Source organism: Haliotis rufescens, unplaced genomic scaffold (assembly GCF_023055435.1).
Source record: "Haliotis rufescens isolate VD_foot unplaced genomic scaffold, xgHalRufe1.0.p SCAF_1, whole genome shotgun sequence".
Classification (NCBI taxonomy): Eukaryota; Metazoa; Mollusca; class Gastropoda; order Lepetellida; family Haliotidae; genus Haliotis; species Haliotis rufescens.
In genome coordinates, this window is record NW_025963779.1 from 13,070,457 (window position 1) to 13,191,001 (window position 120,545).

Consider the following 120,545-nt stretch of genomic DNA (forward strand, 5'->3'; position numbering starts at 1 on the left):
ATTTCCGAGGGAAATGCGTGTTATTCAAGTTATGACCATATTAAGTGGTTTCGATGCATGCATTGTGATTGTAAATATACAAAACAATGTTTCCGCTTCAAAGATATCATTTGTAGATGACAACGTGGGAACTATCTTAATCAATATAATGTCAGGCTAATAAAAACTATGAAATATTTTATTACACAATAAATTCCAGTCTTTAAAAAATAATTTTTTTGCCTAATGTTATGGAATATAACTGGCTGGATTTGACTAATTTTATATTCTAAATGGTGTTTTAATATCATTTAATCATGTGCAGATATGCATGTTTAGGATTAAAATAGTGTGTGACAACTATTATCTGAATATACAGACTGCGCATCCTTATTAAAAATAAATTAATAATAGGATTGTATTATGGTTACTGTTTATTTCAATAAATAATCAGGACCCCACATTTTTCAAAGGATTCTTACATTTCTGGTGCATCCACATGTGTAAAAAAATATAATTATTCTTTTCGTTTAAGTTAATCATGTGTCGTTGGGTATTTTCAATAAATCCACATTTCACAAACGGCAATATCGAGAAACGGTGTTTTACTTGAAGATTGTCACTGTTGAGACAGCCTAGCACGTGTCTTAGTGACATAAAAGATGAAACCCAGTCCGTGCTTAAAAAGTACGTTGGCCGTCAGACTTGGATCATTCATCGTTAAACTTTCTCACCAAGCATGAAAGGTTAAAGAACACGCAGTGTAGGTAAATGGCTGCCACTTGTGCCCGGTAAACACACGCATGACACATCAACAGTGCAGATACGAAGAAAGAGCGGCTTTTGTTACATCCTGGTTCCGATAGTATTTCGTGACGCGAGTGTTAGTTTAACCATGGACGCTAAATATATCGTAGAAAGTGTCATGGTTGAAGCGATGACTCAGTCTGTTATCACGACAATGTTACAAAGCAGATAGTAAGTTTGATATAACGCGTGGGTATCACTCAAGTGGCGTGTGTGCATACTGGCATGTGCCTTCTGTCATGTAAAGGGCTCGGCTTTGATTCTACCTGGTATGCATGTCCTATCTATGCTGGAGGTCCGGGTTAGAAAATATACCAATGAACTTGTCATGCGAGTCAACTGAACGGATCGGGTTTGTGCGGTGACATGGCTGCTGGTATGTCATTATACCTATATACTTGTCAGGCGAGTCAACTGACTGGATCGGGTTTGTGCGGAGACATGGATGCTGGTGATGGGACGTTGATTAAATCACTGGTTTGTCTGGTCCGGATCCGGACAGCTGGTATTGTTTTTCAGTTTGTTTGTTGTTTAATGCCATAATCAATGTCCCAGCTAGGCGGTGGCCTATATGAAATAATCGACAAGACAATCCGGTGATCGATATTGTGAGCAACGATCCAAGCCGTCGGGTTACGATGACACGCAAAGTCAGCCAGGTCACTGAGTCTCACCACTCGATACATTTAGTCACCCCTTACGAGCATTGGTTTTAGGGGACCTATATATTCTTGCCTGGAATCTTCTTGGGTTTTTGCCGATACTATAACACGACTTGCAATTGTTTCAGTCGAAATGGGACGCCTACACTACGATGGTGTAGTGCTAAAAATACTACCACGCTGCCCATAACATTTTCTCTATATACATACGGCCATTATAAATTGATTATTAGATTTTCATCCTCGCCTCGCATCATTTTATTGTCTCTAAGAACCAATTTGCTGCGGCTGTTGCCTTGTTTCAGTCAAATACGCCATACACCAAACACATTCATAAACAGTGAAAGTGCACAGCTGTCATTTTCTACAAAAATAAAAAATTAATAATCAATTTCTTGTACATGTTAAAACGTGTATACTGTTTTTAATCAATAAACAATATTTCACGATCCAATACTTCACAAATTATCGTTAACATGCCATATTTAAAATGGTTTGCCGTTTCGTACTTTTTCTATTACATATACGTGTCTGTCTGTACAGTCCACACACACTATGTCTATGAAATCCCGCATCCGACGAAGCGCTGTTGCAGAACCAGGTCAAATATGGTTTGCACGGAGGTGTAGGGTTCCCTCACATCGAGGGGGTGTTAGATTCACCCCTGGACCAATGAATGAGACAAAGTAGCTGCTGGTTTTAGCGTAGAGCTCTGACCGTTCCGCCTGAGTTGGTCACGTGGCCATCACGTGATAGAGTTGGTTTTCACATTAATGCTGTGTCGTATTGTGTTGTGGCATCTTGCAAACATTTTTTATGCTGTATTGCATACCTTCAAGTAAGGCTGTATAACAAAGCTTGACTCCTAAACCCTCAACATGCTATTTGTTATTAAGTTACAGATCTGTTAAGATTTTGATAAATGTATATGTTGTGTCGTGGGTATTACACAACATGCGATGCAGTATTTATGTTGATCGTCCTCATCAGCGTCATAACGACCTAGGTTATCGCTATTGTGTAAAAGATCATTATGAATGACATCATCAATAGCTGTATCAGACTTAATCACCTCCCGAGGCTTGGCGCACTATTGCGTTGTCATGAGCGTTATCGTGATGGTGTGTTGTTATCGTCGTGTACTTCGATGAACTTCATCGAACACCACAACTAGGGATTTACCAGCTGTGTGCAGTTGTCAAATGATTATAAAGGCGTTGCTTTGCTTCAAGGCGTAATTAAACATATCTTTTATCACTGGGAACATCGGGGAACAGGGTTGGGAACATGTATCACTGGGGGAACAGGGTTGGGGCACATGTATCACTGGGGGTCTGGGGGAACAGGGGTGGGGCACATGTATCACTGGGGGTCTGGGGGAACAGGGTTGGGGCACCTGTATCACTGGGGGAACAGGGTTGAGAAACGTGTATCACTGGGGGAACAGGATTGGGGCACCTGTATCACTGGGGGAACAGGGTTGAGAAACATGTATCACTGGGGGAACAGGGTTAGGGCACCTGTATCACTGGGGGAACAGGGTTGGGGCACATGTATCACTGGGGTTACAGGGTTGGGGCACATGTATCACTGGGGGAACAGGGTTGGGGCACATGTATCACTGGGGGAACAGGGTTGGGGCACATGTATCACTGGGGGAACAGGGTTGGGGCACATGTATCACTGGGGGAACAGGGTTGAGGCACATGTATCTCTGGGGGAACAGGGTTGGGGCACATGTATCACTGGGGGAACAGGGTTGGGGCACATGTATCACTGGGGGAACAGGGTTGGGGCACATGTATCACTGGGGGAACAGGGTTGGGGCACATGTATCACTGGGGGAACAGGGTTGGGACACATGTATCACTGGGGGAACAGGGTTAGGGCACATGTATCACTGAGAACATCGGAGAACAGGGTTGGGGCACATGTATCACTGGGGGAACAGGGTTGAGGCACATGTATCACTGGGGGAACAGGGTTGAGGCACATGTATCACTGGGGGAACAGGGTTAGGGCACATGTATCACTGGGGGAACAGGGTTAGGGCACATGTATCACTGGGGGAACAGGGTTGGGGCACATGTATCACTGGGGGAATAGGGTTGGGGCACATGTATCACTGGGGGAACAGGGTTGGGGCACATGTATCACTGGGGGAACAGGGTAGGGGCACATGTATCACTGGGGGAACAGGGTTGGGGCACATGTATCACTGGGGGAACAGGGTTGAGGCACATGTATCAATGGGGGAACAGGGTTGGGGCACATGTATCACTGGGGGAACAGGGTTGGGGCACATGTATCACTGGGGGAACAGGGTTGGGGCACATGTATCACTGGGGGAACAGGGTTGGGGCACATGTATCACTGGGGGAACAGGGTTGGGACACATGTATCACTGGGGGAACAGGGTTAGGGCACATGTATCACTGAGAACATCGGAGAACAGGGTTGGGGCACATGTATCACTGGGGGAACAGGGTTGAGGCACATGTATCACTGGGGGAACAGGGTTGAGGCACATGTATCACTGGGGGAACAGGGTTAGGGCACATGTATCACTGGGGGAACAGGGTTAGGGCACATGTATCACTGGGAGAACAGGGTTGGGGCACATGTATCACTGGGGGAACAGGGTTGGGGCACATGTATCACTGGGGAGAACAGGGTTGGGGCACATGTAGCACTGGTGGAACAGGGTTGGGGCACATGTATCACTGGGGACCTGGGGGAACATGGTTGGGGCACATGTATCACTGGGGGAACAGGGTTGGGGCACATGTATCACTGGGGGAACAGGGTTCGGGCACATGTATCACTGGGGGAACAGGGTTGGGGCACATGTATCACTGGGGGAACAGGGTTGAGGCACATTTATCACTTGGGGAACAGGGTTAGGGCACATGTATCACTGAGAACATCGGGGAACAGGGTTAGGGCACATGTATCACTGGGGGAACAGGGTTGGGACACATGTATCACTGGGGGAACAGGGTTGGGACACATGTATCACTGGGGGAACAGGGTTGGGGCACATGTATCACTGGGGGAACAGGGTTGGGACACATGTATCACTGGGGGAACAGGGTTAGGGCACATGTATCACTGAGAACATCGGGGAACAGGGTTAGGGCACATGTATCACTGGGGGAACAGGGTTGGGGCACATGTATCACTGGGGGAACAGGGTTGAGGCACATGTATCTCTGGGGGAACAGGGTTGGGGCACATGTATCACTGGGGGAACAGGGTTGGGGCACATGTATCACTGGGGGAACAGGGTTGGGGCACATGTATCACTGGGGGAACAGGGTTGGGGCACATGTATCACTGGGGGAACAGGGTTGGGACACATGTATCACTGGGGGAACAGGGTTAGGGCACATGTATCACTGAGAACATCGGAGAACAGGGTTGGGGCACATGTATCACTGGGGGAACAGGGTTGAGGCACATGTATCACTGGGGGAACAGGGTTGAGGCACATGTATCACTGGGGGAACAGGGTTGAGGCACATGTATCACTGGGGGAACAGGGTTAGGGCACATGTATCACTGGGGGAACAGGGTTAGGGCACATGTATCACTGGGGGAACAGGGTTGGGGCACATGTATCACTGGGGGAATAGGGTTGGGGCACATGTATCACTGGGGGAACAGGGTTGGGGCACATGTATCACTGGGGGAACAGGGTAGGGGCACATGTATCACTGGGGGAACAGGGTTGGGGCACATGTATCACTGGGGGAACAGGGTTGAGGCACATGTATCAATGGGGGAACAGGGTTGGGGCACATGTATCACTGGGGGAACAGGGTTGGGGCACATGTATCACTGGGGGAACAGGGTTGGGGCACATGTATCACTGGGGGAACAGGGTTGGGGCACATGTATCACTGGGGGAACAGGGTTGGGACACATGTATCACTGGGGGAACAGGGTTGGGGCACATGTATCACTGAGAACATCGGAGAACAGGGTTGGGGCACATGTATCACTGGGGGAACAGGGTTGAGGCACATGTATCACTGGGGGAACAGGGTTGAGGCACATGTATCACTGGGGGAACAGGGTTAGGGCACATGTATCACTGGGGGAACAGGGTTAGGGCACATGTATCACTGGGAGAACAGGGTTGGGGCACATGTATCACTGGGGGAACAGGGTTGGGGCACATGTATCACTGGGGAGAACAGGGTTGGGGCACATGTAGCACTGGTGGAACAGGGTTGGGGCACATGTATCACTGGGGACCTGGGGGAACATGGTTGGGGCACATGTATCACTGGGGGAACAGGGTTGGGGCACATGTATCACTGGGGGAACAGGGTTCGGGCACATGTATCACTGGGGGAACAGGGTTGGGGCACATGTATCACTGGGGGAACAGGGTTGAGGCACATTTATCACTTGGGGAACAGGGTTAGGGCACATGTATCACTGAGAACATCGGGGAACAGGGTTAGGGCACATGTATCACTGGGGGAACAGGGTTGGGACACATGTATCACTGGGGGAACAGGGTTGGGACACATGTATCACTGGGGGAACAGGGTTGGGGCACATGTATCACTGGGGGAACAGGGTTGGGACACATGTATCACTGGGGGAACAGGGTTAGGGCACATGTATCACTGAGAACATCGGGGAACAGGGTTAGGGCACATGTATCACTGGGGGAACAGGGTTGGGGCACATGTATCACTGGGGGAACAGGGTTAGGGCACATGTATCACTGGGGGAATAGGGTTAGGGCACATGTATCACTGGGGGAATAGGGTTAGGGCACATGTATCACTGGGGGAACAGGGTTGGGACACATGTATCACTGGGGGAACAGGGTTGGGGCACATGTATCACTGGGGGAACAGGGTTGGGACACATGTATCACTGGGGGAACAGGGTTAGGGCACATGTATCACTGAGAACATCGGGGAACAGGGTTAGGGCACATGTATCACTGGGGGAACAGGGTTGGGGCACTTGTATCACTGGGGGAACAGGGTTAGGGCACATGTATCACTGGGGGAATAGGGTTAGGGCACATGTATCACTGGGGGAACAGGGTTGGGGCACATGTATCACTGGGGGAACAGAGTTCGGGCACATGTATCTCTGGGGGAACAGGGTTGGGGCACATGTATCACTGGGGGAACAGGGTTGGGGCACATGTATCACTGGGGGAACAGGGTTGGGACACATGTATCACTGGGGGAACAGGGTTAGGGCACATGTATCACTGAGAACATCGGGGAACAGGGTTAGGGCACATGTATCACTGGGGGAACAGGGTTGGGACACATGTATCACTGGGGGAACAGGGTTGGGGCACATGTATCACTGGGGGAACAGGGTTGGGACACATGTATCACTGGGGGAACAGGGTTAGGGCACATGTATCACTGAGAACATCGGGGAACAGGGTTAGGGCACATGTATCACTGGGGGAACAGGGTTGGGACACATGTATCACTGGGGGAACAGGGTTGGGGCACATGTATCACTGGGGGAACAGGGTTGGGACACATGTATCACTGGGGGAACAGGGTTAGGGCACATGTATCACTGAGAACATCGGGGAACAGGGTTAGGGCACATGTATCACTGGGGGAACAGGGTTTGGGCACTTGTATCACTGGGGGAACAGGGTTAGGGCACATGTATCACTGGGGGAATAGGGTTAGGGCACATGTATCACTGGGGGAACAGGGTTGGGGCACATGTATCACTGGGGGAACAGAGTTCGGGCACATGTATCTCTGGGGGAACAGGGTTGGGGCACATGTATCACTGGGGGAACAGGGTTGGGGCACATGTATCACTGGGGGAACAGGGTTGGGGCACATGTATCACTGGGGGAACAGGGTTGGGACACATGTATCACTGGGGGAACAGGGTTGAGGCACATGTATCACTGGGGGAACAGGTATGGGGCACTTGTATCACTGGGGGAACAGGGTTGGGGCACCTGTATCACTGGGGGAACAGGGTTGGGGCACATGTATCACTGAGAACCTTGGGGTACAGGTATCGCTGAGAATCTGACGATAACAAGGTGAAGCACATACAACTCGGGGCGACAAGATGGGCACACATATTTATGGGAATCCTGTCGTGAAAGTTAAAGCAAACTTTTTCATGACAAATAGCATGGTAAGAACAAACGTGCGGACACCTACACTGCTTCGACCCTCGGTGACTCTTCCGACTCCTTCCAGACTAAGGAATAAACTATTCGGTTCAAATGCATACATCGCAGTTAATTTTATATATTTGGACTTAAACATATGTTCAGGTGATATACTCTTTTATTCCCAAATACCAATTCCAATTATTATAATCATTAACCTAAAAAACGGATGTACATTAAGCAGCGCCAAAGTATTGCAATCCATGAATTTCTTGACATCGGTGCCAAAGATGAGTATCTCTGCTCCATGATTATGGGAGCTAAATCGGGAAAATCAACCACAGGGTCACATTTTACTTATTTCAGTTTTTGAAACCATATTGATCATTTCTCCTCAACTCTACCGCTGGTCTTGTCTGTTTTACAGTTCCTAGACCATATTTTCCCTTCCGTTCTCCCCTTACTATAATGTATAGCCCTAAATAAAGCAAGTATATTTACACAGATTCAGGTTTTTTAGATTTGCCTCTTTTTTTCTTAATCTCCAATGAGACTAATTTAAATTAAAATGGAGTTGTTTGTTTCTGTCTAAAGTTTACATTTTCAGAGACTAAGCGTCAGTCTACCGTTGACCTATAAAGAACTCATTCAGCGAATATAACTCTTAACATCAGAATACCATATGAAAGCGAAATAAAACATAAATATTTTATTTTCATTACCGGATTCAATTTTCCATAGTTGACTTGAGCGATCTAATCTGTAGGGCAAAGTTGGACCCCATTCAAGTATGTCGAGGCGTTGGCTTTACAATCGCAGCTAGTAATGTCTCTTTGGTTATGATGCTACGAGATTGTATATGTTCGTAATATATCATATTTATCATGTATAAATAAAGCCTCAGCATGAAAGAGGCCGCAGGTGTTAACGGCCTTTACCCAGACAACATTCCTTGTCAACTATGTGAGAAGAGTCGCGCATTGTCAACCGCAAAGTTACAGTTTAATAATACAACAAACACATTGGTTGATATCCCATGGCGTTTTTTATTTGAAGAATGTAGACATTGTCAACACAGTTTATCAAGTTAATATTTATACATTATCACGTAAACTTAATAATACAAATAGACAAATACATGACAAACTCAACTGTGTGATATTTTGTTTTGGATAAATATGTGGTATGTGTCGGTGAATGTTTTCATCTAGTCACGTGTACAAGATCCACTCCGACCGAGGCAAACCCACAGAGGCAAATATACGTGGTATGTGTCATCTGCGATCTGCGCGTTATTCACACATTGCCGGTAGCATCAACGTGTTTAGTCGATCTCAACTACGATATCATTAAATGGACCCAAGGCAGTTGTCAGCAATATTACACAGATATAGCCCAGAGAGAGAGAGAGAGAGAGAGAGAGAGAGAGAGAGAGAGAGAGAGAGAGAGAGTGACTTGAGTTTAACGCCGCTTTTAACAGTATTCCAGTTATACTACGGCGTGTCAGCTTAATGTGGGAGGAAAGCCCGAAATGATGCAGATCTCAGACGTTTAACACTTCGGTGAAACCCGAGAGCACGTGTATGGTGCTGACAAACCTAGAAACATAATCGGGGCGAACCGGGATTCGAACCCACAACCATAGGTTTCTGGCTACCCCCGTGCCCCCAGAGAGAGAGAGAGAGACAGACAGACAGACAGATAGACTAGCAGTTGATACCAGACCGTGGAACACAGTCCCTCTTTAAACGTTCCTTGTTTATTTTAATCCAGAAATGTAATTAAGGTGTAGGATACTAAATCAGCGCCTGATGTGCCCTATTGAAGCAATGTGGCTGAAATGTCCGAGCACCTGACAACGCCAAGCCTTCCTGTAGATATGTATATTTATCACGTACTCTCGAGTAAACTCGACCGCAAACAGAAAATGTGCAATTAGACCTGATCTCCCTGTATGTGCTTACGTCATCTGAGAATGTGTCACCTGCACGACTGGTTGACATGGCACGTGACGTCATTCTGATGCGTGGGCGTGCGAACCTGAACATTTGACACAGACCTGATTCTTTAAATACACGCGAATGTACAAATGACACTTGAAAGCCCGGATTGGGGTAGCAGATGTCGGAATGACACACAGAGAGGCAGATAGAGAGACGGGACGGATTGAGAGAAACAGAAAGACAGAGACAGAAGGATAGGGAGAGAGAGACAGAGAGAGAGACAGACTGATATATATAGAGAGAGCGAGGGAGGGAAAGAGGGAGATACACAGAGAGAGAGAGAGAGACAGACAGACTGATATATATATATATATATATATAGAGAGAGAGAGAGAGAGAGATACACGGAGAGAGAGAGAGAGAGACAGACTGATATACATATAGAGAGAGATGACACTCAGAGAGACAAAGAGAGACATGATGGATTGAGAGAAACCGAAAGACAAGGGAGGGAGAGAGACAGCGACATACTGACATTTATAAAGAACACAGATAGATATTATAGACACACACACACACACACACACACACACGCACACTGAGACAGATAGAAAGACAGAAAGACACACAAAGAGACAGACAGGCTTATATAAATATATAAGAGAGAGAGAGAGATAACACACAGAGAGACAACTGATGGATTGAGAAAAACAGAGAAAGACAGGACAGGGAGAGAGAAGAAGCATATCGATATATATATATATATATATATATATATATATATATATATATATATATATATATATATAAACACAGAGAGCGTTACACAGAGAGACAGATAGAGAGACAGTACGTATTGAGAGAAACAGAAATACATAGAGAGACAGAAGGACAGGGAGAGAGACACAGACTGAGAGAGAGAAGAGAAAGAGGGTGAGTGACTTGAGTTTAACGCCGCTTTTAACAGTATTCCAGTTATATCACGGCGTGTCAGCTTAATGTGGGAGGAAAGCCCGAAATGATGCAGGTCTCAGACGTTTACCATTTCGGTGAAACCCACGAGCACGGGTATGGTGCTGACAAACCTAGAAACATAATCGGGGTTAACCGGGATTCGAAACCCACAATCATAGGTTTCTGGCCACCCCCGTGCCCCCAGAGAGAGAGAGAGAGAATGTCGGAATGTCTTTTGTTAACAGATAACAGAACGTATCGTATATCCATGAAGTGGACACGAGTGAGCGGTTCATTCACCTGGCCGCCATGGAGATGGTCAGCTATTGAACCACAAGCTTAGATATATAATGGTCTCTTTATCCTACTGTTTTCCGCCAGTGGTCCTGTCTTGTCTTGCTGTGGGGTTATTGTCGTACCGACGAAAAACAGTGACAGGGCCGATGTAGGTGTCCAGACTTGCTGCGTTTGAATTTGGCTTGATATCTCGTTGAACTCTCGTACAATCACGGGCACTGACATATTTACTCAGCCAGTCAGCTGGGGGTCTGGTAAGACTGAGTGTATGTTAAAGTCATTCATAAACTGCCGGGCAAAAGAAAGTATACACCCATTTTGATGGGGGCTAAAATAAAACGCAAAGAAATGGTTATTCGGTGATGTATTTGAAACGGATATAGTTGTGTGTTTGACCTTAGGTTTGCAGTGTTTGTACAACTGTTTTCAGCCTATGACGTTTAACTAACGTTTATAATTTTTTGGTCAAATCCAATTTTCAAGCGTATATTTTATTTTGCCAGACAGATTACTTACAGGAAAAGGAGTTTGCCAGTTTGCGGTCATGGCGTAGCCGTAGAACCAGCATACCGCGACGGTCTGTAAACACTATAAACTTCTTGTTTTTTTGTTTGTTGTTTAACGCCGCACACAGTAATATTCCAGCTATATGACGGCGGTCTGTAATTCTGTAAATAATCTGAACCACACAATCCAGTGATTGACACCATGAGCATCGATCACCGCAATTAGGATATAATGACATGCATCAACCAAGTCAGCGAGCCTGACTACCCGATCCCGTTAGTCGCCTCTTACGACAAGCACAGTCACCTTTTACGGCATGCATGGGTTGCTGAAGACCTATTCTACCCCGGATCTTCACGGGTCTGTAACACTAGTAATCAAGGTCTAGATAAGGCAAACAAGTCAATAGCATGAGCAACACCCAACAAGGCTACACGCTGTAACTATCTTATCCATTCTGGCTTATAGTCTTAAATTACAAAAACAATATCTGGTTATGTTGCAGTAGCTGAAAAATATCTAATCTTGATACCAAATCCCAGCTCCCTTCCCCAAATATCAAAAGGCCAGTCCCTTACTAGTCAGCTCAAATACGTATATATACTCATCGCCTAAAGAAACGCGAACCATAGAAACATATAGAGAAGTTTACACATTAAACCTACGTCATCTGTCAGCTTTTACAGACACTGGCGGGGCACTGGTGACCTATTGTGTCCAGAAGCTAAGTTCATCTCTACGGGAACAGTAGTATGTCTTCATACGTAACACGACATCTCAATCAGAACACATCGGCCGTTACAACTTGGCGGTTAACCTTTGGGTGTACTCCTTTGGGTGGGGACTGTATGATACCGCCCATTTCTAGTGTTCCCAGGGTTCCCTAGTGTTCTCTGGGGTTCTAGAGACCTGAAACACAGATATGTGTACTGTTCTGACAAAGAAGGACATGCGTCAATCACTCCAAAGAACCTCCCATAGAACACATCGGGGATTTCTATACCAAAGAACGATCGGTTTGTATCCTGTCCAGGGAGGACCGGGGCGTCTATTCACTACCTGTGTTCAGAGGAATATCTACAACAGATCATAAGTGACCAATGTCAAGCCTTCTGCAACTATGTCGTCATATTACCCTACTCCGGTCAGCCATCCGATGACCTGTGGGTCTGGCAACCTCAACTGATTGTTATTTGTCATATTCTTGAATGCACGTATTTAGCTCAGCGCCCAATGACGGGTATAATCACCCTTTAGGAACGAATATTTCATCCAAAGTTAAGCCTCGTATCTCAGTGAGCTAGCACCATACAACCGACGTAAGTCGGGACTGGTACACACACGTAGGCGCGCGCTCACACACAAACGCACACATACACACACACACAGTGCTCACACACACATACACACACGGTGCTCACACGCACCCGAAATTGTGCTTGCTGTGTTGTTGTCCACGAGATAGTCGACATATTGCTTGCTGTTGTTACGTGATCGTTGGCATATTGCTTGCCGTGTTGTCTACGAGATGGTCGGCATATTGCTTGTTGTCGATCTACGTGATCGTTGACATATTGCTTTCTGTGATGTCTGCGAGATGACCGACATATTGCTTTCTGTGCTGTCTACGAGATGACCGACATATTGCTTGCTGTGTTGCCCACGTGATGACCGACATATTGCTTGCTGTGCTGTCTACGAGATGACCGACATATAGCTTGCTGTGTTGTCTACGAGATGGTCGACATATTGCTTGCTGTGTTGTCCACGAGATGGCCGACATATTGCTTGCTGTGTTGTCCACGAGATGGTCGACATATTGCTTGCTGTGTTGTCCACGAGATGGTCGACATATTGCTTGCTGTGTTGTCCACGAGATGACCGACATATTGCTTGCTGTGTTGTCCACGAGATGGTCGACATATTGCTTGCTGTGTTGCCCACGAGATGGCCGACATATTGTTTGCTGTGTTGTCCGCGAGATGGGCGACATATTGCTTGCTGTGTTGTCCGCGAGATGGCCTACATATTGCTTGCTGTGTTGTCCGCGAGATGGTCGACATGTTGCTTGCTGTGTTGTCCACGAGATGGTCGACATATTGCTTGCTGTGCTGTCTACGAGATGACCGACATATTGCTTGCTGTGTTGCATACGAGATGACCGACATATTGCTTGCTGTGTTGTCCGCGAGATGGCCTACATATTGCTTGCTGTGTTGTCCGCGAGATGGTCGACATGTTGCTTGCTGTGTTGTCCACGAGATGGTCGACATATTGCTTGCTGTGCTGTCTACGAGATGACCGACATATTGCTTACTGTGTTGTCCACGAGATGGCCGACATAATGCTTGCTGTGTTGTCCACAAGATGGTCGACATATTGCTTGCTGTGTTGTCCACAAGATGGTCGACATATTGCTTGCTGTGTTGCCCACGAGATGGCCGACATATTGCTTGCTGTGTTGTCCACGAGATGGCTGATATTTACAAATGATTTACAAATTCATTTCCTTTGAGAACTTTCAGCGTGATATTTGACGGAACAATTAAAGATATATATATCGCGATCACCCAGTAGATTTAACCTTTGTTAAAGAAGCCACTTTGTCGAATAAATACAAATGTCTCTTTTTGTTTCAAAAGTTCACACAGTTTTAACGCCCACGGCACAGACAGTTGAGAGTCAGCAAGTTCAGCAATATCAAGACTACTGACCACGTGCGCAAAGCAATCTAAGCTACGGTTAATTTAGCCTATGCAATGGCAAAATAGGATTAACTTTAGAGCTTCGCTATCTTCGTGCAAGCGGCCCATGGTTACGCAGTTTCTGAATCATGAAGTTTGTTTGTTTGTTTGTTTCTTGTTTAACGCCGCACTCAGCAATATTCCAGCTGTATGACGACGGTCTGTAAATAATCGAGTCTGGACCAGAAAATCCAGTAATTGACATCATGAGCATCGATCCACGCAATTGGGATCGATGACATGCATCAACCAACTCAGCGAGCCTGACCACCCGATCCCGTTAGTCGCCTCTTACGACAAGCATAGTCGCCTGTTACGGCAAGCATGGGTTTCCTGAAGACCTTTTCTACCCCAGATCTTCACGGATCGAATCATGAAGTGACGAACTTACCACAACTGGTTAGACTTTAAAGTGAGTGATTATGTAAACTACTCAAAAGAAGTTAAAGAAATCCCGAGTCTTTCATATTGCTACAGTTAATATGTCATGGCATACTAACTATAGTAAAATGAAAGATCGCGTGTTCTCTATTATTCCAGGAACATCACGGAGTGGAATACCAGATATAGGCTTTCGAACCCGGGACTTCGAACTTCATGACGAGCGAACACTTTAACCACAAGGCCACCCATTCGCCCAAGTTTACTGTCACAGCAAAAACACGACTTGTGTTTGACTGATAGAGTATTCGGAAGTCATATTCCATGGCGTGAGCTACGCATGCTCGCCACGCGTTTCTCATGTTGAGATGAAAGTTCGGTTCTCTTCCGTTATTTTGAAGTCGTATTCCGCAGCCGCACACCGATACATACAAAACTAATTGCCCACTACTTAAACGTCAATGCTTTCTCCTAAAAAGACAGGAAGTCATTCATAACATAGTATGAAGATCATCTCTCCTAGCTTGAGTAATTGCTCACAATCGTCCCCACTCGCCCCCGTCCGCTTGTGCCAGACCTACACGAGAGGTTACGAATGTAAGAGCTTAAAATAAACACACAGAGAAAACTATTTGCAATAGAAGCGTACTGAGTGGCCCACTGGTTAACGCTCTCGACACAACCGAGTTTCATTCCGAAAAACATTCGAGTTTTGACAACGGATGTGCCGTATGAACCTTACGGTGTAAAGTCCGCATTAATCGCCTACATTTCAGCCTGATCGGATACGTATTAAGACACACCTCTCAGATCCTAGGACTACCATATATATGTGTGCAACGCTGTGTGACTAGGAGTATCGATCCAGCTCGAGTCAATACCCTTCCTGAAGTATACTGAAGATACCATCTGCAAAGACAAGACAGCCTTAAGCTCGTACAAGATCATGGCGTGATTGCGGAAAGATCCGGGGAAGGACAATGAGAACATATAAGTAAACAGCCATTCTGAAAAAGACAGGGGGTTCTTTTCTTTGGTAATTACACTGATGTAATGGAGTATCTATTTCAGGAGGCCATGGGCTGAAGTAAATAAGATTGTTCGAAAAAATCGGATCTCAAAACAATCAGATGAAAAGACTGGCGTTCTCTGAATAGATATTTGGTCCCTGCGTGAAACTGGGAGAGTGTTGTTGAATACTGCAGTTATTAATATTTAATATACATCACGAAAGTTTGGACCAAACAGACTAGTGATTGATGGAATTGGCATCGACCAATACTGTCGAGAACGAGACACGCTGTAAGTCAGGTCAAACAGGGGGAACACCCGATCACTGTTTTAGTCGGTCGTTTTAGTGGGTGTTTGGGGCTTCTTCTGCCCCGGAATCACAACAGGTGGATTAGCATGAAATACATGGAACTTCTTCAGCTCCGAATCCCTCATCGTGAGACACGCATGGGGTACTGGGAACCTGTTCTGGTCCGGAATCCCATCAAGGGGTCAAAGAATGGGTGCTGGGGGTTTGTCCTGCCCCGGAATCCCCACATGGAGGCAAGCAGGAAAGTCTACAAGTGTCGTAACTAAGTCCATGTTAAACATGCGCTGTGGTCACTTTGTAGTAGAAGCCCATGGTACGATCCGGGAGTTAACCAGACTTAGCAACCTTTGTGGCTTCAAGCCTCCAATGTCCATTGCGATATAATCCCGCATTGCCTTTGTACCTGGGTGCCGTTGTACAAAACAGGCTTAGCGTTACGCCTTTCGTGGTTCTTTGTTGAGGTATAGGAGTTACGATCACCTTAACGTTAAGATCGCTTTGTACAACTTGTACAACGGCACCCTGGAGTCTCCAATGGTAACAACCATTCGTTTTGTCATCCACCCAAAACGCCAATGTAAAGGCCTGGTACATACACCAGTCATGCATGACGTCTTCACAGGGGTATCTGTTCACCAGTACAGCAACGTACTTGGCGTCCTAGCGACCTAGCATATACCTTGCAGTTGCTCATCCTCGCGTGCTCGTCAAGGTCGCCAAGGACATTGTGACCAGGATGTTGGTTTGTATGTATCGCGAGGGAACAGATCGGTCATTGTATTATTGTAGTTGTGGTTCTCAATGAAATGTGAGGCCCCCATGTACACATGAGGCCCGTGTGAGGTACATACACCTCTATTTAAAGGGATTGTGAAGGGGCGAAAGCTTGAGTAAAGTGTACATATAAACACTGGGATTGTTGCAGGAGAATCACGTATTGAATTTGTTTGTTTGTTGTTTAACGCCGCAAGAATTATTCCAGATAAATGAGGTCGGTCTGTAAAAAGAGATTTATATATAGCATACTGCACAGATACACGTCTAAGTAAGTGACGTGGTGCGGTGTATCTACTTCTGTATCTGTTCACATTCCATGTGTAATTAAACACTTCTTTCGTGTAGGTAAATACTTATTTCTGTGAATATGAGCGCACTTCACCTTATGTATGTTACACCTATTTGGTTCTATCTCTAACGTTTGTTTGTTTGTTGTTTAACGCCGCACACAGCAATGTTCCAGCTATATGACGGCGGTCTGTAAATAATCGAGTCTGGACAAGACAATCCAGTGATTGACATCATGAGCATCGATCTACGCAATTGGAACACGATGACATGCATCAACCAAGTCAGCGAGTCTGACCAACCGGTGACATATTGGACCTATTGTAAACAGTGAAACCCGCTTGTTTATCACTGTGAACAGTAAACACTACAGTGTAACAAAAGTTGAGGTGTTCGGACGCCATTGTTACATAAGTGGTGAGGTGAGGTGAAATGGGGTTTAACGTCGCGTCCAAGATTATTGCACTTATATAGCGACGTGCATGCACGTGTATGTGTGTGTGTGTGGCTGCTTGTACTAGTCCGGACTGATGCCGATTTATAGTGCTAGCACACTGAGATACCATGCCGCAGTTTAACATGAATAACCCACTCAGACACAGTATACTGACTTCAAGCCGACCAGTCCTTGTTTTAGCCCCTTAATGCCGAGCGCCAGACAGTGTAACAACAAGTACCATCTTTTGGTGTGACGCGGCTGGGGATCGAACCCCGGACCTTCCGCTCTCCGGGCGGACGCTCTGCCATTAGACCACGGAGGCGGTCCGTTGCATAAGTAGTATTGTACTCATAAGATGTACCAGCCATGGTTATCACACACGTGGAAGGTTGAGGATGTACAAGAGAAGATCGTTTAAACCGAAGAGAGTATTGTATTTTTATGCTAAAACACCTCATATCCACATAAAGTGGTTTTCAACAGAAGTCTCGAGCTGCTCGGAGATTAACGGGATCGGGTGGTCAGGCTCACTGACTTGGTTGATGCATGTCATCGTATCCCAATTGAGTGGATCGATGCTCATGATGTCAATCACTGGATTGTCTGGTCCAGACTCGATTATTTATAGACCGCCGTCATGTAGCTGGAATATTGCTGAGTGCGGCGTTAAACAATAAACAAACTAATAAAAATCAAAGCTTCAAAAGTCGTGGTGACCCAATGAAACGCCCTTTGTCTCGTGACATTTGTTAATATATGTTTATGTACGACGCAATGGTGCAATATCAATGATATAAATAGAATTTTGTTTAAAACCAGTTCTTTTAATATTTTGTAAATATATGTATTATCGACATGGTATTAAATTTCTCGTGTCTCAGTTTAATTAGGAATGTAATCGACCAAGGCAAGTCTGAAAACCAAGGTGATGACGGTGTTATGTGAAAACGATGGCAAAGAGGCCGTGCGACGCCATCAGGGTCACTAGCCATGGAAAATGACAGCTCTGTTAGTGATAGTGCACGGGCATTCAGCGTACGCCATTAAACCCAGACCAAGCAGCTCCGCAGTAGGGAGTCTGGTTTTTTTAAGAATGCTACAAAGAGGCCTTTGAAAGAAGGATGTTTCACCAGTGCGGTTATTTGTAAGATGACTGTGTGCACTCCCAAGTGATACTCTGGTTTATTGTGTCTGTTTGGGTTCCATTAAGGTAAAACTCAAAGAAGCATTCTAGAGTGATTCAGTCCAGGCTGACCCCCTTTTCATATATCGGTAAAACTGAAGAGAATTGAGGTTTTTCAATTTTTTCAAACTTTATTTCGGGGAAAGAACCTTAGTCTGAAGATGAGGCAAAGTCATGTTTTTTAACAATGACATAATTGTATTCGTGTTGAAATGGGGTTTATCGTCGCGTCCAAGATTATTGCACTTATATTGTGACGTTCATATTCGACATCAAAGTTGATTTGATTATGAGTAAGTTTCATGAAAACATCGGATATATTTTGACACTATTAACATGTCAACGTAACGGTCGTTAAAACCATGTCTCAACAATTTCCTTCTGTCGATATGTTTTTAAAACAGAAACGGACATTACATTTTTTGCACTGTTTGTCTCCAACAGCAGCATGTCTATATTAGCACACTACATAATAGGACGACAGCGCCTTGACAACACCGCCGCTGGTGTTGGGAGGGCATCACATGGACTGACATGGTCATGTCCCCCGGCGCTTCCTTTGCCCGGGGGTCAGAGATGACACAGGAGCCGTCAATCAATAATTAGACAGGCTTACTGTGTGCTGCTATTGCTTGTTCTGTTCCGGGATCACGGTAGAAATGACGTGTAGCAAGGGGTTTTAATAGGGATATTCATAATGTCCACATGCAAACATAATGGGAGAGCGAGTGAGGTTTTACGCCGCTTTTAGCGATATTCCAGTAACGATGGGGACTGGAGATATGCTTCTTACATTATACCCAAGTCGGGAATTAAACCCAGGCTTCGTTATGAGGAGCAACCGCATTCGCCACTAGACTACCCGACCAGCGCAGTCGGACTGAACGTTGCTGGATGCTGTAATAAGACAATATTAGATCTTGTCATGGGATGGACACATTTCAAGCTACGTTTAAGTATGTTTCCATAATTAAGTTATCATTTGAGTGTAAAAATATCCAAGTATCCGTTTCAAAGGTTGAATAATATATATTTATTTCGTGTTAAGATCTATGAGAGACTTGGCCAGTGAATGAGCGAGGGGAGGAATGAGTGTAGGTTACAACTATCTTTGTCAGTAACGCAGTCAAACACAAGTCTTCTTCGTGACCGCTTCCCCGTCGTATCTATGCATAGTGGATTATATTCTGGGTTGTAGTATATATCATTAATATACATACGGCAACGCACGTATTAGAAAACAAATTTGCGACAATTTTGAGATTGAAAATAATACACCGCAAATAATGGTATCCCTTCGTTGCTTTGAACAGCGTCTCAGTTGAATCTCGGCCTGTCAGCTTGATGTGGAGGTGGTACGGGTCTTAGACGTCTACCACTTTGATGAAATACACAAACAAATAAAAAATATAATCAGGACGAATTTTGGATATATATTTGTGCATTGTGGCTCCCAAGACGATTGGGCAATATCTCTTCCTAACGTCATCGTGGCTGTATTACAATCATTACATTGAACATTACTGGCCACAGTATTCATCCATATCACGGTGGCCTGACAATAATCTGGCCATTCGTCACCACTCGCCCCTTTCCGGCTTGTCCCGGAATAACACGAGTTGGTCACGAATGTAATCTGGCCTGGACCAGGCAACCCATGAACGCCTGAGCAACGGTCATCACCGTCGGAATACGACACGCATTCACCCAAGTCACAGAGCTTGACCACCCGATCCCTATTTTCGTTGGATCGTGATAAGTAGGAGTAGCTAGGTACCTTTGCTTACAAGACACCCATGAAGAATATACCTCCGACACCTCCACGAACTGGGGATAGTTTCTGGAATCAGCTTGGTCACTGATGTCATTGCTTTTATGGTGGGTTCTATATACCTATCTGAGAGAAGTAGCGATGGCTCGATGTAATTTTAATTACCTCTGCCGTCAAAGACCGAATCAATCTGGAACCAGGTTTTTAACCTTTAGACTGTTCTTCAGAAGCCTTACAATTTGGATCATTCACCTTTTTATATCCCCGAACATTGCTTTGAGTAGCAGAAATCCCTCAATGGAGTCCATCTACATGTTTAGATCAAAAGGAGTCAAGATGTACTTTGATAAGTCACAGGATTCCATCCTTTTTATTAAACCCTACTTTTGTGAAGCTCGTTTGCCATGTGTTGCACGAGTAAGAAAGTGAACGTGAATTTGCATTATCGGCCCAAAACAGCATTCCTCTGAAAATGAAAACAATCACGACATGAACATTGAACCCGTGGATCAGTATAATCCATGCATGCGATGACAACAGCAGGGCTGCATGCGCCGAGTCACAGAAATTCGTAGCTGTACACTAATAAACTGTTAGACTTCATGACCCATGTGCCCTGTGCCGCCATGTACAAACATACCCCTGTCTTAAGGAGATGGATTCTTCCGTCGTACTCGAAATGATCGGGAGGAGAAATAAACTCTTATTTGACAAAAGTCTGCATTTGTTGCTCAATACCCAAGGTTACATTCCTCTGCCCAGATTTTCACCATTTTTGTTGTGAAGCATGGTGCATGATATCTCGTGATACAAGCACAGGCCTACCACAGAAAAAGATAAGGTGTGTTCAAAAACAAAGCAATGTGTATGCTTTTTGTCTACTTCGTTGTCTATTCGCTGGGTTAAGTACGAGACGACAATGTATTCAGACAATGATGATATGCAATCCAGCTGCTGCTAACTCGTCGTGTTCTGCATACATTTTGTCGACTCGTACTAAACGCACCGAAAAGTGTAAGCATTTTTCTCCCAGTCGATATTTGAGTGTGGAAAATAGTCAAATAAATATTTTTGAGTCTCAATTCGAATGGGTCTCCAGTCGTGACGTGTCTGAGGACATTGCACTACGCCCCAGTCTCGCCCTTTCTATGTTTCCTGTTTACCACAGAATGTCAGTACCAGTGTGAAATCATAATTATCAGCAAGGAAAGAATGGTTATCGCCTATTGTCTTTCCATTCTATGTGTCATAAATATCCCCGATTTGTGATAAACCATGGCTCGATTAACAACAACACCTTTGCAACAACTGCGAGTTTCACAACGTCTGTATTGATCTTCTAGTCACAAGGTAGGACCTTGTTGATTGTGTGCAGTCATCGCCCTGCATCGTGCTCATGCTGTCAACCACTGATTCGTCAACCCCACACCCGATACACAGACCTCTGTGATATGGATGGTATATTGCTAACCTACTTCTTTTGCACTCGTACACAGCAGACATAATTCAAAACTATCGTTTAACCAAATCAGTAATTGTGCCATGGCGACACTTGATTGTCTTGGACCTGTTCAACAAAGCGATCGTATTGATATGACTGTCGTAAGTCTGTGTTTAAGTAAGGGTGATGGTGAGGTGAAATTGGGTTTAACGTCGCGTCCAAGATTATTGCACTTATATAGCGACGTGCATGTACGTGTGTGTGTGGCTGTTTGTACTAGTCCGGACTGATGCCAATTTATAGTGCTAGCTCACTGAGATACCATGCCGCAGTTTAACATGAATACCCCACTCAGACACAGTATACTGACTCCGAGCCGACCAGTTCTTGTTTAAGCCCCTTAATGCCGAGCGCCAGACAGGGAAACAACAAGTACCATCTTTTAACGTCTTTTGACGCGGCCGGGGATCGAACTCCGGACCTTCCGCTCTCCGGGCGGACGCTCTACCACTAGACCACGGAGGCGGTCTGTTAAAGTAAGGGAGTTACCATCACCTTAGGGCTACTATCGCTTCGAGGAACGGGGCCCTGGTCAAGATTCGAATGTTTAAAGGCCATGCCGAATGCCAGGAGTAGTGATGTGCGACACCAGGCAACAAGCACACACTGACGCAGGGATCCTGTATATTTTATGCGCTTTTAACTCGATATCCCCTTTTCAATTAGATGTTTATCAGTCAGTACAAGTTCCAACACTTCTGGAGGACTGTAATAGCAATTTCTGAATTCTTGATTGCGACCTCAATAGAATGTTCATTGTGTTACTTTTTGTTAACAATATCAAGATTATACATTCAATGCATGAATCTTATTTTCACGGCTATACAGTTAGTAATTCAAAATAAGTATAAGGCAATAATGCTGTTTACGACGATGCTGATTCAGCTGTATGAACAGGTTACCATGACAATGTCACTGTCTACCGCTGTATAATTCGTCCTCTGGTTTTTCCGATATTCCTGAATATTCATGAACTGAAACAAGCATCATGGTCTGGACCCATTAGGGCATTCACGATAAGGTAAACGACATGTTGAACGTTCACTATAAGGTACAGGTCATATTTTAACTACGCTTGAAAGTACACGTCATATTTAACATACGCTTGAAGGTACATGCAATTTCAACATGTCTTCAAGAAACACGTTCATTGAACATACGTTTATAGGTTCACACCATGTTGAATCTATTCTTTAAGGTACACGCCATTTTGAAAATATTCATGAAGGTACACGACCTGTTGAAAATATAGTTCAGGAGACACGTCTTGTTGAACATACGCTTGAATGTACACGCCATGTTGAACATATGGTTTAATAAACACGCCATGTTGAATAAATGTTTGAAAGTACACGCCATGTTGAACACATGGTTTAAGGAACACGACATGTTGAACATATTCTTGAAGGTACACGCCATGTTGAACATATGGTTTAAGAAACACGCCATGTTGAACATATTCTTGAAGGTACACGCCATGTTGAACATATTCTTGAAGGTACACGCCATACTGAATATATGGTTTAAGGAACACGACATGTTGGACACGTGGTGTAAGGAACACGCCATGTTGGACACATAGTTTAAGGAACACGACATGTTGGACACAAAGTTTAAGAAACACGTCAAGTTGGGCACATGGTTTAAGGTACACGCCATGTTGGACACATAGTTTAAGAAACACGGGAAGTTGGACACGTAGTTTATGGGAACACGCCATTTTGGACACAAAGTTTAAGAAACACGCCATGTTGGGCACATGGTTTAAGGAACACGCCATGTTGGGCACATGAGTGAAGAAACACGCCATGTTGTACACATAGTTTAAGAAACACGCCATGTTGGACACATGGTTTAAGGTACACGCCATTTTGGACACATAGTTTAAGAAACACGCCGTGTTGGACACATGGTTTAAGGAACACGCCATGTTGGACACATGGTTTAAGGAACACGCCATGTTGGACACATGGTTTAAGATACACGCCATGTTGAACACATGGTTTAAGGAACACGCCATGTTGGGCACATGGTTTAAGAAACACGCCATGTTGGACTCATGGTTTAAGGAACACGCCATGTTGGACACATGGTTTAAGGAACACGCCATGTTGGACACATGGTTTAAGGAACACGCCATGTTGGACACATGGTTTAAGGAACACGCCATGTTGGACACATAGTTTAAGAAACACGGGATGTTGGACACATGATTTATGAGAACACGCCATTTTGGACACATAGTTTAAGGAACACGCCATGTTGGACACATTGTTTAAGAAACACGGGATGTTGGACACATGATTTATGAGAACACGCCATTTTGGACACATAGTTTAAGGAACACGCCATGTTGGACACATTGTTTAAGAAACACGGGATGTTGGACACATAATTTATGAGAACACGCCATGTTGGACACATGGTTTAAGGAACACGCCATGTTGGACACATAGTTTAAGAAACACGGGATGTTGGACACATAGTTTATGGGAACACGCCATTTTGGACACATGGTTTAAGGTACACGCCATGTTGAACATATGGTTTAAGCTATCAATCGGAGTTGAACCAACAAGAAACACTTTCATTAAAACCCATCCAACTGTATAGATAAACACATTATGGTGGCAGCTCATTATGTCCTAAAACTATTAAGCTTCAAGTACCTGATCAACAAACTGTATTTTCTGCTTGAACTATGAACTATGGAAAGTCTCTCATTGACCTGTACCGTCAGTAAGCCGCGTTGATTCCCGTCTGCCTGAGGCGGTTTGTCACCTTAAACAACACGGGTGATTATCCCCACCCCAGGCTCGGGGGGAGAGGTGGAGGGGGGAGGGGGTGGTGGAGGGGCTACATCGGCATCTCCAACATGCTGACGGGGGGCGGTTTGATGCCATAAATACGTCAAAAATTAACGTTGCCCAAAGTATCTTGACGGTATCGAAATGTCAGCGATATATTTTACTGCCTCCATGACAAACCGAAATATCTTCTGCCTGGACTGAAAATGGTGACATTCGGAATTTGACCCACCGATAATGGATATGGGAATTGGTGTTTGGCTTTCCCGATCCAATTCTTATCGATTTCTAAGATAATGATAACATGCATGTCGGTTATTGAAACGTTTAGACACCCTGAGTAGGCTGCGCTAAATAATTGTCTTGTAGCTGTATATAGAGTGGGCTTCACTGTAGGCATCCTCGATTACTGTTTTAGTTAAGATGTCTCAATCATAATGTCAGCGGGTCTGCCGGACGTGGGATTCATTTCATGCCTTTAATAGACTCTGGGTACAGACGGTCGCAGAGGAACACCCCCACACGACAGTATGTGAATATGTGTTGTTGATGATGTTGGGAAGACTCTGACTAGGAACCCACACATTTCTCTTAAAATAACAGAAATAGAATGAGAAGATTTTTGGCTAGGTAGCTGAAAGAAAGACAGTGGGCAGAGAAATGATTACACATTTTATTACACAATTATATAACCAAATGCATCTCTCGATGGGTGTTTAATCTCATTGGGGCGAGGCATCAAAGTCAAATTGTAACCACCACGCTCAGACTCACAATACGATGAAAACAAACGAAACACATTGACCGCTCCAATGTTTTGCTATTGCATGTCATTCATCAATACCAACAAACATATTCCCATGCCACCATGTTGTTTATGGCACTTCAAACTTCACCAATTGCACGAGCTTAATCACGTGACCCGAAAAAATCTGCTGATTGGTTGTGATGAATTTTACATGTCTATCTCTCCACTTGAGCTCATGCAACAGACTGATTGATTCTCGGAATACCCGTTTCGAGTGTTGGGACAACAGACCGCGCAGTGAGACCAGTAATCGACTTTCTCCGTCTCACTGGCAGACCTGCTGTCTGGGCTTCGGTAACAAAATACACGAGGGCTGCCATCATACCAGCCTCACAGCTTACCGTGCTGCGCTGTGTGGTAGCACCGCTATTAATCGTGTTTCATTGAATAATAGCAAGCATCTTTTGAAAATAAACAGAATTTTGCTGTACGTATAAAAGAATAAAATATTTAGGATTCAATCTGTAGTGTTGTACAATGATATTTATTGAAATATGATAGGCGCTTATTGTGAGGTATTTCATCGTTGATTTGTTACTTTGAGACCAGTTTGATACAATTTCAACACGTTATTTGATGCTAGTTAAGTGTATTAAATACTAAGTGTAAGTATGTAGGTCACACATGCTTGATGGTGGATAAACATGAAACAAAGAAAAAATGGTTCAGGTATCTTAGTTGTGGTTTGAGCCTTAAGTTTACAATAGTGTTTCGGTGACTGTTTTCAGCCAAGTAACGCTTTGATAACATTTGTATTAAGGAAGAGAATTTATGGATGTCAACGTCTTTAATATGAGGAATACAACGTTTCGGGGTATATGCTTACTCCTTCGTCATTTACCAGTATTAAGGAAGAGAATTTATCGATGTCAACGTCTTTAAAATGAGGAATACAACGTTTCGGGGTATATGCTTACTCCTTCATCATTTACCTGATGGAGGAGTAAGCATTTTCTCCGAAACGTTGTATTCCTCATAATAAAGACGTTGACATCCATAAATTATCTTCCTTATGTGTATCACTTCTAAATGCCTTTTAAATACATTTGTATTGATTTGGTCAAATCCAAATTTCAAATCCAACCTTTTTTCCCCCGGCAGTTTATGTGCAATTATTATGAAATCTGTAAAATATTTCGGTATGCCACTGTTTGCCAGTAAACTATAAATGGTTCTCGCCCAGAACGTAATGAAGTCATGTCAGATAATGAAACCGATTGCGTCAGCGGTTGTTTAAACAGTGTCAGCAATATTCCAGCTAAATCACGACAGCTTGTAAATAATCGAACCTTAGCTAGACACACTATTGGTTGATAGCATTAACAAAACTCCATGCCTTCAAAGCATAAATGACACATCAGCCAGCTCACACATTCTGACCACCCGTTGCTCATTTGAGTTGGTTCTTGGACAAGTATTTGGTGCTAGACATCTGTGCTCACCTGGATTGCCCATAGGGTTTGAATATTTTGCCTGATTCTTGGGATCGTGTTCCTTGCAATTGTGGCATGTAAAGGCCCTTTTGGTACTTTGTACTGAATTAACAAAAGCGTATAGATCATGGTACGTACGACAATGGTATATTTTTTTATTCCCCATATGGTTTTTGTTAGTTTATGGTTGTAAATGGTCCAGGCAAAGTAATGGCTGATAGAAAGATCAATATCCTATGCTGTCTGGGTGCGATGACACATTATCAACCAGGTATCAGAGCCTTACCATTCGATCCTTGTTTTTAGATGGCTCTTAATAAAAGCGTGAAGTACTGGAGACCCTATTCTGACCCAAAGAATGCCAAAATGAGTGAGATGTGCACTGTTGAGATTTTGTATTGGTCTTTTACTCATTTACGCATTGGTAACGTAGATGTATTGAAATTCATATCAATTTGATGAATTATGTAATACATGTAAATGTTATATTTAGGGCATGCAAATGAGACTTTCGTAAAATAGCAGTTTAAGCACAACAAAAACTCTATTTTGAACCTTTGATCCGCGTTCGCCTGTTGATTCTCTGGGTGGGTCTTTTGTTTGATCCGCATCTGCGATGTCGTGACCTGACGGCTGACTGCTGGCCATGGTAGAACGTCCCCATCCCCTTCCTTCTGAATATGGTAAACGTCGGCGATCGTCGTGTAACTCTGAAGTGCTGCTGGGGATAGTATAATAGTGTGGTAATAGTATGTGAATGGGAATACGGTGTACTGTGACATACGACTCAAGTTCATCTTTTGGTGAGGTTACAGAGAATACATGACTTAAAGGGTCCAGGATGGACTGATTGATGGACGATTGACTGTGAATGTATGGTGAAAGGGTTCCTATTGGGAGCCACTGGTGGACTGACTTTTGACGAGTTGCGAACTGACCGATGAAACATAATTTGATGGATACTGGATACTTGCCTTGAAGCATAATGACACATCAGCCAGATCACATATTCTGACCAACCGGTGCTCATTTTAGTCGGCCCTTCTGACAAGTATTTGGTGCTGGGCATCTATGCTCACCTGGATTGACCATTGGGTTTGAATATGTTGCCTGATAGTTGAGATCGTGCAGGAAGTGTTTAGTCGCTATTATATATGCCTGTGAGTTCCTTGCAATTGAGGACCGCCTCCGTGGTCTAGTGGTAGAGCGTCCGCCCGGAGAGCGGAAGGTCCGGGGTTCGATCCCCGACCGCGTCATACCAAAAGATGGTACTTGTTGTTACCCTGTCTGGCGCTCGGCATTAAGGGGCTAAAACAAGGACTGGTCGGCTCGGTGCCAGTATACTGTGTCTGAGTGGGATATTCATGTCAAACTGCGGCATGGTATCTCAGTGAGCTAGCACTATAAATCGGCATCAGTCCAGACTAGTACAAGCAGCCACACACACACACACGTACATGCACGTCGCTATATAAGTGCAATAATCTTGGACGCGACGTTAAACCCCATTTCACCTCACCTCACCTTGCAATTGAGGCATGTAACGGTCCCTACCTTGTACTTATTTAACAAAAGCGAATAGATCATGGTTCGACTATGGTATAGTTTTTCATTTCCCAAATGGGTTTTCTTTGTTCATAATCGAGAACTAAATTATGGACAGATGACAAACGTTCAAGAATGACTGACAGATATGTAATAAATCTAGCACATCGACTGCGCTACTATTCCTACGACCAACCTACCCCTGGTGCCGAGTCTGTAATGGTCTTAACCCTCAGCAGAACTGCTTCTACTTTGTTCAAAGGCCAGATTCTCCCCAGTTATGACCCTTCGCCTGTCAGCATCACACCCATTCCACCAAACTGGTACATATCGACGACCTACCTCATGTTTAGTTGACACGCCCGATGAACTAAAACACTATTCAAAGTGGCGTCAAACCCAACCCACTCACTCACCCGAAGGAAGTGATACCATAACAACCACATAATCAGCCTTGCCTTGTTCCATTTGTTTGCGGCGAGCCAATCCAGTAGTGGTGCTAATACGGACACAATAACGCCACTTTCACCGCTTGTGTCCTGTCTCCTACAAAAGGATATGCCATAAATATCCCGTCAGTCCAATTGACTCTGGCCTACCAGACATCACTATAGACGTCCGGCTCCTCAAAACTGGATTGTTCATCATATCGTCTTTGAAGTATATGATATGATTTGCTCCCTAACGCCCTTTGTCCGCTATCCCCTGTCAGCTTAATGTAAGCTGTCCCTTCTCTGGAACCAGTGGCAATGACGCCGGTTTGAATTATAAGACGGACTCTCGTCATGGCAAGGGATGCGCCGTGAGACGATCAGGTCAGAATCAATTGTGATTCAGGTCATCATCAGCTATCATTGCTATCGACATAATCTACAGCGAATGCCTTGCTATCTGTCGTTCTGGGCCGATCGATGCTTCGGTTGTGAGATACATCAAGGTTTAAATTCACTTAATACGTGCAATAAATTATTATTTGACGTGAAATACTTCCCGACGCATAATTGAATTCAGGTACTCCCTCTTTCGTTCTTCTCTTCTCTTTATAGGGGTTAACAGTTTATCTCATCATTGAGCTGGGTCAAACCGTACGGTGCGGTGAGGTGGAATTGTGTGTGTGTGTGAGTGTGTGTGTGTGTGTGCGTGCGTGCGTGCCTGCGTGCCTGCTTGCGTGCCTGCGTGCCTGCGTGCGTGCGTGCGTGCATGTGTGGCTGCTTGTACTAGTCCGGAATGCTTTATAGTGCTAGCTCACTAAGATACCATCCCACAGTTTAACATGAAACCCCGCTTAGACACAGTATAATGCCTCCGAGCCGACCAGTCCTTGTTTCAGCCCCTTAATGCCGAGCGCCAGACGGGGTAACAACAAGTACCATCTTTTAACGTCTAATAGTATGAAGTGGCCAGGGATCGAACCCCGGACCTTCCGCTCTCCAGGGGGACGCTCTACTACTGGACCACGGAGGCGGTCTTAAATTGTATGGAGTGAAATTCATACCAATGCATCATACGACATAGGGAGAGTGGCGGGTAGCCTTGTGGTTACAGTGTTTGCTCCTAAGGCTGAAGGCATGGGTTGAATTCTACATGGGTACAATACGTGCAGCCCATTTCTGATGTCCCTAGCCGTGATTAATAAAAGGGGCGTACACCATATTCACTCACCACATTGTATGGTGTACGCAGAGGTCAAATTCGACGTGAAGGTCAAGGTGACGCGCAGTATATCTGTTGGTCGTATTAAACAGTGCCCCATTTATTAAATAGAGCCCCACACACCACACCACACCACATCACACCACACCACATCACACCACCACACCACCACCACCCCGCGCATAAGTCTATCCATGTAATTGCTGGGTAGGGTTGGGGGTTTTTTTTGTGAAGAAGAGTTCATTGTGCTCGCAAAGTTCGCAATGCCGGTAAAGATATGTTGTTTTTACCCAGCAACGATCTGTAATATTCAAGCAGTATTTGAACAATTGCTGACTCTGTATCTGCATGTACTTGCCATGCTATTCGTCCCCGTAATAATCGAGCTGAACTAACAATTGGAAACAGTCCAACACAGGACGGTTCGTACACACGAGGCCGCGAGCTTCGAAGCAATATATTCATGTTTTCGACATATTAGGATCGATTTCCTTGTATCTCAGTGACGCTCCTCAAACCATCACAATACATAGCGCGGCCTATGTGAGTATGCCCTGAAAGCAAACATTTGTAGCGTGTTTTTGTTAAACCTGCCTCCAGCCAACATATACCAAAAAATATATATTTTGCAGGAATGGGATGTTTGATATTTACTTAGCTATCATGTCGCCCTATCCTCCATGGGGATTCTGGGATAGAACTGGTGAGTAGCGACTTCGTAGACGGGTGGTTGGGCTCGATGAATTGCGTGTCAGAGAACCTTGGATCGTTACTCATATTGGGTATGTCTGGTCCACATTGATTATTTGGAGGCCACGTCATATGGCTGGACTATCGGAGAGTGTGGCTAACAAACAAATAATATTACCCTGTATGCCCCTTTGTCCACTCATGCATTGGTATACAGTAAACTACGGTTATAACGAACTCAAAGGGACTACTATTTTTAGTTCGTTATAACCGTAGTTCGTTTTAAGCAAATATATAGCATAACTACAGCAAATAGTCGGGACTAAAAAGTTAGTTCGTTATATCCGTCAGTTCGTTATAAGCGTGTTCGTTATAACCGTAGTTTACTGTACTTATATCGGTCGATTTTAATGCTTAATGCTTATTGTGTGTTCCAAGAGAACTGATTGATCTGGAAAACTTTGTGTCAAATATGGACCGACTTCGTGGTGTAGTTGATAGAGTGTCTGCCCAGAATGCGGGTGATCGATGGTCCCATTCCCCGGCCGCGTCATACCGAGTGACATTTAAAGATGGTACTTGTTACTACCCTGCCTGGCGCTCGGCATTGTAGGGGTAAAACAAGAACTGGTCGGCTCTCAGTATACTGGGTCTAAGTTGGGTACCCATGTTAAACTGTGTCATGGTATCAGCTCGGAGTAGCACAAGCAGCCAAACACACACGCACGCAGGCACGCACACACACATGCGCGTTGCGAATATAAGTGCAATAAACTAGAAGGCGACGTTAAACCACATTCCATCTCATTTTGTCTCAAATGTATTTATATACCATATGCAACAACAAGAAACGAAACAGTTGTGAAATTGTATTATAATACGCTCTTGTGCCGCCTCTATGGAGAAACATACGTATTCAGATTCTTCACGCAGCACTTAATTCTTATCATAAGAGTGAGTGAGTTGGGTTTATAACAGTATTCCAGTTATATCACGGCGTGTCAGCTTAATGTGGGAGGAAAGCCCGAAGTGATGCAGATCTCAGACGTTTACCACTTTGGTGAAACCCACGAGCACGGGTATGGTGCTGACAAACCTAGAAACATAATCGGGGCGAACCTGGGTTCGCACCCACAATCACAGGTTTCTGGAATGCCCAAGGGACGCAACTCTGCACAGCGAATCGCGGCGCCTTAGACGACTGGGCCACACGTGCCCCCCTTAACATAAGAGGGATTGAATAGTTACAATGTTTATGTGACCTGATTGTATTGCATCTTTTGTTGTTACTGATTTTTGTTTAATGCCGCACTCGACAATATTTCAACTATATGACGGAGGTCTGTAAATAATCGAGTCTGGATCAGACATTCCACCATTGATTGACATCATGAGCATCGATCTTCGTAATCGGGATACAATGGCATGCATCAACCACGTCAGCGAGCCTCTTGACAAGCATGGGTTGCTGAAGACCTATTCTCACCCGGATCTTCACGGGTATGTATTCATCGTACCCGGATGGGGTGGACCATTAACATAAGTACCGAGAACCTAACTCTTGTCACAAGAAGGATCGAGTGGATATAAGTTGTGACCCGATCGGTTTTCATCGTATCCGCTTGAGTGGATGGTTAGTGCATTACCATTACTGGTTTAGCTGGCCTAGAGGGGTTACTAGTCCCCGTAATATGATAACGATAACGGCATAAAACAACATCAAATATCTTTATCAACACATGTTCCTATCGTCTCAGCGTTATCAAATAATACTGGCAGGACTTTAATTGTTATTAAATGTATAATATATTTATTTTCTTCTTTTTATTTATGTTTACTACGCCTCACAACGATTCAATGATTAATCACACCCATCAAATCCAACCAGTACTATCTGCTAACTTTGAGACGATATGAACATGTGTGGATGAATAGAGTGAATATTGTTTTATGCGGCTGTGAACCATCCACGCCATCCGGATTGAGTGAGTGAGATTGGTTTTACGTCGCTTTTAGCAATATTCCAGCAATATCACGGCGGGGGACACCAGAAATGGGCTTCACGCATTGTACCAATGTCGGGATTCGAACCCGGGTCTACGGCGTGACGAGCGAACGCTTTAACCACTAGGTTACCCGACTGCCCCCAACACCATCCGGGTACGATCACACACAACATACAGTCTGCTTATTAACATGAGTAAACGTTACGGCTTTTTACAATAATAGTGTTTTGTCGTCGCACCAAGAAACCGAAGCTTTCGTTAATTGACAACCCATTGTTGTATGTGACGTTTCCTTCTCAACATAAGCCTCATTAGTCGTACGGGGAGCTAACTCCGGTAGTAATTAGTCATCCATCACGTGACATGATTGCCTTTTGTCTGTGAGCCTGATCGATCATATCCCTCTGTCAGGTGTATATTCAGAGCGATAGGTGCCCATTGTAATCGCTACATGGAGCAGTGAAATTGACAAATGTGAAGGAAGCACTGGACAACTCATTCGAAGCCTTGGGCGAGGAGGTTGTGTTCGGGCGCTCTGTTTTTTTACATTTGGTTAAAACCATTAACGAATTGAGTGTCCATAACGTTCACAGCATTCTCCAAAAGAAATTTGGTAACCGTTTCCTTAATCTGTAATTTGTTCCATGATAATATCTAGCATTTGTGTGCATCATATGTTTTTTGACATTGTAGTTTATTGTGTGTAATGCTTATTAAAATATTCAGTGTTGATCTGTCCACTGGCGATAGAGACCCGTGAATATTCGGGGTAGAATAGGTCTTCAGCAATCCATGCTTACCGTAAAAGGCGACTATGCCTGTCGAAAGAGGCGACTAACGGGATCGGATGGTCAGGCTTGCTGACTTGGTTGATGCATTTCATCGTATCTTAATTGCCGTCATATAGGTCGAATATTGCTGAGTGCGGCGTTAAACAACAAACAAACGTTAGCGAAAGAACCAAATACGTGTTACATCAATATGCTGAAATGCGCTCATATTCACAGAAATAAGTATTTATCTACACGAAAGAGGTGTTTATTTACACATGCAATGTGAACAGATACAGAAGTGCATACACCGCACCACGTCTCATACTTAGACGTGTATCTGTGCAGTATGCATGTATATAAATGATAAGGAAGGAATTAGAGTTCAGTAATACCAAAGCTGATTTTATCTCAAGATGAAATCCTCTGAAAGTAACTAACGCTTATCTCAACAACTACCCATCCATGAAGTAAATATATTTTGGATTGCCCAATGATTTATTACTTAGAACAAATAAATTTCCGGTATGCGTATATCATTTATTTGTGTGTCAAAACCTTATCAGCCTCACACCAAACCTTACCACGCCAGGCCATACCATGGCCTCATTCATGGACGTTCATGCCATTCCTATGTAATGTCATGTATTCAACCTAATCCTCATAACGCCACGCCCAGCCACGCCACGCCAAACAACCACACACCACTTTCTCCTAAATACTTACAAACACAGATATTTGAAACCATACCCCGAACGCAACCGAAATCGAGCAGACGATGTGAAAGTATTTGTCGTCTGCTCGTAAAGGTCAGAAGCGTGTCTCCCTACTTGAGTGGAATGAGATGGTAGCCGCAGTTACTGGAGCAGGGATGGGACCGGCGTTTATGATGTCCATGATGCCGTCCGATACAGTAGAGTTGATTCAACACGGACACAACACTAGAAAGCCACCAGTAGCTTCTTTCACCGCTTAAAACAAACGCAGAATGAATGACTATACAATGATTCCTTGTTACTTTCCGAGTTGCTGATGTGTAATACATGAATACATATATACGTGATTTATGTTTAATACACAAGACGGAAGTTCTCTACAGGATACATACTTAGGTCAAACTGACATTTCTCCACCAAGGGCGAAAAGAAAAAACACTTCAGAAACTTCAAAGAATGCCACCGGAATGAAAACAACGACAGTTCCAACGCCTTTTTTGAATGTGCAAGTGGTGACATTTTCCTGGTAGCAAACTATGTAGAACTCATAGGAAACGTTTAACATTTTCCCACAGAAAAGAATGCATTCAAAGGCATATTGACTCACCGTTCGTCAATGAGCCAAGTAGCATAGTAATCATCGCTTAAAACACTAGTAGATGCGTAGCATTCACTGGCAGTGCTTCAGATATATGGGGGTCCGAGGCCTTTGCCTTAATGGAAAAGGTCACTATCCATTTCTGGGCAATATGGCCCCGAGCCTATACAGCGAAACCCTGTTAATCCGGACTGTACTGACTCTAATCAAATCGTCAAGAATAAACATTTTCCAGAATAACAAGTCATGGAAACGTATTGAAAATACGCATCATTACATATGTATCCTTGCATTAATATAAACGTACCCCGGTAATCGTCCGTATGACAGGGTTTCCGGATTAACGAGGTCCGAACTGTACATGTCGCCGTATAACTGCTCTTAAACAACAACCAAAAACTCCCATCGGAAACAGCGCAGTTTGTGTACAAGGAAATAATGACGGTATATCTTGAGTACTTTCAACCCCAACAATCAGTTGTATTTCGTATTTACTTCCTGTTTCGCGGAACTTTGAGGCAGTAATTACGTCTGACGATATCTTAAGATTCGCTTGATTACCCAACGTATGAAGATATTATTATGTCAGTCAACAAACCGGTTAAAATTAATACATTTATTTTAAATCTATTTAAACGGCCATGATTTTTCCGAAGCTTGGAATTTAAGCGGAGTATAAATCTATCGTATCTTCCTATTTGCTCGAAGAAATAATATTTAGATATCACACATTACGTTCGCTCACATCTCGACTGACTTTTCTTTGGCTCTGATAGGGATTAGAACACAGGCAATTCTGGTTAAACAATTATTTCCATTAAAACGACACAGATGGGCTGTTGCGGCATAAGGTGCGAGCTATGTCAGCCCAACTGTTTTATAAAATGAAGGGATACATTCCCCTTGAGAATACTACATAGGTCACCGTGACCCCAGTTCTGCTTGAAGGATAATCCTAGAGATTTCCTCGTTCAAGGACATTCCCATGACATGCTACACCTGTGGCATATCATGATATGTCTTCAAATGTAAGTTAACACTTACAAGAAGTACTCGTTTACAACGTGGGTAATACGAGAATATAAGAAGTCTTTTCGAGTATATGGTTGTCAAGGACGAGCAGTGCTAAGCTAATGGGGTAGCCTTTAGAACGAACAGAAAAGCATTTTAAGACTTTCAAATTTAATAAAACCATAAACATTCGTATATAACCAAAGAAGCGCTTTTCATTATCGTGAATTTTCTAAAACCGTGTTGAATTATTGTTATAGAACATGTACCCGGAATCCACCCAGATATCTCAGCATGATATACTGCTTAAACAAAGTAAAGGAACACGTTGCCGTGTAGTTATAGAAGTTTGTAGTGGTAGAACAGTAATTTGATGTCACGACATTTCAAACCGGTCTTTTTCAAATATATTTTGTGGCACAAATAGGTTGTCACTTCAAGACTCATGATTCGTGTTATCCACTCCTATCAGTATAACATATACACCCCTTTTAAACCCCGGGTCGTACATTGAGGTGAACACCACGTGTGACGGGCGGCTACAAATGCAGCACTCTGGGATACACCCAGCTACTTGCTCTCAATACCTGGGCTGTTTTCAATCCGCCCATGTGAATCAACTCCTCGTGATTCTCCGCATAAATGTGGATTTATTAAAATGAATGGCCACTTGTAATAAACTTACTTATGTCGGCACAACAAAGGACCCAACAAAGCGCTTATTTAAACTGCGAAAAGCTGCATGGAGACATGCCAGGAATGTGGATTAACCAGGAAGATGTGTTCGCTGGAGTTGCTTAATTGTGTCTTTAGCCTATGTTCATGGTTAGAGATATTCAAGTTATTGTGTTCGCTAGTTGTTGTTTGTCAACATGCATTATTCTCTATACCTGCGTGTTTGTATGTAGGATTAACAAGGGTCATGCTATTAGCTGATGCGTGTTCCAAGCGGCGTTGATAGACCATGACAGCGCGGGTATGTCAGTATAACCTGTCAGCGGGGGCGCCCGATATGAATATGTATCAGTATTTCAAATTATGACCAATGTTCCAGGCTGTTGGTTCACGAGGTACACAATCATCACAGTCACCACGTATGAACATCCAATCCATTTAGTCGCCTCTTTCGACGAGCATCGGTTACTGGAGACCTATTCTAACCCGGAATCCCCACGAGGTTTTCAAATTAAATTAAATATTATCTAACCACTTGTACTTGAATCATGGCTGACACTTAAGTCAAAATTGATGAGAAAAGTATCATACGTATGGGTAGGAGAAGTACTATTTGCAGTAGTAGTAGTAGTGGTAGTAGTAGTAGTAGTAGTAGTAGTAGTAGTAGTAGTAGTAGTAGTAGTAGTAGTAGTAGTAGTAGTAGTAGTAGTAGTTGTTGTTGTTGTTTAACACCGCACTCAGCAATATATATGTAGTAGTAGTAGTAGTAGTAGTAGTAGTAGTAGTAGTAGTAGTAGTAGTAGAAGTAGTATCTTCAGCAGCGACTGATTGTGATAGTAGCAGTACCGGTGTATTCAACAATATAGGACAATAACGAATTACACATATATTAAAACCATGCACAGTGAAACAGCAAAATAAATATTACAGATTCAATATACAACACACTTGAAAAGAAAAGCAAATCTAGACAACTATATGTACAATACTAAACATGATACAAACATGCCAAGGCCACACATACACACTTTGTATACTGGCAACTTATTTACAAGATTTGAAAATAAGGTGCCCGCTTGCGCGGTTAAACAGGTTTTCCATATTTGAAGAACCTTTGCCATGACAAAGTACACACAGTGAAGCAAATATGTTTGACAGTGAATCTTTCCGCACAGGGGGTATATTTAGAACGTTCGCCCCTTTCAGTTCTTTAGCAGACGTTCATGTTTAGCCGACTGTGGCCAATATTATTAGACATTGTCGTAAATGACATCATTATGATCTGGCCGAGGGGTATGGCCGATTGTTGGTTTAAATTCGAAATATGTATTGAGCCTACATGGACCTACTTTTGTGCATACGACCCAGAAAATATTTGTTAAATTTTGCTTTAAAGTCACTGTATAATCGATTTACTGTTAGACTCGTCTGTAATCAGCGACTTCGTATCTGTGTTTCTTACTATATTGACCGTGTTTGTGTATTTTGATGTACTTTGATCCGACGGGTTGTGGTGGGGGGTGGGGGGGCAGTTGATGGAACACAAGTAGACATTACTGTTGGTCGAAAAGTGGCAAACTATGTGAAACTAACATAAACAAGATGGGTTTATCACTGTAATTATTTCCGTTACAGACTTTCCGGACAATATGGCCACCGTGCCACGTGACAATGACGTCATCAATGACTAATGCAATCGGTCATCGTACCTGCACGACACCGCGGGGCTCATCGATACAGACGTCGCCCTACTCGGTTCTGTAATAGCTGGCAGGTTGGAGACTGACATGCTTTTCTCACACCAACCTCACGAAAAAAAGAAAACCTTCGAATCATGGACGAAAAACGTTATTATTCTCTTACACACACACGCAAGCATTCATGCAAACACACACTCCTGGCTGCAACTCTCTCTCTCTCTCTCTCTCTCTCTCTCTCTCTCTCTCTCTCTCTCTCTCAGGTAACAGTGCCGATCGGATTAATAAATAATAAATAAGGTATTTTGCATGTTGCAGATCCATTTCATGCATGCAGGGTATGTAAACAGAGCACTCTCAATATCCCCGTGTATCCCTTCTATTTCAAGGGATCATTACCTTAATGTTTGTGGACATCTGTATATAATTTAGGGCAATATTTGGAGTTAATTAGACTGTGATCAACGTAAGAATTCTTGCACAGCACTTGCTGACACGCGTGACCTTGACCTTGAGAAAATCTCATCATTTGAACGTGTTATGTTGGGCCACGATAAATCAGATTAATTATTTGCATGTTTCGTCAAATGGGCGCATGGGATTGATTACGTATCTACGTGTCAGCATGATTTAGTTTGGAAGCGGAATGAATTTGTTAGTTATGAGTAACGCCTCATCTGACGGAATATCATTTTTCATGCAAACACTTTTTTGGAAAACACGTTTTTTAGTATTATCAATAATCATTTATTTTTTTAATTAGAGATCCCGAAGGGATGCAGGTCTTATACATTTGCCAATGATTACGAGTATGGCTGACAAAACAAGGATCATACTCAAGTGAATATGAGACTCGAACCAACGATCAGCAGATTCTGGCACATCAAAGGGAAGCGACTCTACCCAACACCTTTAACTAGTGGACTATCATTTAAGCCTATTCCGAAGAACACAGCGAAACCTTACGATCGTATAATGATAATGAATGTCACAAGAATCACGTTCTATGTGACTGTAATTTCGTTGTGATTGCCCTTTAATCTTTACAGCTACTTGGTGGAACACACAAGTTACCATCTGTCATAGCATCATTATTGTATTAATATCGTTTGGGTTTCCTTCCTACTTTCGAAACACGTTACATATATGTCCGTTTAATTATTTCTTTAAAACACGTTAGTGTCGTTGAAGGCCCCAGTGTCATACGAACCAGGGGAGGGTACAACTGGGCATCCGGGCACCACCAGGCCTTCACCCATTGGCGGTATAACCCTCATTGGTTGTGTAAAAACATACTGAAATATAATATTCAATCCAAACGGTTTTAATTGAAATGCTACAAAAATGCCATTGGATTATTTACATGCAATCAATACGTTTACTCAAGATAAACACTAAACAAAGGAGATACGTTAATAGGGCCTAACGCCTCCCAGCTAGGTCAGTCGTGTCCCTTAGTCGTTTAGAAACGGTTGTTAGTTCGAATCTCATATTCGCCCCGACTTTGAGCCCTGATCTGTGCCATACGGGTGCTCGTGAGTTTCATCAAGGTGGTAAATATCTTAGACCTGTAAAGGGGCGGTCGGGTAGCCTAGTGGTTAAAGCGTTCGCTCGTCACGCCGAAGACCCGGGTTCGATTCCCGACATGGGTACATTGTGTGAAGCCCTTTTCTGGTGTGATATTGCTGGAATATTGCTAAAAGCGGCGTAAAACCATACTCACTCACTAGACCTGTATAACTAAGGGTTTTCTCACACCTCAAGCTCACACGCCGTCGACCAACTGACATAACAATTGTGCATGGTCCAATCATTTCCAAGATGTGATGCAGAGTTACGTCCCTTTTCGGCCACGACCTTCGGCAGTGGTCCCACCACGTTCTCGAACTATAAAGATGCTGACACGCCAAAATATATCAAGTTTATGGTCTCCGCTTATATCTGATATTTTGCCGCGTTTAACAAAACTGTTTCCTTCAAATCTAACGTCTAGTTTAGTTTAAGAGTTTCATAACCTTACGAAACTGCCATCATTCCAAGCTAAAGATTTGCGGTTTGTAGTAAAAATTCTACATTTCCTCACTCGCCGAGCACATCCTTTTTAACAGGAAATAATAGACCTCATTTATATCAAGCTCTTGTGTTGGGAAGTATTCAGTCACAGACGACCAACCGTCGTGTGAACGTGTTAAATACTACTACAAGTTTATTGATCTTTGCCAATAGAAGATTAATTATCACCCATATGGTCACGCTAGCACGCTGCTACAAATGCCCGTCACAGATGCTAGGAATTGAATTGCTTCAAGTGATCAATGATATGCAAACTACCAGTTCAGGGGACTATGTCATTGCATTTATAAATGCATTAGGGCACAACAAATTACCTACTTGACTTCATTTTAAATGTATATTGTATGAGTGGTGACTTATCTTATAAAGGGGTATGAGTGTGTGTCGGGGATTGGGGTTGGAGGGGGGGGGGGGGGGGATTTAATGGTGTTTATTGACAAGTAAATGCTTCCCAATGGCCATGACGGAGAGTATAATATCTGAAATATGTATGATCAAAGTGAGCGAGTCCAATGTATTCCAGCTATATCCGGCAACCTCATATAAATCAAACTTGTGGTCAATAGCATGAGCAACGGCCTGGGCCTTCAGGGTATGACGACACACAATACCATTACACAGACTGTGATTTCCCGGGATTCATTGAATCGGCTCTTACGTCACGGGGGGTATGCTGGGATACGGAGGAGAACGCATTGTCTTATCATCGGTGTTTCATCACTGGATACTTCTGGCTTTCCTCCCATGTCAAGCTGACATGGCGTGATATATACTGTTCAAAATGGCGTTAAACCCAACTCACTTACTCATTAATCAGTGCATGAGTTTCAATTATTATCGTTTCGACAAAATAAGAATTAATTTCGTCCTTCGCGTCCACACTTTGGGAAAACATCTGAAGAACAGATGTTCAATTTATGCTGGCCTTATGAATGACACTCTGCGTGTTTGGCTTTCATAAGTAGGTCACGTTGACATAATTTAACTTCATGTGTCATCATTTGCCGCAAGGAAGGAGTGCCAGGCATATTTTATGACATACAATTTAATTTATATCAAAACCGCATGGTGATTGTGGTTCCGCTTGTGTTGGAATATCGTATTGATAGCTTTGTGAAACTCAATGTGATGTGACTGGAATAAACGTGGCAGATAGTGTACGTGTTTGTTATAAACTCACGACAGATCCTAGCTAGCCGCTGGGTCCACTCTGCTTATAATCACCATGGTAACCCGTTGTCGAGTGTTCTGATGTTGAAAATAGATTATGGTTTTCTTTTATAACATTCTATATCAACATAGTCATGCAGAGTGGGAGAGGCGAGAGTGGTCTGCTGATTTAACATTTCTATCTAACATTTGGTAGGCAATACTCAGCGATTTTCAGCTAGAATTCTAACAATAGAGCAATTGTGGCAGCCTAAGTGCAGTGGTGTTTTTGCTGCACATCTTCTGGAAGACTAGTCTCTGGCAAATTGACAGTCTCAGCAAATTTGATTCAGGTCCCTGAGCCACGATGTCTAAACTAACTTTTAATCCCAGAAATAAAGTGATCGTTTTTGAAAATATATATCTATTAAAAAAAAGAATTTCAATGCAATTCTCTAAGGTCTGGGAGACATACTACATAATTGATAGTGTCTGGTTATTCCAAATGAATTATGTATATCGAGTTAGCTGTGACTGTTTACGTACACTACAGAGACACGCCGTGTCAGTCTCATCCAGGTATTAAATACAGCATCTAGAACTGGGCTGAGAAAGGGCACCACACATCTGAGCATAGCCCCGAATTTACTTCCTGGTATTAGAAATCGGTTAGAGCGACATACCGCTCATAACGAAGTTATTCTATTCCCCAAGCAGAGATCGTCAACTTTTATTGTTTCAGATAGAATTGTTAATAGGTCCAACGGGATCCGATATATTAACGTTTCAATTTCCTATGAAACCTCGTTAGACGGTGGTGTTGTATAATCGTCCAAAGTAACGACAGCCTGAATGTGATCCTCTGAGGTAACCGGACTGAGGAGGGAAGCAAATTATTAATTTGAACAATATTTAGTGACTGGCAATTTATTAAACGGGGGTGGGGTGGGGGTCATGAAAAAAAGTTACTTCTATTTTGTTTTTGTAATTTTATTTATTTAATTTTACATATTTTCTGTTTATCTTGTAAATTTGACCTGAAAAATGTTACACAAGAATTGGGGTGGAGGGGTGGGGTGGAGTGGAGGGGTGGGGTGGGGTGCAGGGCTAGTGTAGCTTCGGGACACGTCACATTCTCTCTCTCTCTTGGAATCACCGACGAAAAAAACGTTATTATTCTCTAACACACACACGCAAGCAGTCAACTCTCTCTCTCTCTCTCTCTCTCTCTCTCTCTCTCTCTCTCTCTCTCTCTCTCTCTCTCTCTCTTATACACACACCACACCTAATCTTGCTTGACTGCACCCACTCCGACGAACAGCACACAGTTCAAACAAGCAGCAATGCTAATGATAGGATCATAAATAAACAAACAACCAACAAAGTCGATCGACCGAGACAAAAATCAATGACAGACAGCTAGTTCCAGCGCATGCGCACTGCTAGACGTGACAATGGGTGCAGGATAGCGTGACGTCACGGCTGTGGAATGTCGGTGATACATGCTTCCACTCCCACGGAGCGCTCAAGCCGGTTTGACTACTCCAGACGGGATTCCTATTACGTACACTGACAATTCTTGCCACCGTGAGCCTCAGTGCATGGGGGCCCGAGGGCTCGGCAGATCGCTGATACGGCTAATCCTATCGCGGTGGCATACTTGCCTTACCTTTTTGTGAGCCGGGCGAGGAAGACTGTTCTCGTCTCGATGCATGTTGTGTGGGTCTGTATGGTGATCCCCGCAGAGGGGATCTCACGCCTATATACATAAACATATTCATATGTATGTTATTCCCATGAGAAAGTATCATATTAGACTGCGTCCTATTAAGGGAGCTGATGTGATGCCCGTCCGTGCTTTCTGTCAGTGTGATTGTGTATGTGTCTGTCTTGTTAACAGTTGGACAACTCAACCACTGCAGTTTCAGAGATACCATATCGTTGTTATAGTCAGTGAGATTCGTACGGTTATGCAATGGCGGTCCATGTAAGTGAGAGCCGGTGGCGTGTGTTATATATTTTCAATCAATGTTTCAAAATAGTTGTGAAAGCATGCGTCACTATTTTTCAATAATTGATCAAATAATTGTGACATCAATATACATGGCGGCGTGAATGTTGTATAATAGTTTCGGGATGTTGTTTCAAATAATCATGAAAGTGTGTGTGGGTGGGGGGGGTGGTGGAGGGGGGGACGCCACGCTTATGCAATAATGTCTTGAGGAGGGCGTCACTGTTCTGCAATAACTAACGTCATTTTTCTCCAATAATGTCACGAAACCAAGGGGGGCGTCGTTACAGTTAAGATGTTACTGTCATTCCTTAATGTCATGAAAGCGAGGGGAGATGACACAGTTATTCCATAACGCCATGAAAGCAGGGGGAGATGTCACAGTTGTTCCATAACGTCATGAAAGCGTGGGGGGTTTCACAGTTATTCCATAACGTCATGAAAGCGTGGGGAGATGTCACAGTTATACCATAATGTCATGAAAGTGTGGGGAGATGACACAGTTATTCGATAACGTCATGAAAGCGAGGGGAGATGTCACAATATTCCATAACGTCATGAAAGCGAGGGGAGATGTCACATTTATTCAACGTCATGAAAGCGAGTGGAAATGTCACATTTATTCCATAACGTCATGAAAGTGAGGAGAGGTGTCTCAGTTATTCCATAACATCATGAAAACGAGGGGAGATATCACAGTTATACCATAACATCATGAAAGAGTGGGGAGATATCACAGTTATTCCATAACATCATGAAAGCGAGGGGAGATGTCACAGTTATTCCATAACATCATGAAAGCGAGGGGAGATGAAACGATATTCCATAACGTCATGAAAGCGAGGGGAGATGTCACATTTATTCGACGTCATGAAAGCGAGTGGAAATGTCACATTTATTCCATAACGTCATGAAAGTGAGGAGAGGTGTCTCAGTTATTCCATAACATCATGAAAACGAGGGGAGATATCACAGTTCTTCCATAACGCCATAAAAGCGAGGGGAGATGACACAGTTCTTCCTTAACGTCATGAAAGCGTGGGGAGATTACACAGTTATTCCATAACATCACGAAAGCGAGGAGAGATGTCACATTTATTCAACGTCATGAAAGCGAGGGGGGATGACACAGTTATTCCATAACGTCATGAAAGCGAGGAGAGATATCACAGTTATTCCATAACATCATGAAAACGAGGGGAGATATCACAATTATTCCATAACGTCATGGAAGCGAGGAGAGAAGTCACAGTTATTCCATAACGTCATGCAAGCGAGGGGGGGGGGGGGGGGGGGGGGGAGGGTGATGCCACACTTTTGCAATCATGTCATGAGCGTAAGGGTGTAACGTCACAGGTATACACTAATGTCATGAGAATGAAGGGAGATGCCACCCTTATCCAATAATGTCTAAGAATTCGAGGGGGAAACATCTCACTTATTCCATTATGTCATGAATTCGAGGAGGGGGTGGGGTGTCACAGTTATTCAATAAGGTCATGGGAACGTGGGGGAAGATGTCACATTTATTTCATAACGTCACGAGAGCTAGGACAATATGTCAAAGCTATTTCATAGTGCTTGAAAGCGAGGGGGTGTCACAGTTATTCCATAACGTCATGAAAGTGAGAGGGAGATGTCACAGTTATTCCATAACGTCAAGAAAGTGAGAGGGAGATGTCACAGTTATTCCATAACGTCAAGAAAGTGAGAGGGAGATGTCACAGTTATTCCATAACGTCATGAAAGCGAGGGGGGTGTCACAGTTATTCCATAACGTCAAGAAAGCGAGGGGGGTATCACAGTTATTCCATAACGTCATAAAAGTGAGAGGGAGATGTCACAGTTATTCCATAACGTCATGAAAGCGAGGGGGTGTCACAGTTATTCCATAACGTCATGAAAGTGAGACGAAGATGTCACAGTTATTCCATAACGTCAAGAAAGCGAGGGGGAGATGTCATAGTTATTCCATAACGTCATGAAAGCGAGTGGGAGATGTCATAGTTATTCCTTAATGTCATGAAAGTGAGAGGGAGATGTCACAGTTATTCCATAACGTCAAGAAAGCGAGGGGGGGGGATGTCATAGTTATTCCATAACGTCATGAAAGCGAGAGGGAGACGTCATATTTACGCAATGATACTTCCGATATTCATGACACCCGGTAGAGACTTAACATGTGTGCACTACTGTTGTGAATTAATAAGAAGAAAAAAGCTTTTCTATTATGTATTTCTTATCATATATTCCAAATGTTCGAATCCCGGTTCGTCCCGAATATGCTTCTAGGTTTGTCGTGGGTTTCACCAAAGTGGTAAACGTTAAACATCTGCATCACTTCGGGCTTTCCTCCCACATCAAACTGACACGCCGCGATCTAACTGGGTTACATTATTAAGTGACTTAATTTAAACCCAACTCACTCACTAACTCGACCCGTGAAGATCAGGGGTAGAATAGGTCTGCAGCAACCCATGCTTGCCGTAAAAGGCGACTAGGCTTGTCGTAAAAGGCGACTAACGGGATCGGGTGGTCAGGCTCGCTGACTTCGTTGATGCATGTCATCGGTCCCAATTGCGTGGATCGATGCTCATGATACCAACCACTGAATTGTCTGGTCCAGAATCGATTATTTACAGACCGCTGTCATATAGCTCGAATATTGCTGAGTGCGGCTTAAAACAACAAACAAAAACTCACTTACTCACTCACTCACCTCCAAATGTTCAATGTGATTATTGAACACGTCTGCCAATATCAGTTAAGGCACCTACTATTATAAGCCTAATATAGTGTTTGTAAGTATAAAAATATTTTGATATGCGATCTTACAGTATCATTAACGTCTGACGAACAACACATTAACCAAATCAATCGTATTAAGAAATGCTAAAAATACGACAAAAACCAAGGAAACAAACAGCTGTACAGAAACGAACATGAAATCGTAGAAGGAAACATAAACATGGAATTGGCCAGGGAATGCATATATTGCATATCAATCAGTCCCGACGCTCACATCAAATACCGTAAGGCGAATATCATCTCTGGCACCTAGAGTTCATCTATTAAACAAACACGTAGGAATTACTACTAAATGTTAAACATCGTAACTATTTTCCGTGTGTTGTGTGTCATTCAGTTACGATAGACAATTTGCCCGTGTCCGCTAGCTTGCTGATCAGTGCGATATTTCAGTTGTAGCTGCAGGGGATAAAGTGGTATGTACAATATGAGCCATGATATATAACCGTCAATCAAACACAGTGAATACTACCAACTCGCCTAGCGGACTGATGGCTTATACATACTGTTGTGAATACTAACAACTCGCTGAGCAGACTGTTGTTCATACATACTGTTGTGCATATTAACAACTCGCTCAGTGGACTGATGGCTTATACATGCTAATGTGAACACTAACATCTCGCTTAGCGGACTGATGGCTTATGCGTGCAATTGTGAATAATACCAACTCGTTTTGCGGACTAATGGCTTGTACATGTTATTGTAAAAACAGAGATTTTAATATCGCCTAGTAACGCAGTAACCATCTTTTCAATGTTATTGTAAAAACAGCGATTTTAATATCGCCTAGTAACGTAGTAACCATCTTTTCAATGGTTCCGTTAAATCATCTCAATTTGTACCAGTTGAAAAACTATAAATATATTGATAATATAAAATACCATAGCATTTTATTCTGTCCATAAAACACATTGGCAGAAAACAATGATAAATGATAGACGCTACCATCGGAACATACATACTGACACACACTTGTCTGGTGACAGATTGAACTTCGTGCAATAATATTATTCAAAAAGTAGAGAAACCATTTAATGATCGCAACGTAATATTTATTAATGACTTCATTTAAACAACTAAGCAAAGGTTAAAAACCACATTGGTATCCCAGGAATATATCAAACGACACAATCTGTTATGTAAATAAAATTTAAGTATGTACAATCACAGGGATTATGTTATAGATGCATAGATGAATATGTAGGTAGATACATGAATATGTAGGTAGAGAGATGGATATGTAGGTGGATAGATGAACATGTAGGTAGATACATGAATATGTAGGTAGATACATGAATATGTAGGGGGATAGATGAACATGAAGGTAGATACATGAACATGTAGGTAGATAGATGAACATGTAGGTAGATACATGATTATGTAGGTAGATAGATGAACATGTAGGTAGATACATGAACATGTAGGTAGATAGATGTATATGTGGGTAGATAGATGAATATGAAGGTAGACAGGTGGATATGTAGGTAGACAGATGGATATGTAGGTAGATACATGAACATGTAGGTAGAGACATGAACATGTAGGTAGATACATGAACATGTAGGTAGATACATGAACATGTAGGTAGACACATGGATATGTAGGTAGATAGATGAACATGTAGGTAGATACATGAATATGTAGGTAGATACATGAACATGTAGGTGGAGACATGAACATGTAGGTAGATAGATGGACATGTAGGTAGACACATGAATATGTAGGTGTATAGATGAATATGTAGGTAGATACATGAACATGTAGGTAGATAGATGAACATGTAGGTAGGTACATGAATATGTAGGTAGATACATGAATATGTAGGTAGATAGATGAACATGTAGGTAGATAGATGAACATGTAGGTAGATAGATGAACATGTAGGTAGACACATGGATATATAGGTAGATACATGAATATGTAGGTAGATAGATGAACATGTAGGTAGATACATGAACATGTAGGTAGATAGATTAACATGTAGGTAGACACATGAATATGTAGGTAGATAGATGAATATGTAGGTAGATACATGAATATGTAGGTAGATAGATTAACATGTAGGTAGATAGATGGATATGTAGGTAGATAGATGGATATGTAGGTAGATAGATGAATATGTAGGTAGATAGATGAACATGTAGGTAGATACATGAATATGTAGGTAGATAGATTAACATGTAGGTAGATAGATGGATATGTAGGTAGATACATGAATATGTAGGTAGATAGATGAACATGTAGGTAGATACATGAACATGTAGGTAGATACATGAATATGTAGGTAGATAGATGATTATGTAGGTGGATAGATGAACATGTAGGTAGATACATGAACATGTAGGTAGATACATGAATATGTAGGTAGATAGATGAACATGTAGGTAGATACATGAATATGTAGGTAGATACATGAATATGTAGGTAGATAGATATATATGTAGGTAGATACATGAACATGTAGGTAGATACATGAACATGTAGGTAGATACATGAATATGTAGGTAGATACATGAACATGTAGGTAGATACACGAACATGTAGGTAGATACATGAATATGTAGGTAGATAGATGAATATGTAGGTAGATACATGAATATGTAGGTAGATAGATGAACATGTAGGTAGACACATGGATATGTAGGTAGATAGATGAATATGTAGGTAGATACATGAATATGTAGGTAGATAGATGAACATGTAGGTAGATACATGAATATATAGGTGGATACATGAACATGTAGGTAGATACATGAATATGTAGGTAGATAGATGAATATGTAGGTAGATACATGAATATGTAGGTAGATAGATGAACATGTAGGTAGATACATGAATATATAGGTGGATAGATGAACATGTAGGTAGATACATGAATATGTGGGTAGATACATGAACATCTGGGTAGATACATGAATATGCGGGTAGATACATGGGTATATTTGGAGTTAGATAGAACTATCGGAAGGAAGTTGGAATTTAGGTAGATGGAAAATAGGTAGGTAGTTGGCTGTGTTGTTTGGCAGTTGGATATGAAGGTAGGTAGATAGATATTATAAAATATGTATAGGTTGATATGTATGTGCATGGATTGATGGATAGGTAGGTAGATAGATATATGATTAGGTACATAGATATTTGGATTCGTAAGAATGTACATGGACAAGTAGATATATATATATAGGTACATATTTGCAATACACCGCATGTAGGTGCTGGTTAGACTGTCAACACACCTGTGCACTCGTTTCATCCACAGCACGTTATGTCTCACTGCAATCTCATGTAAGGGAGACGTATATCGTTGATATCCCTAATAGCTCCTGCTACATATGTGAGAGTGTTGTTTCATATGAGACAACTGCTGTGCGTCCATGTATCATTCGTTAAGAAGAGTATATAAATAAAATGAATAATATCAGAATTTATTGAATTTTAAAAGATGGAATGGCATAATAGTGACATAATCTTTTGTGGACATAGACAGATGGAAGGACGTTGGATGAAACGCGATTGATTGATAAAGAACCAGTCGATGAATGGGTGGAAGTGCCGATGGATGGACGGATGGAAGTGTCGATGGATGAAAGGATGGAAGTGCCGATGGATGATAAATGGAAGTGCCGATGGATGATTAAATGGAATGATCGATGGATGAACGGACGGATGAACGGATCTAAAGAGGGATTGAAAGCTGTTATAAATGGATGAATATATGCAACCGAACACACGAATTAAATTACAAATGGCTGGATGGCTGATGTGTAGATGGAGGAAGGTGGTCAGATTGTCTTACATACATGGAGGCATGAACAGAAAGTCGGAGGTCGATACACAGCGGCAAGAGGATATCAGTTTGGCTTTTTACCAAGTATACGGTATCCTTCCCTTTTGGTTCGCCTTCATTTCTGAGTTCCTGTATCATTCAATGAAGACCGTGTTTTCAGAATAAAAGAGTCGTGCCATGGATGTTCAGGTTCTTATAGAAACGGTTTGCTTGATGGGAGATCGAATTTTAAGGTCTTTGACTATGATTACAGATGTCTTGCTTTCAATACTTTAATTCTGCATTTTGATTCCTTGAACAGAATGTGCATAACAACGGTAATTATGTTTCCTAGTAACTAGGTTGGTATTGACGTCAAGACTAGTGTAAATTACGTCAGGGACATATCGTTGCTTAGCAACCACTTTACTCCTTAGCAACACACCAAATTATTCAAATCCACTGACTACCGAGTATGGGTGTAATGAGTTTAAAATATCTACCCCCAGTGCGCCATAAAGAAACACCCTAGGGCATTCATCAGCATAAATCTTTAACGTCAAAGAATTCTATTAGAAACAGCATGCGCCTTCTGTGAAGTATTATACATGTTATTGTCCGCATTCCAACATAACAAAACATGTATTATGTCATATATGCAATTCTAATCAAATATGTCGGACTTAACATCAAACTAGCCCAGGAGAATAACAACACTTCCATGTATTGCCCAGTTTTGTATGTTTTTCTGCAGAAAACGATGGCTTGTTGACTTGTATACACTGCAGCTCATTTGCAATCGATAACAATTTAATTGTGCAATGCATATAGAACTAATGGCATGTTAAAATGATGCCGTTTTGAAAAGCTGGTTCAATATTTACGCACATTACACGGTCATAAGAAACACAGTACATGCCCACTTCATAGGGGACATGTGTGTTATTATAGATGTTAATGTAAATGTGGTTTTGTGTTTATTCATATATTCACCTGATGATGTGTGTCCTGTTGCGTCATCTGAAATACTACAATGGTAGTACAGTAAACTACGGTTATAACGAACACGCTTATAACGAACTGACGGATATAACGAACTTACTTTTTGGTCCCGACTATTTGCTGTAGATATGCTGTCTATATGCTTATAACGAACTACGGTTATAACGAACTAAAATTAGTAGTCCCCTTGAGTTCGTTATAACCGTACTTTACTGTAATAGTGAAATCGACCATTCGCACCATGTTCACATATATGATAAATTACGTTACATTTTAGTTCCGTTTTACACAGAAACAAAACAATATGTAAAAAGGAAAGGCGACTTTGTTTGATGATTTTCCATTTTTGGTAACTTTCCACTTGGTAAGACTGGACACCTTGAAGACGTCATCATTACAAGGACATAATTCAACATTCTTCACGTATATTTCGATATAGCCAGTTGTTTATTTTGAGGTTTGTCAGCAGTAAAAATACCATCGAGCCATGCAACCATTAAAATTGTAAAAGCTTTTCTCACAGCGTCCCATCAATATCCTAATGTGATATCTCAAACTTTCCACTTCTCTGGTACACTGTACGTGTTGATACTGACGGTTGTTGTAACGCAATATCACCTGAGCTAGTTGGATAATGCATGCAATTATTCTTGTGAGTAGCGACTTTCATATCCCACAGAGATCGGTGGAGATTACGTTTGGTGTTTACGTTGATGGCTAACATGATCGAGGTGGAAGGATTCGACAAGGTTATATATACAGTAGCGTAATTTGACCTAGCATATACTATTTATAAGATTTATCTTTATTGTCCAGGTGTGTGCGTGCGTGTTGGTTTCACCAGGGAATTCTATGTTTGAATGCTGACTGAGGGCACAAATGACACACGTTACCAAGGCGTTGAAGGAGACGCAATTCTGTAAAGAGTTGCGTCCCTTTGCCGTACCAGAATCCTCCGATCGTCGGTTCGAATCCCAAATTTACCCTGATTATGTACCTTTTTACCCGTGCACGTTAGGTTCACGAAAGTAGTAAAAGTCACATCAACCGTTCCTCCGAGCTGACCCGCCGTTAAAAACTGAAATACCGATCTAAACGGCGTAAAAAACAACTCACTGATCCATATTATCGAAATACTCAGAAATAATTTAAATGACATATACACGCAAATCATCAAAATCATACACACCTTTCTCCAAAAGAGAAATACAAAACGAATTTTGATTAAGAAACCTCAGAGGTAAAACGATAACGACTGGAGTCGGTCTCGGATCTGGTTTCTTTCGTTAGAGCGGAGTGGGATAATAACGAGGACGGAGGCATTCAGATATGTCAGCATACTGGCAAATCCATCAAGCATGCTGTGGAGACATACAGCCGGGATACATAGCACTAATAACTCAGCCTCTTTGCTCATTACCGACTCCAAGAAGCACCTGCGGACGGACAGGTCAGCCATGTGGCCCTCATGGTAGCTTTCAACCGACGGAAATCAATATACGACTTGAACACAGTACATACGGACTGGCTACCACGACGAGGTCTTATTCCGCGTCAACATCGGCGGTGTTGATGATGAGTTGGATGCCGTTTCAGAAGCTGCAGAACGTTTCAGTCCCGGTGGTGTGTTGATATTGGGGGGACGTCCAGAGCAGGTTAACAACGCGGCTACGGTTTCTGCAATGCCTTCCTCGTTTCACATGAGCTATTCGACGGGTACAAGGGGGACTGCGGGACGACCCGTTAGATAAGTTTGCCATGTGTGCAGTGGGATTTAACGCGTATTCTACATCTCAGATGAGCTACAAATCATAAACTACTTTCAAATAATGTATGTCTGTCTCTTCCTTAACCACTTACCTCCGAATAAACCTACCGATAACATTGGTACCGATAAAAGAAAGCTATGCAAAGTGAGTGAGTGAGTATGGTTTTACGCCGCTTTTAGCAATATTCCAGCAATATCACGGCGGGGACACCAGAATTGGGCTTCACACCTGGTACCCATGTCGGGAATCGAACCCGGGTCTTCGGCGTGTCGCTTTAACGCTTTAACCACTAGGCTACCCGACCGTCACTAAACTATGAGGTCAGTAATCAGGAAGTACTTTTACCACGTATTTTTATTCTTGATACATGATTATTATTATACGGAAACACACATGACTAAAACATTATCGAAAATGAACATTAAAAAGGGATTCTATTGAAAATACAAAATAAGTGGCTCCGGTTTTCGAAATCATGTCTTCCGAAACGTCTACAACATTGTAGGGACGTGATATCTATTGGTACTGCTTTGGTATGTGCAGGTTTTATGTTATTATGGTTTTCGGCATCTCAACTGCAAACTGACAATTCAGAGCTGAGAGTGTAATGGCACAATGAACGCTGTATGCGGCACCCGCAGTGTTACCGTAGTATGAAGGTGGCCTGTGGATCCATGATCCCGGATCAGACAGGTTGATAGTAACGACCCAAATCGTCATGTATGAAGACACACAATTAACCCGCATACATTACAACAACTGTTACTACAGTGTAATCGGTCGTGTGGGGTAGGGTCGTATCCCCATGTAGGAATCCCCATGTAGGAATCCCCATATAGCGTTCCCCGAAGAAGAACCATTCACAAAAAGCGGAGTTAATTAATAGGTGAGGTCAGGTGAAATGGGGTTTAACGTCGCGTCCAAGATCATTGCACTTCAATTGTTGGCTGCTTGTACTAGTCCGGACTGATGCCGATTGTTCAGTGTGTGCCCACAGAGACATCATGCCGCAGTTTAACATGGAATCCCCACATAGGCATGGTACACTGACCCCTCCAACCAGTCCTTGTTTTATCCCATTAATGCCGAGCGCCGGCCAGGGTATGACGCGGCGGGGATCGAACCCCGAACCTTCCGTTCTCCGGGCGGACGCTCTACCCCTAGACCACGGAGGCGGTCTTAATTGATAGGATGCAACCCAACACGTATTGCTCAAAATCTTCCCACGAGGTCCCGGTTAGAAGTGTTGGTCCCTTAGTCTGCAATCTGAGTAAACAAACAAACGTAAATTCATCTGGTAAAAAGTGAGTCAGTCAATTTGTTTTTAAGATTCTTGTAATGGCCGCTTGTACACTTGTAGACGCAACGACATCGGGAGGGTAACTGTGGTGTCATGCGCTGGGAAGGACGCTTGACACAAAGTCGCCCCCACAATATTAGTTTGTTGTTTAACGCCGCACTCAACAATATTCCAGCTGTATGACGGCGCTCCCACAACAAGATTACCCTGTAGGCGGAGTACCCGATCTGACAGGGTCTGGTCTAACGAGGTTTAACTATACATAAAGACCTGCTTCTCAATATGAATGTCAATCACGGCGGTGTGATTAATGTTGAAGACCTGTCAAATATACCACAGGACAGCCCCGATAAGTTCCGGTAATAGGTCTTCAGCAACCCATGCTTGCCGAAAGAGACGACTATGCTTGTCGTAAGAGGCGGCTAACAGGATCGGGTGGTCAGGCTAGCTGACTTGGTTGATTCATTTCATCATATCCCAATTGCGTAAATCGATGCTCATGATGGCAATCACTGGATCGTCTGGTCCAGACTCGATTATTTACAGACCGCCGTCATAGAGCTGAAATATTGCTGAGTGGGGCGTTAAACAACAAACAAACAAACAAACCATAGGTTCTTTGATGCCACCGAACCAAGAGAAGGTTTAACGCTTTACACACGGCGTCGTTACATACACACGCTTGGTATGCCTTGACCACATTCATCTGGTGAAGCCCAAACAGTGAACTTTGATTACTGTTGTTTCAGCGGGAGAAATCCGACACTGAATAAACACTCTTCAGTTGGCAGTGTATATACTGACATTGCTTATAATTACCTGCTTTCGCACCTGTTAACATATATATCATGGACAACCACTAAAAGAAAGGTTGTGAATTCAAGTTAGCAGAATATACATGTACTTTCATCAATGAGATCCTGTTTGGTCCAAGCGACATATGCAGGTCACCACTTCATAGCAAACTCATTAAATTCAGACCTTAGTTCTCGTTATCGCTAAACAAAGATCTGAGGACATCCCATTACGGATCACGTCAGAACGACCTTTCATCCAACCAATCAGGGCGTCGCTTACAAGATCATGAAAGTGACAGACGGAATGTGTTTTCTAATCATGCAACCTCGAAATATTTAACAAAGGGTATTCCGAACGACAGTTACGGGTTTTATGATTATATCCCTATAATCTAGGCCAGCTATAAGCCATAACAGAATGCTATTGTTATCAGTTTTAAAATGTTTAATAGAGAATACGTCAAATATGTTTCGGAGCGTAGTCGCCAGTTTGAAACTTGTGCCGTGAAGCTCGAAAAAGCTGCCTTTTGATTGGCTAATGTCGATTTCTTGTCAGTTATTTCATTGGTCGGTCAAAGTTCGCGTAAGGTCGTTCTGACATGACCCGTAATGGGATGTCCTCATATCTTTGTTTAGCGGTAGCGAAAACTAAGATCTGATTTTAATGAGATTGCACTTCATAGTTGAGTAGCTGTTGTTCTTAGTGTCATCGGTGGTGGTTGTTGTTTTGTGCTGTTGTCAAAGTTGAAGGATGATTCGGTTTAGTCAGCTTTCATTTTCTCGACGACCAAGGGGTTTATGCAAAGAACTATTATATCCCCTAATAATAATAATAATAATAATAATAATAATAATAATAATAATAATAATAAGTAGTAGTAGTAGTAGTAGTAGTAGTAGTAGAAGTAGTAGTAGTATAATTATAATTATAATTATAATTATAATAATAATGCGAGAGGAAAACGCAATGCAGGTCCACTTTGATAAAACAAGGATCAAAATATGGTCGAATCTGGGATTCAAACCTACGACCCGAAGATCCTGGAGCGGCCAAGGGATGCAACCCCGTTCATAAAATTGCTGGTCCACACATGACCCTAATGAATAAAGCACATCGAACGTTTTTCACGATACCGAGAGTCGAAAGTGATAAAGCCAGTTGTCATCCCCGCCAGGATGTACAAGGAAACAAACAGTCTAACTGTATTCACGTCACGTACGGAATGTGGAGATTAATCAATTAATAACACCACAGATATGCCCTCATTAGGAGATACTGGAAAATTCTCTCACTGGTCACAGTGAATCATAGGACCACGTCCATCACTGACCGCTGTTTATCACTAATTGACCAGTACAGCCGGCGTATGGAACAGCAGTCGGGACATTCGAAGAATTCCTTATTCCCAGCAGAGTCTGTCATTATGCAGACATCGCTGAATGTTGTTTCATAAAATCAATACGATTTTTTTTTCGGACATATGCTGTTGATCGTACGCCCTTAGTCAACCACGATTTATGTTTGTGTTAACCAACTGAGTGTTGTTATTTTATCGGATGCGTTAATCATTCATTGGGATCAGACATAAGTTCCAGATTGGATGGTGTTCCTGTAGTCCAAACTGTTACAGATTTTAATGTGTGTTATCATCTCTCAGAATGCCCTAACGCAATTAACTTAAGATTTTATTAGACATAATGGTATAAGGAATTCGCAAATTGAGATACATTAAACGGCACGCGCGGCATTCCGAACATTCTGAGAAGATATCAAGTATATCGATCGCCTTAAATTACCGATCTGGCTAATTCACGATCTCGATTAGATTTCCAGCTCTCATTTATATCAATTTACAGAGGAGAACGGCCGTTGAATTTTACATCCGGGGACACTGTTTGTTCTTGGCTTAATTTTATATAACTCCGGTCTTGGATATATTTAATGAATTCGAGGATGACGGTTGCAATCAATTTAATTGGAACTATCTTTGTATAAAGATGCTGAATCAGAGTAATGGTGTTCGTAAACAGTGAAGCCCCTTTTATCCAGACGTAATCATTCCCAGGGAAAATGCCCAGATTAACTACGGATGAGGCGGGATAAAGGCCCCTCATGGCCTACTGGAAATGTCAAATTTTATAGTTCTTGAAAAGTTTGACATTTTGGTACTGAATTCATCCAACATCAATGGTCATTTTTACACTTGCAAGTTTTAGACTCGTACTGTGATTAGGTTCATTAGTGAAAGAAGGCAATTTAGCGAACTTCAGAAACAAATTTAATTGAGCAATCCGTGACCGACGATGACCACTTTGCCATATGTTTGTACTGCAATATCTTCTTCTCCGAAGCAACTCAGTATCCGGAAAACCACTAAAATCAACATTTTCGACACATTGTAGTATTGCAAAAAGCCCCAAACCTGCAAGTGTTAAGATTAATAACGTCTAATTCCCACTTCTATGTTCTCAACATGTGGATCTCGTGGGCCATATAGGACCGCTTTATAATAAACTTTCCTTTCTGGATGTCCAGATTAACGAGATTGTATTGTATAGACTCCGACATGTGTACAGACTTTATTGTGATGTACGTACTGGCTCCATCATTGATAAGTACTGGCTCCATCATTCATACGTACTGGCTCTATCATTCATACGTACTGGCTCCATCATTCATACGTACTGGCTCCATCATTCATACGTACTGGCTCCATCACTCATCCGTACTGCTCCATCTTCCATACGTACTGGCTCCATCTTCCATTCGTACTGGCTCCATCATTCATCCGTACTGGCTCCATCATTCATACGTACTGCTCTTTCTTCCATACGTACTGGCTCCATCTTCCATTCGTACTGGCTCCATCATTCATCCGTACTGGCTCCATCATTCATCCGTACTGCTCTTTCTTCCATACGTACTGGCTCCATCTTCCATTCGTACTGCTCTTTCTTCCATACGTACTGGCTCCATCATTCATACGTACTGGCTCCATCATTCATACGTACTGGCTCCATCACTCATCCGTACTGCTCCATCTTCCATACGTACTGGCTCCATCTTCCATTCGTACTGGCTCCATCATTGATAAGTACCGGCTCCATCATTCATACGTACTGCTCTTTCTTCCATACGTACTGGCTCCATCTTCCATTCGTACTGGCTCCATCATTCATCCGTACTGGCTCCATCATTCATCCGTACTGCTCTTTCTTCCATACGTACTGGCTCCATCTTCCATTCGTACTGCTCTTTCTTCCATACGTACTGGCTCCATCATTCATACGTACTGGCTCCATCATTCATACGTACTGGCTCCATCACTCATCCGTACTGCTCCATCTTCCATACGTACTGGCTCCATCTTCCATTCGTACTGGCTCCATCATTGATAAGTACTGGCTCCATCATTCATCCGTACTGCTCTTTCTTCCATACGTACTGGCTCCATCTTCCATTCGTACTGGCTCCATCATTCATCCGTACTGGCTCCATCATTCATACGTACTTCTCCATCTGCCATCCCTTCTGGCTCCATCATTCATCCGTACTGGCTCCATCATTCATACGTACTGGCTCCATCATTCATCCGTAATGGCTCCATCATTCATCCGTAATGGCTCCATGAATTCATGTGTACTTGTTCCATCATTCATGCGTACTGGCTCCATCTTCCATACGTACTGGCTCCATCTTCCATACGTACTGGCTCCATCATTCATCCGTACTGGCTCCATCATTCATCCGTACTGGCTCCATCATTCATACGTACTGGCTCCATCATTCATACGTACTGGCTCCATCATTCATACGTACTGGCTCCATCATTCATTCGTAATGGCTCCATCATTCATCCGTAATGGCTCCATCATTCATTCGTAATGGCTCCATCATTCATCCGTACTGGCTCCATCTTCCATACGTACTGGCTCCATCTTCCATACGTACTGGATCCATCATTCATCCGTACTGGCTCCATCATTCATACGTACTGGCTCCATCATTCATCCGTACTGGATCCATCATTCATCCGTAATGGCTCCATGAATTCATGTGTACTTGTTCCATCATTCATGCGTCCTGGCTCCATCTTCCACACGCACTGGCTCCACCTTCCATACGTACTGGCCCCATCATTCATGCGTACTGGCTCCATTATCCGTCCGTACTGGCCCCATCATTCATACTACTAACTCCATTATCCATACGTATATGGGTACAATGTATGAAGCCCATTTCTGGTGTCCCCCGCCGTGATATTGCTGCAATATTGCTAAAAGCGGCGTAAAACCATACTCACTCACTCACTCACTCACTCACTCACTCATTCACTCACTCATTCATTCATACTTACTGGCTTAATAAGTCATACTTTAAAGATCTATCTTGCGTACCGAGATTCATTCCGAAGAAAGTTCGCTGGAGGTGGACATAATATTAACCACATCGACTTAAACAAGATTCGACAAGACCGTAACCAATTACTGGCATGTCGTTAATGCACATACCACGCATGGGAGGTTACAATCAATATTCAATACTCCCGTTCAATCATTCTATATGGTTGAGTGACGAACAAGACTAGATAACGGTAATTTTTTAATGCTATAAGTTTACATCTGTTAAAAAAGCAGAGCCCATGGTTATAAGCATGTCGTGTTCAGGGCCAATGGAAGGGAGATCAAGTACAAACATGATACGCGTTATACAAAAATATTTTGAAAAATATCAAGAAATTGTGATAATTCAATATGAAGTTATAAATATATATTTAACGTTGTTTTGTGTATTAATGGCGGGTGCGGAGGTCTGTAAGAAAACACTTAAGCTGGCAGCATCATTTTCCTGGATATGCGGCTTTTCTTCTCGCTTTCAGTATCTTCAGAAGAATGGGCAGTTTTCTTAATCATTCAGAAGTCCAGGTCTGAAAAGATTGAGTGATGGAATAGTGGTTTGCACTACAATAAGCAATATTACCGACTGTCTGTAAATAACCGACTACAGGCAGAGCAGCGGCTAGTAGCACGAACTGCGACCAAAGTCGTTGAGGCAGGATGACTACAAAACAGCCACATCACAAATTGTATCGTCATTCCTCGCCTCTTACGACACGACTCGTGAAGATCAGGCTAAGAATAGGTCTTCAACAACCTATGCTTGCCGTAAAAGACGACTATGCTTGTCGAAAGAGGCGACAAACAGGATCGGGTGGTCAGACTCGCTGATTTGGTTGATGCATGTAACAGTATCCCATTTGCGTGGATCGATGCAGTTGATGTCAATCAGTGGATTGTCTGGTCCTTACTCTATTATTTACAGACCGACCGATGTGATTCACATCATGTGCATCGATCCACGCAATTTGGATCGATGACATGTATCAGCGACCTTGACTACCCGATCCCGTTAGTCGCCTATTACGGCAGGAATGGGTTGCTGAAGACCTATTCTACCCCGGATCTCTACGGGTCCCAGACAGTAGTGTAAGTAGGAGGTGCAGTGAGTATACTTCTTATGAACCACGCCCTGCACTAATGCTGACCTACCTCCACATTGTCCTTGATAACCTGTATAAGGCGCGAACTCTCCCTCCACGTCTCCTTGTCTGCCGTGTCTCTGTTGGCCTCAGCCGAATCCACACCCTGGTCAGCAAATCGTACGATCGTAATATGTCACAATTTATTAGCATTATGTTTTGCTGGTATTGCATAATTAAACAAATGAAAGTCTCACACGGGAATTTCAGGGGATTTAACTTGATCAGACATACACTGACATATCTAGATATATAATGCAGAGCTCAATGTCACCCCTCGATCTAGTTTGTGGTAACCGGGCACCTCGTAACATGGATAAGCTGTAATCCCTTGTATTGAAGTTATTCCACCAATGTTATTACTATGAAACTGGGAGGTTTGTTTGTTTGTTTTGGAATTTAACGCCGCACTCAGCAATATTCCAGCTATATGACGGCGGTATGTAAAAAATCGTGTCTGGACCAGACAATCCAGTGATTGACATCATGAGCTTCGTTCCACCAATTCGGATATGATGACATGCATCAACCAAGTCAGCGTGCCTGACCACACGATCCAGTTAGTCGCCTCTTACGACAAGCATAGTCGCCTTTTACGGCAAGCATGGGTTGTTGAAGACCTGTTCTACCCCGGATCTTCACGGGTCGAAACTGGGAGGTGGGGTAACGTAGTGGTTGCTGGAATATCGCTTAAAACGACGTAAAATCCAATTCACTCATACACTCACTAGCGAACCTGAATTGTAATGGACCGACCATGTGGTACTGTTGGGTGCTGGGGTAGTATGTTTTCAGTCAGCGCAAGAGTGAAAGGGGAGACAAACAAAACAAAATATTTTGAACTCTCAACACAGTGTTTTCTAGAACATCTAGTCTGTCTTACAGACCCTGATACAAATATATATCAAATACAGCCCATGCAAGTCTATAATGTTTGGCAAGTCTAGATCACTGCAGTATCTGAAAATGAAGAGAGTCACTGGGCTCCTTTTTATTATATTTTTATTAAGATAACTGAACAACTGGTTTTTTTGTACGATATGTTCATTTCAGAGACTAGATTTTAGTCTATAGAACATCCCCCGTGTCCAGTGAACGATTTTTGTTGTTGTAGTAACTGCTTATGACATAACTCTAAAAAATGTCCAGCATTGTCGGGAACAGAACTTTTTATTCTGTTTCGAACGTTACAGACCTTCTCCCTACAATTTACTAACTTAAATATACGCTCGTTCCAATGTAGCTGTACCTCCCTAGTGTCGGGGATAGTTAAAAAGACAAAGATTTACCCTCTTCCCATTGTACTATGTCTTTTCCCTACGCTCAAGGATAGTTAAAAAAACAAAGATTTACCCTCTTCCCATTGTAGTATGTCTTTTCCCTACGCTCAAGGATAGTTAAAAAAACAAAGATTTACCCTCTTCCCATTGTAGTATGTCTTTTCCCTACGCTCAAGGATAGTTAAAAAAACAAAGATTTACCCTCTTCCCATTGTAGTATGTCTTTTCCCTACGCTCAAGGATAGTTAAAAAACTAAGATTTACCTTCTGTCCGATGTGACAAGCCTTCTTCCTACGCTCAAGGATAGTTAAAAAACTAAGATTTACCTTCTGTCCGATGTGACAGGCCTTCTCCCTACTGTCAAGGATAGAGTAGTAGAAGAGAGATATGTTGAGGATGAGGCCAAGTCTGTGGGGATGTGTAGGCAGCAGTTCATTCATGGCGAGCTCCATAGCCTCCTGGTAAGCAGTGGTGGCGGCTGTCACCGACACTGGGGGGAAAGGGTTCACGATTCTTATATAGTCGCTATTTAAGTAAATATATGATTCGTCCTCCTCAACATTCCAATACATTGTGCTACAATACCAATGGACAAGGTTATATGAGGGCATCCCTAGGTTCACAAGAACTACCCAATTTAAGAAGTGAAGAAAACCGTTTATTAATACTATAAATGTGGTCAGATTTGTTCATAAAACCAACACAAGTGTTTTGCCATTTAATTATGGAATGTATTGCTGAAACAAAATGTGTAAGAAAGGCTATTATGAGTGGTGTTAATACGAGCAAGTGTTTGACCCTAATTGATATTCTTAAAAGATGCAGGTAAAGACACGGAATTACTCATAGAAAAAGCGTTCCTTTCACTTTAGACATATTTTATGCTTGATCAAATCCCAGACTTGCAAATGACGAAGAAATATTTTTGCAGTAAAAACACATTACGTAACTCCCAAAACATTAGTAAAAATTGTTTCTGCAGTTTTAATATTTACCATTTACCAATGAACCCGCGTAATACCTTGTCCTCTCCTTTTAGCATCATATGTTGAACAAAATGTTAATATGTGAATTTATCATGTACAATTTAAATGTTGGAGTGAAATATATGAACGTCATAACGAGCTGAACCTGTCCTCTTTTCTCCACTCTGTATTTCGGCCATATACCGGGGGTAGTCTCCCTTTAATTTGAGAAGTAGGACTCTGGTGTCAGGAGAGGACGCAGCGTCCAGAAGGTGCTTGTCCAGCAGAGTCTAAAAAGAGATGCAGTGAAGAAATAGTTTGGTGTTCATTGATTCAATTTCAAAAACTATTATTGATTTGTTTGTATTTTCTATATCAAAACAGAACGCAATGAAATTAATGACTGAAACAAAGTTTCAATAGATGTATTTAGATAATCAATAAAACCTAATAATTAAATCAGTGTACATCTATGGCAGAGCAAAATACAATGATCACTCCCTTTACAACTAAAATAATTATTTCCTTTAATATATAATGAGAGTATCACCAGGAGGTCTTCACAGATGTTTGTAATCTCCCTGTCCAATACGTCCATGTATTCCTTGGCAAGCTCTCTCTTCACCTCAGATCCTTCGTCTTTCCTTGCTTTCTCCTTCTTGACTTCATCCTCTTGGTCCGTTGTATCTTTCCCCGTGCACTGCTCCACTATGTTCTTCATCACCCGCCACGCTGCCCTTCTTTCCCCCACGGCGTTCTTAAAGGCCACCGACAACAGGTCAAGCTTACCTTGAGGGATACCAAGAAAGTCCAGCTCACTGGCTAATTTTAGTTTTAAATGCATTTCAAATTATAAATATGGAGGTAAATGAATATTCCCCCCCCCCCCCCCCCCAGGAATATTTGTTTGTTCAAATAAGAATTTGTTTTGGTTAATGTCCTCCTTGCTTGGATATTGCTAAAAGGGGCGGTCAGTTTAACTCGCTTACCATAGACCAATTACCATGCTGTATCAAAATGAAGAACCAGACACTTCCTGACCTTCAATAGGTGTAGGATGTCATGTGGTGCATCACATGTCTGTTGCAAATCAATCGCTTACATCTTACCAGTTTCAGCACGCGATGGTTCCTCCGTACACATGCACTTAGAAGGAGGACTTGAGATTTAAATGAAAATGAAAATGTCAATGAAAGCTGAAGGTCGCTTTGGTCTAGCTTGTGGTAGAGGCAACACTCCTCCGAACGGATAGATGACAATTACACGGTCGAACAACTCCCAGCATGTTGTTATACCATGTGGTCGGCAATTTTTGCATCAAAGACCCATTTCGATTGTTTCACTTAATTACGTTGTACCATCTATTTGCGTGGGAAATGGTACCACGTGGTCTCACGTCACCTCTAAATATATACATTACATTGAACTGCCGACCTGCAGTGCGGCTAAGTGCCCGTTACAGACAGCGCAGAATGAGATGGATGTTTCCTTACATACAGTGCATCTAAACTGCCAGGCAAAAAGAAGCATACACCTATGTTTGATGGTGGCTAAAGATGACAAAAAGAAGAAATGGTTATTCGATGGTGATGTATTAGCTACGGTGTCATAGATGTGTTTCGGACCTCAGTATTTAGGGACTGTTGTGATAACGTTTTGATAACGAGTGTAATTGTTTGGTCAAATTCAATTTTTAAATGTATACTTCTTTTTGAGGGCAGTTTGATTTGTGTTGACCTTGAGACAAGCGTGCCACTTTCAGTGCAAAGAGTTAGTGAGTTATTTGGGTTTCAACAGCTAGGCACGTGAATGTGAGAGGAAAGACAAACGTGTCGAGGGTTGTGAACGTTTACCTTGAATGTGAAACCAAGGATCACGTGACCTTTACTGACAGACCAAAGATCATATTGGGGATAACCGCTTTGCACCACTGTGCTTTGTCTCTCAGTAATGCGATTCTAAACGTTTACCACTTTGGCGAAACCCACAAGCACGGGTACAGTGCTAACAAACCTAGAATCGTAAACGGGGCGAACCGGGATTCGAACCCACATCTGGCGTACCCAACTCTGCTTAGCTTACCATATAACAAACCAGCTTCTACTCTGCTGTGATCATGATAAATAATGATATATACGATAATGATAATAATATGTTTATGAAAATGCTCATGAAGATTTAATACCAAATAACGGACGGGTGGACCCATGGCATAAGATCACTGAGCTGACACAAACACTCGCAGAGGCGCCACTAAAACGTGCTGGGAGGTCCACCCTTGTCCTGTTTGAAAATCTGCTATAAAGACCGAGGCACACAACTGAAATGATGCCAACGCGAAAACGCCACCAACTGCCTCGTCTGACCACAGGAAAGCATTTACCTCAGACACTTGCGCTGACAGTGTAAGAGCCTAATTAAAAATTAAAGGTAAGTATTATCGTCTTAGTAATACGACAACTGGAGACTCACCGTGTTTGTCAAGGTAATCTGGGTAGTCTTGCACTAGGCGTCTCGCATACCCCATCATCTCATCAAACCTCTCCCCTTGTTCCGCTAACTGAACCCGCATCAGCATCTTCTCTGGACTTTCCGCCATGATGCGTTTGATGTTGTTCAAATAAATTTCTTATAAATAAAATTCGTGAGTTTAAGCCTAATATTTAGAAACGTCAGAAATTTTCTTAGAACCCGTCCTTAAGAGATATACTTCGTGTCTAGATAGACAGGTGGTCAGTGAAGAAACATGAAATGTGAATTGCCTTGTTGAGCCTCAGTGTTGCTAACTGCTCATGACTGAAACCCAATCGTCCATGCATGCAGTTCGTCTTTGTGTTGTTTGAGTCCTTATTTCCAATCGATAGTTCACTTATTTATTTTATCGTGTATCGATAGCTAATTAATTAATAAACAGTTCGGATGGGTACATTGTTCTCACGTTTCCACTTCAACTCTTTCGAAACATCCACAAACTGCCTATCGATCTGTTGCTCTCTGTGTGTTTGGAAGAAGGGCAGAACCTTACATTACACTTGTCTCCAGATGACACGGTGCTCCCGGAACTGCTTGAACAGTATGTTCCAGATTCCCCTTTTTTCTGTTCTACAATAGTAAGGGCGTGTGGCTGCGTGGTTTAATAAGCGCTCCGCGATTCGCGGTGTCTTTGGATTTTCGTCCGACAAGCCTCACAGAACAGACACGGTCTAACAGGCAAACCACTACATCGTTTGACTTAGCATAACTGTTTCTTACTCAAAATGAGATGAGTTTAACGACGCTTTGAAACACATTCCCATTAAATCCCATCGTTTCGGTTTAATGTGTGAGTAAAGCCCTGAGTGACGCAATTCTTAGACCTGTACCCTTTGGTGAAATCCACGAGCACGGGTATCGTACTGACATAGGATCATTATTGAAGTGGATCTGAGATTCGAAATGAGGATCACCATATCCTAGCACAACTGAGAGACCTAACTCTGAATTTCACGTCAATCGCACGATAGTTAATTGATTAGCAGGGATTTTCAAGAACACCAAATTCAAGAAACTCTACTTTTCACAACGAAGCACACACGATAGATACTATGGCGTTATACATGTCTCAACGTAGATCAAACCCCTTCAAAGAGTACCCATGCTGTCTTAACGACCTAGTAAGGATAAAATATATGTTTTGTCGAGACTATCTCCTTGAGGAATTGGTGAACAGAAGTTGGTAATCCAGACTGGTAAATGTTTCCAGGGTTAAATGGCCCATTTGAACAAAGCATCTTAGGACACGCGGTGCATGGATGTTAGCCAATCGTTAAAACACATCTGTGACGTCATTCTATTGTTTGAACGCTCCATTATTTTTCAGGAATGGAGAGTTGCTTGTCAACTTTACATTATCTGGAAGCAGCATTTGAATTTTTCAAATATTTTCAACTACAGAATATTTTGTCAAAGTTTTAAAAGTAGGGATGAGTTTTAAGTAGGGGAATATCCTCGTAACTCTCCATTCCTTAAAAATAATGGGTCTCGGCCCCTGTGGGGCCTCTGCTCCATCATTTTTAGGGAATGGAGAGTTACTCGGACATTCCCCTCTACGGAATTACTCGGAAAGACAACGAACACAGACCGGAACTGGACGCAATCCCAGCAGAAAAAAACTCTGAAATAGTAATAAGATCACTTTGCGCAATTACATCAAGTTCAGGACAGTTTCCGTTGGATATATTCTGTTGACTTAGTATTTACTCACCCGCTCACTCTACTATTTCACCAACATCATGTCAGTTTCAACAAATCGATGTGGCTGCTTCAAATTGATAGTTCGTGTGGCTAAACAAGACAAACTGACATGTAGTCCTCACCCGACACGTAACACGTGTCTACCTCACCCGACACGTGAGTCTACCTCACCCGACACGTGACACCTGTCTTTCTCATTCGACACGTGACACGTGTGTCTACCTTACCCGACACGTGACTCGTGTGTCTATCTCACCCGACACGTGAGTCTACCACACCCAATATTTGACAGATGTGTCTTCCTCACCCAATATTTGACACATGTGTCTACCTCACCCGACACGTGATCCGTGTGTCTACCTCACCCAATATTTGACACATGTGTCTTCCTCACCCAATACTTGAGACATGTGTCTACCTCACCCGACACGTGATCCGTGTGTCTACCTCACCCAATATTTGACACATGTGTCTACCTCAGCCGACTGGTATCCACTGCTACCTCTCCAATGTTATATAATTTAAAATTATACATTTGCCTTTTTAACCTGTGAGTGAATATATTTATGTTACCAGTCAGTATATTCGTGAAGCTTTATATATCTGCGTGTGAGCTAAGCGACTCCGCAACAGACCAGTAACGAAAACGCAGAGGAGAGTCTAGGTCACGTGGCTGTACTGACTTAACTGAAGTAGATGGGCAAATACAGAGACTTCTAGTGGAGAGGTTATTTTGAAAACGCAGGGTGTTTTCTCTCCGCGTATGTACATGACCCAGTAGTTATAAACTTTCGCAAGCAAGTGATGCAAGAGAGAAAAAATGAGAAAAAAGTGAATGGGAGACAACAAATGAATGTAGCATCACGTATGTTTTAATAAGAGATGCTGACGTATTACAGTTTCAAGTTTAATTTTTTTATTAGTTTTAATGCAATAATTACGTTTTGTTACATTACCACTGGTCTCGTTACTGAGTCAACCGCTCAATACCTTAATCCACTTATTTGCGACGAACCAATGAATATGTATACGTTGGTTGCGATCTATCGTCCGGTCTGGGGGGATCACAAGGTGCGCTTGGGTAGCCTAGCCGTTAAATCGTTCACTCTTCGCGCCAAAGTCCCGGGTTCGATTCCCCAAATCAGCACATTATGTGAAGCCCAATTGTGGTGTCCCCCGCCGTCATACTAGTATTCTTGGAATATTTGTAAGAGCGGCGTAAAACCATACTCACCCACTCACTCTAACGTTCTGCGATTCAAGTCTCTTGGTGCGCAGGTTAAAATAATGCGTTTACTCGTGTCATTCAGGAACAACCAGAGCAGTGGCACCTAGAACACTGACGACATTCAGAATATCAACACTTTATTCTCCCATAAACAGCAACGATAATGGGACTGATCTCACTACAACCTCACACATATACAGTAAACTACGTTTATAACGAACACGTTTATTACGAACTGACCGATAAAACGAACTTAATTTTAGTCCCGGCCATTTGTTGTACATATGCTGCATATATGCTTGTAACGAACTATGGTTATTACGAATTAAAATTAGTAGTCCGTTTGTGTTCGTTATAAGCGTAGTTTACTGTAGTTCATTTGAAGGAAATATCTATGAATTAATATAGTAAAATATAATGAGCGAGACGTAGATTGACGTGTTGCAATGAATGTATAAAAAGAAGCCCTTTTATCCAGACTGAGTGAAATTGTCCGTATAAACAAATTTCCAGATTAACGTTCAATCTTACATTGCAATGTTTTTGTATATAATTACACAGACTAGACGTGCAGTCAGATAACACTGTATCACTATCTCTGTTCAAAGATCCAATACCAACAGCATATATACGAAGGATATACATGGATTGTGGAATGGAGAGTTGTGATATTTTACATTCTCCTTAAGTAAGGTCAGCATAAGCTTTATTGATTTATACTACTGTTAACAAATAATACTTTAGGTGATCAATTGAAACTTTCAGCTAGCTCATTCAACATAATGCTTCTATTGATTTTAGCAAATGTTGTCAACAAAGGCATTGTAATGATCAATTCGATTACATAAAGGGTATGCTCAGAACGCTTTCAAAAATCAATATGTTCAGTATATAATGTAAGCTTAGTAAAGTGATGGTAAATTTTCTATATTTGATGTACTGGATTCAACGTCAATCTGTACTGTCATCCGGGTCCTCCGAAGTCCATAACTGGAACATAGTATATACAACCTTCACTCACACATTCAAATAGGGTTTGACCACGTAATTGTTTAAACTTCCATAATGACGATCAATCACGTTTATTTCGTAATTCAGGCCACATGCCCCATAGTACAGTTGTAAGTGTTAAATCTCTGTTGATCTCATTTCACATAATTAAGCTGATATAAAGTTATCAAGCGTATTACATTAATATCACAGAAGTTCAATGAATTTGTAAACGTAATAATTACCTTTATAACATTTCTGTAATGAGGTAAAAAAACAATATATTTCTTACGTACAAAAAAGATATGGTATTCATCCTCTGCTAAATGAAAGTCACATTCTTCCGATATAGATTCTGTATATTTAACAGTGACCTTTTAGGAATAATGTTGGCTCGAAAGTTGTGAAGAGATGCTCGAAATTTACACATTGTTCTAACTAACCGTTGTCTCTGAGTACTGTTATATATAATTCCGGTTGCAGAAGAGATTTTATATTAGCATAATGCACTAAAAAAGTAGACGACTATAAACTATGGTCCCAAGACTCAAAATATATATCTCTTAAGCGTCTTCTGAATGCAGATAAAAACATGTTCTTATCATTCCATATCAAAATCCCATACTGTAACATAAGATCTGCTTATGATCTCATCCGAATATGACTAAACCTTAGGCTTTGTGTGCTGCCACTCCTGTGTCAAAAGACACAATGAGATCGTAAGTGATAGCAAATGGACTATATACTTGTGTATCATTACTGATTTTCATTGATCCATAAATATAATTGTCATCACTATTTCGGCAGATAATCGAGATTATTCTCTGGCGTTGATGTGTTGTACTATATATATATATATATTATTTTGTGACATGTTATGTAAGTTCATACAGCGATTCAATCATTTTAAATATGTTTTTTAATGAATTGACTCCTATCTCGACCTTTTTTCCAATTGCAGGGGGAGACTAAGTCAGGGGAACAGGTCATCTCAGGTCAAGTGTCCAGGTCATGATGTGGTTATTCGGGGTATCTCAGGAGTTAAGTCACTATTCATATAAAAATGTTGTCATTTAGTTTATTGTGCAGTATTTTGGGTCATCGGGTCAGTATATTGTTAAATTTATAAGTGGTCATCTGGTCAATATGTTGTTATATCTTGAGGTATTTCGGGTCATCGGGTCATATGTTGTTATATCGATATATGTTTCGGGTCATCAGGTCAAAATGTTATACTTTTATGTATACCGGATCATCAGATCAAATGATGCTATATCTTGAGGTATTTCGGGTCATAGTTAATGTTGTTATAAAATTATGTGTTTCGGTACTTGAGGTCAATATGTTGTGATATCTTGTGGTACTTTTCAGGTCATCGTGTGGTACAGGGCCATGTCGTGTGATAACAGGTCATTTCGGGTGTTCATGTCGATATGGTGTGATACCGTTTGGTACAGTGTGGCGTGATTGAAGGTCGCCTACCGTCAAATTGTCCCTTATGAGTTGAAGTATCTGTGTACTGCTCTTGTAGTTGGTTTCATCCATGTTGTCCAGATCAGCAATGGCCGCGTCGAACGCCTGAAACATTAAAGATCATGTGGTCAAGAAACGCTACATGTGGGCCAGTATATCAGATGAGGACTCAGTGAAGATCAGGGTTAAATCTGAACTTCAGCAAGAGGCGACTAACGGGATCGGGTGGTCAGACTCGCTGACTTGGTTGATGCATGTCAACATACTCCAATTGCCTAGAACGATGTTTATGATGACAATCACTTGCTTGTCTGGTTCAGTTGAATGTAATGAAATGGCTCTTGTAACGATGTTTCAGGTTTCAGGTGGGTGAAAGGCCAAATTTGGGAAACATTTACTATTTTCTGAGCCGCGGGCTCGAGTAATAAGCAAACAAACCAGGGATCATAACTGAAGAATCTACGACCGAGCCGGATTACCAGGTCACGCAACTCAGCCTCTGAATGAGAAGCCCCCCTCCCCCCTTATTTTAACCATCTTTGATTTGGTCAAAGACTGGAATAGACAACAGCTGGGATCATGTGAACATATGCTTTCATTGGTAACGTTTCTGTATTCATGATGCTCGAACTATCGTTCACGTAACTTTAATTTGCTTACACAACAATTAAGTTGAACTGTCGTTCACAACTGCGCAACATATTCCATACCGCGGAGGTACTGACCGATTTGGCTAATTTGCAGGCGTGGTGGCGGTTCTCTGCGATCTCATAGTAGAACACGGACATGTTGAGAGCCAGGCCAAGCTTCTCTGGGTGGGTCGGAGGCATTTCCTTCTCCACTTCAGACATAGCTCCCTTATAAAACTCCTCAGCATTTTTCACTGACGCTGAAATTGTAACATATTATACATTAGCATTTGTGTTGCAAAAAATCAATGTCATCAAACAGCAATAAATTGACATGACCATCCTACCTGCTTTTTTGTCGGCTGTTTGAATTTCCGCCATATAGCGACAGTAATCTCCCTTGGTTTTCAGAAGGCTCACCTTCACTTCCATCGTAGTTGCAACTTGGAGTAGATGTTTGTCGATAATTTCCTAGCCAGGAGAATGTAGAGAATTTAAATAAAACAGTTCAAGTGAAAAGGATCCATAAAAAGGTCAATGTTCACACGTTAACACAGGTTTATGACAGTGAGAAATACTGGGCAGCTTTAAAAATACTTGCAACTCGCCGTGATACAGAATGTTCATGACTGCAGCGTAGGACATAACGCCCTCAATAACGCAGTGAATAAGTAACATGACATGATACCACTATCTCTGTGCAGAACTTTGTGAGCTCATCTTCAATGTTTGCCAAGTAGCGCCTGGTGATGTCTTTCTTCCTCTCGTTGGTGACCTCGGGCAGACTGTTGATGATCCTCCAAGAGCACCGCCGGTGTCCAACACAGTTCTTGTAGGCGATCGACAGGAACTTCAGCTGACCTTGAACATAAACAGTCTTTGTAGACGATTGACAGGAACTTCAATTGACCTGGGACATAAACAGTTTTAGTAGACGATCGACAGGAACTTCAGCTGACCTGGAATATAAACAGTTTTAGTAGACGATCGACAGGAACTTCAGCTGACCTGGGACATAAACAGTCTTTGTAGACGATCGACAGGAACTTCAATTGACCTGGGACATAAACAGTTTTAGTGGGCGATCGACAGGAACTTCAATTGACCTGGGACATAAACAGTATTTGTAGACGATCGACAGGAACTTCAGCTGACCTGGAACAAAAACAGTTTTTGTAGACGATCGACAGGAACTTCGGATGACCTGCAACAAAAACAGTTTTAGTAGACGATCGACAGGAACTTCAGCTGACCTGGGACATAAACAGTTTTAGTAGACGATCGACAGGAACTTCGGCTGACCTGGAATATAAACAGTTTTTGTAGACGATCGACAGGAACTTCAGCTGATCTGAAATATAAACAGTTTTTGTAGACGATCGACAGGAACTTCGGCTGACCTGGAATATAAACAGTTCTTGTTGGCGATCGACAGGAACTACCATTGACCTGGAATATAAACAGTTCTTGTTGGCGATCGACAGGAACTTCAGCTGACCTGGAATATAAACAGTTCTTGTTGGCGATCGACAGGAACTTCAACTGACCTGGGACATAAACAGTTTTAGTACACGATCGACAGGAACTTCGGCTGACCTGGAATATAAACAGTTCTTGAAGGTGATCGACAGGAACTTCAGCTGACATGGAACATAAACGGGTCTTGTTGGCGATCGACAGGAGTATTAAAAGGTATTCCAGTCATATCACGGAGTGTCAGCTTAATGTGGGAGGAAAGCCCGAAGTGATGCAGGCCTTAGACGTTTACCACTTCGGTGAAACCCATGAGCACGGGTATGGTGCTGACAAACCTAGAAACCTAATCGGGGCGAACCGGGATTCGAACCCATAACCATAGGTTTGCACAGCGAATTGCGGCGCCTTAGACGACTGGGCCACCCGTGCCCCCTCGCGATCGACAGGAACTTCAGCTGACCTGAAGTATGGGCCATCGACAATAACTTCAATTGACCTGGAACATATACAGTTTCTGTAGGCGATTGACAGGAACTTCAGCTGACCTGGAACATAAACAGTTTCTGTAGGCGACCGACAGGAACTTCAGCTGACCTGGTACATAAACAGTTCTTGTTGGCGATCGACAGGAACTTCAGCTGACCTGGAATATAAACATTTCTTGTTGGCGATCGACAGGAACTTCAACTGACCTGGAACATAAACAGTTTCTGTAGGCGATCGACAGGAACTTCAGCTGACCTTGAATATGAACAGTTCTTGAAGGCGATCGACAGGAACTTCAGCTGACATGGAACATAAGCGGTTCGGGGAGGCAATGAGTTACGGAGCATTACACTTTATGTCGTTTAGAACTATTAACGTTCCTGAAGTCTGCTGACGTGTATATTTGCAGGCCACGGACATTTAAGTTCCGGTAGGTAACTGACTCATTGTGGTATAAAAGTTGTAACTTCAGCTGGACCCGAGTTGATCTTAAAAGTATTGGAACACATCGTTTAGCATTCGTTGTATTGATGTTTCCGTAAAGAATTGTAATGCAGCATAGCTAGTTCCTTCACAACGAAATTCCAGTCTGGACAAATGATTTTTAATTATGCAAGTTGTGACATGATCTACCTCAAACAACCATGAAGAGAATATACACAAACCGTTCTAATTTGTATCAATTCTATCGACGTGCTTCATTGGTTAACCACCGATATGCCTCCCTACAATCAGATCAGTGTAACAACATGCGACCCGCGACCTGTTGTATGTTGTATTATCACATTCTGTTTAATGCTTATCTTGGGCTCTGTCCTGACGCAAGTTCAGTGGCAGGTCATACGGTGTGTTCTCAATGCCAGACCCGAGGACAGCGGAAAATGCCAACTTACCTTCTTTTATGAAATATTCCGGGTACTCTCGGGCCAAACGTTTGACTACTTCGAGCATGTCCGTGTATCGTTCGGTATTCTCCGCGATCTTCAGTTTCAGAAGCAACCTCTCTTGTTCGTTTAAAGCCATGTTTGGGTAGTAATAATGTCTGTCACCTTGCGTGGTAGTATTGTAGGTACGTCACTTAACTCTCACTGCATGTATCCCACACAGCTAAAGCTCTACAAAAGATAGCATTACTTTCTCCTCAGTAAGGGCCATTCTGTCTGCTACTATGGCCCTGATAGTGTTATTATTCCGTTACAGCGTGGTAGTACAATAGCATTATTGATGAAGTGTATATTCATTGATCAGGCGAAGTCATTCACCCGTGCAAGCATCTGGTCCGTGTCGCCAGTAATTATCAATATTAAACACAGTAAATCGTACGCTTTATAAGTTTTGGTCATGATAACCTAATACAGAATTTTAATCTTACAAAGGTTTTTTTACGTACATATATAAGCAGGTGGGATGTTGCATCATCCAGTTGTGGATCACGTGATGAGATATTGATTCTTGGCGGTAAGGTTTGTGAGACTTCATAAATGTGTCAGAATATTCTGTGATCTGCACAAATTTAGTTTGCACATAAATATAAATAAAAAAACGCCAACCCCGGAAAATATCCAATTTCGATTATTCGCCGAAACAGAGTACATTGGGGTAAAAGGCAAAATAGCGGTGAAAGTGATATGAATGGATCACTGAAAATCAACGATGACACCATGGATTCGTGTAAAATAAGACGAATAATGAAAAAATTAATTCAATAAGCGAATATATGTTTCATGCAATATCCTAGAAAACCATGTTTAAATGAGGTTCGTTTGAAGGAAACTGCTCAGATAAGAAAAAGATTTAATTGAAGTGGTTTCGTGGTGACAAAACAGTCATCTGAAGCATGTTGACCATGGCCAAATGGTCAGTTGAAGCATACTGGCCTTTTCCAAAGGTCAGGTTGAATCATACTCAGGATTGGCAAAGGGTCAGCTTGGAGGATATTGATTGTTACAAGAATGTCAACTTTAAGAATATTTATTGTCGGAAAACGGCCCATATTGACAGAAAAAGTGTAATGGATCAAAGAATGTTACGTAGATTCTGTTATAATAATCTTTTTTTAATCTGCCTCTTAAGCATCCTCTGTCCTCGGGATCTACCGACTCACCAGTGCCCGCAGTAAGTGTACACAGAGTTACCACTGCTCAAGCATTGCATGGAGGGTAGGACTCAAATCCACAACTTCAATGTTTTGAGTGTCCTGGACTAAAGAGAAAAACAAGACGTTGACATTATATTCTGTTTATTACACAATACAAAGAAAGATAAAATACCTTTGATAGAACCAACCCTTTACGCGGCTTACTGCAATGGTTAACGCATATTTCAGATATTCATAAACGAAATGTCTTTCGGAAAAGTTAACAATAACACAGCGTCAGACCTCTGCCCACTACCGTCTGACTCCCACATATGCCTGCGATGCCACACAATCTGGAGCGATGCCAGCACGGAATAATTGAGGTGCTGGTGACATGTAGTTTGAATCTTGTCTAATCAAAAGTGGATTTATTCCACACGGCAAACTTTCGTCAGTCCACGTCAGACAGTTTGGTAAGATGTGTATTCCTTTTACTTCCTGTCCGTCATCAGCGTCCATTGCTGAAAGTAGGAAGGACTAGAATTAGCGTATCACAATTGGGTTGCAGGTGAGTGAGTGAGTGAGTTGGGTTTAACGCCGCCTTTAACAGTATTCCAGTTATATCACGGCGTGTCAGCTGTCAGCTTAATGTGGGAGGAAAGCCCGAAGTGATGCAGGTCTCAGACGTTTACCACTTCGGTGAAACCCACGAGCACGGGTATGGTGCTGACAAACCTAGAAACATAATCGGGGCGAACCGGGATTCGAACCCACAATCATAGGTTTCTGGCGTGCCCAAGGGACGCAACTCTGCACAGCGAATCGCGGCGCCTTAGACGACTGGGCCACCCGTGCCCCCTGGGTTGCAGGTGAGAGCGCGTGGGTTGGGTTGAGTTTAGTGATCAGTATGATGGAACGTTTTAAAGTCAATTGCATGACAACACCCTCAGGGCTCCAAGAGTTCCAGGTTCCTGTAAAAGCCTAGGAGCAAAAAAAAACTGTACCTACCTCTCAGTTGATTTTATCATATGTTTGATTTTCAGTCGAAAGTATCATTAAGCAAGGGATATATCCAAAACATGAATTAGAATCCTTCTATACGGTTTTATGTTCAAAAGTTTAATTTGATTTAAAACTTTTGAAATTTAAAATAATATTTCGCATAATGCACATGTGCTTGTGGGTATTTTGTCCATCTTAATTTTGAAAAGAAATAATTCCACGTTTTTTTCGGCACAAATTTACATTTTAAATAAGGTAGGGCTTATGTAGGTGCAAATCTATTTCTTATCCTAGTCTTCACTGAACCAATTTATTTTTTAACACAATTACCCCGGCAGCGCTAACATTTCACACATTGTTTCAGGAATGAGTGATGGTTGAATAGACTTACTCAAATTTATCAACAGTTCTATTAATTTTCAATGACATAAAAAACAAACTCAGTATACTTTCTTTTTCTTGTTCTTTTTTCTTTCTTTAACGCCGCACTTTGCAATATTGCCGCTATATGACGGCGGCCTGCAAAATAATCGAGTCTGGACCACACAATCCAGACAAGTTAAACTGAGACAACGTCCCACGTCCTCCTGATACAAGACACCCATGTCTTTGAGTCAGAGAACCACGTCCTCCTGATACAAGACACCCATGTCTTTGAGTCAGAGAACCACGTCCTCCTGATACAAGACACCCATGTCTGTGAGTCAGAGAACCACGTCCTCCTGATACAAGACACCCATGTCTGTGAGTCAGAGAACCACGTCCTCCTGATACAAGACACCCATGTCTTTGAGTCAGAGAACCACGTCCTCCTGATACAAGACACCCATGTCTTTGAGTCAGAGAACCACGTCCTCCTGATACAAGACACCCATGTCTTTGAGTCAGAGAACCACGTCCTCCTGATACAAGACACCCATGTCTTTGAGTCAGAGAACCACGTCCTCCTGATACAAGACACCCATGTCTTTGAGTCAGAGAACCACGTCCTCCTGATACAAGACACCCATGTCTTTGAGTCAGAGAACCACGTCCTCCTGATACAAGACACCCATGTCTTTGAGTCAGAGAACCACGTCCTCCTGATACAAGACACCCATGTCTGTGAGTCAGAGAACCACGTCCTCCTGATACAAGACACCCATGTCTTTGAGTCAGAGAACCACGTCCTCCTGATACAAGACACCCATGTCTGTGAGTCAGAGAACCACGTCCTCCTGATACAAGACACCCATGTCTTTGAGTCAGAGAACCACGTCCTCCTGATACAAGACACCCATGTCTTTGAGTCAGAGAACCACGTCCTCCTGATACAAGACACCCATGTCTTTGAGTCAAAGAACCACGTCCTCCTGATACAAGACACCCATGTCTTTGAGTCAGAGAACCACGTCCTCCTGATACAAGACACCCATGTCTTTGAGTCAGAGAACCACGTCCTCCTGATACAAGACACCCATGTCTTTGAGTCAGAGAACTACGTCCGGCCTTTCAACAAGCATATATGTTGCCAAGTCTGTCTCGGTATCATCACTCGAAACTCACATCTTAGTAACCCGGTAACATGCAGATATTTTTAGTAACCCGGCTACTTGTTCACATCTAAGTAACCCGGTAATTTGCTCACGTCTAAATAACCCGGTTACTTGTTCACATCTAAGTAACCCGGTAACTTGCTCACGTCAAAGTAACCCGGTTACTTATTCACATCTTAGTAACCCGGTTAATTGTTCGCATCTTAGGAACCCGGTAACTTCCAAACATTTACAGTAACCCGGTTACTTATTCACATCTTAGTAACCCGGTTAATTGTTCGCATCTTAGGAACCCGGTAACTTGCAAACATTTACAGTAACCCGGTTACTTATTCACATCTTAGTTACCCGGTTACTTGTTCACACCTTAGTAACCAAGTAACTTGTTTACATCTTAGTAACCCAGTAACATGTTCACATTTTAGTAACCCTTTAACTTTCTCATATTTTAGTAACCCGGTAACTTCCTCACATGTTAGCCATGTTAGTGTCATGGCGAGGAGCCCTTTATCTCCGGGTCAACAAAATAAATTGCACTAATACCAGGACGATATACTCTGTTACATCGGCACTAACACAATTCCCGAAATCAGCCCACGGGGACTACCGACCGTGCAGGGAGAATCTTACTCGATCTGTACACGTCTACTTGATGTATGCTTGATGCTATCAGTCCGTAGCCTGGAGTGCCCGGCTTCTCTTTAATATCTGTATGCAGCCCCGTGGTGCAAATTACCACGTTTTCTTTGTATGGTTTAGTCATATACCTAAGTTACATGGATATCTCCATTGTTCTGTCAATGTAGTAGTAGTAGTAGTAGTAGTAGTAGTAGTAGTAGTAGTAGTAGTAGTAGTACAGCCTCAGACGTATCAAAGCCAACAAAGCTGATCTTGTCCTTTTTGATAAATCCAATGAAATCATTTATATGGTTATTTTCGCTTTCGAAATGTCACGCTTGCATCCCAAGTACCAAGTTGTCCGACTCCCCCATTGTTCTCGGTGCCTTAGGTTTGGTACCTCACAATCTGTTGACTGACATTGGGAGAGTACCAGGGTTTGTTACCTGGAATACAGCCCTTCAAACAATCTGGGTAATACAGAAGGCTGCAGTGTTTGGGAGAGTTCGAATTCTCCGAAAAGTTCTGGGTGGGTTTGACTAGGCAGCGCTTCCTGGGAGAAGTCCCATTCGCTGTCTGTGCTGCGTGTAGAGGGGACAAGGCCCTGAGCTGATGATGAGCCTAACCAGCCTGACTGTGCCAGGATCACCAAAACCCTCTTCGCTGCATTTTATATTTTAATCTGTCACCTGAAATATTATGAAATTGTTTCATACTTGCACAAGTGCTAATGTACCATTGCAACGTGTAGGATATGCCTTGTTTGTTGTTTAACGTTGCACTTTTTCCAGCCATGTCTGTGTACAATCAATCCTGAACTAGACAATGCAGTTATTGATATTGTGAACAACGATCCACCCCATCGGAGTACGAAGACACGGAATCAACAAACGTCAATGCGCCCGACCACCCGATCATAGGTTGCTGGAGGCATGTTTCTAACCCGGCATCGCCCATCTTCCCGAGGCAAGTGAGTTAACTGACTATAAAAGTTCAGTTTCCACCCTTGCCGAACTAGGCTGGTATTATGGAGTTACATTTTGGCTGGAGTAACGAGTCTATGCATAGTCCAATCAAAATCACGCACCGAAATCGAAATCCGGTTCGTAAAGTGTCATGCAGATTTCGGTCGACTGCCGGATTTGCAAAGCATGTGCACCGCTAACTCGTTGTCAACAGATATTTTCTAAATCTTTTCATCTTTTTAATCAAGGTGCTCACGTGATTTGATGCACTTCGCGATGTAAGACTCGTTTTTTCACAATATAGATCTTGATTATCGATCAGATCGTCTTCACTGGGCGGCACCGTTTTGTTTGAAGCAAATGCAAGTGATACGAGAGGATGAATCTGATTGGTCAATAGGAGAGGCATAGAAAGGACATAACTCGTAATAGCCACTGGTGGCGCTACGATCGAGCCCAGGAATTCCAGCCTAGTTCGGCAAGGGTTGAAACTGGTCTTTTAAAGTCAGTTAACTCTCTTACCTCGGGAAGATGGGCATCGCCATAGGCTTCCTAATATAGGAGAGTATAATGTCCAAACAAAGTTACAAACACATGGACATCCTGAGTGAACCAAATATTTGGGAAATCCTCATCCCCGGGCCTCCGAGCCAATGAGGCAGCGAAGTTGACGAAGCCTTCGCTTGTCATGCCCGCACCGAGGTTCGATAGCACATGCGAGCTTGTGCTTTTGCTGTAATGTTGCGAAAAGAAGGTGTAAAAGCATACTCAAACACTCACCTCGGCCCCAGGGTACAGAATTCAATTTTAGTACGACGTTTGTGCAACCCCATACTCATAACATAGATTTAGTCGCAGCACAGAGATCACTTCGTGAAACCGGTCCCTGTAGTGTATACAGCTTACTTAGATGCTGTCACTCATCCTTTCGGGTACCGCTAAACAGCTGATAACACTTACAACCAGATTGTCCCTCAGTATCTGCATGGTGCTGGTACTGTTCACGTAGTCGTCCCCGTCTACTTTATGCACAGTATCCATGGCGTCCTCAAACGCCTGCAACATGGTGACATAGTATGCTGTAGTCTGATACAATCGCCCAAAACATATTAAGATATTTTAATGGGACCCCGAGTTACCCAACTAGAAGCTGGCTGTCTTGGTGTTATGTTTCAACGTGGCATATCACCCTAATGTACATCTTCCTGAGGCAAGACGGTTAAATGACTATACAAGTCCAGTTTCCACCCTTGCCGAACTAGGCTGGAATTATGGACTTTGGATGGTGTTTGGTTGTTCGGGGGAGTAACGTCCCTTGGCGTTTCATCGGATCGAATCCCAGATTCGCACATGTTATGATCTGGTTGTGTTTAATTGTTTACCAGCTTGGCTATCTTGCACGCCTCCTCCTGCTCTTGCATCTCGAACTTGAGTACGGAGTAGTTGAGAGCCAGTTCCAGCCTCACTGGGTCACACGGCCGCAGCACCCCCCTCACCTTCCTCATGGCCTCCGAGTACGCCGCGTCGGCGCTCTCCACGGAACCTGCAGCGAAACATTCAATGAGATCTAAGAAACTTCCTATCAGCGCAAAGACTGATCTATTTAAAATTGAGGCCCATCGTCAGTATTCCTCTTACAACACAATTTATTCACTTATGAGTTTCATGTTTCGTACAAGTATCATTTAAAATGGAATTGTTTACTTCAATTGTGACCACTTTTGATACTTCTTGTCGAATCAGTGTAAAAGATTGGAATGTAATCATACCTAAGAATGAATCAGTGTAAAAGATTGGAATGTAATCATACCTAAGAATGAATACAAGTATCCGTTTCCGTTCATCTCTCCAAACACAGGATTATTTCGAAATGATTTCCGATTATTGTTGTGTAATTTATTATGAGAATGCCTACCCTTGTGCGAATGTACCGTAGGTTTTGTTTGTTTCTTGTTTAACGCCGCACTCATCAATATTCACGCTATATGAGGGCGGTCTGTAAATAATCGAGTCTGGACCAGACAATCCATTGATTGATATCATGGGCATCGATCTACGCATTGGGATACGATGACATGCATCAACCAAGTCAGCGAACCTGACCGCCCGATCCCGTTAGTCGTCTCTTACTACAAGCAGTCGCCTTTTACGGCAAGCATAGGTTGCTGAAGATATATTTTCTTCCCGGGACTTTACAGGGAAGAAATGGTTATGACTGTTATGACTGTGATGACAGGTTTGCAAAATTACAACCCGTCAGATCGTGAAGTAGAGTGTAATTGTGTATGGAGTAGTCATGATATCTGATTCAATATGAGGACTGGAAATCGGTGAAACGATACAATAGCGAGTCATTAATAGCGATACTGAGTGCTGCTGATGACTACAAGCAATAGTTTCTTTGACAGATGCAAGATTCCATCGCAATATTGTAAATAATCGAGTCTGGACCAGACAATCCAGTGATTGATATCATGGGCAACAATCCACGCCGTCAGGGTAGGTGGCACGCAATCAACCAAGTCAACTGTTCGCCTCCTGCGACCAGCATAGGTAGCAGGGGACCAATTCTAACGAATTGTTTAAGTCATATAATTACTTCAAATATTACATTATACAATTATATACCGCAGGTATCCAGGTACACGTTTCTGCTTCAATACGGTCTTATTTTTCCGGGATCCGTTTGTATTCAACCCAAGCTGCCTACGGGCGTTGGAGGGTTTTTACATCCACCTCACATATCGGGTACCCATTCCCTGCTGGGTGAAGAGAGGCACATTTGCACTAAGTCACTTGCCCAGGGAGATACCACACGTTCCGAAACCTGTGTTTCGGGTGTATGTATGTATTCGTGTTTCCAGCATCTGGTCAACTACCATCTGACGAGTGGGTTCTTTTGATTGCACAGAGTGTATGAACTGTACTCTAGGGTAGTGACAACACTGTAAAGACCTGTAAACTTGGTTGGTCCCAAGGCTGAATAACAAGTGAGATAACTAGTGAGATACGATTTCAGCACCTGGCGTTTACCACATCACATTTGAACCTACTGATAAAGAAAGCAAGAAAGAAAGAAAGAAAGAAATCTATTATCAACGGAACCTGACACTACAAGGAGACGAAAGTCTATATCCATAACGCAAATATACAGAGAACATCTATTGGGTTTACTGGCAGGGTGACATTAGCTTTACCTGTTTCTAAAGAATTACCTTGAATTAGTTTGACAAACCTTGCTTATCTTCTTCCGTCTGCACTTCCGCTTTGTACCGGAAGTAGTCTCCCTTTAGCTTCAGCAGGAGAATTTCATTGGCGCGGTCTTTCGTCTTGGGAAGAAGATGCGTGTTTATGAGTTCCTGGACCAAATAAACAATACTGAAGAGGTACTGCGGACAATGTCCATCCACGACATGATATGTAGTTCATGGCTGCCATGTTGGTTGTGCATACATGGTATTGAAGGGCTCCGAGTTCATGTCGAGATCTGTATCCGTGAGGTTTTTTACATGCTGCTTTATGATATTGTCGACTAACATTGCACTCCATGATGATTGATCTCGTTTGATTTAACACTGAAGTTGGCGGAGATCAACTCATGAAAGAGTGGGAAAGGAGATCACTGGTGTTTTGTATTTCAGTCTACAGCCTACAACACCTCATCGGTTGAAAGTTATACTGCTCAATCACTGATGCATGGCTGGCTGGCTGGATGTGGTGTGGGATTTAATGCCGCACGCAGCAATATTCCAGCTATATGACGACGGTCTGTAAATAATCGAGTCTGGACCAGACAATCCAGTGATTGACATCATGAGCATCGATCCACGCAATGGGGTTACGATGACGTGCATCAACCAAGTCAACGAGTCTGACCGCCTGATCCCGTTAGTCGGCTCAGATGGATGGATGCATGCATGCATGTCTAAATATTCCAGCAGGTCCAGACTTTGGTATGTACACTTCACATCGTTTGAGGCAGAATCGAGCATGCTCTACGAAGATTTCAAAGAGTGTCATACGACTTGTCTTGTAAAGTTTTCAAAAAAACTAAATGGTAGACATGTGGAGGACATTTCCAAATGTGACGCATCAGTGACAATAATTATGTCCGATGCAATTCCCTATTTTGACTTGTTTAGTATGTTCCAGTATTTGTCTTTTAGGTGATGTTTAGGTACAAAACATGAAAAGATTTAGAAAGTTGACGCTAAATTGGCGGTACTCATGCTTTGCAAATCCTGCAATCGACCGAAATCTGCACGGCAGTTTACGAACCGGGTGTCGATTTTGTTACGTTATTTTCGTTGGACTCGTTAGTCCAACCAAAACTCCATAATTCCAGCCTTGTTCGGCAAGGGTGGAAACTGGATTTTTATAGTCAGTTAACTCCCCTGCCTCAGGAAGATGCGTTTTCAAGGCTCCCCACCTCAGACTCTAACCATTTCAACGATTAGACACCCGGTCCTCGTGAACTAACCTATGGTGAATTTCTTGGCAAGATTCCCTTGGTTTGACGTTTCCAATCCTAGTAGAAGTTCTGATTCATATGCATAAAGAAACTTTAGCAAGAAGGGGGGCACAGTTGATACGCATGGGAATGCCTACTTCTTGCCTAAATGTTTTATCCAATAAACAAGGCCCAGCATTTCACATATTGATTTCTCAGTAAACTTCAGATGATATTTGCTTTCATTTTTAACCAATTATCCCGAGCCTTTTAAGTGAGTGAGTGAGTTTGGTTTTACGCCGCTTTTAGCAATATTCCAGCAATATCACGGCGGGGGACACCAGAAATGGGCTTCACACATTGTACCCATGTCGGGATTCGAACCCGGGTCATCGGTGTGACGAGCGAACGCTTTAACCACTAGGCTACCCGACCGCCCCTTTTTAAGATAGAGATGTAACTATATTTATAGTCACCATGTTCAGTGACACATGACCCATGGATTAAGGAAAAATGTTTTGACATAATTGAAAAGAATTAAATGTTTGAAATCATCTGAATGTTGTAGAAGATATATACCATTCCAAACTCATTGCGTGTTTCAAAGATGCGTGTCATGTATTAAGATACTATTAATGATGCTCAAGCTATAACATGAGACCTCCACCAGTTGAACCTGTCACCGTGACACCAACCACAGGCATATCCCTTCCTGTTTTCTTATACTTTATGAACACGTGTGGTCCATTGTTTCTTTGCTTTTAGTTTGAAAGCTCTATAGCCAAGACAAACGAAAATCAATAGTTTCCTCTCGATAGTGATAACTAAAAGACTTTATTTTCAACCCATCAAAGTGTTGTAAAAAATGTTATTCTAAACATTATATGTTTCTCTATGCCTCGGATGTACCTCTGCTCGACATCCTAGTTGATAATACGAATGCGGATCAATGGGATGTTAGAGCAAACAGGTACAAGCAATATTGCTGTAGGGCAATAAATAGGCTGAATAAAAAAATGTTGATATTACGTAAGCATGTGTATTTTCTATAGTTTAGAGTCACACGAGTCCAAATTCATCACAATTGGACCATACAGACTGAAATAGATCGACTGACTTTTACGCAAGTGTCTCATTCCTCCACTGTAAAATTGTGTAAATATCACTTCATACCAGAATACATGGGAATGTTATTTGATTTAATAATAAATGGTTTTTAAAAAGGCTTACCAACATCTGTGTGCATATGTCCAACAGTTCTGTTGCTATAGTTTCCAGGTAGGCATGCATGACAGCCGCCTCCTCTTCACCACTCCCCTCCCAGGCGTTCACGCTCCTCCACGATGCCCGACGTTCCCCCACAGCGTTCTTGTATGCCACAGAGATGTGATGAAGCAGTGAGGGGTCGAAGAAGTTTCCAGAATGGTTCTCTACAAGATCATTTAAGAACTTGACCATGTCGTCATACCTCTCTGCTTGGTCGGCCAGTCGGACCTTGAGAAGCAACTGCATTCCTTCCTTGGACATTTTGTTGAATTGGATTCATCAAGTTAGAAGTCCCACCATGTGTTTGGTATTGATTATAGAGGATGTCGAGCAAGCATGGCTCGTCTCAGAGCTTCTGTGTAGTTGAAACTATGGTGATACGTTTGTTTTCTCTAGCATTGACGTTTCATATTTTTCAAAGGACTGAATGGGTTTGGTATAGAACATGTGCGTATCTTGGGAGTGCGCGAGGTTTAAAGACCAGCTCAATTTTCCAGGCTGATGTATCTAGATCTTCAGTAGGTACCTTGGATTGGTCTTCAGCGAGGCGACTGCTTATAGTAAGGGTGGTCAGGCTCGCTGAATTGTTTGATGCATGGCAATTGCGCAGATCGATGCTCATGTCAGTCACTGGATTATCTGGTCCAGCCTCGATTATTTACTGACCGCTTATTATAGCTACAGTATTGCGGAGTGCGGCGTTAAACAACAAAAACAAAAATAACCTGGGATCTGGTGTACGATTAGTAGTAAATCTGTAGGGTTTTTAACTGCCGAAAGTGTGTGTAGTGGCCGTTTCTCGGACCCTTACCTCGTGAATAATTATTCGATAACCATATTCTAAGGTTGCCTATTCCAAATACTTATACCTTGAATATTGCACTGTGAGGTTTCCGGGTTTGAATAGGTCCCTGTGAGACCATGCTTCTGGAGAGAACCGAATATGGATGGTGATTGGGTGGGATTTGTCCTGTCCCGATTATTCCTAGGCCAACATGACGTAGCTGTAATATTTCTGTGACGTTAAATGTTCACTCACTCAACCTTTGGGTATTTGGGGTCTCAAGCAACCCATGCTTGCCGTACGAGGCGACAAAATGGATTGGGTTGTCAGTCTCGTTGATTTGGTCGATTGTTTATCAGCATATCCTATGGCGTGGGTCGTTGTTATTAATAGCAATCACTGGGTTGTCTGGTCGAGACTCGACTATTAACAGGGCGTCGACATAGAAATGTAGCATTACCGAGTGCGACGTTTATCAAGCAAATTCAAACATTCTGGCAGCTGTTGAACCCATTGGGTTTTTTTAGGGACGAACGCAGGTCTACAACCAATTCAAGACGTAAATGTTCCAGGAATTTACGGTTAGTTTCTTGAGACGACCCCCTCTTCTGCATCGCTACACATTGTTTTTATGCCTAGGTTGAATTATCGATTATTTTCTTAATGTTTAAGTGTAATTAGTCTCATCCAATACCATTAGTGGTCTCCATAAACTCGTCTGTTCTATTTAATCAGTTCATCTTCGGTTAAGAATATTCTATGATGACAGCGTTGACAGACAGTCAGTCAGTCAACATAGTTGGGTTTTACGCGGTCTTCGGGTGTTGGCCAACAGTTCAAAAGCAAGACCAATTTTGGGTAGGGTAGAACACAAAATGGTAATGTTTTCTTCATGGAAACCTTGTCGACAAAGCACGATCAATAACATCACAGCATCAGCCTTTTTGTGCCCAGCTAGCAGCTTATGTAATATCCCAGCAGGCATCGCCTGTGTATCTTTTCAACAAAGGAAGTCAGCATGACCATAAAAAAATCATTTAACCTGTACATTTTAATGTTTGGTGACTTCAATGCCTCTTCCAAAGTCAAGTCTGGTTAAACTTGCACATTATCATGGCATATGAAGATACGTACATCCAAAAAACTGATAATACAGTTACAAATGGCTTGATTGTTCTACTGCACTTTTAGCAATATTTCATTTAATACCATGGTGAGTGTGGTTGTTTAACACCACATTCAGCAATATTTTAGCTATAGATGAAGGTAGCATGTAAAATAATCGAGCCTGGACCAGAAAACCCAGTGACATACATTATGGGCAACAATCCACGCAGTGCGCCAAATACATTAAGTTGCCTCTTACAAGCATGGGTTGCTGGGTAACCATTCTAACAGCAAAAATGGGTTCACACACTGTGTCCAAGGGAGTATTGAACCAGGCCTTCAGTGAGGAGCTTACCCTCCATCCACTAGGCTACCCAAATAATTGCTTGGGGTGTTTACACGCGTTTATTTTGGCAGATACAGAATCAACTGAAAAATCCACAAATCTAGAAATCATTTAAGCTAAAACATCAGGATCAAGAGTGGGTTTTTTTCAGGGCGTTTTCGCCAGTTAAGCCTCGCATATTGTGCAAGCTGCATGGAGGTCTATTTCACCGTCGGTCAGCAATATTCCAGCTGAATATTGGCAGCCTGAAAACAAGGCTAATCAGATATGCGTCTTTGAACGGACCGACCCTTATCTGAAGCCCCTAACCCTTAACCTCTATTCTCAAGTTGAACTTCATCACCATTTCGGTATTTTATGATACTAGTGTAAATTTGTTGCGATGATTTAGATATCACTGTCTTCAAATGATTAATAACCAAACGTCTGAAAAACGACCTACCCACTTACTGTTGGATGGGCAGAAATAGAAAATACACGTTTGGGCCAGATAAGTCTGGAGCAGTAGAAACAATGGCTGGTCAACAGCTGAACTCGATCCCTTTCTTAGCCAGCTATTTCTATCTTTTTCCCTCTTGGCAAATTTCCAAAGCCCATGTAAGGGTTAATATTTTGTAAAATGGGGCAAATCTGCTATAGGGAACATAAAAGTAGTGCCACAGCACTGTAGATCACCCAATGTCAGCAGTTTAGAAGAAAAATGGCAATTGACAGGGTAATGGCTATAAAGAATTTTATCAATATGGCCGACACGGAGGCCATATTGAAAATTGAACTTGGACCTCTTGAAGAACTTGTGGTGTTATCTTTGGAGGGAACAAGTATGTTAAGTTTCAGCTTCATTGGTCCTGTGGTTTCTGAAGAAATGTTTATGGCTTGGACAAGGGATGCTGGACGAAAAGGCCAAGACATTTAAGCCCTCTTAACTAATTTAGAGACTAAATCAGTATCGGAATGCTTAAAGGTTTGGCTAAATTCAACAATACCAGGTCAAAACTTTGACAGGATCATAATGAATGGTAGTGAGCCCATGAAATCATCTGTCAATCTCAATTGAAAAAAGAATTTGCACAATCATACTCATAAGCATATTTGAGCACACATATTCAGACCAAAATGGAAAAACGTTATCAAGAAATGGTTACATTCCAAGTATGATCGGATTAACTGAGGTGGTGATCAAGGGAGTGTGTTCAATATTTACTCAAAAGGCTCTACAAATGCATACAAGTAAAGACATTGAAATATCTACAGGTCTTGGAAATGCTGGTTTTTGGAGAAGCTTCAGGAATCCTTTCTTCAAATTTTGCTTGTAAAAACAATGAGTAAAATATTTTGGTACATATCCATCAGTTTATCCCTTCTGCTCCGTGAAAAAGTTTCCAGACAACATGCCACATGATAAACTCGCTTGGATCTCAGGTCAAGAGCTGAGAACCAGGTCACCTCATCAAGAGGTGTAAAAGTTCAAATGAGCGAGTTGGGTTCAACGCCACTTATTACTAACATTATTCCAGTCATACCACAGCGTGTCAGCCTATTGTGGGAGGAAAGCCTTAAGTGATGCAGGTCTCAGACGTTTAACACTTCGGTGAAACCCACTGGCACAGGTATGGTGCAGATAAACCTAGAAACATCATCGGGGCGAACAAGGCTTTGAACCCACAATCACAGGTTTCTGGCGGGTCCAAGGGGCGCCTTGACGACAGGGCCACCCCTGCCCCGGTAAAAGTTAAAAAATGAGTGAAGTATACCATGGTATATGGTATAAGCATCTTAATTCCTTCGAGAGGTGTGGGGCAAATATCCTGTCAAACATTGGCACTTTCCAGAACAAATCACTACCATAGCATATTCCATCCATTCAATATCTTGGGGCTTCCGTATTATGTACATAGTCAAGTCCCATTAATCTGACATGGATGATTGCACATGATCATGTCGGATTAACGAGTATTTTGGATAAACAAAATGAAGTTGTATCAAGGCCCCTGGTTGAAAACCGGACAACTACACAATAGATAATACATATACGTTGTATTAAAATAAAGAAAAAGGAAATATTCATCTTATGTAGTCTGGAATGGAAGTTGCCAGCTTGAAACTAGTGCCAAAAAGCTCAAGAATGCTGCTTTCTTAGTGGCTAACGTCAACTTCCTACTAGTTACTGACAGGTCAAAGTTTGCAAAAGGTTGTTCTGGTGTGACCTGTAATGGGATGTCTTCAGCAGTAGCGAGAACTTGTATCTGATTAAATGAGACTGAGGTAATCTAAACATGATATTAATTGTTTTATTTATTTAAAGCATTAATTGTTTATTGTTATCTGAGTTTATCTCTCCAACTATTGTAATATTCATCTACTAGCCAACTCATCTCTCATCAAAACACAAGGCTGTAATTTGTTGCAAATTAGGCGCGAGACGGAGACTGTCGGATTAACAGGTCTAAGTTCCACGGACTTCCGAACATTAATGTCGGATAAAGCCCATTGTCACAGTAACACGACTTGACTGTATGCATGAAGTATGCTGGGTGTGCTTGTTTTTGGTCAAGTTTCTTCTTTCAATCTAGTATTCTCACAATTAGCCCAATTGCTCATCTTGATTGTAGAGGCCAACTTGAACCTAAATATAATACATCACATTTTCCAGTCCACCGTTCACTAGAGGCCACAGCCATACAGTCTAAACCAGCTGTGATATGGACATTATATAAGAGGCTTCGTCCTTTAGTGTGTGGAAATTATGTTTGGTTGGCATGTGTATATATATTTGTCAGTTTCTATCAGTAGGCAATGATAAATAACATGTTCTTGTGACAAATTTTCAGAATTGTTCATAATATGAACAAACTGACTACTTATCAAGAGTATTCATCTATGGATTAATGTGCAACAACTGGAACCTCCTGCAGCCATCACCTTTCCATGTGTATTCATAACATTTCTGCCCCAAACCTTCAGATGACAATGTTTGTGTGTGTGTGTAGAAACGTTAACCTGTTATACTACAGTGTCTAATCAGAAAACAATGTCCACTTAAACTGTTCAGCATCTATGATTATTGAAAATTAATATTCATTCTGGATAAAGCAGTCAAAATGTATTGAAATATGCACTGTTTATGCAAACAGCTAAACTGAGTCTTATGATTGTCGACCCAAAATTTACTCCATCAATAGCATCGACCTATCACATTCTTCATATGTTAACTCAAATCCATTTACAAAGGCAACAAAATACAAATAAATCTTAGTTCTCAGACACTGCCAAATTATTCACTCACACATAGTATCACAATTCTGTTTAAAATTTCAATTATGATAAATGAACAAGGATATGCATATGAAATCAACACATTTTACTACACCAATTTCCAGTGGTTGTGGACATGTTCATATGGTGACTAGACACTGTAGACAGCTGCACTGTGGCGTACAGGTTGTCAGAGCTGCACCATCATGTTATCACTACAGTAACGCCTTGATCAACAATGGGGCTGCTTTGGGCACAAAGTCATATCTCAGGAACCTAAGATTTATTCAGTTTATTTGTTGTGAATATTACTCAAACTTAACTGACAGCCATGCACAACACTGATGTACGGCAATTATTACAAATTTCTTTTTGCAAGAAAAAAACAAGACAAATGAAACTTTCTGGTGAGGTGAAACAGTATTATGCATCTTTATCAAGCAAAGGATAGATGAAACACTAATACTCGCAAAAAAAAAAAAAAAAAAAAAAAAAAAATTGGGTACATGCCAATGCTTTTTCCAAACAGTATAACCCGTATCAGCATTTATGAGTACCCCTCTTTCCAAACTGTTCACTACTCCAGCATACAGCATCTTAATTAATAAATTCTTAAATAGATCTGCTAGTTGCTTTCCAGTTATGACAAAGCTTCCGATCTGACAACAGTTATCCACATAAAGTCAACAATGGGCAACAGCAATGACACACTGACTACACAGGATAGTAACAATCCAAGCAAAGCCGTTTTAGCTGTGATGTCATGAAGATGTCTTTGGTTGTACCCAAGATGGTAGTTCCCCAGCAGATGACAGGCTTAAGCATTAGCTGAATTACAGTCCTACTTTGGGGTGGCAACACAAGCAGACATTTATCTCATGGCTAGGACGCAGTAACAAGTGAAGTGCACACAGCAACATCAAGGTCTTATCTTGGACATAATTATCAAGGATCTGGCCACAAAATAGAAAAGGGAATTAAAAATTCTTGGTCCTCAATAATTTCATTTGGGAAATTCTGTGTGAAAAAGTGAAATTAAAGGAGTGTTCAAGACGGCCTTGATTGAAAACTGATGAACAGTAGTCTTGTTTGATCCCACCTGAAGAGGGCGTACCGTGTCGATATATCATCCAAACACATATTGCTTTATATGCCAGCAGTCACAGATTGGAGGGGTCAAAATAGCAGAGATGTCAAAGCACATGTAGCAAACACATTTACCACACAATCAAAATTCACAAGGCAACAGCTTAACCTGCCTTTTCGGGCATTAAAATGAAACGAGACAGGGGAAAGTATAAAAAAATTCAACTGATCACTACACTTCTGTGACATCTCTGACAGATCAAAACAAAATGACTTCATCAGAAAAGCACAGTTGGTAAACAATTTCACTGATTGGTAAATCATAATACCCAATCACTCATGAAATAAGTAGATTCTGCCAATATGTTCACAAAAAAAGTAGCTGCAGTCTGCATATAAACTGACATCCTTGTAAGTAATACATACATACATACAATGAATATGTATATCTATGTTATATAGGGCTACTAGTGTACTTGAGGTAAAAGCATGCTTCTGTTTAGGTAAGTATTTTGAATTCCAACTCCTTATTTCAAAACTGACCCTAAGTTCAAAAATGCTTAACACATGTTTGTCCAATTTCCAATTTATATTTATTTAAGTGCCACAATAATATCAATAATGATAGATTAACAAGAGCAGCTTGCATACTTGGAAAGATAGACGATGCATCAACACCACAAGAAGTTCTGAGATTACAGGGGAAACTACTATGTACTTACGCCAGTAGTGGATAACTACGATAGACTAGAATCAGTAAAGGATTACAAACATACACAATAACGTATAAAAACACTTTTTCTGTTAGTTCCAATCCAAAACTCAGGTGACCATGGTATCAACAGCTCTAGCAACACAAAGGAAAATAAGGAGAAAGTGAACAAGTTGCCCAGTTCAAACTTGGCAATACAGATTACATACATTAATGAATGAATAATTTCTGGGCTATCTTCATCATCACCATCATCATCAATGCGATCTGACCATCTTCTACCTGTCAGCTGCAATGTTGTACTAATTAATGTAGATACGTATGTATGTAAGTATGTATGCAAGGCTGAGTGAAGACTGTAGAATCAGTAATGACTGATGACGATGGATTCACATCAAGAATAGACACATGAGATGTAGCGCTGCAGAGATAATAGAAAAAAAAAATTCCACATCAGATACAACTTTCGTTTCCATTTTCTGTTTCACAAAGCCTGGGCACGGTACATCATTTCACCTCAAGTTTATCTCAATTGAACCATGACATATTCTTAGTTATCAGCGTACATGGAAATAAATGACATTGAGCTTGACTGTCTGCTGTATAAAAGTGACCAACGCAATGATCAACGAATCAATCCTAAATGGCGATGGATCCTGCAGTGCCTGAGATGGCAAACCAACAACTGTCTATCTGTCTGCATGTCTTGTCTTAATGTCCATCAGAGTATGTGCGCTGCAGTCACCACTACCTCCCCCTCCCAGCCGCCTTCCCTCCCTCATGCCACTGGCAGCAGCAGCTGCAGACGGCCAACAAAGCTAGGCTGGATTTGTCTCACTGTTGCTCGTGCTGTTCACCCATTTCTCCATCGTCTCCTTGTGCATCAGAGGTCCACAGCTGAAACAATAATCACAACTCAGTATACATCCTTTTACAACTGAAACGGCAGGTTATTTAATTAATATAAACTTATCAATTAATTAAACCCTTGTTCAAAAGACCATTCCCAATGAACAAAAGAACTCATATATCTTACGTTTTACAAATTTACAACTGGTGACACTTTCAGAAATACTTGGTGGCTACAATATTGGATTCAGTCACATGCAAATGATGACAAAAGTATTGTCACTTAGATCAGGAATAAAAATAAAGCAACTCATAATATATGCATTCAAATTATTGTTATTGATCTTTTAACATGTTTAAGATTTCTTATCTCAGGTGCCAACATATACATTTTTCAAAGTGTGAAAAATGACTAGATTCCTTTTCATAATGGACAAGAAAAAGCTACCTATGACTTATTTAGAGATACAGGGAAATTAGGCCAACCCAAATCTTTGTAACAGAGGTCAATGTGTTGTTAGTAAATAATAGTCATTAAGCCCTGACTTATTCATAACATTTGTTTGCAAAAACAAGCAAAAGGCCATGGAAGGCTTTATACCAAAGTTTTTAAAAACGGTAAATGCTGACATATAGTCTGACATATAATAGTCTAACATCGACACTTTGCCTGTCTCAAATCAGGGGCAACTTCAAATATTTTCAATGTTCTCTAAAAGTTAGTAAGGTTTAACGGTAAAATGACAACTCAGAGCTTGACTAAATTCATCACTCGACTTCAATTCATGGCGCATGAATGAACATACAGATTATTTACTCATAATATATCACGCTCAATCTGTTTGCAGCAGTCATTTGGGACTATTCTTTTTGTGCATCTGACATTACTGACTATGCAGGGTAAATAAAGTCACATTTTGGAAGTCGCTTGCAATTAAATCAACATTGAAAACTTGAGCATCCAGTTATAGGTAACTATAGGATTGCTGGGCATGGATAAACATCCTCACATGGACTAGAGGATTGAAAAGCAAGATAATACTTCATATCGATAACTGAAACAGAGATCTGCCTCAGTCTTTTATTATAGTGATTATGAATGCACGCATGTCACAATATGCAATTCTACTCACCGTAAGGTTATCTCTGAGAAGCTGCATTATCAATGTGCTATCCTTATAAGACTCTTCCGAAAGTGTATCTAACATGGCAATAGCTTCATCAAATGCCTGAAATAAAGAAGGACTACAGTGTTATGAACACATGAAATGTAAATCTAGATAATGACATTTACATATGAGCCAAGTATCTGACATCACAAATATCTGCAACAACTATATTATAAAAAATGAGCGACAGACCCTTTGTAATGCTGCAGGCCATCAAACAGTCTAATCTCATCAAAATTGCCCAAATCATCAGAACTATTAGAATTTTCGGTACACTTGATTTGTACTGGATACCTGTCGGTCACATTTGTTTGATGCTTCTAAAACGGGCAAGTGACAGTGGATCTATTAAAAAATCAGGTATGAGTATCAAATTAACAGAAATAATTACCTGGTTGCATTTGTATGCTTTTTATATGATATAACCACAAAATTAAGCATCAAAGCAATTCACATACATAAAAAAAACCACATTAACATTGAAAAACTACTCAGAATGGCATGCGACAGTTTCAGTTACCTGAACGGGGACATATTTCAACAGTTTTCATTCACCCGGTAACATTTACTGAAAGCTTTCATTACAAGGGCTTGTGTGTGGAGTAAAGCCCCCAAAGCCTCCTTAACATGGTGAAACAAGTAAAAAATTGCAGCTAAACAACTTAGAAACAATTACAAAGGAATGAGTTCAAAAAACACCCTTTCCCCCTGTGACGATTCGGCGGGATAGAATAGGTCTTCAGCAACCATCATGCTTGTTGTAAAAGGGGTGTATGTTCATGTCAAATACTGGTTTATCTGGTCCAGATTCAATTATTTACAGACTGCCATCATATAGCTGGTATATTGCGGAATGTGGTGTTAAACAAACAAAACAAAACAAAACACACCCCTTACAAAAATGGTGGAAGGTATCTGGTACACTGCTATCTAGCAAAATTTCCCACAATTTTGATGCTCATAATCTTGATAAACTATACCTGTTTAGGTAGTGCCTATTGTCATTCCTTATGTTCAAAAGATCACAAATATTGTGATCAAGCTTTAATTTATAAACCAATGTCCATGTTCTCAGCAATTTTACCAATAAATATTACTTATTACTTATATTAATATCTCAAAGATGTCCTTTGATGCTGAATCTATTCAGCAAATTCAACCATATCTAGACTGATGGTTAAACCCAAATTACAAGCACAATCAAAGTTTAAAGCTATTTTTTTAATGACATGGGAGGCAACTCATTTACAACAAATTACAGTAATCTAATAATAATGATATTAGATTCTTATCCTGCTGAGACCTTTTCAATTTGTACTTGCTCCTGAATCCTATATACCACAGTGCCAGACCCTAACCCCATCAACCTGCCCTGGCAAGCAATGAAAGGTATAAACCGAGTGCAGTGAGAGATGGTAACAATGTACCTATCATCTCATTCAAGAATTGGTGAGTTGGTGAGCCAACACCTAAGCCAACACCCTTATTTCATAAAGGTTGTGAGCTAGAGGAGGCAGAAGACCAGCATGTCTGTACACCTCCAGAACAGCCTCTGTTGGGGCTTTTTAAGATATGCCACATGTGCAGATTGAGCAACCCCAAACACAGATTATGTTGATGTGTGTGAGGATTGTGTAGCAGGTTCCACCACTGTGGCAATCTGACGGGATGACCATCAGACAGCAGCCACATCCGAGCCGGCCAATAAGTCACAACCCAAATCAAACGGAGAGTGGCTGTCGTTCGAACCTTTTGCAGAACTTGTGGAAGCAAAAAATGTGGTGGAAAAGCGACAGAACATTGAGATCTACTGCTAGCCGATTCGGAAAAAGGGAAGACAAATACTGGCAGTTTGGATTTCCCAGCTGGTCCACTCCATGACAACCAATATCCTTGGTCAGGAAAGGACGTTGGCCAGTACATTCAATAACCCTGGTAGTGGTATGTGATGAGATATATTGGTGTTAAAAAAACAACTGTTCTATAATCAGCTTACGCAGATTCACTAATATTTCCCAGTTGGCTTCAAAAACATAATATTCACAGTGCCCTCTAGTCATTAGTTTCTGCCCTACAATATCTCAATTTCAATTTCTGAAATTTAAAAAATTATTCAGGGCTGTGATTCACCTGCAAAAATGAAGCAGAACAAAACATTTCACCCATAGTACGGGGATATGTATCTCGTATTGTGAACCCACTGTATCATTACACTTCTAGAAGAACGATAAGTTTGAGCCATGGGTCGAGTGGTACTCGAAAGTTCAATATGTCATAGTGGAAAAAGGGAATTTGCAGTTGCAGGGGATGAAACATTAATGGACGTCTTTGCATCTCATCCTGGGCTGACATTAAGAGATCCAGCAGAGTCTGCCACAGATGAACCGTAAGGCCCTGAGATAAAACCAAACGAATCAAAGGTTTAATATTCAACCAACGATCCAAAGCTGGGTTCACTCTAGGTTTCTGAAATGGGCCCCTATCTGAAAATTTCAAATATGCCAGAGGTACACCCACACTTGCCTATACAGCACAATGGTAAAATGACCCACATGCATAGTAATATTGCATACCGATGTAAGTTAGGTGCCAATAGTGTGCACAATGGAGAGGGCATGGGCGTACCTGTGGAGGTCCCAGAAAAGCTTAACATCAAAAGTAGCAGAAGAGACTAACAATAAGGGTTGCATAGACGTCCTGACATCCGTGTCGGCTGCAGCAATCACTTTATCCTCTACCCTGTACTTGTTTGTTCTGTATGAGCCGATGAGTATGCTTATGTTGGTATCCACTGACAGAGCAACTGAAGTGAAGGTGAAGTCATGTTGCGGGTATCTGGTGGAAGAATCACTGGTTCTGTCTAACGATCCTGTGATAGGTAATGAAGCAACAGCCAAATCCAAAACATCTGCCAGGTTACTGGACTTCCCCACTCATCGGGTTGCAATTGACGCTCAGGTGACAAGAACGGCTGTCCCAACAGCTCACTGAACTGCAACCGCTTATCCTGCTGCAACTCATCATGCTCCAATTGAAGATGGACAACATCCCACCAACTCATGTCTGCAACCGCTCTCCATCTCCAGATGGCATCTCCAGCATCTCTCCAACTCCAGATGGCTGGATGCTGGCGTAGACCTGGCCGACACACCAAGGCCTGGTAAAGCTGCGCACAGATGACCCCTTGCTGCTGAGGAATAACCCCAGAACCCCTGCCGTAGATGTATAAGAGACCATCTCTTCAAAAGGAGCCGAAGCTGTCGAATTCACATCATCAGTAGCCCCCAGACAGATAACGCAGAAGGCAGGTCAAAAGATTCCAGAGCAAACCAAAACTCTGACTGCACTGTCAGAACGACAACACGGAAGAGGGAAGTTGTATGGCATGAGAGAGTGAGTATGGTTTTATGCCGCTTTTAGCAATATTCCAGCAACATCACGGCGGGGGATACCAGAAATGGGCTTCACACATTGTACCCATGTCGGGAATTGAACCCGGGTCTTTGGCGTGACGAGCGAACGCTTTAACCACGAGGCTACCCGACCGCCCCCGCATGGCATGAGGGTCGCTGCGCTGGAGTGACTACCAGTGGGACGGGTGTTTTGGTGCTGTGGTATAAAAAGTAGAACAAGCACAAAATTGCCGATGGTCTTAGGATAAGAAATAATTACCTTTCACTCAGACAAATTTCACTTAACCCATGAATCAAAAGTGTATTTCTGCAGGAGGGATGACCATGCCTCCCATATCTTTGGGTCAACTTTTCTAAAGTTGGGGGGCACACCTAAAGCTCATTTTAAAGGACTAAATATTGAGACAATATTCTGTTGTCTAGCCCAAACGTTTGCAGTAGATCTTGTGTTAAATGATAAATTGGCTGAACATACTGGACAGTAAGACAATGTACAGAGCTAGACTCAAGCTTCAGCATATATCTCCATTAAATTACGATACCCTGGATCCATTCAGAAAAGCGTTGTTTTGAATGCAGTTCGAATGACAACACCAAAAATTGTCATAACATTGGTTACAGAAACTCTGCATAGGGAATGTACTCAACTTGCATTTTTAGGTACCCTCTTAGCTACAACTGTGAATGGATTAAAGCCTAGGACTTCCATTCCCTCAAGAAAACATTTCTAGCTAGTTCATTCTTATTCAAAGTAAAATCTTTTATCTGACAAGTATTGAGGGCTCACTGAAATGAGGCTAATATTCTTAATGTAGATCTATGCTGAAATTTTCTTAAGAATAGTTGATTTGATGTGGAGATTGTGATGTCACTTCCACAACGAAGCTTTTGTGTCACACACAGGGATGAGAGAGGGTTGGGTTGTTTTTTTCAAAAACACTTGAAGTTTAACCGGACGCTAGGGAACTACATCATGTACGCGTATATTGCAAAGGCATACATCCAGCATCCATGTATTTCAATTATGGATGAAAGGGGTTTGTTTGTTGTTTAATGCAGCACTCTATTCCAGCTATACAACGGCAGTCTGTAAATAATCGAGTCTGGACCAGACAATCCAGTGATTGACATCAGGAGCATCGATCCATGCAATTGGGATACAATGACATGCATCAACTAAGTCGGCGAGCCAGTAGTTTGAGTTAAAGACCAGGGATATACTGTAAACAGATAAAGCTGCACAAAATATACAGGATGTCGCATTGATCAAAGAGTCTCCACATGAGACTTGCCAATCAAAACATTGAATCAACAACCATGATTCGCCACTGTATTGCATTCATCGTTCGGATTTTGCATGTTCTTGTTTGGGTTTTTTATGCCAGAATCTCTATACTTACACATTTTGCTAATTGACAAGCCTTTTCTGGATTGTTGGCAATTTCATAGTAAAATACAGAGAAGTTTAGAGCCAGTCCTAATCTGATGGGATGAGTTGCCTCCATTTTCGCTGCAGCCGTCTCATTTGCTTCCTTGTATGCCGTTTCAGACTTTTCTACAATAACTGCAACAAAATAATCAATATTTAGCATGCAACAAACTAATCAATATTTAGCATACAACAAAACACATACTTGTCAGCTTGTCCATATGTTAAAGGTGCAATGTAAAGAAATTTAAGGAGGTTCCTATTGTTCTTGGGGTTATCTGCAGCAGCATTTTAATCTAGGGACTCCACAAAAATGTTAACATTGGAGTACTGAAAAGGCCTTGTGGTTGGAATCAGCGTTCTTTTACATCACAGTCATCAATACTAATACCATATCACACGGGACAAATACTAAAACTGAACAAGGAAAAGCAGTAGTTGATGCACACAAAAAGCAATGCACAGAATATAATGGGTTTTTCTTTTCTGAATTGTAAATTTTACAATAAATTGTATATTCATAATACTTATATTATCTCACACTATGCACGTCTTCCTTCTTTCGCTTCATATGTGGAAATGTGCTTGAATGAAGTTTCCAGCTTCTAAAAACAATTCATCCGAACACAATGGTCACCATCCAAATAATCAGGTCCTGCACTGTAATTCTATGCGCTGTGACCAACCCAAGCTTAGATACTTACTCCTGCCAAATCATTCTCTTTCCATTCCACGGTGGCTACGTGTTTGTGTGTTAGAGAATGGCTCGAGTGTTTTTTTTGTGGTTGCATAGTGTGAGATAGGATAAGTTTTAAAACAATTTCTTCACTGAAAACTTAAAGGGAACTTGTCCCAATTATTACTTGTGCACATGATTCAAAGATACTATGAATGACAATTTGTAAGAAAAACAGCAACTTGTGCATCAACGATGAAAAGGCTACAATTACAATATACATGTCAACTCACCTGCCCTGTCTTCTCCTGATCTGACTTCGGCCAAGTACCGGTAGTAATCTCCCTTCATTTTCATATAGAAGACTCGACTATCATTCTTGTTGTCTTTACCATTGCCAGTCTTCACTTCAGAGGAATCTTCTTTTGTCTGGGGAATTAAGTGTTTATCCAGCAAATCCTGAAATGAACAATAAATATCAATAGTAAGAAAAGCATGAAAAGCATAGTTATTCATCCGTCCAAAATTTGCAGGAAGCAAATTTTCTACTCCCTACCACTTATTTCCAGCCCTGAAGTTACAAATTATGCTCACTACACATAACAAATCCAAACAAAAGAAGCAAATAACCAAGTTCAAATGAAATTATGAATGCCTTTAACACTAGAAGAACAGGCCCTGAGTAGGTCTAAGCTATCCTTATGTTAATAAACATTCATGTAAAGTATAAAAGCAGTTTGTAACGTAAGCTGTAGGTTCATGAGCAGACTACGTTTGAATTTTTACACCTCAACTAGTTGAATTAAAACCAGGTGTCGACCCCAGAGTGTGTTCATTCTAGTGTGTGGCATCATCGTGTATTTTCTGTAGGCTGCATGTGGCAGTTAGGCTTAAGGTTTCCAAAACACATCATACTTTTACATGACAAACAGTTGCCAACTCCTCCACTTACATGTGTGTTAACATTGAAAATTAGAAACATGGAAGCAATAAATCACAAAACATTTTCCCTTTCCACTGTCAGACACATATATTATCAGATCTGAGTGCAGTGAAATAGGCATCACTATTGTGAGCTTTGTGACAAAGCTAAGTAGATGTGCAGATTGCAGGTACTGAATAAGAACAGGCTTCTCAATTTGCACTTTATCTTGTACATTTGGAAACACTGTTAATATTGACTTATTTACAAATTTAAATTACACTAATAATAAAAGTTTTTTGGTTTGTTCAGTGGGCCAATATGAAATTCAAGGAGACTGAAGAAATTTAAGGAGCAAAATTTCAAGATTACAGTTAGTAATCTGTCTTTTTCCTTTGACTTGCATTCGTAGTCATCATGGTAATGTCAGCAATGTTCGGTACTTGTGTGCCACTGTCACCTTTAATAACTTAATAGATGATACTAAAGTTTCAACCGTAGAATGCGATACATATTTTCAAGGCCACTAGTCCAAAATTTATTTGGGCATTATTTTCAGTAGATTAGTCTTAGCATATGGATATTTTATTAGATTTGGGTTTCAGAGTTCATGAAGTCATGACGTCCAATCATCTGACTCATTCAAGCACTTCGACAACAAGCATAGGTTGTCATGGACCAATTTTAACCCAGAAACCATGTGATGGTATTGAAGGTGCAAGGCAATGGAGTAAAGCTTGCTTCGTAACTCATATGCTTACTGCCTCTTTCCAATCTGAACATACAAGCAACTAAGCACATTAACAGATGTTTATGTTATGATCAAGAGCATGTGCCATAAGTGTAAATATCTGAACTGGACAGGAGACGTTAAAAACATGAGTTACCAGGGTTAATAGTTCTGCATAACAAAGATGCCCCTTATACAACATATCTGATGATCAAATGTCTGAAGTTTAGAATTACTCCTTGGGTTACCAGCAAGGTAGGAGTAAGAGGACCATATCTTACTGGAACAACAGATTTATGTCTCTGAGGTAGTCTGCCAAGACACAGATTTATGTCTGAAGTAATGTGATCAATAATACTGGGACATAATTAACATTCAAAATTGATCAATCATAGTTTATTATGCTCAGAACATCAACAGCTACTACTGTTTCGGCAATAGGACATCTACGGCACTTTAAAAGTTATCATGTCCCTCAGATAAGTGGAAAATTCTTATATTTGACAGATTGATTTGCGAAGCACCGGTGCCCTTGTTTGAACAAATTATGAGTACATTAAACTGTTAAGCCGTCACCAAGGTGACGAAATAACCATTTCAACCTGTCACCTTTCTTAGAATAGCGGTAAAGGCAGTAACGGAACAGACATACTACAAAATGAAATTCAAACATCAACACGACATGCAACAGTCTTAACGTGTTTCTTTTCTTAGGTTGTAACATGAAACAGCATTTAGAGACGTAACACATAGTTTGAAATCAATGGTTAAAAATTCAGTTTAAGACATATTGAGGAAATGGGAATGGCAACCCCATTCACAACGTCCAAGAATCACATTCCTATAGGGCCCTGTGTGTTCGCGTTGGGGATTGAAATGGAACCAATACATACATTCAGTTAACTGAACTGAAACATTTGTGTAATCCACCACATTCTAGGACCCGGAAACAAATGTCATTTTCACTTTAATAACGCAAGAATGATATTTTACGACCGATATACTTAGAACATCCGCCCAAAAAGGCGTTGCCATAGAGCACCTACCAACACTTCCTCACAGATTTTTTTCAGCTCCTCTTCCACTTTAGTTCGGTAGGTTCTTGCCATGGCTTGCTTTCTTTCTGCACCTTCTCCCCCTGCCATATCACCTTTCTGTTCGATACTGCTAATGACCCTCCATGCAGAACGGCGTGCACCAACGACATTTTTGTATGCCACGGATAGCAAGTTTCTTTCCTCGTTGGAAAGAATGTCAGATGTCTTGCCTGTGCAGCACTCAACGCACTGTTTCATCGCTGCTGCCATGTCATCATACCTTTCAGCCTGTTCAGCTATTTTGGCCTTATCAACAAACCTCAGTTTTTCAGTACTACCCATTTTGACACTCTTTGGCAATGTTAAGTTTCTACTTCGGCCGACAGAAATTATCAGAACTGCTTCAAAATGGCGGATGGCGGGCCCTACTTTCGGCTGTCAATGACATAATGTATCACATCGCTCGGATTAATACTTTCGCACAAAAAAATGATTAAATATCTAAATTGCAGTTATAGTTTTATAACACGATATCAAAACACCATATATTACACAACTGATATGTTTACTATCAATCTCCATATCTGTAAAATTTGGAACTATATTCCCTATTTACATCACTGATTTCCAAGAGTTATCTACCCTTAGATTCCTGCGCCATTATGGGGAATACAGTCCCTTTCCCAGGGTAGCCTTGACGTCATTGTCTCCATGCCAACCAAGGAGGCAGGCATATTATATCCATATTGATATAATTTGTTTATGTTACTTATGTAAATAAACCATTACTGTATACATTTAGATACATAAAGTTACATGAATTTATAAAATTGCGAAAGCGATAAAATGAGAGTTCCCATAACCCAAAGCAAGCACTTATCAACTTCCGGTGTTTTGACCACATGGTTAAACCTCGAAAATGCCGAAATCGAAACGTGATCGGAAAGGTAGATTTACTATTTTATCAATGGAATAGCGGACGCAGGGCTTGGGAGTAATGTTTAGCTTTATCGCAAAAAATGTTTTCATAAAATACATCTTGCGAATACCAGATGGGGGACAAGCCACCACTCTATCAGTGTTCATTTCAGTTATGTTGTGACATAATGTTAATAGTTCTACAGGCAACTTTATGTGTCAGAGTAGGGTTTTGCGAATACGCGGAGACATATTCTTAATTAATTTGGCTTACACGTCCGTAAATATTAATATTATCTGAACCGTACATAAGTTGATTCCCCCAATGCACTAAACCTTATGTAAAAGTAAGCCCCTGCTTGATGTTCACTGCAGATGACATGGGGCAGTGTCATGCCTAAAGCATGGGAAAAGTCTGCTTATTTCACTCATTCGTGGTATCTCAGTGAGCTAACACTATAAATCGGCATCAGTCCGGACTAGTTCAAGCAGCCACAACATACACGTGCATGCACGTCGCTATATAAGTGCAATAATCTTGGACGCGACGTTAAACCCAATTTCACCTCACCTCACTCATTCGTGACAAAAAGTAGTGGAATAAGTTAAGATACATGGCATGACTTAAGTGGCGCAGCTACTAATGTTGAAGTGGTCTTTGTCAGCACGGGTACTTCAGACATGTACCCCAGGTACTTTCGGTATACAGAAACGTACCCTTACCAAAATCAGAACGTTTTCCAGTCACATAATGAGTGATCATGAGTGATGAGTCCGTATTCCTCAAACAGAAACTGGTTCATGCAGTAGTTCTGGATCCCCTTTCTGATTTGAAATGCATGTTGTGCATAGCTGCATTACAGTACCCTGGAGTGCATCTCATACAAGAGGATGATAGTTCCGATTCAGAATATGAAAAATCTCTCATGTGCCGATGCATTTAGACTAACGCAACATGCCATATTGGTTTTTACCGCAGCTTGGCTTACGAGAAATCTCTTCTACGCAAGCGTGCAAAGAACCAGTTTAACACACTTATCCCAGGGTACAGTTCTGTATTCTGATTTTTGTTAGGGTACATATCTGTATATGAAAAAGTACCTGCGTACATATTTGTAGTTCCAGTGCTCACCAAAAGCTTGAAAAGCCTTGAATTTGTACAAACTGACATATACTTGTTAATAGAAGCATTAGAGCACACAAATATGTGTAAGTGAGATTTATCACAGTGATAGATTTGTGTGCCAAAGACCCTGAAGAATTCATGACAGACTGGGGGCGGTGGGGTAGCCTAGTGGTTAAAACGTTCGCTCGTCATGCTGAAGACCCGGGTTCGATTGCCGGCATGGGTACAATGTGTGAAGTCCATTTCTGGTGTCCCCCGCCATGATATTGCTAAAGGCAGCATAAAACCATATTCACTCACTAACTCATGACAGACTGTATCTATTTTTTTGTTGGGTGAAAAATGAATCTTGTTGGAATATGTGTGATGGTCATACTGCTTTTTATGTTTTACAACTATTATATTGTATGCTGAATTTATAAAATATAGACAGACTAAGGCTAATAACCCCCAAAAGCCTTGTAAATGACAGTTGGCGGCCTTGAATTTTAGTGTTCCATGTCTGTGTGAACTTGTATGTATGTTATGAAGCTTTCTCACAGATTGGTCCAGAATTTTGCTTATTGGAACAAGGCACCTAATATGTTGAATACAGTATCAAGCAAGTGACAGAGCCTGACCACCCAAACCTATGTATTCACCTTGTACAGCCAGCAATAGCATGCTAGAGACCACATGCTTAGACAGAGCCACTTCGGGCTTCCCTCCCACATTAAACTGACACGCTGTGATATAACTGAAATACTGTTAAGAATACAATTAGAAATGCAATTAATGAAAAAGACCTTTTGGCTGACATCGCGATTTTACTGAAACATTGTTGAAAGTGACGTTAAGCTAGACCCCCTTGGAATATACCTGTTGAGCGACAATGAGTGGGGACTGTAACATTATGACTGCATAGTATGTTGAAGTTATAGCTTATACACAACAGTTCAGGATGTTACCATGGTTACTGTTTGCAGTACTCTGCACAGCAATATGTCTTGTTCCCCTCTGAGAACATGACTGCAGAACCAATCTTCGCAAATAGACTGGTTCCTGGCTGTATTTCTGTTGCATCATCTTTATTTTCTATTGTGTATAAATTTACTCTTATGATCCTAATGTCATAATATACTTGATACAGGATATGTTTTTTCACTTTCAATGAATCTATGGTAAATAAAAAGAGAAAGCTTTTCACTCTGGCCTTGCATATTTACCTCACAATAATTTGTGACCATACTTATGTAATTTGTATTTTGCAGTTTCCTTGACACAGACAAGAAAAAAAGGATTAGAACTAAAGCAGAAGCTTGTTGAAGAGGTATGTATCAGCTGTTTACTGTATTGTTTTATCAGGGTGGGTTAGCCCAGAGGTTACTACCTCACTCAACGACCCATGAATATCAGGGGTATTATAGGTCTTCAGCAACCCATGCTTGCTGTAAAAAGCGACTCTGCTTGCCGTAAGAGGTGACTAAAAGGTTTGGGTGGTTAGGCGAGACTTGGTTGATGCATGTCGCATCCCATGGATTGATGTTCCTGATGTGAATCACTGGATTGACTGGTCCAGACTCGATTATTTACATAGCTCCTTCCTTTTGCTGGAATATTGGTGAATGCGGTGTTAAACAACAAACATACAAACAGAAACTCAACAGGGGCGATTGGGTAGTCTTGTGGTTAAAGTGTTTGCTTGTTATGTCAAAGCCCCGGGCTTGATTCCCCACATGGACAGTGTGTGAAGCTCATTTCTGGTGCCCCTGCCGTGACATGCTTGAATATTGCATTAAGCGTCTTACAACCGTACTCACTCAACCGCCCACTCACAATGCTCACCCTGTTTGTCAGTCGGTTGTAATTTTGAGCAAAAATGTTTTTTCACTCACGGCTGTGTAGGCACATGATATCTGGTCTGTGATCCTGTTGTCAAATGGGCATTCAGGGTTAGCAATGGGCTATCTTTTTTTTCCAAACAGCAATAACTCTCTTATTGAAATGATATAAACAATGGTCCAACCCGTCACTTCCGGTCTGGATCCCAGGCCAGTGCGCACTGTGACAACTAGTGACATGTAGAGACGGAGCCATGCTAAAGCTTTACCCTGTTGCACCTTCATTCAAATATTTTGTTAGTTTAGAATATCAACACTTGTTACTCTTCAGCTGAAACACAAATTGACACATTAAATACAGTATTGTGCCACAGCAGTGTCTTGGTCAGAAAACCATGATGCATTCTGTCAGGCATCTTCCCAAGGGAAGGGCATTTACTGACCAGTTTCCATCCTTGCCGAAATAGGCTGGAGTTACAGAGTTTCATTACTGTACTCACGAGTCTTTGCATAGACCAGTCAAAATTGCGTAACCAACTAGACGTTATATACCAAATGAAAATCTGTCATGCATGGATGATCAAGTCAGTTTCTCCATTGCAATATACATACCAGTCATCATAGTTTGAAATAAATGATTTGCCCATATTATTCTGCCCCTTATAAGCTGTGCCCCATCATTCAGCAGTATTTATTACATATACATTACAGCTATATGACGGCGGTCTGTAAATAATCGAGTCTGGACCAGACAATCCAGTGATTAATATCATGAGTATAGAGCCACGCAATTGGGATCGATGACATGCATCAACCAAGTCAGCGAGCCCGACCACCCGATCCCGTTAGTCACCTTTTACGACAAGCATAGTCACCTTTTACGGCAAGCATGGGTTGCTGAAGACTTATTCTACCCCGGAAGCTCACTCACGTAGGAACATGTTACACATATTGTACCCGACTTCACGTGTGTTCCTCTGTTCACGTGTCAGGGTCACAACTCTCTTTGGGAGTGTTTCATTCCTATCAACGAGCTTTGTCTAATGACACTTGACAGTGTTACATAATAATATGGTTCTGTATCACTGATTAGCTCCAGCTTCCTCGTGTATATCCTACAGTTGTTGTCTTTATGGACCTTCCAATGATGGGATAAAATGCATAGTGTGAGATAATTTGTATGTATATGTAATACTTATCCTATATCTCACACGCTATATGCCCCACCTTCCGTCCCCGCACCACAATTCCTCTAGCCTATTTAAGGTCCAGAAAGAGAATGAGTTGGCTGGGCAAACCACGTGTTCAGCACGTGTGGGTCAACCGGCAAGAAAAGCTTGCATGACCCAGATTGCTAGGAGGTGACCATGGTGACGCTTGGAGTGTTTGGGGGAATTATTTTTTAAGAAGCTTGAAATCTTTGTTTAGGCACAGTTCCACTTAGGTTTGAAAGAAGAGAAATGCATAGTGTGAGATAGGATCCTTATTATAAATATATGATTTATTGTAAAAGTTACAATTCTAATGTGCCCCATGGCGGGGGATACTGATAAGATAATTTTCACCCTTTTTTTAAAAATGTTTTACTCTTATTTTCCAGATTCGGGATACTGTTGACCGATATGCTAGAATATTCACATTCTCCGTACAGAATATGCGGAACATTCAGTTGAAAGATGTGCGACAGGAATGGAAACATAGTCGGTAGGTATTTAAATCTTTTACCCGTGGGGTAAGAAATAACCGAGTTCATAAAAATCTATGCGCACCAGGGCAAACATCACTTCACACATTGTTTACATCACTCGGATGGGATTGTTGACTTCATTTGAATCGTATTGTGATGTAAGGTTGGAATGACGTCACACAAGTAACGATGTCATTAGCTGAAAATTGTTGACATCATTCAACAGTTTTGGTTATCAATGACAGTGGTTGTGATCGGGGCTTTTTCTAAAGGGGAGCTAAAAAGGATAAGAAATAATGGGCAGTGTTCTGCCTAGGAAGTGAACAAGTGGGGACAGGGACCCTTCCAGCATTAATACATGGGCTCATTTTCATAATGTATGGGGCCACATTCTGAGAGAACATATAAGACTTAAGACCCCATGGTAACAGGTTATTGATGCAGAATCGCCATCAAATAGTTACGTTTGCGATACACAAATGTTTTGGATGGCATCTTTCTCAGATATTATGTATGGCAACAACAACGTCCAATGTCATATGTAATTAGCCTTATTAGTTTGTTTGTAGTCACTGTCTTTCAAGGTACTCATTACAAAATAAGAATGTATCTTTGTTATTGAATTAGATTTAACATGATTCATATGACACATGACATTCTGTGTATTGCTAACAGAACTGTTGATCCGCAATTCTGCGATACCGAGGTCATTTAAAGCAGAAACATCTTTGGCATTATCAGAACTTTATTTGCAGAAATGTGTAAACTGATTGGATTGAAATTCTAATTTGAGCCAATAAAAGGCTCTGATAGTAAATTGAGACACATATGTCAACGATAAGCATGACATTTACATTCAATAATAGAAGCAGCTGTGATGTTTTTGTGACAGTTAGTGACTCCCATAATTATCCCCCGCCCAACAAAGTTGGCGAGGGATATTGAAACGGGCTCCGTCCATCCGCCCATCACGTTTCGTTTCCCGAACATAACTCAGAAACCGTTCAATATTTTTTCATGAAACTTTGCAGGTCTGTCAGGTACATGCTGAACTGGTGCCTTTTGCTATTTAGAAATTTTAGAAATTTTTATTTTTTACCTTTCCATGTCAACAAGATGGACTTAGGTTCTGTGAGGGTAGGGTTCGTTTCCAGAGCATAACCCATAAACCGTTCAATTCCTTTTCATCAAACTTTGCAGGTCTGTCAGGTACATGCTGAACTGGTGGCTTTTGCTATTTAGAAATGTTAGAACTGTTTATTTTTGTACGTTTCCATGGCAACAAGATGGACTTAGGTTCTGTGAGCATGGTGAGGGTAGGGTTCGTTTCCAGAGCATAACTCATAAACCGTTCAATATTTTTTCATGAAACTTTGCAGGTTTGTCAGGTACATGCTGAACTGGTGGCTTTTCCTATTTAGAAATTTTTATTTTTTACGTTTCCATGTCAACAAGATGGACTTTGGTTCCAAACCCTTCTTTTTTTACAATTTCAATGACAAGTTCCATCTTGGTTTAAAAAGGTTAGGGTTTGTTTAGATTTAATTATGTCATAAATTCTGCAACAGGGGCAGGGGATATGGCCACATTAGTGGCAAACTCTTGTTATATAGATAAACCCATCTACATAAATGTGCCCCTTGTCCCACTGAGAGTATATATCATGCGCCAATCAATAAAATATTGTGAGAATTCCGCGAGACCGCTGTCTCGGCAGAACACTGAATGGGTAATTTAGAAATTATTACACTCTCATATGCTGATTTTATAAAACTTGTTTAAGATTTCTTATATTACCCTCGCTCTCGCTAGGTAAATACGAGAAATCTGACACTTGTTTCATAAAATCAGTAGGACACACATGCATTATAATCTCTATATGCCAATTTCCAGAGCACTGCACTAGAACAACATTTTTAAGACAAGACATTTCATGCTGCCATGCTGAAAGCCATGTCCTATAATTTGGGACAGAATGTTTTTTCATTGACAAAGTTAAGTATTCATACACATTTAAAAGGGATCTCCTGATTTTGTCAGTCAGTTTTTTGACTGGTCAAATCTCATTGATGAAGCTGGAATATTGCTGAGTGCAACATTAAGCAACTTTCTGGCTATGTCATGCCCCTGCTTGAACTTTGTCATGGCACTGTCCTCACCTTGTCCTGTCATCATAGCACTGTCCTTACCTTGTCCTGTCCTCATGACATAGTCCTTACCTTGTCCTGTCCTCACGACACTGTCCTTACCTTGTCCTGTCTTCATGGCACTGTTCTAACCTTGTCCTGTCTTCATGACACTGTTCTAACCTTGTCCTGTCTTCAGGGCACTGTCCTTACCTTGTCCTGTCGCCATGACACTGTTCTAACCTTGTCCTGTCTTCATGGCACTGTTCTAACCTTGTCCTGTCTTCAGGGCACTGTCCTTACCTTGTCCTGTCGCCATGACAATGTTCTAACCTTGTCCTGTCTTCATGGCACTGTTCTAACCTTGTCTTGTCTTCATGGCACTGTCCTCATCTTGTCCTGTCGCCATGACAATGTTCTAACCTTGTCCTGTCTTCATGACACTGTTCTAACCTTGTCCTGTCTTCATGACACTGTCCTAACCTTGTCCTGTCTTCATGGCACTGTCCTCACCTTGTCCTGTCGCCATGACAATGTTCTAACCTTGTCCTGTCGCCATGACACTGTTCTAACCTTGTCTTGTCTTCATGGCACTGTCCTCACCTTGTCCTGTCGCCATGACAATGTTCTAACCTTGTCCTGTCGCCATGGCACTGTTCTAACCTTGTCCTGTCTTCAGGGCACTGTCCTAACCTTGTCCTGTCTTCATGACACTGTTCTACCCTTGTCCTGTCTTCATGACACTGTCCTTACCTTATCCTGTCCTCATGACACTGTCCTCACCTTGTCCTGTCTTCATGACACTGTTCTAACCTTGTCCTATCTTCATGACACTGTTCTAACCTTGTCCTATCTTCATGACACTGTCCTCACCTTGTCCTGTCTTCATGACACTGTTCTAACCTTGTCCTGTCTTCATGACGCTGTTCTAACCTTGTCCTGTCTTCATGGCACTGTTCTAACCTTGTCCTGTCGCCATGACACTGTTCTAACCTTGTCCTGTCTTCATGACAATGTTCTAACCTTGTCCTGTCTTCATGACAATGTTCTAACCTTGTCCTGTCGCCATGACACTGTTCTAACCTTGTCCTGTCTTCATGACACTGTTCTAACCTTGTCCTGTCTTCATGACAATGTTCTAACCTTGTCCTGTCGCCATGACACTGTTCTCACCTTGTCCTGTCTTCATGACACTGTTCTAACCTTGTCCTGTTGCCATGACACTGTTCTAACCTTGTCCTGTCTTCATGACAATGTTCTAACCTTGTCCTGTCGCCATGACACTGTTCTAACCTTGTCCTGTCTTCAGGGCACTGTCCTCACCTTGTCCTGTCTTCATGACACTGTTCTAACCTTGTCCTGTCTTCATGACGCTGTTCTAACCTTATCCTGTCCTCATGGCACTGTCCTCACCTTGTCCTGTCGCCATGACAATGTTCTAACCTTGTCCTGTCTTCATGACAATGTTCTAACCTTGTCCTGTCGCCATGACACTGTTCTAACCTTGTCCTGTCTTCATGACAATGTTCTAACCTTGTCCTGTCGCCATGACACTGTCCTCACCTTGTCCTGTCGCCATGACAATGTTCTAACCTTGTCCCGTCTTCATGACAATGTTCTAACCTTGTCCTGTCTTCATGACAATGTTCTAACCTTGTCCTGTCGCCATGACACTGTTCTAACCTTGTCCTGTCTTCATGACAATGTTCTAACCTTGTCCTGTCGCCATGACACTGTTCTAACCTTGTCCTGTCTTCATGACACTGTCCTCACCTTGTCCTGTCCTCATGACACTGTTCTAACCTTGTCCTGTCCTCATGACACTGTTCTAACCTTGTCCTATCTTCATGACACTGTTCTAACCTTGTCCTGTCTTCATGACACTGTTCTAACCTTGTCCTGTCTTCATGACACTGTTCTAACCTTGTCCTGTCTTCAGGGCACTGTTCTAACCTTGTCCTGTCTTCAGGGCACTGTCCTCACCTTGTCCTGTCTTCATGACACTGTTCTAACCTTGTCCTGTCTTCAGGGCACTGTCCTCACCTTGTCCTGTCTTCATGACACTGTTCTAACCTTGTCCTGTCCTCATGACACTGTTCTAACCTTGTCCTATCTTCATGACACTGTTCTAACCTTGTCCTGTCTTCATGACGCTGTTCTAACCTTGTCCTGTCTTCATGACGCTGTTCTAACCTTGTCCTGTCTTCATGACACTGTTCTAACCTTGTCCTGTCTTCATGACACTGTCCTCACCTTGTCCTGTCTTCAGGGCACTGTCCTCACCTTGTCCTGTCTTCAGGGCACTGTCCTCACCTTGTCCTGTCCTCATGACACTGTTCTAACCTTGTCCTGTCCTCATGACACTGTTCTAACCTTGTCCTATCTTCATGACACTGTTCTAACCTTGTCCTGTCTTCATGACACTGTTCTAACCTTGTCCTGTCTTCATGACACTGTTCTAACCTTGTCCTGTCTTCAGGGCACTGTCCTCACCTTGTCCTGTCTTCATGACACTGTTCTAACCTTGTCCTGTCCTCATGACACTGTTCTAACCTTGTCCTATCTTCATGACACTGTTCTAACCTTGACCTGTCTTCATGACACTGTTCTAACCTTGTCCTGTCTTCATGACACTGTTCTAACCTTGTCCTGTCTTCAGGGCACTGTCCTCACCTTGTCCTGTCTTCATGACACTGTTCTAACCTTGTCCTGTCCTCATGACACTGTTCTAACCTTGTCCTATCTTCATGACACTGTTCAAACCTTGTCCTGTCTTCATGACGCTGTTCTAACCTTGTCCTGTCTTCATGACGCTGTTCTAACCTTGTCCTGTCTTCATGACGCTGTTCTAACCTTGTCCTGTCTTCATGACACTGTTCTAACCTTGTCCTGTCTTGATGACACTGTTCTAACCTTGTCCTGTCTTCATGACACTGTTCTAACCTTGTCCTGTCTTCATGACACTGTTCTAACCTTGTCCTGTCTTCATGACACTGTTCTAACCTTGTCCTGTCTTGATGACACTGTTATAACCTTGTCCTGTCTTCATGACGCTGTTCTAACCTTGTCCTGTCTTCATGACGCTGTTCTAACCTTGTCCTGTCTTCATGACACTGTTCTAACCTTGTCCTGTCTTCATGACACTGTTCTAACCTTGTCCTGTCTTGATGACACTGTTCTAACCTTGTCCTGTCTTCATGACGCTGTTCTAACCTTGTCCTGTCTTCATGACACTGTTCTAACCTTGTCCTGTCTTCATGACACTGTTCTAACCTTGTCCTGTCTTCATGACACTGTCCTTACCTTGTGCTGTCTTCATGTCACTGTTCTAACCTTGTGCTGTCGTCATGACGCTGACCTAACCTTGTTTTAACCTTGTGCTGTTGTTATAGCACTGTTCCAACTATTGTTTGCACCTTGTCCTTACCTTGTCATGGCACTGTTCTGACCAAGCTCTGGTAAAGTCATGGCACTGTTCTTATCAACTACTGTTCTTTGACAATACTTCACTTCTGTTATACAGGTTTTTCTTTGGCAAGAACAAAGTCATGGCCCTGGCAGTTGGTCAGACCTGTGAGAACGAGTATCGGGACAACCTACACAAGCTCAGTCTGCAGCTCCGAGGGCAAACTGGACTCATGTTCACCAACAAGACCAAGAAACAGGTTTTGAAGTGCGGAAAATGTCAATTACTTTTAGCCAAACTGATTAAAGTTCTTTTATTTCTAATGTGCCATGGGACACTCACAAAGTTGTTGAAGTGTGCCCTTTGGAATTGAAGCGCACCAACAACAGGAATACCTTCAACGCATCTTCCGACTTGGGGAATGTCATTTCACCAACAGTTAGATGATAAGCAGTTGCAATTTTGAAACGTGGAGGCCTTCCTTTTCATTTGGATTGATAAATATTCTGAACCTCCAGGTTATTTTATGAATCATGAAGCCTGTAGGTATGTTCTTTATACAACTTTGTCCATTTTAGTTTTGCGAAAAAACTTTTATCAATATACGCAATCACAAGTTTTTACCTTCAGGCACCAAGAAAGCCATTATGATATTAACTGTGCCTTTGGATTCCAAACTGTGTTTGGCTTCAGCTAGTCACTTCTGTCCATTAAAAGTCTGTGTATGACAGTGTCAGTAGTTTTGTCACATGTCTGGTTAGACAGACCGTACCTCGGTTCTAGCTTACATTCATTTTTTTACCTTAATCTTTGTCTATACACGTACATAACGTTTACACTTAATATGAATCGAGATATCAACACAGTGTGATACTTTTGAGTCTGTCCTGTTGTCACATGTTATGTGTCTAGATTTGCCAGACCCATACCCATGCTTTTCAGTTTCACAGTAAGTGTCGTGCATTGCTTTACTGTCTGTATACATCGGCAGGGACATAGATGCCCATGGCTTTAGTTTCATTAGAATGCTTGTCATCAATGGTGTTTGTTATGCACAGGTACTTTGACAATCTACGTGTACCAGACTACGCTCGGTCAGGGACGGCGGCCACACAGACGGTGGAGATAGAGGAGGGGCCCATCCCACAGTTCGCCCACTCCATGGAGCCACAGCTTCGTCAGCTCGGACTGCCCACATGTCTCAAGCGAGGTAGGGGACGAGGCCTGAGTGTTGTAGCTAGGGCAGTAGCTTGTTAACATGTTGGTTTACGAAACATGCTGGCACAGTTGTTTCTTTTGCAATTTGATGAGTGAGTGAGTGAGTATAGTTTTACGCTGCTTATTCCAGCAATATCACGGCGAGGGACACCAAAAATGGGCTTTACACATTGTACCCATGTTGGGAATGGAACCCATGTTTTCGGCATGATGACCGCTTTAGCTACTAGGCTACCCCACTGCCCCTGCATATTGACTATTGTCAGGTGGCTTACTGGATCAGAGATAAAGATAGTTATTTTTACATCAATTTCGTTGATTTGAAATATCAGTAGTCATGCATGTCATCAAGTGAAAGGGACATTACCTGATTCTGATTTTTTATTCTTTGTCTTTGGAGATCAAGGATTGTGGTGTTGGTAGGTTAAAAAAAGATTGCTTGGCACCATCATCCGAAATGTTTGAATTGATGTAATCATAATCATGACAGAGTTACTGCCCTTGTTACTTTCTTCGGACCAACAGCATACCATGTTGACTGGGGAAAAGTACATTTTTCCCCAAACAAATTAAGATACTGCAAATTAATTATGTGGAGGAACCACTAATGTTAGTAGAACTGTAATAGTTGTCACATTAGGGTGTGTAAGTAGTTGTCCTGTGTGTATTGTATGTAGCAGGTATTGACAGGGTATGAGGAGCTGATGCTTATTACAGATAGTCCCCTAGGAGTTACCTCCCTTCACCTTTGTGACGTATGCCCACAAACTGGTTGATTTTCTGTCACAGCTGCAGTTTATTAAGAGTAAAGAATATTGGTCTATGACTTGAAAAATTGAATTATATCTTGAATTATATGTTAGATAGATAGAATAGTCTATGGGAGTGGCTTCATGGGATTTCAAGCATGACTGCAGTGGGGACTCGGGGTCAAAATAGGTTGTCTGTGACTCTTTTGTTGAAAAGGTCTGCAGCAATATTATTGGACATTTGTTGAACTGAATGTTTTTCCAGGGGTGATTACATTGCTACGCAACCACACTATCTGTGAGGATGGGGACGTGTTGACACCAGAACAAGCCCGGCTTTTGGTGAGTAGTAGTGGTGATAATTGATCATGAACAAGAATTGACATGTCTTACATTACGAGCTTGCTGTCTCAATGTGCTTCATTAGAATAAAAGGATAAAACTGTCCCAGTATATGCAACTCTAAAAAAGTAAAAGAACACCTGATTCCTTCATATGACCATAGTGAATCTGCCATGCCATTGTGTATCACCGCATCAATGTTAACTTTCAATATATACTACTCTAAACAAATCTGCTCTGCAACCATGACAACACAAACACAGCTACTTAGGAACTGTACGTAAAAGTAAGAACCGGATGTATTCCTACACTGACTGTAGGAACAGTGTCAATAGTCGTTCAGAAACTCAACCTAATTGGGCAGTGAAAAGATAAATATTGAGTTGCTATGTTTGTATGGATAGAATGGACTTAAATGTGTATTAAATGTATTGTTAGAACTGCATTTAAAACTACAGAGTTCAACTGTAAGGTTTTGATCAAACCCTACACGTTACTTGATGGTGTAGTGATTGATGGACTGTATCAAATTTGGCAGTGTTCTTACTCTGTTTCAGAAACTGTTTGGCCACCAGATGGCGCAGTTCCACATCACAATAGAGGGGATGTGGAGTAATGATGGCAAGTGGGAAGTGTTCAATGCCAGGCCGGATCCAATTGTACCCACAAAAGTCACAGTCAAACGTACGGAGTTCCTCTCACTTGACATGATATTGTACAATCTCATTAAAATCATATCTTAGTTCTCGCTGCCGCTAAACAAAGATCTGAGGACATCCCATTACGGGTCATATCAGACCGACCTTTCGCAAAATCTGACCGACTAATGGAATTACTGACAAGAAGTCGACATGAGCCAATCAGAAGGCAGCTTTCTCGTGCTTTACGGCACTAATTTCAAATTGGCGACTACGCTTCGAAATATATTTTGACAAAATCTCGCTTAAAAATTTGAAACCTAAACAAAAGAATGTTCTAGAATGGCTAATATATGGTCTAGATTGTATAGATTCAGTTGTTAAGCCCACAACTATCGTTCGGAATACCCTGTTTTAACATTTTCGAGGCTCGAGAAAGGTCGTTCTGACGTGACCCCTAATGGGATGTCCTCAGATCTTTGTTTAGCGGTAGCGAGAACTAAGATCTGATTTTAATGAGATTGGATATTGTATGACTTGTTAGCTGCAGATGAAAAGAAAATATGGTTGTTTTCTTACAACAGATAGTCACAAGAAAAGTTATGTTGAAAGTTAGAAACTCAGATGGATTTCGCAATAGTTTTCACAACTATGAATATTACCTGGATTAGTTAACGAGATCAAATCTGCAGTGACTGTTTTGACTTTTACCTTCATTGTATATTTGACCGCCTCCGTGGTCTTGTGGTAGAGCGTCCGCCCGGAGAGCGGAAGGTCCAGGGTTCGATCCCGGGCCGCGTCATACAGATTGTACTTGTTGTTACCCTGTCTGGCGCTCGGCATTAAGGGGCTAAAACAAGGACTGGTTGGCTCGGAGTCAGTATACTGTGTCTGAGTGGGGTATTCATGTTAAACTGCGGCATGGTATCTCAGTGAGCTAGCACTATAAATCGGCATCAGTCCGGACTAGTACAAGCAGCCACATACACGTGCATGCATGTCGCTATATAAGTGCAATAATCTTGGACGCAACGTTAAACCCAATTTCACCTCACCTCATTGTATATTTGCTAAACGTATTTTGGAGTTAGCTTCAGTTGTGTGACAGGTGTTCCACTGGCAGGAGATAACACTTTCATATATCTGTGACATTATCATAGGAGACTTGGTGGTGTATGTTGCCCCTGCAATATTATTTAAACATTTTCAATAATCCTGAAACTACATTATGCCTCTTTAACTGTAACGGGCACAGTGATAAGTCTGACCAATTCATTCCTTGCGCTGGACCGTGATCTAGAGGATTACAGTCAGTCTTCCTCTGTCGTTATGGCGAACAAAGTGAGCAATTAATCCTTTCCTCAAGGAGACTTGATCAAATGGTAGATTTGAGTCCGGGTTCCTCTGAGTATGTTTCCAGGTTAGTCAGCACCAAAGTGGTTAATGTCTGTGCCCTGTATTGCTTTGGGCTTTCCTCCCACATTAAGCTGGCACTAAAATATTGTTCAAAGCGGGGTTAAACCCAACTCACTCACTCACTCACTTACTCACTCACTCACTCACTCACACTCACTCACTCACTCACTCACTCACTCACTCACACTCACTCACTCAATGAAGTATGTTCTTCACTCAGAAAATGAATAAATTTATGTTAATAAAATGGGTTTTTTATTATGAAATTTGGGTAAATTTGTGCTGCACCTAATAACATTTTGAGTTTGTAAGTCCAAGCCTCAGTAAAAATCACAGTGTTGTCCTTGGTTACTTTGGGAATGACTCTTGGTTAAACAAGCCTCAGCTCACTAAATTTGAGATGAGCTCCCAGCTCATTAAGAAATCATACATAGTTTGATTGTAGTCATACAAATATCAAGTGTGTCACGTTTGGATGTGATGTTGTCAGTTCCACCTGAATCTCCTTGTCTTTATGTAACGTGTAAGTTGTAAGTGTAAGTTTGTAGGTACTAGGTACATCATAACCCTCACCAGCACCGCTTATGTTGGGGTCTCTGTGGCCATTGCATGTTGTAACAAGGATAAAATCGGGTTAAATCGAGTTAAATCTCATAAACAGGGACGTTGTAATGTCCCTGGGATTTTATATAACATCCCCAGGATTTTATAGGATATTTAAGTGATATTTGCTATATAATGTGTTATAATATCCGATGGATTTTATATAATGTCCTGGGAATTTTATTAATATAACTTCCGTTCAGATTGTAACATGTAATGAAATGTAAAATCAAATGACAAATGTTTTCGTTATATTCCCGAGGATCGAACTTGCAACCTTTATATCTGTAGCTCAGTGAGTGTACCACAAGGCTACAGAGGTGTTGATAAGCCGCACTGCTTTTTAGAATGTCCTTTTCAAGATCTGTACGCCAGCAACAGATATTTTACGCCCGTTTCATAAGGTTCATGGAAAATATGTTCGAAACATAAAAATGTTGATAAATGTTGTTTTAAGTTTCAAAATCAGTTTATAAGTAAGATAAAACACTTCCCCTCGGGTTGTTATGATATTTAAAACCCCACCCCTTCGCAAAATCCCTCAGGATGCGGGTTTTAAATATCATAACAACCCTTGGACGTGGATTATCCTATATATAATGACGAATTACCAGGAAAATATATTTGTTGTGGCATATGTTTAGTAGAAATGTGGTTTTCAAGGTCAATTTGACAAAACACCATGTAGGATTATGATAGTAGGCAGTAGTGAAGTCTGTCTAAAACATACTTGTGTTGAATCAAAAGTTTAATCTGCATGACAGAGGTCAGGGTCAAAGGTACCATAGCAGGAGTTATGTCCCTTGTCGTCTTGGTGTCCACATACAAACTGGACACAGTAATATATTTGTTTAAAATAATTCAATCAGTTTTCAACCTAGAGTCTGGTTTGAATAAATCAACATTGTATATTTAGGAGAGTAAATAGGTTGGGTAATGACAGGCCGTCAGATAATATGTAGATGTCATTGAGCCGTGTTTACACCCCAGCTGATGGGTTATTTGTTGGCCAGAAGTCATCTCTTAACAAGAACAGGTAATGACTTTAGACTTACTTAATACTCTTTTATATAGGCTGCCACATAGATGGGAATGTGGGTAAGGTTCGTCATGCCAAAGATCAGGTTTGATTTCCCTTGTGGGTACAATGTGTGAAACCTTTTTCGCTCTCAGAAGATTTTACAACTGCTTCTTTCAAGAGATGTGACTGTGTTATCTCCCTTTGACCAGTCATATTTTTGTTGCAGCTCCTGAGAAGTCGGAGGAAGAGCTTGATGTGGAAGAAGATGACGACATTGCTGATGATGATGATGATAATAATAACAATGATGATGGACAAGAAGATGACAGTGAAGATGATGATGAGGGAGAGGGTTAAAGATGATAAAATTCTAGTTCTAATTCTGGTGTTCATGTGTTGTGTGTAATCTTCAGGAATTGATGTACAAAGTACTGTGTGATTTTACTGAGCCTTTCTCTGACCAAGAAGGCATTACTTATCATCCCAAACTGGCTCCCACAGGAGATATTGCTTGTGTGAGATCAAGCGATATCTATACTGTAGATATCGCTGCAATGAAATTGCATCATAATGCTTTGCAGACCATTGTGACATCATTGGTTACCATGACGTCACAATCAAATGACATCACTAATGGCTCTGCTACTGAAGCTCACACTCCGGCGCAGTGGTGAGTCAGCATAACACCGCTGCCACAGGCTAATTTGAATATCACGTGACCGGACATTTCTCTTGTTTGTAAACAAACACTCTTTTTCAGAGATCAGTATAAATCGGACTAATGCAAGAAGTTGGTGGCACTTTACATATTGTTTTGCATAATTATATAGAAATGCTACTACAACTACGACAGTGAGTTGCATGACAATATATATTTATACATCAAAGTGACCGTATCGCTAGCTCTCCGCTGGGCTTCGATGACAGCACATGGAGCCGTACAACCAATGTAAACAAAGGATAACTACG

At 41.8% G+C, this 120,545-nt stretch overlaps 5 protein-coding genes across 6 annotated transcripts; 1 reads left to right on the forward strand and 4 right to left on the reverse strand.

Moving 5' to 3' along the window:
* Positions 1-59,367: 59,367 nt before the first annotated feature.
* Positions 59,368-65,762, reverse strand: LOC124148181 (14-3-3 protein homolog 2-like). Of its 2 annotated transcripts, none has more exons than XM_046519156.2 (6): positions 65,036-65,762; positions 63,114-63,352; positions 62,730-62,853; positions 61,925-62,088; positions 60,328-60,423; positions 59,368-59,705 (listed from the first exon to the last, which is right to left on the reverse strand). In XM_046519156.2, the coding sequence occupies exons 1-6, from the start codon at positions 65,160-65,162 to the stop codon at positions 59,688-59,690; spliced, it is 768 nt and encodes a 255-aa protein (XP_046375112.2). In that variant the 5' UTR covers positions 65,163-65,762; the 3' UTR covers positions 59,368-59,687. The 2 variants fall into 2 exon arrangements, with proteins under 2 accessions (XP_046375112.2, XP_046375119.1); XM_046519163.2 differs by lacking the exon at positions 65,036-65,762 and adding an exon at positions 63,673-65,016.
* A 2,382-nt stretch (positions 65,763-68,144) lies between these two features.
* LOC124148212 (14-3-3 protein beta/alpha-like) lies at positions 68,145-74,243 on the reverse strand. The gene is made up of 6 exons (XM_046519201.2): positions 73,972-74,243; positions 71,805-71,977; positions 71,464-71,587; positions 71,213-71,376; positions 70,497-70,592; positions 68,145-69,014 (listed from the first exon to the last, which is right to left on the reverse strand). Exons 1-6 carry the CDS (start codon positions 74,099-74,101, stop codon positions 68,976-68,978), a joined length of 726 nt encoding a protein of 241 aa, XP_046375157.1. The 5' UTR covers positions 74,102-74,243; the 3' UTR covers positions 68,145-68,975.
* Positions 74,244-75,300: 1,057 nt separating this feature from the next.
* LOC124148222 (14-3-3 protein sigma-like) lies at positions 75,301-85,530 on the reverse strand. Its single transcript, XM_046519213.2, has 5 exons — positions 84,956-85,530; positions 82,511-82,634; positions 80,658-80,818; positions 80,236-80,331; positions 75,301-75,676 (listed from the first exon to the last, which is right to left on the reverse strand). The coding sequence occupies exons 1-5, from the start codon at positions 85,250-85,252 to the stop codon at positions 75,647-75,649; spliced, it is 708 nt and encodes a 235-aa protein (XP_046375169.2). The 5' UTR covers positions 85,253-85,530; the 3' UTR covers positions 75,301-75,646.
* Positions 85,531-90,574: 5,044 nt separating this feature from the next.
* Positions 90,575-102,952, reverse strand: LOC124148206 (14-3-3 protein zeta-like). Its single transcript, XM_046519188.2, has 5 exons — positions 102,516-102,952; positions 100,111-100,276; positions 99,113-99,276; positions 94,264-94,359; positions 90,575-93,178 (listed from the first exon to the last, which is right to left on the reverse strand). Exons 1-5 carry the CDS (start codon positions 102,846-102,848, stop codon positions 93,116-93,118), a joined length of 822 nt encoding a protein of 273 aa, XP_046375144.1. The 5' UTR covers positions 102,849-102,952; the 3' UTR covers positions 90,575-93,115.
* A 370-nt stretch (positions 102,953-103,322) lies between these two features.
* On the forward strand, positions 103,323-119,956 carry LOC124148196 (mRNA turnover protein 4 homolog). Its single transcript, XM_046519176.2, has 8 exons — positions 103,323-103,453; positions 105,801-105,859; positions 107,971-108,074; positions 113,707-113,856; positions 114,648-114,799; positions 115,822-115,898; positions 116,456-116,582; positions 119,803-119,956. Exons 1-8 carry the CDS (start codon positions 103,426-103,428, stop codon positions 119,931-119,933), a joined length of 828 nt encoding a protein of 275 aa, XP_046375132.2. The 5' UTR covers positions 103,323-103,425; the 3' UTR covers positions 119,934-119,956.
* The last annotated feature ends 589 nt before the right edge of the window (positions 119,957-120,545 follow it).

What these genes read in the sequence shown, in the direction of transcription:
- LOC124148181 (XM_046519156.2), bottom strand. Translation starts at nt 65,162, where the DNA reads ATGGCGGAAAGTCCAGAGAAGATGCTGATGCGGGTTCAGTTAGCGGAA. An exon ending in AGATTACCTTGACAAACACG is followed by an intron (nt 63,353 to 65,035) that starts GTGAGTCTCCAG and finishes GTATCCCTCAAG; the next exon opens with GTAAGCTTGACCTGTTGTCG. An exon ending in ACATCTGTGAAGACCTCCTG is followed by an intron (nt 62,854 to 63,113) that starts GTGATACTCTCA and finishes ATCTCTTTTTAG; the next exon opens with ACTCTGCTGGACAAGCACCT.
- LOC124148222 (XM_046519213.2), bottom strand. Translation starts at nt 85,252, where the DNA reads ATGTCCAAGGAAGGAATGCAGTTGCTTCTCAAGGTCCGACTGGCCGAC. An exon ending in GACGGAAGAAGATAAGCAAG is followed by an intron (nt 80,819 to 82,510) that starts GTTTGTCAAACT and finishes GTTTCGCTGCAG; the next exon opens with GTTCCGTGGAGAGCGCCGAC. An exon ending in TACTGAGGGACAATCTGGTT is followed by an intron (nt 75,677 to 80,235) that starts GTAAGTGTTATC and finishes TCCTACTTTCAG; the next exon opens with CAATGGACGCTGATGACGGA.
- LOC124148212 (XM_046519201.2), bottom strand. Translation starts at nt 74,101, where the DNA reads ATGGCTTTAAACGAACAAGAGAGGTTGCTTCTGAAACTGAAGATCGCG. An exon ending in AGTTCTGCACAGAGATAGTG is followed by an intron (nt 71,588 to 71,804) that starts GTATCATGTCAT and finishes TCTCCTGGCTAG; the next exon opens with GAAATTATCGACAAACATCT. An exon ending in TCATAAGGGACAATTTGACG is followed by an intron (nt 69,015 to 70,496) that starts GTAGGCGACCTT and finishes ACTATGTTCCAG; the next exon opens with TTATGGACTTCGGAGGACCC.
- LOC124148206 (XM_046519188.2), bottom strand. Translation starts at nt 102,848, where the DNA reads ATGGGTAGTACTGAAAAACTGAGGTTTGTTGATAAGGCCAAAATAGCT. An exon ending in CTTGTCAATTAGCAAAATGT is followed by an intron (nt 94,360 to 99,112) that starts GTAAGTATAGAG and finishes TCTTTATTTCAG; the next exon opens with GCATTTGATGAAGCTATTGC. An exon ending in TTCTCAGAGATAACCTTACG is followed by an intron (nt 93,179 to 94,263) that starts GTGAGTAGAATT and finishes TTATTGTTTCAG; the next exon opens with CTGTGGACCTCTGATGCACA.
- LOC124148196 (XM_046519176.2), top strand. Translation starts at nt 103,426, where the DNA reads ATGCCGAAATCGAAACGTGATCGGAAAG. An exon ending in ATCGAAACGTGATCGGAAAG is followed by an intron (nt 103,454 to 105,800) that starts GTAGATTTACTA and finishes TGTATTTTGCAG; the next exon opens with TTTCCTTGACACAGACAAGA. An exon ending in ACCAAGAAACAGGTTTTGAA is followed by an intron (nt 113,857 to 114,647) that starts GTGCGGAAAATG and finishes TGTTATGCACAG; the next exon opens with GTACTTTGACAATCTACGTG.